The 144,179-nt window shown below is 40.8% G+C and overlaps 2 protein-coding genes across 5 annotated transcripts; one reads left to right on the top strand and one right to left on the bottom strand.

The window, feature by feature from the left end:
- Positions 1–3,453: 3,453 nt before the first annotated feature.
- LOC148010464 (uncharacterized) lies at positions 3,454–68,160 on the top strand. 4 transcript variants are annotated; one of them, XR_015689435.1, is made up of 13 exons: positions 3,454–3,979; positions 4,336–4,625; positions 5,114–5,188; positions 5,279–5,334; positions 5,758–5,893; positions 55,750–55,846; positions 55,952–56,018; positions 56,109–56,207; positions 56,285–56,374; positions 63,175–63,212; positions 63,306–63,406; positions 67,003–67,148; positions 67,242–67,371. XR_015689435.1 is itself a non-coding variant. In XM_087671148.1 (12 exons), the coding sequence occupies exons 2-12, from the start codon at positions 4,340–4,342 to the stop codon at positions 67,615–67,617; spliced, it is 1,305 nt and encodes a 434-aa protein (XP_087527274.1). In that variant the 5' UTR covers positions 3,467–3,979; positions 4,336–4,339; the 3' UTR covers positions 67,618–68,160. The 4 variants fall into 4 exon arrangements, 1 of the variants encoding a protein (XP_087527274.1); XR_015689434.1 differs by having other exon boundaries at positions 3,455–3,979; positions 67,273–67,371; XR_015689433.1 differs by lacking the exons at positions 63,175–63,212; positions 63,306–63,406 and adding an exon at positions 67,464–67,602 and having other exon boundaries at positions 3,459–3,979.
- Positions 52,964–53,641, bottom strand: LOC148010465 (uncharacterized). Its single transcript, XM_087671029.1, has one exon. The coding sequence runs from the start codon at positions 53,639–53,641 to the stop codon at positions 52,964–52,966; it is 678 nt and encodes a 225-aa protein (XP_087527155.1).
- Positions 68,161–144,179: the final 76,019 nt, after the last annotated feature.

A 144,179-nucleotide genomic window follows, 5' to 3' on the forward strand; every position in this document is an offset into this window, starting at 1 on the left:
CGTAGTGAGAGCGTTGATAGGGACACCTATTCTTTCTAACATCGAAACTCATTGGTGTCTATATGGGTGATATCCAATAATGGGTAATTCCATGACATAGATATTGATGACTAGTCGAAGTATATTTATGAGTTTAACTGATATGCCAATAGTCAAGTTGCTTGTGGAGTATCCTTTGAAATACGTATTTGTGGCCAATTGAATTTTTGCTTCACATTTACCTTCTGTAGTTGTAGAAAATGATTCATTACCAGTGTTGACTTTCATATTGATGTTTACTTGTGGTTAGATCGAGTTGTTAGACTTGGTTGGTGGGAGTTATTGATTGCTATCAGGATTTATTATTTCTTTTTCAAGCCATATTGTGTTAGTTATTTATTTAATAATGTGCATTGATGTACTTTGGGAGAAGTAACATTGGACAAGTCTCTCGTTAGTTCATTTGTTTGTAATCTTTTGTAATCTATGATTTGTTTCTAGTATTTACCAAAAAAACAAGATTGCAAATCGCACTTTTGTGGGGGGGGGGGGGGAGCGAGATTCTAACTGATCTTGTTTGTGCTCTTCTCTTTGTCCTCTATTTTCCTCTTAGCCCATCCCCCCCCCTCCCCCCTCCCCCCGCCCCCACAAAACACACACACACACACAAAGATGCATGCATGCATATGAGAGAGAGAGAGAGAGAGAGAGAGAGAGAGAGAGAGAGAGAGAGAGAGAGAGAGAGAGAGAGAGAGAGAGAGAGAGAGAGAGAGAGAGAGAGAGAGAGAGAGAGAGAGAGAGAGAGAGAGAGAGAGAGAGAGAGAGAGAGAGAGAGAGAGAGAGAGAGAGAGAGAGAGAGAGAGAGAGAGAGAGAGAGAGAGAGTATAGCAATTCCATATTACTTTCACTCAACATGACCAAGCATTAATTAAGCCTCATCATCATGAAGTGCCTCGTGAAGCAAACACAAATATGTAGTTCTTGTCATTTTTTCAAGTTCTCTTAGCACTCAATAACCCCCACTGCTACTGTTTCAACTCCTGCAAATAGTTTGGCATATTCTTGCTCCTACTATGGGGTCTTGAGGCACAAGGTGCCAATTTTGTGCAATGACTTAGGTTCAATGTAGAGCCTCTAAAGAAGGTAAGTTGGAGGGAACAAAAGGGAGGTTAAGCCTATGCAACATCATAAAAAGTCAACATTTGTATAGATACAAAAGATTGTTGTATCTTATTTCCTTTAATGCCTTGCATAATTCATCGCTACTTTCCAACATGGGATTTACGAGAGGCTTGTATTTGGTGTTTCTAAAAGTGAAGCTTCCACCTTTATTTGTAATTTGATAGCTCTACATTATCAAAAAGAGTGTAGAGATATTTAATCATCCCATTGGACTTTACCAAAACATTTTGAGAAGCTTAAAAACTACCTCAAAGATGTAGTCCTCTTTTGCTTGGCTAGCCAAAATGGCTATTACCTCACCTAAAATTTTTGGGCCTAAATCTCCCAGCACAAAATGATTCCTCTTCCTCTTAGCAAAGAGGACTTCATTTTTAAAGAGCCACATCGTCCAAATGCCCAAGGCTCTTATCAAATTCTAAACCTTCCTAAATTCTTTATTCAAGTCACCTTTGTCTTCAAGTGTCATCTACTTCTAACTAATTTTGAGGGCAAACCAATCTCCCTCATCATTCTCATAGGTTTCCCCCATAATTGCTTAGCGCCATGGCATCTCTAGAGCACATGAAAAATGCCCTCTTTTGCTCTTTGGCACAAAACACACAAGGGGAAACAGATTTGAATTTTCTTGTCACATCTTTGGTGGATGTTGGTGCATGTTGCTTTCTAGGCATACTTAAGCTTCTTTTTACATACTCTAAGACCCTCTAGGCTTGTGCTCTTTCCAATTGTCCTTTGGCTTCAAAATGCATCTATTTAACTACCCCTCAAAGTCTCCTCTATGCTTCATTTGACCAATAGAATGAATAGATTTCTACTTGTAGCTAACCCACTATTTCAGGTAACCTTTATCTTGATAATTATAAGTACTGGTTCACAATGCCTTCTTTTTGTTGAACATCCTACACAAGCATAGCTCCTCTTGCCCGTCTAAGCCAGATTGATTAGGAATTTCTTCCAACTCATTTTGTTTGACCATCTTTGGGGCCTTTTTTTGAGAATGGGGAAGACGGTTTAGGATTCTCCAAGATTGTAAGCAAATTCATTCTTACATACCATTATCATACCCTTTGACCATTTGTAGTCCATACATATTTGCTTACATGTTTTTATCAATGTGTGAGCAATCTATGGGAGCTTTATATTGACCTTGATTCCTTTGGCAAATAATATAGCTTGCCAATGGATTCCTTCCTACTTACCCCTTGGCACATGTGCGATTGCTATCCACTTTCTCATGATGACGGTTTGGGGTTGAGCATCCTTTAATATCTTAAAGAGATTAAAGCATGACTTGATAGGCTTTAGCTATATGGACTTATAATCCTGCCCCTCCTTTGCATGCTTGGTATAGGTGTGTAGGTCTATGTCTCCTTTGGGTTCCTTTTGAATTTATTGCTACGTTGCAGTGCATGTACTTCACTTGCCTACCTCTGCCTGTACATGTAAGATGGAGTAGAATGATGCAAAGTTTCCTACCTTAGTGCTTAGCCACGTTGGACTTTTCCACCTACACACTCAACTCCTCTCTGCCCTTCCCTTTCGACCCTCGTCCAATGGACTGTCAACTAACATTAACCTTAACCAATGACAAACTAAGGCTCTTGCCCTAGTGCTTAATGTGTCAGACCTTCCCACCTAGGAGCTTAGTTCGACTCCACCCTTCCCTCTCAACACTAGTCCAATGCTCTCAACTAACATATAATCTAAGGTTTAAACTTCCATACTTTGCTATGAAGAGCTACTAGGCCTCTCCATTATTGCATTAAACAGGATAGTCTAGTTCAATTAACTACTTACACACAATTTGATATGAAGGCATGAAAGTTAAGTGGACTTGTGTGTGTTAGGAGTAGCCTTAATCCACGCATGGACAATTATTTTGACTTGAGTTTTGTCATTCATAGCATGGATGGGATGTGTTAATTGTAACTTTGGCTACAATGGGGCTAAATGCAACCGACAAGGTACGTCCTCAAATGGGAACTTACGAAGTCAACTTGACGTGTTATTAGATACATGTAGTTAGACATGGAGAATGAGCAGCAATAACACATAAGTCATGTGCGTGGTGTATCCACATGATGAAAGTAAACCCATACCAGTGTGACCAGCCGGTCAGCTGACATGCATGGGAACGCACACTAGCTCCAAGATCCCAACCTTTTAAAAGTATTCTATGAGCACTTACTATATTCTTTTGTGTGATTTCTATTGTACACGTGGCTTTCGAGAAAGGGAAGCCCTACTTAGCCATAGCCGGAGATGGAATAGCGGTGAGGAGCTCCCAACAATCAATCAGAGAGAGAAAGAGGTGGGAGAGAGAGAGAGGGTTTTTCTGTTACTCGTATCAATTTGCCGCCCCTATTGCCTTTTTCCTCTGCAGCACGACAAGGGAAAGCTTTTTCTTTTTGCCTCGTCTTCCTCTCTCTGCGTTAGCCCCCCTGTATGTACCCCCCTTTCTCTCTCTCTCTCTCTCTCTGTTTCCGTGTATGCCTTAAATGTGGGATACTCCCGCATTTCCTATTGTTGTAACTTGTTGTCCTTCCTTCTCTCATTACGGTCGCTTTGAAGCTCAGCCTTCCTTCCTCTGTTTGCCCATTGCGTGCAGTCTTCTTCATCACATCGCACCGACCCCCGCTCCCCCATTCCCTTTTATCAGAGAAAAAAAGGCCTAATTATTACTGGCCTATCAGCACATGCGCGCAATTCCAATCATCGCACCTTCCCTTCACACATCTTGAGCTTTTCTTCTTCTGAATCCAGAGCCTGGAACAAGAGATCAATGCAGGAATCGGTTATCATCTGAGCTCCAGTGGAGGTAATTCCAATCAATCCTTCCTTTTTTTCCTGATACCAATTATTTTCTGCTTCAAACCATCTCTCAAGTTCAGCTTACTGTGAGAGTAGTGGCCTGCTTAATTGCTTCCAATTAAGCTTAAGATTGCGATTACTAGCCGCAAACAGGCCTGCTTAATCGATTTAAATCAAGCAGTACATGTTCTAGACTCGAGATTATTCGCATGGTGAATCGTGATTCATCCAAACATGTATTGTGGGTTGCTTCTTATCTTTAAGCAATCAGATCGTGGTAGAAATCAGAGCTACCACAGTTAATATCTTAGGGAAGACAACTCATTGAGTCTGGAGTGTATTCTCTTTGTCTTTGTTTCGCAGAATTATGGGTTGTATACAGTCTTTAGCCAAAGATGACAGGGGCACCACTTATCAATCACAAGGGGGAGCCGTCTTTGTGTTCGTGCCGGGACTAAGGGCTCCTAACAGAACAACAGATGTTGCAAAATGTCTTAATGGCCTTGTCTCATCCAATTTGGTGGAACATCTGGTTGCGCTACGCACTCGCATTGAAGTGATGGCTTTAGGGGAAGGCCATGCTGCCGGACCAAGACTCTCAAAGCGGAAGGGTGCTCCTGCACAGCAAAATGTTCAATCGCATGTTTCCTGCGGTACATCTGTCAACTCTGCTGATTAGTTATGCAGTGTTCTTGTGTACCGACATGCGTTCACATTAGGATTGTACTAGAGTGAGCACACATGAGGTTATACTAGAGTAAGCACACTTTCATCATCTCCTCTCATCTGTGTCACCACTCGTGTTTGCATATATTTTATGATTCAGATGGATAGATTAGTGTGGAAACATGAACCTACAGTGATGTGCACAACAAATAAACCTGTAAGAACCCACCACTATGGACTATTTTTATCCCTCATCAAAACATTTCAAAGTCTATAGCAGAAGAGTTCATCGTTTCACACTGGGATTTTCACCTACATTTCTACATTTACAGATCTTTTGGTGCAACCAGGGACCTCAATGTGAGCTTCAGTCATCTAGATTTAGTTGCACTATCTTGCACTTATATTTTGAGATGGATAGTATCTGCACGTCCCCTGGCAACTGTCAGTTTACATTATAGTGCTTGTTTTTTAGGCGGGTCTACCATAGGGGATCTTCAAGGAGCAGTAGAAGACTACCTTCCAGTACTACTTGGTCTGATTAATCAAGGTAGATTTAATTTTGGTCAGACGTTTTCATCTTTTTGTCTTGGTGCTTTTTTGAGTTTTGCATGAATAACCATGGAGTTGATGCTGACAGACAAGCTGAAAGAAGTGTTAGCTTTTTCTTGGATCAATCAAGAGGACTCTGAGCAGGTTTGTCACTTCAGTGCTGCTCTTGGATGTGGTTTTTTGCTAGTTCAACATCCATTTTGATCCGGAATCCATTTCCAAATACACATGGGCTTGGCACTTAACCATCTTATTTAAAGAAATCTGAAGTGGAGTGTTATCAATGGATACCGAATGTTTCACATAGACACATATCGTATAGGTAGTTCCTTGCAAACAATGATTTGGAGAATAGTGGTTTCATACTGAATTCAATGGAACAGTGCACTTTTGTATCATGAATAGATTTTTTGGCCTGCCTCTGTATTGTCTTAAATGTGACAATGAAAAAGAGGGGTTTAGTTCTTGATGGTTCAGTTCAAAACCCACATATCTGGCTTTATATGTGTGATAAATTTTATATAGATAATCTGTACACCCAGGTTTAAGGAGCATGTTCTTTTGCAGGAGACTTGTCTAACAGATGCTCGGTATGAACTACTTTCTGTATTGCATTTGATGGCTATCCTTGGGTTGTCCCAAGCAAACTTCTTGCTCATGCCGAAGTCACCTGCGGATGGTTACCAGCCTAAAATTACAGAAGGTGAGCAACCAGTCTTCACGACTTTGTTGAATCCTGTTAATGCAAGTGGTTTCTGTCATCTCATTTTAGACCATGGGCAAAGGAGCTGCAATCTGTTTGAAATATAAAAGTGCATATTTTCTTCCATCTAATCACTTAGGGGAAGCTGTATTTTGATGGTGTCTAAAGTGGGTGAAGCCTTGCAATCTATTGTGAAGCTTTCATGAAATTTCCCTAAATGTCATGGCATAGGTCTCCTTGCATCAGTGTAGTTGTGGCTATAGTGTGTGACATAATTTCTATGCTGAATGTTTAGAAGTGTTACGTGACAAGCTATCCTTTTTTAGAACAAAGTTTACCTTTGGTCTAGGTGGTAAGAATAACTTGGAATTTTACTCTGAGCATAATTGGTTGAGTTGGAGAGAGAAAGAAAGAAATGTCGAGACAAAACCATGCACAATGGGTAGTAATCACTAAATATCAGGGACTACTGTCCAAAGTGTAGTATGTGATATATAGTGCAAAGTGATGTATATTACAATGTCAATGGAGGGATAAAGTAAGGGAGGGGGTGGAATGGATAGATGGATACATACATGGATATCTAGGTGTCACGACAACATGAAATTTTATTGCGTTGCTTAGCATTCGATTACAAGTTAATCAAATGTGCTAATGTCACTTGCACATGTGAGGTGCAAGTTAATTATTTCACAATGTGGGACCCAAGACTCGAGATGTCACTTTGTACCAAAGGCAAAAGTTGTAATAAGTTATATTGACAAGTACTAGGTGGTACTTGGTCTCAGATGTGGACTTAGACTAGTTTATTAGCCACTAATGTCAATGGTGACATTAGAGACTAGGCATGGCTCATAGAAGTCTATTCCAACCATTATAAGAGAGAGGGAGGTTGTTAGAAAGCAAGGAGAGGTGTTGATGCAGTCACCAAGGATTAGTTCTATATCATGTGACAATAGTTTGGAGTCCTCCAAGAGCAAGTGACATCAGCCCAAGGTCTTGCTCGTACAAATGACAGCATACAAGAGAGGGCAACAGTCTTTCTAGCGGTTCTAAGTTGTAGATGATAGCTTCTATGGCTGTTTGAAAAGGGCAGCAGTAGTTTTTTAGTGTTTCTCCTGATGAAACTCTGAAATTTCTCTCGCTAAAGCATGCTCTCTCATCCCCAAGCCATCTCTCAAGTTATCTTAACATTTTTTAATAGTTTGAGCCATTAGAAGAAGATATTTAAGAGGTTGGCCAACCAATATCAAATTCGGGGCTGAATTGTCTTTCAAGGAGCAGGGTGAAGGTCAATCCCTAAGTAAACCAAGGGGCAAATTGGTTTGGAGGCTAGCAAGAGGCACTTGGATTAGTAGAGGAGATTGAGAATCTCAATTGTACTCTTCCATTTGCCATTTAAAATAAAGAAATACTGCAAAGGGTGCCAGTTTTGGGGGTCAACAGGGTGTCCAATATCCAAGATTGAAGTGGTAAAGTGTGCATTTTTAGTTTTTTTGTGAATTTTATGATTGCTGTAATTAGTGCTTAATCAGGTTATTTACCACCCTATTTGAGGAGGAAGGTTGGTTTCAGCATGCAGGTAGATGAGATGGATAGAGAGATAGCTAGATAAATGGATGGATGGATGGATGGATGGAGAGAGAGAGAGAGAGAGAGAGAGAGAGAGAGAGAGAGAGAGAGAGAGAGAGAGAGTTTAACATATTCAAAAGGCCTAATCGGCCTATGACACCAAAGTGTTACATGTCTCGAGGACGTGAAATTTTGAGATGCTTTAATCTTGTTGATAACATTTGATTAAGTTGTTAATCAAATGTGCAAGGTTGTTTTAGCACATGTGATGTCCATGTGAATTATTTCAGGGTAACAGACCAAGGTGTAAAGAAAACTGCTAGGGTTTGCACTGAGGACACATAGAGTGTATGACCACGACATAAACACAAAGAGACAGACACAGACACAAAGGGCAAAACTCAAACCCTAAACCCAAAACTCAAAACTCAAACATAGAAAGTCAAACACAAACAGAAGAAGGGAGAGAGAGAACACAACTTTGAAGTGAATGAATGCTGTAAATGAATGTAAGAGTGTACAGTATGCTCAAGGGTAGAGCAATGTTGGAGTGTGACGTCCACCAGAGACGGATCCCAAGTGGATGATCAAATTGCAGCAGATGATGATGTCGTTAACAGTTGACATTAGCATGGATGAAGGCGCTAGCAGCAGGAGCAAACACAGATGGAGTGGCAACAGTCTTGAGGGCTGGACAACCACGTGGGAGGAGGCTGATGGTTGAAATCTGCACATGGAGTGAGAAACCTGCATAGACGGAATGAGGCTGAACGGGGGTAGCGTGTCTATTTATAGATGTGGAAGGGCGCCCCAAAAATTAGGGTTTCCACTGAACTCTCTTGAACCGCTCCCTGTTTTAGGGTTTCCATTGAACTCTCTTGAACCGCTCCCCGTTTTAGGGTTTTACTCTAAAATAGCATTTTTTAGTGTGTTTTGGGGCTATTTAAGAGGCTAATTAGCAAGTAGTGCATGCTTTAGCTCAACACAAGGACCCCGAGGATGCAATGCATATCAAAGACAAAAGTTGTGATAAGTTATGCAAGTTGGGGTCTAGGGGTTAGTTGGTGTCATTTTGACCTTGGGATAGTTATTTGGCCAATAAGTGTCAGTGGTGATACTAGGGACTAGCATGAATTAATTAATTAATGCTAGACTAAGGGTCAACAAAGGTTGGGGACCACTCTAGGTTGCAAATGGCCTAGCCAATTTAATTATGGATGGTCACATTTAATTTTGGGCAGGGTCAGAAGGGCCGAAATTAATTTCAAGGATTTTGAAAATTAATTAAATGATTGGATAATGCTGAAAAATGGGTCTAGAAGGCTGCCACTTGGCAAGAATGCCCATGCAAACTAAGAAAACGTTTTTGGGGGCTGGGTCTTAGCCATTCAGTTAGTTTACAGCTTGAGAGAGAGAGAGAGAGAGAGAGAGAGAGAGAGAGAGAGAGAGAGAGAGTGTGTGTGTGTGTGATATTAACGTCTAGGAAAGGCCAAGGTGGCCTATGAGACCAAAACGTTACATACAAAATGTCTGGAAAACTTTCCAGGTCCCAGTAAGGCTAGCATCTAATGCTATGATAAATGAATTGAGTAGGTACAAGGTGGTATATAGGCTGGGTACAATTCATATGTGTTCCAAGTATGGTGTGAAACTGCTCATGGAGCTTGGTCATCCTACAATGTCTCGCATGGGTTCCGCATGAGAGAGAGAGAGAGAGAGAGAGAGCTGCTGGATTACGAAAAAAAAAAAGAGACAGCTGCTGGTCCATTTTTTGATCAGAAAACAACAATTCGCTACTCAGTAGATAGCCATTTGGGGCCTTAGCAGGCAGGGGACAGCAAGGAGTCACCTTTCAAGGGCTGGCAACAGCATTGCTGATCAGGTGATAGCATTTTGGAGGTGTTTGGCAGTAGGTGACTGCATTAAATGCAGGCTGGAGCAGGCAGTAGGCAGAATTTAGGGTTTTCTCGTGACGAAAATCAGATTTCTCTCTCATCTTGACTTTCTCTCACCTTCTCCAACCCATTCTCGAGATCTCAGCATTTCTCAGCCATTTTGAGTATATCGCAGCCAAATTTGGTGGACAACAAAACGATCTTTGTTGTAAACCTTAAATTTCTATAGAAATTAGGGTTTAGCAGCCACCTTGGGAACCATGCCAATAGGAGAAGACATTATACATTGAAATAAGCACCTGAAATTTGTGGAATTGACATGGGTTTTAGATGCCAAGCCATTCATTGTGAGTTGGGGCAACATTTGGCTAGTTGGTGGTTCCATTTATACAAATTCCGGGTGAAAATCAAGGGGCAATTTGCCCAAATTGGTTTTGATTGTTTGTACAACAAGGGGATTTTGGATCAACAAAGGAGATTGTGGAATCTCAACTTGTACTCAATCCATTAGCAATTAAAGTTAAAGAAATACCGAAAGGGGTGCCAATTTTGGGGCCAATCAGACGTCTATTGTCCAAGATTATGAAGGTAAATTGTGCATTTCAATTTTACCTTTATTTGTCGATTGCTGTATTTAAGTCCTTAATCGGGGAATTACCACCCTCTCCAAAAAGGAAGGCTAGTTTCATTACATCTGAAAAGTTAGGGAATTTCCTATGTGTCCTAGAATAGCTGTCATCTAATGCTATGACTAACTAAATGGAACTTGAATAGTGAACAATACGTAGCTGATGAGTACAAAATGATGTGTAGGCTAGATAGAATGTGGAACTGCTGTGTGTGAGAGAGAGAGAGAGAGAGAGAGAGAGAGAGAGAGAGAGAGAGAGAGAGAGAGATATTAACGTCCTTTGAGGCTAATTCTTTGAGACAAAAATAGAAATGATGTTTATAGATGTCCAAGTTGCAAAGAGATTGAACTAAAAATTAGAGCAAGTGTTGTTGACATTTTCAACAGCTTTCCGAAGCTAACTTATATTAGATCTCATGCTCAATCTTTAGCTTTTGGCCAATGCTACAAACGAATTGGAGGCCCTTTTACAGTTATCAAGATTTCCAATGCAATCAAGGCACTGGGCACATGGAGACCGGTTGGAAGGGATGGTTTGATTTGTGAATTGTTTTGCCAATATTGGAGCTTGCTTAAAATTTCTTCATTGCTGATGATATCGAGTCAATCATAGTCATAGAAAAGAGGCAAACAGATTGGTTCATAGAGAAAACTATGGAATATTTCAGACTAGCATCCACCCACGCTCAACATGATTAGTTAATATCCAGCTCAATATAGGTTTGCTTCTAGATGACAGATCATTTGCAATATCTACAACATGATATGGGTATAGAAAATTCCAAATGCACTCCAATGGTACATTATCTTGCTGCAAATGAACATAGGGAAGGCTTTTGATATGATACAATAAGGCCACATAATTGTGTTGATCTCCAAGTTGATCTTGTAAATTCAGCATGTTGTGTTGAGAGTGCTGTAAAAAAATACTTTGACACAGAAACACAAATAACAATTGTACGACAAAGCACAGATTGATAAAAGAACTCAGTTAGGTTTAGCGTAACTCAGAGACAATGAGCATTGAAAATAACTGAAGTGATATAATTATCAAATATACAATGCTCACATATCAAACACACTATGCAGTGAATGAATACTAAACCTCGAACTCCTGTATCTCAAGGATTAGGGCAAGGGTAATGAGCTGGAGAGTGTGTTGTACTCTGAACGATCCTGAATCGCAGCAAGGTAGCCTCCGAATGTTGAACACCAGCAAACGCAATGGTGAGGAGAGAGAAAGACTAAAAACGCAGGCTGTAGGAGAGAGACTAAAAACGCAGGTAGGACAGCATGCAGGAGGGAGAAAACTGCCAAATGCAGGCTGGGGACAGCCTAGCGACGGCTTGTAGAAGCTAGGCAACAGCCGGAGGAGAGAGAAAACTGCCAAATAGAGGTTGCAGATGATGTGGCAGGCAGTATGGCAGCAGGTTTGTGCAGGAACAACAGTTGCTTGGTTGGGATCAGCTCCAATTTGCGAGAAGAGGGCTGGAAATCAGGCACCAATTGATGTAGACAGCAATGGACAGCATCGGTTGAGATGTTCTCCGTGAACGGGGTGTGGGCAGCAAGCTGAAATACTTGAAATTTGCATAAACGAGATTGACAGCTGAATGGAGAGCAGCATATATATTTATAGAAAGTTTGGGCCCTCCTAAGTGGGTTTTTGCTTATGGGACACAAACTCTCTAGGATCGCGTTTCTTTTAAATAAACAAGGTTTCTTCATTAATTAAGCAAGATTTGGGGCTGTTTAAGTAAAGCTAATGCATTTTTAGCTCAACAAGTGTGTTGTAGCAGAAGTGTGCAGGTCAGTGAGAGTGACAAAGTGAGTACGATATGATTTTGGGTGTACCAACAATGTGTTGGTACACAGAATAAAATGTATTTATACTTGGGGCACGTAAGGGTGGATTCACATGTACAACATAATAATACACGTGTATGATACACGGAGGTGAATAAAGGACCTTTATATCCCAGCAACCTCCCACTTAAAGGTTGGAAGTGAACCTTTAACCAACTTCCACTAGTCGTATGCAATGCTCATGTTGAGCCTTGCTTAAACTTTTAGTGGGAACATCTATAGGGTTGTCCTGTGTTTTGAACTTGATTGATGTAATTAGACCATCCTCTAGAATCTGTTTGATAAAGTGATATGGCACATCTATATATTTTGTGTGTGAATGATACATGGCATTCTTAGCTAGTTACACAGCACTCTGGCTATCACATTCCAACACTGGAGTACTCATAGACATGCCGAGATCCTCTGCAAGTTTGCTCAACCATATAGCTTTCTTAGAAGCTTTAGTAGCTGATATGTATTCAGCTTTGGTAGTACTCAGTGCTACGATGTTCTGCAATTTGGAGCACCAAGAAACGGCCCCACCAGCAACTATAAAGACATACCCGCTAGTGGACTTGCGAGTATCCAAGTCACTTGCCATGTTTGCATCACAATAACCCTGTAGACTAAGTGCACCCTGCCCATAGCAAATACACTTTCTTTGTGTACCCTTTAGATATTGTAGGGTAACTCAGAGACAATGAATACAGATAATAATGAAGTGAATGACTGTTGAATATACAATGCTTATGTAGCAAACACATTGTGTAGAGAATGAATAGTGTACCACGAACTTCTATATCTCAAGGATTAGGGTAGGGGTAATGAGCTAGAGAGTGTGTCGTACGCCGAATGGATCCTGAAATGTAGTAAGCAGCCTTTGGATGTCAAACACCAGCAAATGCAGCCAAGGAAGGTTGGATCTAATGCAGATAGCAGTGGAGGAAAGAGAAAGACTAAAAACGCAAGTGAGGAGAGGGAAAGACAAAAAATGCAAGTAAGAAGATGAGTAGCAGTAGCTAATAGGCTGAAATCAGCTCCGAACAATGTGTGGTAGACTAGAAATGGTCGCCAAACTGTTGTAGACAGCAATGGCCAGCTTGGACCATGAATGTTGATGTCCTTCACGTTCAGGATATGGGCAGCAAGTTGAAATACCTATAATTTGCAAAAACGAGATTAAGGGAGAGTGGTGGGCTACATGCCTATTTATAGAGAGTTTGGAGCATCCAAATTAGGGTTTTGTATGTGGGATACAATAACTCTCTAGGATTGCATTTCTTTTTAAAATATAAGGTTTGCTTCATTAATTAAGCATGTTTTGGGGCTATTTAAGTCAAGCTAATGCATTTTTAACCCAACACTTCCTCTTAGGTCCAAAATAGAGCCATGAGATATAAGCCCTTAATATACATAGTCTTTTATCCCAAGGCGCTCCACCCCAAAGTAGCTAGGGCATCGGGCAAAGGTTGCACGTCGGCTGCCTAGTGGCCTACCAAGTTCACAAAGGCGATGGCTATCTTACCAAGGGAGCTCAAGTGATCACCCCAAAGAGAGTAGGGCATCAGACCAAGGGTGCGTGTCAGTTACCTAGGGGTCTACCAAGTCTTGCAAAGGCAGATGGAATCAACAATGGATTTTAAAAAAAAGGGCGTTGGTTTGATTTTTTCAAAAGATTTAGTAGTGAGGGTTTGAAAAATTAGTTTTAGTTCGATTGAGTCACTGTGGCTTGAAGTACGGAAAAATAAGGATGGATGATCCCACTACCTTCATATAACAAGCAAAGCAATCCCACACACTAATAGGATAAGTGCCTAGGAATATTGAAGTGTGTGTGTGTGTGGACCAATCTTATGGAGAATATGTGGAGAGAAAGGCAAGACGGGGAAGCAAGCAAGATAAGAAAAGCCAGCATGCAAGCATAGGGAAAAATTGCCTTAAGAGAATTGCCATATACAATGCCACGAATATGGTAGATCTAGAGTTGATTACTCATGAAAGACCGAAAAGGGATAAATGCACACAGATGCATGTCTATATGAATAGAGTGCCATTGCATGGGGAAATGCAAAGGGTTATGCAAGATTTCATCCTCATGTAGAATGCGATATAATAATGCCACTGGATAGTATCCTTGTAGGGGAATTGTTTTCTTGTTCCATTACCCTTTTACAATCATATTATTTTGACAGTACAGATGAAGTTACAAATGTCCGTAAGTACAATACAAAGAATAAATGTCGGAAATGTCCAAAGCTAAACTGTAAACATCATTATTGTCATTGTGCAAGAGAAGAAACTACCCCCTCTCAAATTGGAGGAAGAAGCACGAGGAAAGCATCCTCTCCTCGTCAATCTAAAGAAGTAGAGGAGGGTGGACCCAAGTCAAATCCGAGGTAGGATGTAGTATAGGATTGGCAGATTGACCCCTTGGTCAAAATGTCTGCAAAATTTTTGAGGTGTGATGATCGGGTTGTCCGCAAGGGCAATGACACTTTGGTTGTTGCAGTAGATAACTGTAGGAGAAACATAGGGGAATTGAAGTGCAACCAGCAAGCTTCTTAGATAGATGGCTTGAGTGGTAAGAGAGCCCTATACTCAGCCTTCACCGTGGAATCCGCCATCGTTTCCTGCTTGTGGCATGACCAAGAAATGGGAGCCATGCCCAAGGAAAATAGGTAATCACCATGGGGATGTCGGGTATTAGGATCTCCTGCCCAGTCAGAATCAATGTAACCCTGCAAGCATAAACCATGTTCATAAGTTAGTTCATAATGAAAAGTACACTTTAAATTTCTCAACACACGAAGATAAGCAATCCAATGTGACATCTTAGGTGTTGAAAAATATTGACTAAGAACACTAATCGAGTATGCTAAATCTGGCCTAGTATGAATCAACCAAAGAAGTTTTCCTACAATAGAGCGATAGGTGTGTGCATCAAAGGGCTGACCTAGGGTATCCTTCGACAGATGGACAATGGGATTATGAGGTGTGGCCATAGGTCATGTTTGATTCGTGCAATACTGTTTTACAAGTTAAAGGGCGTACTTTTGCTATGAGACACACAGACTTCCCCTAGAACGAACTACTTCCATTCCCAAGAAATAAGATAACAGACTGAGGTCAGTCATCTCAAAGGCAGAAAAAAGTTTGTGGCCTTAATTTCCACTATGGCAATAGAATTTAAACCAGTGATAAGTAAGTCATCGACATATAGCAAGATACTGCTGATCCTTGTGCATGTAGTGCGGACATAGAGATTTGGATAAAGGGTAATAGAATGGTATCCATGAGTCTGTAAGAACTTGTCCATCCTTTGGAACCAAGATCTCAGAGTTTGCTTGAGCCCATATGAGCTTTTTGCAAACGAAACACCTTATCCAAATGGTCTGCATAAGGAAATCCGTGTGGCTACTTCACCTAGACTTCCTCCTCCAAATAACCATTTAGAAAAGCGCACTTGACATCCATTTGGTATAGTGGCCAACTATGGTGAGCAGCAAGCAACGAGCAAAAGAAAGGATGTCATCCAATCAGTGGGTGTAAAGGTCTCCTCATAATCAATACGTTGCTTTTGGTGAAAACCTTGCACTATAAGGTGAGCCTTGTACTTGTCTAGAGTCACATTAGCCTTTAGCTTGGTCCTAAAAATCTACTTTGTCCCGATGATCTTTTTTGTGACTAGGACAATCCACCAAGGTCCAAGTCTCATTCCAATCAATAATATCTAGTTCCTTCTCCATGGCCTCACGCCATAGAGGGTCATGGAGAGCCTCTTGCCAATTGTTTGGCTTGAAATGTGCAATGTGATCAACCGTAAAGACTGAAGTATATGAAGCTTGAAGAGCAAGCCAAGCAGATCTTCTAGGGCCCTTCGGAGAGCAATCCGGTGGAAGAATCTGCAAGAAGGTCAGGAGTGGGCAGTAGACCTGGCTCAAAAGGCACAATGTCTGAAGATGTGGGTTGAGGTAAGGACTCAGATTCCGGTGCATAAGATTGCACTATGTCCCTCTCATCAAAGACGACATCCCTCCTAATGATCACCTCGTTTGCCGAGGATCAAACAAATAATAGGCTTTCACTTCGGAAGAATATCCCACAAAGATCAACAGATTAGCTCAGGGAGTGAGCTTTTCTATCTTGTCGTCAGGTGTGTGTGCGTATGTATGACTCTCGAAGACTCTGAAGTGGGAAATAAGAGGCCTCTTGCCAAAGAATGCCTCGTAGGGAGTCCGTTGAAGAATTGCCACGGTCGGGCATCAATTGAGGATGTATAGTGCAATGCTAACAGCCTCAACCCATACACGATCGGAAATCTTTGCTGCAAACAACATAGAGCGTGCCATGCTCAAGACTGTTCGGTTTCTACACTCTACAACTTCTTTTTGGGAAGGGGAGTTGTGTGAAGAAAACTGGTAGGGTTTGTATTGAGGAAACACACGATGTACGACCACGACAGAAACACAAAGAGAGAGACATAGACACAAAAAGCAAAACTCAAACCCTAAATGCAAAATCAAAACTCAAACTCAGAAACTCAAACACAAACCTAAGAAGGGAGAGAAAAACACAACTCTGAAGTGAATGAATACTGTAAATGATGTAAGAGTGTACAGATACTCAAGGGTAGAGCAAAGAGTCGTAGAGTGACGTCCATTGGAGATGGATCCGGAGTCTGTGACCACTAGTCCGAGTGTAGGATGGAGAGGATGCAGGAAACATAGGTGTTAGGAGGACTTGGAATACCAACAAACGCAAGCTGGACAGGTGCAAAAGAGGGTTGGTAGCTATGGCTAGATGAGGAGGAGCTGTTGCCTGATGAAGGAAGTTGTGGTCTGGAGAGAAGACACCAAACACAAGTTGTAGATGCAGTCGCTAGTTGCCTCCAATTAATGAAGATGTTCAAACGCAGCAATAGTAGAAGGCGGCTTGATGAGGCAAATGGGCTGCCAGCTGTCGCCTACATATTGGAGGTGTAAATGCAGCAAAGGGAAGGTGTGGCAGCAGTCGTCGGGACTGGACAGCCATGTGAATGTGGACTGATGGCTGAAATTTGCACTCAAGGGTGAGAAACCTGCACAGGTTGGACTAGGCTGAATTGGGTTAGCTTGTCTATTTATAGATGTTGAAGGGTGCCCCGAAGAATTAGGGTTTTTTGGAGGGACCATTGAAACTCTCTTGGACTGCTTCCCTTTTCAGGGTTTTTCATAAATTAAGTGTGTTTTGGGGCTGTTTAAGAATGCTAATCAATTGAAATGCGTGTTTTAGCTGAGGCCATAAGGTTAGGCCAACCACTTTGATTTTTTACTTATCCCAATGCGTCCCACCCAAAGCAGCTAGGGCATTGGACAAAGGGTGCACATCGGCTGCCCAGTGGCCTAGCAAGACTATAGAGGCAATGGTTATCTTATTAAGGGAGTCCAAGTAGTCACCCTAGAGAGAACAGGGCATCCAACAGAAGGTCACGTCGGTTGTCTAGTGGCCTACCAAGCCTTACAAAAGCAGATGGGACCACATTGAACTTTAAAAAAAAAAAAGTGAGTTAAAATTTATGGGATGCGGTCGATTGAGTAATGGTGATCTAGAAGATGGGAGTAGGGAGGGTACACCCAACACATCACAAAATAGTACAAGCTTACCCATTCACTCAAAGGTGTGGATGATGAGGAAAAAAGGTGATGAGGTATCCATGTGATGGAGTATGGTGGTGTGGTGACAATAGCCATCAATGGAAACAACTTGGGATTCACTGGAGTGGTGCTTAGCACAATGAGATACAAAGTATGTGACATGTTGAAGAATGCTCATGCAGTAGGTGCCACTTGGAAAGTGTTGAAGCTTGTAGAATACCAAGAAGAGTAGGAATCCCCTCTCAGCCTCGATGTAGATGCTAGAGGAGGAAGAGGAGCCTAATGTCAGTCATCGTGTGGTGCTGAGAACCATGATGAATGGTTGAAGATGATGATGAAAAAGATGAAGCACCCTTTTGGAAGAGCAATGTAGAAGCCACTGCCATAATATGTGAGAAATGCGGGATCTAAAGCATGGCAGTGAGTTATGGTGGATGAAAGAAGAAGTGTGGACTCATGATGAAGAAGATAAAGACACTGTTTGTTACACAAGTGAATTAGGTTCCAAGATTGAGACTTGGACTCATAAACACAATCTTGTGTATGTGGACAATGACATTGACACTTCACTGAAATGAAAAGAGTACTATCATTTTCATCAAGAAAAGGAAGCAAGTACAATGCTTTATAGGAAAGTAGGAAATTGCAGTAGGCACCATTGTGCATATGGGATAGGTTAGCCTGCATGTCCTTGACCCTGAAGCTCCATACAAAGAGGCTGTTTAGTGAGTGTGATTGCTGATTCTCAACACCCCTCCTCAATCACAACTAAAAAGGCACAAAGTGTGTAGAGGCTGTAATGAGAACCACTTGCAAAGTGTGGACACACCACAAACATGGTAGACACCAGAGGCTGTTGCAGAAAAGGCTAAGTGTGGGCACCAAAACATGATGGACATCCAGAGGCTGTAACAGGGGCCTCACAAAGTGTACAGGGACTGTAATGCCAAGTTACATAAGGAGTTTACAAAGCTTATGGCAGGAAGCATTAGGGCAAGGAAGTACAAGGCTTTTAAAACAGTCTATCAGAGTTATGAGAGTAGAAGGACTGATGAGTCTTGTCCTTCCGATCCTGGTGGTCTTAATCTTCATCTTCTTCTTCCTTTGCTTCATTTTCTTCTTCTTCTTTGACTGCGACTAGATAGGCCTTTTGGGATCTCTTTCTTGTATGGCAGAACTTCTCGGTGTGTCCGGTCCTTTTGCAGAAGTCACAGAAGAGCTGATCCTTCTTGCCTTTGTACCTGTTGCCAGCATATAATGTTGGCAACAGCTCTAGAAGTACTTGGTTCTTCCTTAGTTTTTAGCTTCTTTTTCTCTTCTAACAGTGATGCCTGGATATCAACAAGTTCAGGATTTGGCATGTTGATTAAAGTTGTTGATACATTATTATATTCAGGAGGCAAACTCTTAAGTAGAACACCGATGCAAACATCTTCATCCATTTTAATGTTGATTCCTGCAAGTTGGGTTAGGAGTCCTTCCATGTAATTGAGATGTGTGGCAAGTGATGTGCTGGACTTCATTTCAAGCCTGAAGAACTCAATCAGGAGACCATACTTTGATGATTTAGATTGTGCACCGAACAGGGTGTCAAGTCTTTTCCATGTATCCTGTGAGGTCTCACAGTTATCCACATGGTGGATATAACTGTCATCTAGCTCCAGTTTGATAATGGCCTGGGCTCTGTCATCATTCTTTTGCCAAGTAGTTACAAGGTCCGCGTCCCGAGGTTTCTTCTCTTTGCCATTTGTGATGGCCCAGAGACCCTTTTTCATCAAGATGAGCTTGATGCGGGTTTGCCAGGTGTGAAACCCGACTCCTTTGAATCGAGCATTTGGAGAGTCTTTTCCCATGTTGAGGTTGCAAGATCAGCAGCAAATCAACACCAGAATTCTGAGATTTTATCAGTAGAAGAGCAGAATGCAGTGTGTCAAGAGACACAGTTAGTGACAGTGTGAAAACACACTATATCAGTATTGATGTTGAGCTTGATTCTTCTTGTTCGGGATCGTTCGGTCGTTCTTCAATCTTCTCAAGTCCTTCCCCTCCTTGATTTGATGCTGGGTTAACGGATTAGAGTGGGCTTTAGCTTGGTTTAGTGTCAGGAGTGAGAAAAACTGAGGAAAAAAAAAACTTGAGAAATTTTAGCTATGGTGGAATTAGGGTTTTTGAGACAGGGGCCTGGTTTTTCTCAGATTGTAGGAGCTATACTTGATCATTTTCAAAAATTTTTACATACTTAGGAAGCTGACATCATGGGCTATCAAACCCCTATGAAAATCGTCCAGATCATGAACTGTATGAAGCACGCAGGGCACTTGATTAGATTTGGAACAGTTCAGGACAGGTTTCTGCGATTTCTGTAATGCCAGGGTCAGGGCGCAGCAATGTGGTCGATTTATATGCCAGGATGAAGCGCCTTGAGTAGAAGAACAATCCCCTAGAAGGAATCAAGAGCTGAAGTGGCCTGGTTGAGAAGTTATTGAAGCTCCAAGTGAGGTAGGTCCTGTCTGGCTATGGCAGACACAGAGCAGAGATTGAGAATTTTCACAATGCTGAGCTTCAGATAGCCAAATGTCATGGATTGATGTGATATAGGGAAGCTTTGTGAGTTGGGGAATACTTTTCCAGAAGGAAGCTCCAAGAGATTTGACTTGTGGAGTGAGATATAAGCAGCTCAATCTGACAGGGTGCTGCTAGCTATGGCTGCCATGGAAGCTTCAGTGAGAGTAGAGTTGGGAGATGAAGTCATGAGCTGACATTGAGCTAGATTGAGGTTGAGAGGAATCAAGAGAGGCTGGGGAAGCAATGCCATGCCCAACTGGGCTCTGATACCATGTGAGAAATGCGGGATCTAGAGCATGGCAGTGAGTTATGGTGGATGAAAGAAGAAGTGTGGACTCATGATGAATAAGATAAAGACACTGTTTGTTACACAAGTGAATTAGGTTCCAAGATTGAGACTTGGACTCATAAACACAATCTTGTGTATGTGGACAATGACATTAACACTTCACTGAAATGAAAAGAGTACTATCATTTTCATTAAGAAAAGGAAGCAAGTACAATGCTTTATAGGAAAGTAGGAAACTGCAGTAGGCACCATTGTGCATATGGGATACGTTAGCCTGCATGTCCTTGACCCTGAAGCTCCATACAAAGAGGCTGTTTAGTGAGTGTGATTGCTAATTCTCAACAGATAGCATCAAGAGAGATGCTACATGATCCGTCTCGAGAGGGGAAGCCTCCATGCTGAAAGAAGAGTAAATACGCTTAGAACGATGAAACCATGATAGGAATGGCTCGCATCCCCACTTCTCCAGCCTAGAAAGGACCAAAGCAAACCTACAAGTTAGTCCCATTGAAATACAAAACCTTGCAAAAGAGAGAAGAATCTGCAAGCATAGAGGTTAGTAGGGAGATGCTCCAAAGCAAAACATAATAGAAAGAAAAAGCTAATTGAAAGTGCAATGTAATAAATGTGTATGTGTGTGAGAAAATACAGCGGAAGGCATAAGAAGGGAAAAGTTAAGGACAATGAATCCTATAGGCCCGACTCTAAGAGTACAAAAAAATGGATGCTGGATTGACCGAGGGTATCCCAAGGGACCTAGAGATATGCTTGTCTAAGAGTGTGGTTGTAACCAGCATTCCTCCTCGAATAGGGTGGTAAATCCCTGATTACAACTTAATTATAGTAGCAAACAATAAATGCAAATCTGAAAATACAAATTTACCTATTGATCTTGGACAATGTACACTTGATTAGCCCCAAAATTGGCGCCCTTTCGGTATTTCTTCAGCTTTATTGAAGAAAAAGTCGATTTACAATGGGATTCTTCCAATCCCCTTCGTAATCCAAACTCCCCTTGTTGTCCAAAGTGACTAGCAAGTCTTCAATTTGATTTGCCCCTTGATTCGGGCACTTAATTGGCCTTCACCCGCTTCATAGATGATGGAAATGCCCCAAATTCAATGCTTGGCAAGTCCTCCACTTGAATTTAGCTGAAAATCATTTTCAGCCCTTGAAAAATCCAAGCCTTGGAGCTTTCAATTTCTAGCACGCTTCCTGAGGCTGCTTCTAAACCCTAATTTATGTTGTAAATTAGGGTTTACAGCAGAGAAATTTGCAATTTCTCAGCCTCCAAGGGTTCAAATGCTAAGATCTTTGGAGCAAGGCTGTGAAGTGGCTGGGAGATGAGAGAGAAAGATGTAGAGAGAAAATTCAAAGTTTTGTGGCGAAGAATGATTGAAAAGCAGTCAAATGCAGTTGTTGCCCTGCCACAAAAGAAGTAGATAAAACAGGGACAAATTTCCCTTTCAATTTTACATCCAAGTAATGAAAACTCATCTTTCAGCTTACTTAGTTTTCACTAAGGTAAGCAAAAGAGAGCAGCTGATTGTCATAGGCGTGCTTTGCACTTTACAGAGGGCAATTATGTATTGCTGCAATTTGAAAAGGCACGGCTGAAAAAGATGAAAGGGCAAAGAGCGATTGTATCCAAAGCTGTCTATGAGATACTATGGGCCATTTCAAGTGTTGGAGAGGATCAATGATGCATGCTATAGGCTGAAATTGACTCCACACTGGCGGATACACAATGCCTTTCATGTGAGCTTGCTTAGATCTTTTCATGGAAATGTGCCAGAGGATGTATCTGCTGAAATTCAGCTGGAGGTTTAAGAGCTTGATGAAATATTGATACCAAAGCAGATTTTGGCGCACAAAGAGAGGAAGATCAGGAGTAAGGTTTCCAGAAGGTACTTGGTGAAGTTTTAGAATTATTCACCAATGGATGCCAAATGGATGGAGAAGGATGACTTGGCAAACCATCCTCAGTTGTTGCAGCTTTACCTTAATACTTTCTAGTTAGAGCCGACTTCAGTTCGGGCTCAGTCAGGCTCAATAGAGCGGAGGCCAGAGTATTACCTGATGCTTGTGAGGAAGCTAGCACCTCCACTCCTTAGTTATGGACATCTCTCGTATGTAGTGGATCTTGGATGTATTCAACATGCATCCAAGGTATTGCGCTGACAATATGTTTGCCATGAGGTCACTACTTAGTGTACTAGTCACTATGTTTGGTATGCAGATTGGTATGGTTTTCACTGCAGCTCTAAAATTGTACATTTGCATCCGTTATGCTTGGTGTGTAATCAATTATGTTTGGTATGGCATTGGTTATGCTTGGTGTAGCATCAGTTAATGATCATCAAGGGCTGATTGTCGAATGTTGGTTTTCAGCGTATGATCATTAATATTCAGTGGTATTCAGCTCGGTTTTTGATTAACTTGAGAACCATTTATGGTCACTTTTTGGATTAGTTTTGCATCAATTTTTGCATTGATTGCTGGTCAGTTTTTGCAATGAGTTTGTGATCAATTTAGAGTCACAGTTGTAGCAGTTTGTGATTAGTTCTCAGATCAGCAAGTGATGAGTTTATGATCAGATTATGCTCAGTTTTCAATGGTTTACATCTAGTTCTATGGACAACAACATATGTTATGATGCCATTGATGTTTTAGCCATGATTTATGCTTGGTTATGCTATGCTATGGTTTGGTTTTGTTAGATGAGTTGAGCTTATGAGAAATGGACATGTCACATGATAATATGGTAATATTTTTGAGATTTTTTGTGAGTCTTATGTTATGTTATGTTGGTTGGTAATTTTCAACATATGTTGGGCATATGGAATGGTTGAACAACAGTGCGCAATGTTGTGTTGACTATGATCCCCTATGGAAATTCCAGTGTAGTACTTTGCTTTTGATGCATTTGCCAGTGCAATCGAGGACGATTGCAAGGATTTCAAGGGGGAGGGCTATCATGAGGACATGCATTTTTGAAACCTCACTTAACATGTTGATTAATTTTTAATCACATGGTTAAGTAAATGTTGCACATGTGAGGTGCAATTGGGGTTAGAGTAAATTTACGAGCCCGAGACCCGAGGAAATCATAAGATGTCAAAGGCAAAAGTTGCTATAAGTTATGCCGCACAAATACTTGGTGGTATCTGGTGCTAGTTGTTGGCCTAGGTCGTTCATTTGGCCATAAGTGTCAGTTGGCGATACTAGAGAAGTAGCATTTAATGGCCAAAGATGGCGCAGAGACACTCAGGAATGGAAGTTGCCTAGCCAATTTAATTATTGGCTAGTCAGATTATTGTTTTGGGCACCGAAATAATTATTGGATTAATTTTCAGTATTTAAAGATCGAAAATTAATATTTAATTATGGATAAGGTTGGCAAAACCATTTGGAAAGGCTGCCACTTTTTGTAAAAAATGGAGAATCCCATTGTAAATGAACTTTTTCTTCAATAAAGCTAAAGAAATACTGAAAGGGGTGCTGATTTTGGGGCTGATTGGGTGTGCATTGTCCAAGATCAGTCGGTAAATTTGTATTTTCAGATTTGCACTAATTGTTTGCTGCTGTAATTAAGTTGTAATCAGGGATTTACCACCCTATCTGAGGAGGAAGGTTGGTTACAGTGGTCACCATTGTGTACGCCTAGTAACAAATCTTTGCTAATGAAACACTTGACAAGGTGGAGAGGGAGGCGAGATGGATGCATGAATTGCAATGGGATTGAAACCTATAGACCAATCAGACAATCCCTCAAGGATAGTGAAAGAGACTGTCTTCTGAGGCTATCCGCATGCCACATGTCCAACAACAATGACTGGTGTTGAGGGAGCAGATGAGGCAGCAGTAGGAGGCATAGCCCCACTGGACTGTGCAATTGCAGTGGTTTGTTGAGGCTTTTTAGTTGGGAGACCTTGGGCCTTGGAGCGACACTCCTTGTCCACATGGCCGGATCTCTAGCAGTGTGTGCAAAACCGATTTTTCTTAGGGAGTAGTTGCTAGATAAGTCTTGATTCTTTGGTTTTGTCTAAGGAAGAGTGTCACCCTTGGATGGGGTTGCCTTTGCATCTTATGAGTTCTTGCCGCTATTGGTTTTTCCCTCCTGAAGAAGAGGCAACCAACCCCCTCTGCTCTGAATAAGGTTGTGATGAGGATTTCTTGTGGACTTGATTGTGCAGCCTCGCATAATGCAATAACTGATACTCAAACTCATAGAAGGTCGACAATCTAGGCCGTGAGATGATGTACCGGATGAAATTGAAGTATTTTTGGGGTAACTTATTCAAGAAGAGTGTAACCTGATGGCTGTTTGACTTCGGAGAGCCAATAGTGGCGAACTCAGCAAGTAATCCCCTATATTCAGCCAACTTGACTTTCAAATCATCCCCTTAATAGAGAATTGTTGAAGCTCATAGTCGAGATTTATGCATTGAGTATGATCTTTGGCCGCATAGCGGTCAAGAAGGTGACTCTAACGCTCTAATGCCAGCGGAAAGTGCAGTAAGTGAGAGTGAAACTCAGGAAGCAATCCTTGTATCAGTTCAATATTGGTTGTGGCATTGTGGGCTCTCCATTGACGGATGTAGTCAGGGTGAGCTAGTCGAGGTGGCATAGGCTCTAGACCACCGACAAGGTCCCAAAGACCTTGAGACTTGAGCACTTGTTGCATGAAATTGGACCAAGTGGTAAAATTTGACCTGTTAAAACGAGTCTTATCCGTGAAGGCATTTTTGGCCATTGCAACAGGAGTGGAAGTACTGAGTGATGTATAATGGGGGAAAGTTGTTATGTGGGTAAGATAGGGGAGTGGAGTACACTTAGGAATGGGCCCTATATTGGCCACCAGACATATGGGGAGTGTGAAAGGTGGATCCATAGGTAGGGATGGGTTGCCTAGGCATGGGTATGATAGCCGCATGAGTAACCCAAGGAGGTGGGATGGGAACATGTGGAGCAGCAGATGGGAATCCCTGCATAGGTGCAACCCAAGGAGAGTGTGAAGACACATCATAAGTTGAGGATGGAAACTGATAAATAACGGAGACAGATTTCTTGAAATTGATGGAAGCACGAGTGTCCTTCACCTCCCAGCCATGCCTAGATCAGTGCTGGCCTTCAAGCTTATCTCTTTCCCAGCCGTCAACTTGCTGGAGTCCTACTATTTCTGGACTCCCTTACTCTCTAGGCTCCCCTTGACCCCGTTCGGGCGCCCAAGAGCCCGGACGGTCATTCTCGTGCATGTTCCCCTAAATTTACCTTAATGTAACATTAAATATCCCTTTTAATGTCACATTCCACACTTATGACCTTAATGTAACATTAAATATTACTTTTAATGTCACATTAATGTCACATTTCCTTCCCCTTAAGAATCGGTTTCGTCCTCGAAAACGATATTTGGAAGGTCTAACTGTAAATCGGGAAACCTTTTCTTTAAAGTACTTACTCGCTCCCATGTTGAGCTTTCTTCTGAACAATCTTTCCACTTAACCAAACATTCTTGATAAATAGTATTCCTCGTTCGTCTATTACGAACATTTAATATTTTTTCTGGTTCATGTGGATTAGATTGGTCATAGAATAACTCCTCAATATCATCATTTAAGTTTAGATTATCCAAATCACCCAGCTTCTTCTTTAATTTCCTTACATGAAAAACTGGATGTATTTTACTACCAATAGGTAGTTGGAGCTTGTAAGCCAATTCTCCCACCCTTTTAAGTATTATGAAAGGACCACAATACCTTGGTGAAAGCTTTGGACAATGTCCCTTTTTCATAGTTTTAGTTTATTCAGGCACCTTAAGATAGATCAATTCTCCTTCTTCAAAAGAGATGTCTCTTCGGTGAGGATCTGCATAAGCTCTAGCTCGATTTTGAGCCTTTTTAATATTTTCTTGAGCAAATTTTAACATATTATTCATATCCTCCAAAAAGTCTTTAGCTGCCTGAACCTTTTCCTTATGCAGTCCTACTGTAAAAGGAGCTCTGGGCTGAAACCCATACATCAACATAAATGGACTATATCCAGTGGAAGAGTGTTTGGCACTGTTATATGCAAACTCTGCTATTGGTAAATACTCTTCTCAATTAGTTTGCCTTTTACTTACATATGCCCTAAGCATATCTTCAAGAATTTGGTTAACCCTTTCAGTTTGCCCATCTGTTTGCGGATGATCCGCCGTACTCATGCTAAGTTTAGTATCCAATTTCCTAAATACCGCACGCCAAAAATGGCTATCAAATTTTCTATCCTGATCAGAAATTATATTTGCCGGAAGGCCATACAATTGGTATATGTTCTCTACGAACAATCTAGCCAATTCTGGTGTTTCAACATCAGTTGAAGTTGGAATAAACCTAGCCATTTTGGTTAACCTATCCACAATTACCCACACAGAGTTGTGCCCCCTCTGTGTTCTAGGTAGAGCAACAATAAAATCCATGGAGATACTTTCCCATTTTTCCGAAGGAATTTCTAATGGATGGAGAAGTCCTCCCATTTTTAATTTTTCAGCTTTATTAACCTGGCATTTATTACATTTGACCACATAGTCAAGGACGTCCTTATTCATTCCAGGCTAATAGAACTGCCTTTTAATAAGACTTTAAGTCTTATTAACTCCTGGATGTCCCGCACTAGGGGTATCATGACACTCAAAAAGTATCTGGCGCCTTATTTCTATATCTTTCGGGACACATACCCTACCCTTGTAGAGTAAATAACCATTATCAATGGTAAAATTCTTCCACTTGAATCCAGTTTGAGCAACCCCTGATGCTCCATTTCCTAGTTGAACATCCTCAGATATTCCTTCCTCAGTAGAAGCACTTTCATTTGGATCCCCATTTTTTATTGCTTCCCATTGTTGGAATATGCCGGATCAACCTGACATTTCCCTTTTAAAGATTCAAGCAAGCTGGAAGTGAACTGAGTAAAACTCAATTCATTAATGATGGGCATTCTGCTGAGTGCATCAGCTACTATATTATACTTTCCTTTTCTATATCTTATTTCATAGTCGAACTCTTGGAGGAGTTCGGCCCATCTGGCTTTACGCCCATGTAAATCTGGTTGATCATTAAGCCACTTAATACTTTCATGATCCGATAAAATCAAAAGTTTGACACCATACAAATAGTGCCTCCATTTCTTCATTGCATGTACTATTGCATACAGCTCCCTCTCATAAACAGAATAATTCTGTTTTGCACGATCTAATTTCTTGCTTTCAAAAGCAACTGGTCGACCTTCTTGTAATAAGACCGCGCCTATTGCCTTGTCACTGGCATCAGCTTCAACCACAAATGGTTTATTGGGATCCACTATTAATAATACTGGAGCTGTAGCAATAGCTACCTTAAGTTTTTGAAAACTTTCATTTTGGTCTGTTCCCCAATTAAAACTTTTCCCTTTCCCTTTAAGTTGGTCTGTCATTGGAACAGCTATTTTGGCATAATCTCGAATGAATCTACGATAAAATCCAGATAAACCTAGGAAGATCTGCAGCTCTTCCAGGTTCCGTGGAGGTGGCCATTCAATAATTGCTCTTACTTTTTCTGGATCCATGTTGATTCCCTCTTTCGAGATTATATGCCCTAAATATTTGACCTCTTGTGCAAAGAATTCACATTTAGTTTTCTTCGCATAAAGGGAATGTGTTCTTAACAGTTGAAATACTAATAATAAGTGTTCCAAATGTTCTTCTCTTGATTTACTAAAGATCAAGATATCATCCAAAAAGACTACTACAAAATATCCTAGATAGGGCCGTAAAACACTATTCATCAGCTTCATAAAAGTAGCTGGTGCATTAGTGAGACCAAAAGGCATCACCAAAAAATCATAATGCCCATATCTAGTACGAAATGCCGTTTTGGAAATATCTTGTGCCTTAATTCTTATTTGGTGATAACCTGATCTTAAATCTATCTTTGTGAAGAATTTTGCCCCTTGCAATTGATCAAAAAGATCTTCCATTCTGGGCACAGGAAATTTATTCTTCACTGTTATTTTATTAAGTGCTCTATAGTCAACACAAAGTCGCATAGAACCATCTTTTTTCTTTACCAATAAAATTGGTGAAGCCCAAGGTGAATTACTAGGTTGAATAAATCCTTTATCCAGGTAATCCTTAATTTGTCTCTCAACTTCTTGATGCTGTGTTTCACTTAACCTATATGGTGGTTTTGAAATTGGGTGTGTATCCTTATTTATATCAATTGGGTGATTTATTTCACCCCTATCTGGTGGAAGGCCACTAGGTAAATCAGAAGGAAACACATCTTTAAAATCATCTAACAAACTGTTCAATTCATTATTTACATTCAATTCGCAAACATAAGAAAATTGTTGCTTTATATTACAGAAAGTAAAAGTATTCTGTACAGGAAGAGACCATAACATATATACCTCACAAACTTCCTTCTTTATCAGCTTCTGAACTTCAGTAGAACACAGCAAAGGATTATCAGATACTTCATGTTCACTTTGAATGACAAAAGTCTTACCATCCCTTTCAAATTCCAGTGTATTATGGTGATAGCTACGTTTTAAGGATGGTTCCAATCCCAATAGCCACTCCCTCCCTAGAGCAATGTCAGCTCTTTCCATGTTCATTATTTGGAAATCAAGCTTATCTTTATATCCTTGAATCTCGATTTCCAAATTGGATACCATTGTATCCCATATTTTATTGTCTTGGCCTTGCATCATACGTACAACGTATTGATGCTCACTATTTTGTTAGGGAAGTTTCAATTTTTTGACAAGTGCATAATTTATAAAATTATGTGTGGCAGAGTCATCAATCATGACTCTAACCTGTTTTCCAGCTATCAATCCATGTACTCTAAGTAAATCATGTGGCCCAAAAGTAGGTTGCCACAAAGAAGTTGACATACAACACTTATGTTGTACATCCATGTGCAAGACCTTTAAAGATTTATATTTTTCATGGCCCTTTAATTCTAGGGTCTGCACTACATGGATTTGTTTTTCTTTTCCTTTGCCCTTGTCCTTTCCTTTGTCTTCCCCCTTTTTCTTTTGAGGGCAATTCCAAGCAGCATGGTTAGGGGATAGGCAATTAAAACATAATTTTTCTTTTTTGGCCTTATCAAAGTCATCAGGACTTAGCTTTGGCCTCATATATGGTTTCTTTTCAAAAGGTTATTTTTTACCTTTGAAAAATGGCATTTTTCTTTTAAGTTTGCCCACAAATTTTGAGGTTTCTAATTCCTTAGACTTGGGCTCCATATCAGTGAGATTGGTGAGTGTACCTGGACGCGTACTATCTTCATAAATTAATGCAAATTTAATTGTCTCTTCAAGCGTCTTAGGTAAACTCCGTTTTACTTCCTTTTTACAGGCTTTATCCAGTCCCTTAATGAATCCTCTTGTTTTTTGGAATTCATTAATTCCTTCTAGTTTGAGGATTATCTCACGATATTCCTCCAGATATGTCAGTAGGGGTCGTCCCTTTTGTCTGACATAATCCCAATCTTCCCAATTTCTTTCCATTTCATTTTCAGGAAGAAATTCTTTTAAAAATACGGATTCAAGTTGAGCCCAAGTTTCAGGTATTTTATTCGCCTCCTTTAAAGTTCGCCACCACTTATATGCTTTAGGCCCCAAAGTTAAACTGGTCTCCAGTGCTTGGAGATGTGGTGGGGTATTTTTTAATTTATGTAAATCTTTTCATTTTTGGAGAAAATTAAAGATTGTATCTTTATTCCTATCTTTTTCCTCCCCGTAAAATTGAGGTGGTTTCATATCCTTTAAAACCGGATTATCCCTCAATTTATGGTAGGTTTGGGGTTTCTTAGGATCTCGCATAGTCACATCTAAATCTTTCGATGAAGATGGGACATCCGAGATTTCTATCTTATTTTTATCTCTTTCCAACAATAAAGTTAGTTGAGATTTTATTTCAGTAAGTGTTTGAGTTAAAAACTCCATTTGAACCCCCTGAGTTTGCACACGAGCAGAAAGATCATCAAATTGCTCTCTCGTGGCAAAAAATTCTTCCCATTGTTCTTCTTGTATGTCTGGTTCATGGGGATCTGCCATAGGTTGATCCCCGGAACTAGAACTTTCCATTACCCTTTCTTTCCCTTTTTCTGCCATTAATACACTGGAATTGGAAAGCAAAAATAAGAAATTTGCATATAAGATAAAATACTTCCGTGATTTTTAATGGCAGGCTGTGGCTTCAGTTATGTATGAAGGCTGTAGCTTCCGTTGTGTATGAAGTTTTCTGCCTGTCTCACAGCAGTCGTAGTCTTATCCGCCTCAGGAGCAGTCCTATCCGTCAACAGTAATCTGATACTGGCAGCTCCACTTCTGATCTGGTTGGTCCTCGCGAATGCTGGCGACTCCACTCCTGGTCCTCACGGACGCTGGCGGCTCCACGTTTTTTTTAAAAATCCTTTTCTGTCCGTAACTAGACGGGTCGCCTTGATGTGGCGTAACGTTTCCTGCCCGCAACGAAATGGGTCACATTAATGTATGTAATGTGACGTGGCTTCTCCCTTTTACTTTTCCTTTACGGCCCGTTGATTCTCATGCGACGGACGGAAGAAGTAACGGCCCGTTTTCTTATACGACGGTGCAGGGCAGAAGTGACGGCCTGTTTTCTGACGCGACGGGGCAGGGCAGAAGTGACGGCCCGTTTTCTGATGCTCACGCAATGTTACAAATATTGACGAACTAACTAACGACTGACATCTTGACGGATTTCTGTTCGATTAATGATCAGAAACATAGGCTCTGATACCAATGATAAATAACGGAGACAGATTTCTTGAAACTGATGGAAGCACGAGTGTCCTTCACCTCCCAGCCACGCCTAGATTAGTGCTGGCCTTCAAGCTTATCTCTTTCCCAGCTGTCAACTTGCTGGAGTCCTACTATTTCTGGACTCCCTTACTCTCTAGGCTCCCCTTGACCCCGTTCGGGCGCCCAAGAGCCCGGACGGTCATTCTCGTGCATGTTCCCCTAAATTTACCTTAATGTAACATTAAATATCCCTTTTAATGTCACATTCCACACTTATGACCTTAATGTAACATTAAATATTACTTTTAATGTCACATTAATGTCATAGAAACCCTTGTGTTTGAGTGGTCATGTGAGATGTGAATTTGGGGTAGTGAGGGGGATACCTATCACAGTCCTCCTAGATGCTATGGGTGTGCTCATTTGCGGGAAAGTGAGAGACATTGTGTTAAAAGGTGACATTCCCCCTAACGAAGTACGAAGGTGCAAAGAGGTAGAGAATGATAAAGTGCTAGGAGCGGAGATGGAAGATCCAAACCCTAGTGTGTGTGATGCGGATGTGGAGTAAAATCCAAGGTTTTGGAAAGATGATGAGAGGTGATCAAGATGTGATGTAGAAGAGGGTGGGATGGTGGGAGGGAATTGAGAAGTGTGTATTACATATGCTCAAATGAAATATAAACTGTAGATGTACTTGAATTATGTTTGCTTTGAGAGCCCTCTCTATTGATGTTCACATATCAAAGCTATTTGGATCCTGTACCTCAAAAGAAGAAGCATGCGAGGGTTTTGATTCATGCAACTCAAAAGAATTGTAGGAACTTGACATTGGGCTTGGCTGAGATGATGAAGATGGAACGTGAGACATTTCAAATTCCGTATATCCTCCATGATTAGAGAGGTGGCCAGCCTCGCCAACTGGTATGAATGTGGTAGTAAAACTAGTAGGAGGGGTGTAAACATCACCGTACTTGTTGTGATAGTACTCCTCAAAGTCCTCTGTCATGTGGGTGAAATCTGGAATAGGAGTAGAAAAAGAAGGTGACTGTGGAGTGTCGTCCTTCTCATTGAGTCCATGATGCCATCTCAAGACCTCCAGTGATGGAGAAGGTTGATAGTTCACCATAGGAACTGGAGAAGAAGGTATCTACGACATTGTGATTCGGTTATGAGTTATATTGTATGCCTTGTGCAAAACCAAGCTCTCCACAATATTCGTAGGATACTCTTTACAAGAGCACCAACTCTGATACCATGTGAAGAAAACTGCTAGGGTTTGTATTGAGGAAACACAGTGTGTACGACCACGATAGAAACACAAAGAGTCAGACATAGACACAGAAAGCAAAACTCAAACCCTAAATGCAAAACTCAAAACTCAAACTCAAACAGAAGAAGGGAGAGAAGAACATAACTATGAAGTGAATGAATACTATAAATGAATGTAAGAGTGTACAGATACTCAAGGGTAGAGCAAAGTGTCGAAGAGAGATGTCCATTGGAGACGGATCCCGAGTCTGTGACCACCAGTTAGAATGTAGGATGGAGAGGATGCAGTAAACATAGGTGCCAAGAGGACTTGGAACACCAATAATTGGAAGAGGGCTGGCAGTTGTTGCTTGATGAGGAGGAGCTGTGGCTTGATGGAGGAATCGGTCGCTTGGAGAGAAGATGCGAAACGCAAGCTATGGATGCAGTCACCAGCTGCCACCAGGTGATGAAGAGGTCTAGACGTAGTAGCAGAAGGTCGCCTAATGAGGGGGATGGGCTGCGAGTTGTCTCCTACACATTGGAGGTGCAAACGCAGTAGAGGGAAGGTGTGGCAGCAGTCGTTGGGACTGGACAGCCCTGTGTGTGTGGACTAATGGCTGAAATTTGCACTCAAGGGTGAGAAACTTGCATAGATGGGATTAGGTTGAATGGGGGCAGCCTGTTTATTTATAGATGTTGAAGGGTGCCCCAAAGAATTAGGGTTTTTTGGGGGACCATTGAAACTCTCTTGAACTGCTCCCCCTTTTTAGGGTTTTTCATTAATTAAGTTTGTTTTGGGGCTATTTAAGAATTCTAATCGGCTGGAAAGCATATTTCAGCTCAATAGTTGGTAGAGGTTAGTTGGCAAGAAATGCTATGCTCTTATAGAAACTCAAAAAACTCGTGGGACATAAACTCGCTACCACTATCACTCCTCATGGTACCTACACGACGTCCAGTTTGGTTATGGACTAGTAGTACCTAAGCATTGAAATAGGTAAAAGCATTAGACTTGTGCTTGAGAAAGTACACTATAACCAGGCTTCCTTCCGTGGATGGATGGTAAATCCCTGATTATAACTTAATTACAGCAACAAACAATTAATGCAAATCTGAAAATACAAATTTATCTACTGATCTTGGACAATGCACACCCGATAGGCCCCAAAATTGCCACCCCTTTCAGTATTTCTTTAGCTTTATTGAAGAAAAAGTTTATTTACAATGGGATTCTCCCGATCCCCTTTGCAATCCAAACTCCCCTTGTTGTCCAAAGTGACTAGCAAGTCTTCAATCTAATTTGCCCCTTGATTCGGGCACGTAATTGGCCTTCACCCACTTCATAGACGATGGAAATGCCCCACTGTAACCAGCTTTCCTTCTGTGGATGGGTGGTAAACCCCTGATTACAACTTAATTACAACAGCAAACAATTAATGCAAATCTGAAAATACAAATTTACCTATTGATCTTGGACAATGCACACCTGATTGGTTCCAAAATTGGTGCCCCTTTTAGTATTTCTTTAGCTTTATTGAAAAGAAGCCGATTTATAATGGGATTCTCCCAATCCCTTTCGGTATTCCAACTCCCCTTGCTATTCAAAATCACCAGCAAGTCTTTAATTTGATTTGCCCCTTGATTCAAGCAATCAATTGGCCTTCACCCGCTTTGATGGAGATGGAAAATGCTCCAAATTCAATTATTTGTTGGTCCCTCCACTTGAATAGGCTAAAAACAACTTCAGCCTTGTTGAATCCAAGTCTTGGAGCTTCCAATTTTTGGCATGCTTTCTGAGGCTGTTGCTAAACCCTAATTTCTGTTGCAGATTAGGGTTTACAACAGAGAAATCTGAATTTTCTCAGCCTCTAAGGGTCCAAATGCTGAGATCTTCAGAGCAAGGATGTGAAATGACTGGGAGATGAGAGGGAAAGCTGTAGAGAGAAAATTCAGAGTTTTGTTGCAAAGAATGACTGAAAATCAGTCAAACGCAGCTGTTGCCCTACCACAACAACGTGTAGATGCAAAGAACTGAATAAAATCAGTCATTTACTGCTGCTGCTCTGTCTCAATAGCCTGTAGATGTTGTCACTTGTTGTTGATTGGTCTTTTTCTGCCCCTGACTGCCTCATAAGGTCCTCCAATGGCTGCAAATCAGAGAAGCAGCATCTGCTCCCTCTCTCTTGCAGGTTGAATCTCTCAAAAATGCCTCTCTCCAGCCTCTAAAGACGTTTTTCAGTCTTGCATGGGCATTTTTGACAAGTGACAGCCTTTTCAAATGGTTTTGCCAGCCTTATTCATAATTAAATAGTAATTTTTAATATTTAAATACTAAAAATTAATCCAATAATTATTTCGATGTCCAGAAAAATAATATGACTAGCCAATAATAAAATTGGCTAGACAACTTCCATTCTTGAGTGTCTTTGCGTCATCTTTGACCATCAGATTGGCGTTAGGTACCATTAAATGCCATTTCTCTAGTGTCACCAATTGACACTTATGGCCAAATGTGAATAACCTAGGCTAACAACTGGCACCAGATACCACCAAGTATTTGTGCGGCATAACTTGTAGCAACTTTTGCCTTTTTGACATTCCGCGATTTCCTCGGGTCTCGGGCTTGTAAATTTACTCTAACCCCAATTGCATCTCACATGTGCAACATTTACTTAACCATGTGATTAAAAATTAATCCACATATGTAAACGCCCCGAACAACGTAGTGCTTAACAATTATGATATTCGCTTGTTTTCGAGATTTAATATAAAAGAGAATGAACACTTAAAGCTGAAAATGAAAATTACTTATAAAATTACAGCCATGAAAATGTAAAAGTAATGGAGACAAGATTGAGGGTTGAAGATGGGCAACCCCCCTCAAAGGAATGTATTTTTGCTCAACCCAAGTCCCTTAGGGAAGAGCTCAGTTACAATCAATCTGAGAGTGAGGAGAAGTAATTCTCACTCTCACAAGATCATGCAAAGATGTACAAACACACATGCATTATCTATTATACAATGATAAGAATTGATTTCTTTACAGTATAAGAGAAGAAAGAGGGGAAATCAGCCTTTCTTCATCGTTGATCAGCAGTACATGGATAGGGCTTGCTTCTTGTTGCTAAAATGGAAGAAAGAGCTCGAGAAGGAGGTGCTGTAATGAATTTACAGGCTTGCTGTCCTATAAAACAACAGTGATAGAAGAGAGAATATGGAGGAATTTGATAATGGAGAAGTGGGGGATGATGATGGGGATGGATGGGGCGAGTTTTTGGCTATTTGTGGGTGCTGTACATGAGTTTACAGCAAAGAAAAATGATGCTGAATGAAGAAAAACGAGCTCTTATTTATATGAGAGGGAAGAGCTAGTACAAAAGGGGAAAGTGGAGTAGCACAAGACAAGTGTCCAGCCACATGTCATGAGATGTGACAAGTGGTGGGACACTTGGAAACTTGTGTGACAAGTGTCTTGACACTTGTCTCTTCTCTATGGCCTTCCTTTTTGGGTTGAATACTGTCAAGAATAGAAACAATTAAATTTGGTAAGCACATTTAGAGTACATAATTTACTATTTTTAGAATGACATCCCTATTTTTTTAGGACTAGCATTTTTAGGCTAATTCGAGGCTCCTAAAATTTAGGGACCTCCCAATATGGATGTCATATGAAAGCTTTTTCCGTGTACATCGCAAAAACGGTATCAGAATCTTCATGTGACTTTCCTATGCAAAGAAATGTGCATTTCAAGCTTTTAGCCCACATATGCACATTGTATAAGCATTTCATGATCATGCCATCTTGTTGATTGTAACTGTCTGTTTTGGCGGATCTAGCCCACACTTCAAGGCATCAATTATTTCTGTGTGCGAGTCTAACCCTGATATGCGTGAGTTCTGGTCACAGGCGCCCAATCGGGCCATATAGGTGGAAGTGTGAACTATCTTTTCTCTAACCCACCGCGTGGGTCCACCATAACTTGTGACCACTCATCAGTGGCCAGCTCCAATGCACTTTTCTTTATATCTAATTAGTGCAAAGGAAACAAATTTAATAAATCATTATATAAACAAATTAATGAAAAAGGATACAAATTCTGTTTCTATAGAGTTGTGACAACATGTTAAGTGAGGTTTCAAAAATGCATGTCCTCACGACAGCCCTCCTCCTTGAAATCCTTGCAATCGTCCTCGATTGCACTGGCAAATGCATCAAAAGCAAAGTACTATACTGGAATTTCTATAGGGCATCATAGTCAACACAACATTGCGCTCTGCTGTTCAATCATTCCATATGCCCAACATATGCTGAAAATTACCAGCCAACATAACGTAGCATAAGACTCACAAATAATCTCAAAAACATTACCAGATTATCATGTGACATGTCCATTTCTCATGAGCTCAACTCATCTGGCAAAACCAAACCATAGTATAGCGAAAACCAAGCATAAACCATGGCTAAAACATCAATGGCATCATAACATATGTTGTTGTCCATGGAACTAGATATAAACCATTGAAAACTGAGCATTATCTGATCACCTATTGATCTGAGAATTGATCACAAATTGTTGCAAATGTTACCCCAAACTGATTACAAACTCATTACAAAAATTGACCAGTAATCAATGCAAAAAATGATGCATAATTGATCCAAAAAGTGACCATAAACGGTTCTTAAGCTGATAAAAAATTAAGTTGAAACTGATCAGAATTTTTGTCTCAAAATTGAGGCAAAATTCATGCTAAATTGATCATAAGTTGATGCAAAAGTTTAGTTCCAGTGCTCGGGTGAAACTTATACTCATCTGCATACATCTTACGGTGACCAGTACACTAAGTAGTAATCTCATGGCAAACATACTGTTAGCGCAATACCTTGGATGCATACTGAATTACATCCGAGATCCACTACATACGAGAGTTGTCCATAACTGGAGGGGGGGAAGTGCTACCTCCCCTTTGAGCATCAGGCAAATACTTGGGATCCTTGCTCTGTTGAACCTAACGGAGCCCAAACTAAAGTTGGCTCTAATTGAAAGGCATCTAGGTAAAGTTGCAACAACTGAGGATGGTCTGCCAAGTCATCCTCTTCCATCCATTTGGCATCCATTGGTGAATAATTCTGAAATTTCACCAAGTATCTCTTGGAAACTTTACCTTCGACCTTTCTTTCCTTATGTGCCAAAATCTGCTCAGGTACCGAAATCTCATCTCGCTCCTCAACCTCAGGCTGAATTTTTGCAGACATATTCTCTGGCACATCACCATGAAAATGCCTCAACAAACTGACATGAAAGGCATTGTGTATCCGCCAATGTGGAGGTAATTTCAGCCGATATGTCACATCGCTGATTTCTCCAACACCTGGAAGGACCCATAGTATCTCATACTCAACTTCGGATACAATCTTTCTCTTCCTTTCATCTTTTTTGGCCTTGCCTTTTTAAAATGCAGCAATATGTAATCACCTTTTGCAAATTGCAAAGCATGTCTGTGGCGATCAATTGCCCTCTTTTGCTTTTCTTGCGATTTTTGAAGTGCATATTTTTCTCTTTGCATAGGCTATATCCAAGTTTTCCACATAACGATCAGCCTTAAAGATCTTATCCTTAGTTTGGAGAATAGGTGGTACCTTCTTGCCACCCTCAACCACCTCAAATGGAGCTTTGGCCGTAGAACTATGCACTGTGTTGTTGTAAGAAAACTCAACCAAGGGAAAATACTGCTCCCACTGTGTCTTGTGGTCTGAAACATAGCACCTCAAAAGATCTAACACAATGGAATTTGCTTTCTCAGACTAACCATCTGTCTGCGATGGAAGGAAGATGAGAATTTCAGCGTGGTATCCATATTCTCAAACAAGCCCTTCGAAAATAAATTGGTCATTTGGGGGTCTCGATCACCAATGATCGACTTTGGCATACCATGATACTTAAAGATGTGTTGCAAAAACAATCATGCCATATGATCGGCCTTTATTTTCTTCCTCATTGGAACAAAATGGGCTTGTTTGCTAAACTTGCTAATGATAGTCCATATCCCATCATTCCTTGTAGGTGTCTTAGGAAGCTTAAAAATAAAGTCCATTGCAATGCTTTGCCAAGGCCTATCTGGAATAGGCAAGGGCTACAATAAACCTAGCATCTTTTGCCTATTATGCTTTACCTTTTGGCATACGGTGCATGTCTTAACAAACTGTTCTACATCATGCCTCAAAGCTAGCCAATAAAAGAAATGCTCCATTACCTTGACCGTGGCATTAATACCTCTGTGTCCTGCATATGGAGGAACATGAATTTCAGTGATAACTCTAGGCCTTGACTGCTTTGTGACACACAGTCGTCCATTCATCATCAGAAATACATCTCTTAGTACAAAGTGTTCATGCCTTTGGCCATTGCAAAGCTGTAAAGTCCGAATCAGCAACATATTGCTCTTCCATGGCATCCAAGTCAGTGTGATAAACAATGTTGACGGCTGAAATTTGCGGCTTACGTGATAGTGCATTAGCCACAACATTCTTTTTACCATCAATATGTACAATTTGAAAATGAAACATAGAGAGAAAATTTGCCCATCTCATATGCTTCTCTGACAACTTTGTTTGTGTTAGAAAGTATCTCAAAGTTTGATGGTCTGTCTGCACTATAAAATCAGCCCCTAACAATAATGTTTCCATGTAGACATTGCATGAATTACAGACAAAAGCTCTTTCTCATAGACTTGCAAATTCTTTTCAGCACCGTGGAGAATTTGGCTCTCATAAGCCACAACTTGGCCGTCTTGCATAAGAACATCCCCAATGCTGTTACCACATGTATCACATTGAACTATGAATGACTTTCTTAGATCAGACAACACAAGCACAAGATCTGAAGCCATCTTTTCCTTTAACTTTTCAAATGCTGAAATTGCTAATGCTTCCATCTAAATGGCACATCCTTCTTCTGCAAGGCATGCAATGGAGATGCAATTTCAACAAACCCGCGTACACACTTCCTATGTAGTAAGAACATAAACCCAAGAAGCTACGGATCTCATGCACATTTCTCAAAGATGGCCATGATTGTATTGCCTCAACCTTTGCAAGGTCCATGAGAATACCATCAGCTGATACAATGTGCCCCAAAAAGTGGATTTCATGCACGAAGAATTTACTTTTCTTGTCATTGATAACCAATCTATCCTCACGCAGTTCATTGAACACAATGTTAAAGTATTTTCTATGCTTTACATTGTTCTTTGAATAGACAATCATGTCATCAAAGAAAGTGCCCACAAATCCTCTATGTGGCCTGAAGATACGATCCATCATCCGACTAAAAGTGGTAGGAGCATTTGTAAGCCCAAAAGGCATAACTAGAAACTCATACAATCCAAAAGATGTCCTGAAAGCTGTCTTAGGCACATCTTCTAGTCTAATGCGTATCTGATGATACCCACTTTTCAAATCTATACAGCTAAATATGATTGTCCCTTGCAGTCTATCCATAACATCATCGATCCGAGGAATCAGAAAGTGATTCTTTATTATGATCTCGTTCAGAGCACGATAATCAATGCACATACACCATGAACCATTCTTTTTCTGTACCAAAAGCACTGGGGAACAAAAAGGAGATGAGCTGGGTTTTATCAACCCTTTTTCTAACAGCTTATTTACCTAACTCATAATCTCCTCTTGTTGGGCTGCACGGACTCTATAGGGTCGCTTATTAGGTGGGCTACTTCTGGGGATAAGATCTATGATATGATTCTCTGGCCTTTCAGGCGACAGATACCTTGGAAGTGATTGAGAGAAGCAATCAACATACATTTTCAGAAATGACATGCGATCCTTCTCTAACCTGGACATGTTTCTAACATTCTCACTATCATCTTTATCCTTAGTAAAAACCAAGTACGGTGAAAGATGATTTTTTATTACTTTAGAAATGGCAGTTGCAGATACAATAGGGACAGATTCACCTTTCAACTTTACATCAAGTGTGAGTACCTTTCCCTTATGCTGAATAGTGATTTTTTTTGCACGAGAATCAATCACTGCATGCATACAGTGACACCATGGTATATCAAGCAATACATCACAACCCTCAAGTCGAGCAATGAAGAACTCTTTGCTGTCCACATATCCTTGTATGTGTAACTGAAGCTTTCCAATGAGCGGTGTGACAGGCTCTGAATGGCCTTTACATGCCATTCCAACTTCCCCCGTGGGTCCCATCTCATCCTCTTTGATGCCTAGATGAGCGGCCATATCAATGGAGATGAAGTTGGCTCATGCACCATTATCAAAAAATTCAATGCATGTTAATGCCTAATTTTGCCCCATGCTTTGCATAACTCAGTAGCATCATCGTTGGGCTGATCACTAACAACATCGGGCACCAATCCCACTGATGTTTTGGGCTTCTTTCCTTTAGAATCTCTCTGATTTTCTGATTTTCCAGCTTGCTGCCTATTGGCACAGTCCCTTGCAATGTGACCCTCCTATTCACAAATAAAACATTTGTTTGAAGCCATTCCCTACGTTGTGCCAATGTTTTCAAGCCCTTTCTTTGTTGTTTTGGCCTCTTTTCAGGCTGATATTCAGATCTGTCCCTTTTCTCAGGCTTAAACAACTTTTTATTCGGCTTCTCCCCACCCTCTAGGAAGCCCAAATCCTTTCCACGCAGCAAAGCATCGGCTGTAGCAGCAGTCTCTATAAGCTGGGACATGCTAGACACGGTGGATTTAATGTAAAAATCCCTAATTTCTTTGGGCAGCCCACAAACATATTTTTCCACTTGCTCATGAAGGGGTACGGGGCGATAAGAAGTAATAGGCAGTAATGCATCCCATAACTTCTTATTATATTGGTCCAAATTCTTACATTCCTTAGCATCCAGCTTATTCCAAGCTGTCATGATGTCCATCTCAAAGGTACTTGTCAACCAATTCGATGCAAACATTTGCTTGAATTGTATCCACGTTGACGGTGCTCTACCTTGCATCAAAAGAGTGGACCACCACTATAATGCATTCCCTTTCAAGAAAGTGGCTGCCTTTTGAATCTTTGAGGACTTCGTGAAGTTCCCCCCTGAATAGGCTGCATCAAACTGCTGAATGAAAGTCAAAGCTTTCAGCCTATCTTGTACACCGCTGAAGGACTCAAACTTTACTCCTTTTCCACCCTCATCATAGTCTTTTGTTGCCCCTTTGGGTGTCAAGTTGTCACATACTGGTTGCCGCAGAAAGGGTGCATTTGCTGAATTTACATCAAAACCAATGCCAAACGGAGCATTTGTATGACCAACATTCATTTCTTGAGCCCCATAAGCATTCGGGGGTGCAGATGCAGTACCAAACACGCTACTTTGTGCCCTAGGCATCAAGCCGATGTTGCCATACATAGGGTTTTGCATATTTTCGACCATATCTGAATACATTGGGCCTTGCACTGTGCTGCATACCATAGGGATTTGTGCCATACATTCTTGTATGCGGTCCTTGTCCAACCATAGCATGAAAATCATGCTTCCACCAAAATATCATGGCTGCCCCATCATAGCATGAACGCGTGGCTCCATTGGATTGGCACTTCCGTGATGGCCTTGCATTTGCATTCCTTGCCCCGTAGGTACCAACTGTTTTATTTCATTCGCATCTTTGGGATCTTCAAATGAAGGGTTTGGCATTATCTTCGGTGTATCTTGCTGTCCTGAAGGAATAGAAGATGACTTCTTCTTCTTGCCTTTCTTGTCTTCTTTGAAGCATTAAAAAATCAGGTAAATTGAGGATCCTTTGCCAATTCAGCAAAGAGGTTTGCTGCTGTCCTCATCTGATTCTTGAATTGGTCATCAAATTCCTCTTCACTTTACTGGTTATCAGCCTCCTTATGCCTTGAATGCTGTGCATCTTGCCTAACAACAACATTTTCAGCTTGCTGTCCATGGTTTGAGCCTTGTCCAAGGTCAGACATTGCATTTCCTTCATTCCCATGTGAACATTCATATTGAGAGGCATCATCATTGCTTGAGTCCATCTCACTGTATGAAGACACATTGCTGTAATTTCTCAGCTGCGAGTAAAAATCAGCACTAGTACAAAGCTTTGGCTTGCAATCAGGTGCCTTAGCCCCACCAAATCAAGGGATTGAGTAGTATCCGGGCGATGGAACCATGTAACGAACCTTCCTTCTGTAGATGGGTGGTAAACCCTTGATTACAACTTAATTACAACAACAAACAATTAATGCAAATCTGAAAATATAAATTTACCTACTGATCTTGGACAATGCATACCCGATTGGCCCCAAAATTGGCGCCCCTTTCGGTATCTCTTGCTTTATTGAGAAGAAGTCGATTTACAATGGGATTCTCCCAATCCCTTTCGGTATTCCAACTCCCCTTGCTGTTCAAAATCACCAGCAAGTCTTTAATTTGATTTGCCCCTTGATTCAAGCAATCAATTGGCCTTCACCCGCTTTGATGGAGATGGAAAATTGTCCCAAATTCAATTATTTGCTGGTTCCTCCACAACCCTAATTTTTGTTGCATATTAGGGTTTACAGCAGAGAAATCTGAAATTTCTTAGTCTCCAAGGGTCCAAATGTTGAGATCTTTAGAGCAAGGGTGTGAAATGACTGGGAGATGAGAAGGAAAGCTGTAGAGAGAGAAAATTCAGAGTTTTGTTGAGAAGAATGACTGAAATTCAGTCAATTGCAGCTGTTGCCCTACCACAACAGCATGTAGATACAAAGAATTGAAGAAAATCAATCGTTTACTGCTACTGCCTTGTCTCAACAGCTTGTAGATGTTGTCACCTGCTGTTGATTGGTCTTCTTCCGCCCTTGGCTGCCTTAGAAGGTCCTCCAGTGGCTGCAAATCAGACAAGCAGCATCTCCTCCCTCTCTCTTGCAAGCTGAATCTCCCAAAAATATCTCTCTCTAGTCTCTAAAGACGTTTTTCAGTCTTACATGGGTATTTTTGATAAGTGGCAGCCTTCCCAAATGGTTTTTCCAACATTATCCATAATTAAAGATTAATTTTCAGTCTTGAAATACTGAAAATTAATCTAATAATTATTTTGGTGCCTTGAAAAATAATTTGATTGGCCAAAAATTAAATTGGCTAGGCACCTTCCATTCTTGAGTGTCTTTGCACCATCTTTGACCATCAGATTGGCGTTAGGTACCATTAAACGCTACTTCTCTAGTGTCATCAACTGCACTTATGGTCAAATGAATAACTGGCACGAGATACCACCAAGTACGTGTGCGGCATAACTTGGCAACTTTTGCCTTTGACATCCCGTGATTTCTTCGGGTCTCGGGCTTGTAACTTTACTTTAATCCCAATTGCACCTCACATGTGCGACATTTACTTAATCATGTGATTAAAAATTAATCCGCATGTTAAGTGAGGTTTCAAAAATACATGTCCTCATGACATACACCCACATGTATCGAGAGAAATCATCCACTATTAAAAAGAAGTAAAGCGCACGATGTAAGTTGGTTATGGGTATCAGGCCATAAAGATCAATGTGAATTAATCTCAATGGAGCCTCAGCTTTATGAGTGGACTGCTATGGGAATGGGGTATGGTGTTGCTTACCTAGTTGACATGCTTTACAGACCTCTCAAGATAGCTTCAGGTAGGGAATGCCATCAACCATTTGGCGACGTGACAACTCACAAAGAGTTGTATCCAAGATGTCCTAAACGGTAATGCTAGAGACGCTCAATGCTCGAGGGCTCCCGTGCAGTGGCTAAAGCCTGGAAGTGATGGAACTCTAAGTTCTCGATTGTCTGCATGGTAAGAAAGTGCGTCAGGTGATAGAAGCTAGTAAGCTATGCGTTATCTTGAGCAATGACTAAACTAGTCTTATCATCAATGACTTCTATTACAGTCGATGTAAAGAGTGCCTTTTGTAGCAAGAGATGCAATCCATGGCAAGTTCCCAATATCCTTCGACAAGTTATTCAAGCAATGCGCCATGCATGGATTAAAGGTGATATGTGGATACACTGCCATTAAAATGTTTCCTGCTGCCCTGTTTGTAGGTTCACCATCTGCCACAAACTGCACTACATTTTCTGCCCCAACAGCTTACACTGCCTCGCACCACTCGGATGCCAATACATCTGCACTCTTTCCAGTCTCTGAAGCATCATGACTACCAATAAAGTATACATCTCCACGAGAATATGCGACAATGCCATGTATGGACCTATGGCGTGCGTCACTCCATCCATCTGCTATCAATGTCACTCCATTTCTTGCCCATTGATTGCGAATATTTGTTGTTGCAATCTCTATGGTTGCTTTCTCCTTCTGAAGCAATGTAGTCCTGATAGTTTTTGATGAAGGGGGCTTATATGTGGGTCCATACTCTGCAATCTTTGTTACCATATTTAAAAAATAAGGTGACCTGGCTGATTTGAATGCAATATGGTCATGGTAAAAAAAGCGTGCCACTGCTGTATCTGTTTCCTCTTTTTTCTCCCTCCTCGTGTAGAAGATGGGCTCTCACTTTATCAGCCCCACTAGTGCGAGCATAAGAGCAAAGTTTGCATTTCCAAGGGCGAGCCCCTCCACCTCTCAATGGCACCCTTGCATCTACTCATCCCACCATGACCAAGTAGTGCTTCGACTTCATCGAGTTGTTGACGAAGTACCTGCTGAGGATGATGAAGATCCCATAGATGTCAATGCTGCCATCTATATAAAAGTGACAAATAATTAGTAAAGTTCAATAAAATTGCAGAAATTTGCAGCCAAAATTTCAACATGCATGTGTTAAATTTTTAGCAATGCTAAAAACGCCAGAACTTTGGTGCTATTTCAGCCTGCATTCCTTTTACTGAAAATGCCACAAATTTGGGGCATACTAGCCTGCATTCCCTTGCTGAAAATGCCCCAAAATTTGGAGTATTTTCAGCTCCCAAACTTGGGACAATGACTGTCTCAAAATGCCCCAAATTTGGGGCATTCCAGCCTGCATTCCCTTGCTGAAAATGCCCCAAAATTTGGCGCATTTTCAGCTCCCAAATTTGGGACAATGATTGATTTAAAATGTCCCAAATTTGGGGGCTCTTTTAGATCCCGGGATGATGGATCCCAATCCCCCAAATTTGTGGACAGTGCAGCCAAATTTAAGTCCCAAATTCCAATCCTTGAGAAAGGCCCAAATTTTGGGGCAACTACCAACAATTGAAGTCTGATCCAAAAGCCCCAAATTTGGGGGAGAATTGAGATAATGATCCTCGAGACCTCACCTGATCGCGGGCATGAGTCACGCCAAGCAAGAGAGGCGGGCCAGGCAGGCGGGTTCCGAGAGCAGGTGGGAGTAGGTAGTGGGGCCAGGCGAGATAGTCGGCGGGATAGTCGGCAAGGCAGGCGGAGCGGGCGGAGCAGTCGGCCGGATCAATGTGAGCCAGGGACAGTCGGCGGGAGTGCAGTTGGCGAGTAGGAGCAACAACGCAATTGCAGTCGGTGGGCAGGAGTAGCACGCAACTCGCGAGCATCGGGTGCAGTCAGCACGAAATGGGCCAAGCAGTCGGCGGGAGCGCAACGGGCAATAGGCGTCAAACGAGCCCGCTCAAATAAAGGTTAAAAAAAAAAAAAGTCTTGTATTGGAACGGCTCGGAATGGGAGGGAATGGGCTGGAACGTTCCACCAGCGTTTCTTGGACTCAAACCTCTCGGAATGTGTTAATCTGTTCCTATGTGCTGGAACGAGCGTTCCTTGTCTCTATGGTGGAGAGACTAGAACAAAAGTGTTACCATAAGGTGTTGAAGGTGGAGGTGGAGGCATTGGGACACGGTAGCCTTGTCTAAGAGTTAGTTGGGGCACAATAGAATGACCAAGTGGTTCACTAGGTAAAGCCATAAAGGCAAACTGTGGTATCAAGTGATCCACACTCCAAGAATGCCTTGGAGGGGAAAAACTCGAAAGTGTGTGTGTGGGAGGATGATCTCCCATCACGGGTACACCACCCGAATAGAAGAAAGGAGTCCTAAAGACTGTGCCTAATGGAGGACCCCCTAGTGTAATGTGCGGTGAATACATGTGCGCACTTAATGGAAACTAAAAGGAATGTGCAGCGTAAGATGAGGGAGGGATGGGTGGGAGGCCAAATGGATTTGTGATGGGTGAAGATGTAAGAAATATCATTGGTTCCTTTTGTCCATTAAATGCAGCAGAATGAGATGCACCTACTTCAGTATGACCATGAGAAACAAAATTATTTGAAGGAAAAGGAAGAGAAGAGATACAAGTTCTTGCTTCTTTTTCTTATATTTTTTGGAGTTTTCAAAGAAATATCTATCTTCCTTATTACTTCCAAACCAAAAAATGTTATGTATTACCCCTTCCTCAAGAGATATCCTAAACCATGAGGAATAAAAGAATTAGATACCATAGAATCAAAAACAAGATTGTGCATACTTGGCACTGGAGAAAAGAAGTAAGATGGAAGTGGTATGTAATCTGTGCCAGTTTCCACTTGAGGATGGCTAGTCCGAAGTGGAGATTCCATCGTACGTGCATGGTCAATAGTTTTGTGCACCGAATCTAAAGAAACTCAAGCTTTCCTTCAATTTGATGCTGAGCTCTATGCATAAGGATGCGATTGTACTCGGAAGCTGAAATCTCGTATGGTCGATAAACTCCACGGTAGTTTGAAGTTTCTCCATCCTTGCTAGATCTAGCAAGGGCAAGTTGGGAGGCCCACTCCTGCTCGTTTCTTGATATGCTTGGCTCTGGAGTTTGGAGCGGTGTGTTGGTGTTCGAAGTTATCTGAACCTTCTGTTGTTCTTGCTTTTGCGAATGGGCTCTTCGATTAAGTTCAAGGTTTCTCAAAGAGAACTTGGCTTTGATACCATGTGACGAGATGCCCTAAATACAAAAACATAATACCAATCGCACGATAAAGGACAAATTGATAACACAGAACATAGTTAGGGTTAGGGTAACTTAAAGACAATGAACATGGATAATAATGAAATGAATGATTATTGAATATACAATGCTCATGTAGTAAACACACTGTGCGGAGAGTGAATATTGTACCACAAACTCCTGCATCTTGAGGATTAGGGCAGGGGTAATGAGCTGGAGAGTGTCGTACTCTGAATGGATCCCAAAACGCAGTAAGGCAGGCTCCCAATGTCAAACACTAGCAAACGCAGCCAAGGAAGGCTGGATCTGATGCACACGACAGTACAGGAGAGAGAAAGACTAGAAATGTAGAAGAGAGAGAGAGAGCCTAAAAACGCAGGTGAGGAGATCAGCAGCAGCAGTTAGCAAGCTGAAATTAGCTCTGAACAGTGTGTAGTAGATTGAAAACAGGCGCCAAATTGTTGTAGACAACAGTGGCCAGCTTGGACTGTGATTAAGGGAGATTAAGTTGAAAGAATTGAAATATGCAAAGACGAGATTAAGGGAGAGTGGTGGGCTGCATGCCTATTTATAGAAAGTTTGCAACACCCAAATGAGGATTTTGCATATGGGACACAATAACTCTCTAGGATTGCATTTTTTAAAAAAATAAAAGGTTTGCTTTATTAACTAAGCATGTTTTGGGGCTGTTTAAGTTAAGCTAATGCATTTTTAGCTCAACATTACGACTACGAAGGCCTATCTCAATATGAAAGATATCAATGTTAGTGATGCAACTAAGTCTATGAAAGGTAACATATCACCTATCATTCAAGGATCCATCCAAGCAGTGACTTCAAAGTCTCATCATAGACAAGCTGTCTCCTCTTGTCCTAAGAGTCTCTCCATGGAGAAATTAAGGAGAAAGTCAAAGAACTGGCTATTTCCATGGTAGCTAAGTCTCCAAAGATGCTTCTAGCAAAGGAAAACAATGGTAAAAGAGACTTTAAGCTTGGAGAGAAGGGCATCAAGTTTGACATTTTCTATGGTAAGAGAGATTCTCGGAAAGCTGTGTCTTTTACTAGACAATTTGATGCTAAAACTAACTTTTATTGGTGAAGATTATATAGAAAAATCAATGATTAGGATGGTTAATTGCATATGGAGGATGTTGCTTTAAATTGGTGGCTCAAAGTTGTTTAAGAGGGAAAGGAACATAAGTCTTGGAAAGAGCGTAAGGAGATGTTTAACAAATAAGTTTTTGCCTTCATCCTTTGAAGCTAATGTGCAGCAACAATAGGATGAGCTGAAGCAAAGCCATGGAGACAATGTTGAAACATATATTAATAGGTTTGTAGTTGTTTCTCTTAAATATACATCTCTTAATGAAGTTCCTTTCAACATGGAGATGAGAGTTTATCCATGGATTACATCCAACGATACGGCAAGCTATCAAGATGATAAAGCCCTAATACTTTGAAAGCAGCCCTGGAAGCTAAAGGACTGCATATGCCATGGATGCTTGGTAAAGCCTTCAAAAGAAGAACCACAAAGGAAGAAGACCAAGATGTTTGAACAAAAGAAGTCAAATAAATAAGAACCAAAGCATAAGGATCGAGGCACACTATCTTTGCCATCCAAAAAGAAACTAACATATCAGCAATTATTAGTTTATACAAGAGAAGGATGATGTTTCTCTTGTGGAGAAAAAGGACACATAGCTGGTCAATGTCCTAATTAGGCAAAGAAGGAAAACCAACCCTAAAGACAATTCAAGTCAAAGTTGTATCCAAGGATCCTTGCAACAGGATGAAACTCTATCAGAGAAACGGAAGCCATTTATGGCTTGGGGTGAGATTGCCAATTAATCTATCTGATTCATTTTGATCTAGAGACTACATGCCGTTATTTCTATCCTTGGACTATTGAAGCTCTACATCTATCAAAAGAGAGGTTTGGAATACCGGAAATGCTAGGTACTCCTTTTCAAGGAATGGACTCTGAAGTTACTTCCATTCTTGGGAAACTACGAATTGAGATAGGAGATTATATAAATCATAAGAGTTTTGTCATGAGAGATCTTAGTCATTGTGATGTTGTATTTGGAATACCTTGATATAGAATAATAGATCCAGTCATCATTGATTGGAATCAAAGTAAATTTAGATTCCCTTTCAAGGGTAAAAATGTATCTTTTGATATGGGAGTGGACAGAAACTCTATTTCCATCTTATCCTATGTACAAATTTGTAAGGCAATGAAAAAGTCTATTTTCTAGTACTTGATTTTTGTGAAAGATTCTAACAAAGAGTGTAGAATTGAAAGGTCCATCTCAGATATGAATGAGGAGTAAATCAGTTTCTTGAGGGAGTATGAAGATTGTTTTGCAGATACTTGACTAGATGAGTTACTACGAGAGAGGTTAGAAGATCATCACATTGATCTCATTCCTGGGAGCTCACCCCCAAATAAGCCACTCTATCGTGTGAGTCCAATACAACAAGAGGAGAGTAGATGAATGAGCTCTTGGAGAAGGATCTAATAATATCAAGTTCCTTACATTTTTGCTCTCTAATCCTCTTAGTATAGAAGAAAGATGAAACTTGGTGCACGTGTGTGAACTACAAGGCCGTCAACAAAATTACAATTCGGGATAGGTGAGTAGTTTAACTGAGCCGCTGGGTTGCAAAGAAGAGCCACTAGCAGTTTGGCTGAGCCACCAGGTTGCAGAGAACAACCGCCAGCAGTTGGGAGGAGCTGCCAGCAGTCTGGTGTTGATGCAGTGGAAGAAGAAGAGAAGTGGATGTCGAACTCGTCACCAGTATTTGCCTTCATTGGAGCATAGGATCTTGTCGTTGTTTGAGCAGATCCAACTCTGATTCGATTTCAAAAGATGACGTGCTAGCAAGACAGTAGGGTTTGCGGGGAAGAACACAGATTGAACTCCGTAAATACTGAGAAGAGAAGAGAAGAGAGAAGAAACACTGATGAATGGAATGATGAAGAACTGAATCATGGAGTGAATGTGATACAAGGGAACAAGGGTGCCATAGCACAAGAAAGATGATGAAGACAGCCACAAGCCATGAACCGCAATGTCCTCCTGAAGAGATGTGAGGGTAGTAGAGAGACTGGAGAGAAGAGGTGACAGACTGAATGAATCAGTCGCAAAGAATGAGTGACAGAGGCAGTCTATAAATAGGCAAGAGATTGTCTAGGGTGGCGCTTGGAGGGAGGGTGCCGGCTATCTAGGGTGGCTCCCCATTGTGGGCGCCTAGCCCCTTTTGGGGCTGTCCACTATGAAACCCTAAATGCAAAACGCAAAACCCTAAACGCAAAACGCAAAACGCAAACTACATGTGAAGGATTTCTCAATAGTAGATGGTTGCAAAATGTAGAAAAGAATGCTATTACTTATGTAAAGGAGTTAATGGCTATCATTCAAGCTTTAAAAGATTGGAGATGCTATCTTTTAGGTGGATAATTTCTCATGAAGACAGACCATGATAGTCTGTCTCATTTTCTTAACCAACTAAATATTTTTGAGAAGCATTTTTGCAGGTCCAATTATTTAGCTCAATTTAACTTTCAAATACTGTATATTTCGAGGAAGCAAAACAAGGTAGTTGATACCCTATCAAGAAGATCTCAGATTCATGCAATGTCCATGATTCATAATATAAATTTCACTTGTATGAGGGATATGAATGCTTCTGATGAATATTTAAAACCATATGGGAGAGTTTACAACTTGGTCAAAGGGTAAATTCTTATATTATCAAAGATGGATTTTTTTAAATGGAAAATAAGTTATGCATTACTAAAGATTTCATGTCTAAAGTAATGAAAGAATATCACGTGGCTTTTTACATGGCTCATTGTTGTATTTTGGCCACAACCAAGGCATTTGAAGTGTATTTCTTTTGGCCAAGTCTTTATTTAACAATTTGTCAAAGAATGTCTTGTGTACCAAAAGATTAAGTTTGATTGTTGAAAGCTTATTGGGCTTTTGTAACCATTACCAATTGTGAGCCAACCTTAGGAAAGCATTGCTATGGATTTTATTTTTGGCTCGCCAAAATCAATGAATGACAATGATGGCATATAGACTATTATTGACAAGTTTAGCAGACATGCTTATTCCATTCTAGTCAAGAAAACTATGAAGTCTAATATATGGCTAGAATATTCATTCAACAAATCTTTAAGTATCATGGGTTACCATAATTCATCATAGGTGATAGAGATCCATAAATCACTAGTCTCTTTTGGCGAGCTCTTTTTGAAAATTTGGATACAAAGCTTACTTTTTCTTCTTCTTATCATTTTCAAAAAGACGATTAAAGTGAGATAGTCAGTCTTACAATATTGGATATGTTGAAGTGCCATTGCCATGAAGCCAACCATCAATGGAAAAAGTATTTATCTTTGGTAGAATATGCTAATAACAATACACTTCATACTTTTATAAGTCAAGCACCATTTGAGATTAAGAATGGAGAACCACTCTTACTACCCTGTCTCAAAACAAAGGAGGAGATATTTCATGTCTATAAGTTCATGCGTAATATGGATACAACTCTTATCCAAGTTAGATGAGCTATCCAAAGATCTTAAGAAAAAAAAAGAAAATGACAGATAAGCATTGAAGGCACTTGATTTTCCAAAAAGGAGATTGGGTGTGGTTGAAATTTGACAAAGTTGCTTTGACACATGTAGTGCAATCGAGGATGATTACAAGGATTGCAAGAGGGTGGTCTATCATCAAGAGGATGTGAAATTTTATTGCTTTGCTTAGCATTTGATTAGAAGTTAATCAAATGTGTAAATGTGACTTGCTTATATAAGGTGCAAGTTAATTATTTTAGAATGTGATGTAAAGAAGTACCCTAACATAGAAACACAAATACAAGCATAGGATTAGGGTAACTCAGAGACAATGAAGACCATAAATGAATGAATTTGTATAATACGATGCTCATGCAACAAACACACTATGCAATGAAGAAACATTGTACCCTGAACTCTCGTGTCACGGGGACTGAGGGAGAGGTAATGAGTTGGAGAATGTGTTGTACTCTTAACGGATCTTGAAACACAACAAGGCAATCTCCAAGATGTTAGACAACAATAAACGTAGAAAAGGATATATTGGTGGATCAATGTTGGATAGACAATAGGAGAGAAAACTGCAAATCTAGCAGGGTGGTGATGATGTGGTAGGTTGTCAGAAGAAGAAACATAGATTTGTTGATGTGGTAGTCCGTACAACAGCATAAGATAAAACATGCAGTAGTTGTGCATGTCGCCTGTTGTAGATGATGTGGCTGTTGCAGCAAACACAATAAAAAGTGGTGTAGACTATGCAATGGAGGTTGGTAGTAAGTGTTGGATAGATCTGGACAATTTTGGGTAGACTTGGTTGAGATGTCCTTAGTAAACGGGGTGTGGGCAGCGAAGCTAGAGCGCCCGAAGCCTGCAAAATGAGATTGACTGAATGGGAGGGTATGCTGTCTATTGATGCTTCCTGGTTTTCTAGACGAAATGCACTTTCCTACTTGTATCCCCACATGTTTGGTAGTCGGCTACCTTTACATTGGTGTGTTTCTGTGTACATTGCTATATCTATGTTTCGGAAGCTATCTTCAAAGTAACCAACATCCAAGTGCAAGGCCCCATTACAATTCCATATTTACATCCGAAGTGTCTCATAGGCCTCGTACCGTCATGAAGTCCTTTTTTCAGTGATGATGACTCGTCCATCCCTATAAACAGCCCACTCTCCCTCTTTGCGAGCCTCCAATACCTTGGGCATGTGTTCTCTGCGATATGCTATCTGTGTTGGGGTAAGGTCCTCATCCAAATAAATCTTCTCACCCTTGAGGGTTCTCCTCTTGGAGAGGAAGGTCTTTTTTTTTTCTATGTCTCCAAAGAGAAGAATTAGAGCCTTGGACTTAGAGTCCTCTTTCCCCATTCTCCAAGCACTAATGATAGGTACGTCTAAAGCCCCAATTTTGTCAGCAAGTGTCTTAGCATCTTCTTGTGGGCTGCTCTTCTCCTCCCATCCTACTACCCGTACATGTAAAACCCTAGTCCGTCTCCTAGCCTCTTCTTCCAAGGTAGCATTCATTACTTCAGTCTTGTTCACTGATGCTCCCTTATTCTTTTTTATTGCCTCAATCCATGGGCTGGCTTCTTCTATCTGCTTCTGTGTTGTCTTTGCCACTTCTGCCCATGAGTGAACCTCCCTTTCACATGCCTTCAAAGCCTCTTTCTCTTTTTGTAGTTCTTCTTGCACGTTCATTTCTTTTTTCTTAAATGTATTCAATTCTTCCCCCAGTTCTAAGATTTCAGCTTTGTAGGCATGTACAACTTTCAGCATTTCAGTTTTCAGCGTGTGCATTTCGGACAGCATTTGTGCTTGTAGGTCATTCTTAATCTTTATCTGCATGTCTTGCATTTTGCCCTCTGATTTACTATCAATTCGGCTTTGACCTGCTCTCGTATTTCTTTCTCTAATTCTTGTCTCATAATTCGTAGTTCAGAGCGAATCATGAGATGAATTTCTTCGTATTTCTTTTCATTCATGGTGCATGAAGTCTTTCCATGCCTGTCAAATGCTGGGGAGACGGTCCAATCACGAACGCTACAGCCATACGTCTTGTACCATGTGTTCTTAGAAGGGTTGTTGAACATTGCTTCCATGGATGGTTGTGTTAGTTCTTAATCAGATTCGTCTCCCAGATATTCATTTTCCACGGTTTGATGCTTGCATTTGTCTACATTATCCATCTCTCATATACTGTGTGCAAAGCCACTCAACTTGTACTTTGTATTGTCAAATCAGAGCAATTTCTGCTATTTCCTGCAAATTCCTGCAAATTTCCAAGGTTTCCCCAACCCCTCACTAAATTTTTGCAAGCCCAGTAATCTTTTACGAGCCCAAATGCATTCATATTGTTTTCAGTTACTGCTCACAATTGCATTCTCTGGTCACAGCTTCTCACGTTTGCATTTCCTGCTCACGACTGCATTCATTCAAACCAGTGTGCGAGAGACTGCTCACACGACTGCATTCCCTGCTAACCAGCATGCAAGAGACCCTGCTCACGACTACATTCATTCATTCATTCAGGCCAGCATGCGACAGAGAACGATTGCATTCTCTGATCACAATTGCTCACGACTGAGTGAGAGAGACCTGCTCACAATTGCATCCATCACGCCAGGTACATCACCTTACGCTAGGTCCTTCACGCCACGACTCTCACGACCAATGAATGTAACGCCAGCAGTCAGAGAGAGCCGTCACGCCAACAGCCATCAGAGTACCGTCACGCCAGCATCCGTCACGTCAGAGAGCCGTCAGGTCAGTATCCGTCATACCAGCAAGCCGTCAGAGATCTGTCACGTCCAGTATCCGTCACGCCAGCATCCGCCAGAGAGCCGTCACACCAGCATCCGTCACATCAACATCCGTCACGCCAGCATCCATCAGAGATCCGTCATGCCAGCATCCATTACGTAAGAGAGAGAGAGAGAGAGAGCCATCATGCCCCGTCACGCCTGAGAGTCGTCATGCCAAAAGCATCCCGTCGTCACGCTAGAGAGAGAGAGAGAGAGAGAGAGAGGGCAATGCTTTTGTCTAGACAGTTTTTATTGGAGACCTCCCTACTGGTGACATGGTGCAGCCAACACAAGGTTGCTAGTGGCCATTGCATCTTTTCATTTGTTCTGCATGTGTGGAGATTGTATCTCAGATTTTTTCTTTCTTGTTGGTTGCTAGATAGATTTGGATATTATTTCTGGAATTTGGGTCTTAGTGACATTGACATTGCAAATAAATGTTATTCTAGCACGGGGCTCGGCAAGATAATTTCAGATTGACACATTGCAGCTGCAACATAGTTGTCTGTTTCATTTCTTATGTTGGATTGGGCTTTGGTGCATCTCGTGTGCTAGAATGCTCTATCTTTGACTTTGTCTCTAGATTTCATGTTCATATTGGTTTGGTGGCTTCTATGGTTTTGGCAGGGTTTTCATCCACAAAGTGGCCATTCCATGGTTAGAGGTTTTTTGCATGACTTTGGTCACGGGTCCTGTGTCTTAGTGTTCAAGAGCTTCAACAAGATCCATTTTCTTGCCAGCAGACTTGTGGCTTTTTTTGGTTTAGTTAGCATTGCCCGTTAGGACATAACAATTCTACTGTCACGTGGTGAATCATTGTTCAAAATTACTTCTAGTTTTCTTGAGTGAAGAGGTAGGCTTTTGAGCAAAGTTGATTTTTGTTTCTTTCCTTATCTGTGACGAGTGATAAAAAGCAACCCTTGCTTTTGTTTAAAGTAGTCCTTGCTTTGGGGGAACAAAACAGCGATGCTCTAGTGTATGCTTGTGCACACTTGTTTTTCGTGGCTAATGTCTTTTGCATGCTGTCCGGATGGCCTCTTGTACATCTGATTCATGTTTAACTCAACAACCTTTATGAAAAAGAGATCCAAACTGTTGTTTCAGAAAACAAGAGGGCTGCTATAGATGCTTTTCTGAAAGCAGCTGGAATATTGAGGTGTGTAATGAGTACTGTGATGACACAGATATCAGAAGGCCTTCTGTGAGTAACACTTCTGAACTGTTAAAACTTTTTTTCTAAACTGTACAGCTATAAAAGAAATCTAGTGATATCAACTCATGGCCTTCGATTGACGTGGCTTTGCAGGAAGAGGCTACCGGCTGATCTAGCTGAGGGTACACTACATGCATTATGCATGCAAGCCTTAGGTCAAGTGAGTGAGACCATTCTGTTCTATTGTGCAACATGTATTTGTCAATCCCATATTTATTCATTCTAGTGTCTTTTTAATCACAACTTTCAGGCAATAGAGATCCAGCTGAGCTTTGCATTGGACAATGCTAAGGCAACTCTTGCTGTGAAGCGACGGCTAGCATGTGAATTGTTGAAATGTTGGACACAGGTTTTAATCCTACTTTTGTGCCTTGTTAAAGTGTCCTCCATTTCCTGTCTAATTTGTCTTTTGATGTGAACAATCAGGTGAAGGAAATGATCTCTACTGTATGTGTTGGGGGTACATGGGGCTCAAAGCACATACATTTCGTGAATTGGAAGCTGGCAGAAGGAAAGGTATATTATTGCACTCTGTCAAATGAAGACTTTTTTACTTAGAACTTGAGGTACGGCAAACAAGGTATAGCTCTTATAAAGTTCTTTGAATTGAAATGAACTATAAATGGTTCAGAGCACACCCTCTATCATTTCAGTGATGAGATGATCTCTTTGTACATTCAATTGGCCACAGAAAGATTCGTTTTTGGCCTGGGGTTTTAGGGTGGGGGGTAATGTTCATTCAATAAATTTGCAAAGCTCAAGCTTATACTTTCTGATGGCGAGCTCTGTACTTCGTGGTCTTTCTATGTTCAATTGGCCACAGTAAAACATTCACGTTGGCCCTGGTTGGGGAAAGGAGGGTTGGGCCACAGGATCAGTTAGTAGATTTGCAAAGCTTAAGCCTATGCTTTCTGACGGTCAGCTGTATGTGCTTTGTGTTGGAAATATGCGTGGATCAAAGCAGATCCTTATTATGAATTGAAAGCTTGCAGAAGCAAAGGTAGATATCAATTGCACCTATTTGTCATATGAAGGTTTCAAGGCACAACAAGCAAATTATGCAAAATGGGAAAGTTATTGCACTATCATGTAAGTGCTTACAGTTTTTGTATCACCTTAAACCATTCATGTCAATTGTGAGTTGATCACTTTTGTTGCAGTCTTAGAAGTCACTGTGCTTATGCTATGCACTTGAGCCTTGAAAGGTTGCACAGTTCCTTTGGGGAGCCAAATTTTCTGTTCATCTTTCCTATGCTGTTGTAGACACTACTTGAAGCAGGCTAGTTGGCTGACCTGGTAGTGAGTGCTGAGCCTGGTGTTTCATCAGGCTCCAGAGTTTTCCTGGTTTTATGTACTCATAGCAAATGTTTTGCAGGGGAAAACGAATATGGCCCTGTTGCTTTGGCGTTGATCAGATGTCAGTCTACATTATTTTATCAAAAGTAGTATAGAATGTACAACAAAGAAAGACTTCAAGTAGTTCAAAATGCCACAATATTAACAAGTATAACTATTAGTTGTTTTTCTTTAGGGAAGCCGAAACACATTGTATCAAAAGCAGAGCATAAGTTTAACCCATCGTTTCACAAGTAGAGTGCAAGTGTACGGGCTTCAGATTTACAACCTAAAATAATGTAGCAAAAGGCATTCTTAATTCAGAGCTACACATCTGGAAAACCATTCTTGAGTCGTGTGAAGGAAGAGAGAGAAACTTAAACCCATCTTAGCATACGTTACTTCAATTTGCAAAGGGGTCTGAAGCTTCATGCTGATCGAATTTGCATGGAGTTTTCTTTGCAGACAAAATCCATGCGGTAACTCAACAAGATTCTACTACTTGAAAAAGTGAAGAATGCCGCACTTGTAGATGAAGGTTGTCCTGAAACGGTCAGACTGAATTCAGCTTCTGACAATGGTGCAGCTGCTTTACTGCAGGCCTAGTTTGAATACATGCAGGTGAAGGGCTGCAAAGGGAGATGAACGGCTGGAGGAGTGCAGACATACCAAGGAGAAATGGTATTTTCTGAAGCTATGGTGAGGACAAGAACCATGGAATAAAGTTTGACTTTATTTGAGATGCCTATCATCTACTACACCCAAATATTAACCGATTGGGCATGCATCATCTCTGAGTAGCTTGATTCAGGGTCATCGTCAGGATCCCTTATCAAACACAGCATAAGGAGTTTATGGAACGGTTGGTGTTGAGAAAACATCATCCAAATTGGAAATGTTCAAGCAGTATTGATGGTTGGGCTGTTTCAGTGAACACAATACAGAGCCTACTCGAACCATAGGGTGGACTATTAGCAGGTTAGTCAGTTCATGAGTGAGTCTCTGCATTTCTGAGCTGCTTATTATTTACCAGACATGATGTAGACTGGTTGCATTATTGGTGCCTGCATTTCTGTACTGGCTGACTGATATTTTGGTCCTATTTGGGGCTGAGCGACTGTATTTTGGGGATGCTGGATTGCTGGCCAGCCATTTCATGTTAGTAGCCTATATTTAGGCAGTTTCTCCATGGTGTAGACTGATCACATTATTGGTGCCTGCATTTCTGTACTGGTTGACTAATATTTTGGCTCTATTTGGGGCTGGCCGACTGTATTTTGGGGGTGCCAGATTACTGGCTGGCCATGTTTGTAGCCTATGTTTAGGCAGCTGCTCCCTCCTCTAGTCATTCAGTCATTATCAGCATACTTCATACCTTCAGGTCTTGTGGAGAGAGGGAGCCAGTGCCTACAGCCAGTGACTTGCTGTTGTTCTTTACTGTCTCTTGTCTTGCTACATGGATTCCATTTCCTGAGCATTTATCTTCTGAGTTCTTTTATAGTATTCTTCTTTATTCGCAATGCTTCTCTTTCCTGTTGTGTTTGTGCAGTCTAATACAGCAGATTCTCATGCTTCCATTGCTGCATCCTATTCTGAATGGCACAGAAACATGAAACGGGGAACAGGGATGGGGATGGTGATAGGGACACCAACCCTAGGGAACAAGGACATGGGAACATGAATGGCATTAAAAATTCATGAAAAAAAAAATATTTCACTCATAATTCATGCGGAGTATTAAAGCGAAGGTATACAATCCACAAGGACAAATCATTTAACTTCAAAGATATCATGCATTATTCTAAAACTAGTCACTATAAATTGAATTATAGCTTATAAGGCTTAAGAGTCAAGCTAGTCAATTGTATAACACATAATACATATGTATTAAACGATGAACAATAAACTAAGTTGAAAGAACATGCCAAGAAAGACTATAGATATGAAGTCTAATCTCTTGATTGAAGCAAAATGCGGCATGCCAAAATAGCCCAAAGGGAAATTGCAAGAAAGTACAAATTTAATGCCAGTATGAAATAATGGCCCAAGTATCATAGTGTTATCAATGATCATATACATGTGTCATGATAAGCAAACTAAATTAAAGATCATCATGATCTAAGGCTGCTCCAGACACTCTTAAAGTGCTAGCCTCATGATCATGTGTACCATGAACTATTACATCTCTCTCAACATCAACATGTGTCTCCTCTTCTTGTTGCATCTTCCACTCAATGAATGGATCAAGCTTTGTAGCAGTAATAAATACCATATACCGGCTTTTTTGTCCCTGATGCATTACGTGAAGATTTGAAATACATCTCCCCATGGAAATAAGCGACCATGCCATGAATGGATCGCCTCCATGTATCACTCCAACCGCTAGTAATCAATGAAACTCCATTTTTAGCCTATGGGCTCTTCTAGTCACAGTTGCTTGCTTAACAAGGCGGTTCTCCTTGTCGAGCAAAGTGGTGCGTAAGGTCTCTGATGATGGAGGCACATACGAAGGATTGTACCTCCACTCTTCTTGCACATCAATTTGAAATACTCTGATCTGGTTGCATGAAATTGAATGTGGTTATGATAGAAAAAAATGAGCCATTGATGTATCCACCTCTTTCTTCTTCTTTGGATCCCAACTAGCATCAAGTGTGCTCTATCTATATGCAACATGTGGCATTGGTGTCATGGCAAATGCAAAGCTTGTAGTAGGTGTGGAGGTAGTACTTCGTGATACTGATCTTGCTCTAGACATAGCTGATGGGGGGTGTTATCACAAAAATAGCAAGGTTAATTGCAACGTGTCGTGGTCTAGATGCAAGATAAGCTTTTTGACTTGCTACATAGTCATGAAGCTCCCTTTGCTTCTCCAAGGTCACATTAGGAAAAAACTGTACTTTTAAATTTGGCTCATGTAGGAGATGAGCTCATGCCTAATTATACATAAGAAGAAACAAGATGCAATGGTTATTCCATATTCTAATATTTAAGAAGCTTTGGAAAATTAATATCAATGAAAATTCAAAATAGAAATGCTCAGTTCAATGGTTTACCTTGTTTGCTCCACTAGTTTACTTGTATGGGGCAAAGCTTGGACCTTCTTTCTTGACCCACGGCATGACAAGGGGACAGGAAGATGAAGCCATTTCAGGGCTGAAAGATGAAATAAAATGGTTGAAGAAAAGGGCTGACTGTTGCAAGCAAAGGGAGAAGGGAAAAGAGAGAAGAGAGAGGGAGAGCTTAGAAGAGAGAAATGGGAGAAGTGAGAAAGAGAAAAGAGGAGAAGAATGGAGAAGAGAACTAGGAGAAGAGGGAAGTGGGAGAAGAAGGAAGAGGGATGTGGAAGAAGAAGAGAGAAGAGAAGTTGGGGTGTGGGCTGTTGGCAGGTGTCTGTTGCACAATGCAGCCGGGCTGTTGGAGCTTGATAGGCAATGTGGCGTCGTGGACCTATAGGCAGGCAAGTGCGTATAGATGGGAGTAGTTGCAATAGTAGGTAGGACTTCAGAGACAGGCAGGAGTGGGAGCAGGCACGTGATTCGGTTGGACCTTGGTAAGTGAAGTGCCACGTGGCATTCCCTATCTGTATTCTTGATAGGGAGCGTCCTGTCCAAAAGGGACATGATTTTGGATACATTTTGGGCGGGGGGCTGTTTTGGCCATTCCCCATCTCTATGTGACATGGTATCATATGTTTGTACTTGGGGTCTTGGTGCTGTCTTTTGCTGCTGCAGGTCTGCCTACACCTTTTTGTATTGTTGATCTCTTCTGCCTCTGACTGCTGCGGTGCATCTACACCTGGGCGACCACTTGCAAAGCAATCTCGGCCTGTTTTCTGCTCCTAATACCTGCATTTTTGTGTGCTGCAGTCTGTATTTGCTGTTTCTTCTCTGCTTCAGGGCTGAGACAACTTTTCTAACTGCTGTACTGATGCTTGATTTGTCTGCATTTTTGTGAATGACATCTGTGTTTTCAGATTTTTGTCCTCTACAGGGCTGGGTGACAGTGTTTTCAGGCTATTTTCTGCATTTGGTGGCTGCTAACTTTTTGAACTTTCCCTGGCTGCCTTTGATCAGATCTTACCTGCTTGATCTCTTTTCAGCAGTTGTTTTGTGATCAACTATTCTTGACATTGTGTGTGACCTCTTGACAAGTACTTTTTGGCTGAGATTTGGGCCATCCTCTCTCTCTGCATCTCTTCTTTCCTTTATGTTCTCTTTCTATCCTGTATAGTGGCACCTCCCTGTTTTGTTCAATTGATGATAAGCTTAAAGATTTTGATTATCTTGGTTGGAGTGCCATGATGACAACATGGTTTGTATAGAAGCACTTGTGGTATGTTGTTTTAGGAGCTATCATGCGCCTTTGGATGCCAAGTACTATTCCACTAGATTGGGATTGTAACAACTACAAGGAATGAGTTCTTCTTTGGGAGATGGATGATGCCTATGCTTATTTTGTTCTTATTTAATGCATCTCTAAAGAGGTTTTTTTGATAGTTGCTCGTTGTAGGATAGCTTCAGATGTGTGGGAGAAGTTACAGATGTTGTACAAGGCTCCGTTGACTATGCAAGCTATGACCCTCTATGATCAACTCCAAGCTATGAAGTTTGAGCCTAATGATACAATCTAGTCTTTTTGGCTTTGGGTTACACAGGTATAGGATTGGCTTCGACACATGAAATCTGTCCTTTCAAAGGTTCATCTTGTGGGGATTGTGCTCTATAAGCTCCCTTTGGAGTTTAATAGAGTAGCCGATACTTTATGGGCTCAAATATTGTTAATCCTTGTCAGCTTTACTCATATGTCCTCTATGCTGCTTCAACATGAGTACAATTACAGGGGAGGCTTTCATCTCAATATGGTGGCCAATAGGAGGCTTTGGTTGCTTTAGAGAGAGGTGATAGGAAGAAGAAGATGAAGGTCTAGTCTTATCACTGTGGTAAGAAGGGATATCTCCATAAGGATTTATCGGACTTGAGCATATGTTAAACTTACACATACAGAATTAATATCTTGAAGTGTGGGCTAGATCCTCGAGAACATACAATTATAATCAGCAAGATGGCATGATCATGAAATGTTTGCACAATGTAAATGTGTAGGCTAACAATGTAAAATGCACATATCTTTGTATAGAAAACTCATATTAAGGTTCTAGCATTGTTTTTATACCATACTTGTAAAAAGCTTTTAATTACATCCATATTTGGAGTAAGAGGAGAAGGGGCTAAATTTAAAGGGATCCCCAAATTTTAGAAGCCTCGGATTGGCCCAAAAATCCAAAAATAAGAATGATATTTTAAAAATGGTACGTTGTGTTTTGGCAATGCTTACTAAATTTGGTTGTCTTTATTTTTGATTATTTTCAGCCCAAAAGGGAAAGCCATAGAAAAGTGACACTTGTCACACAAGTTTCCAAGCGTCCTATCACTTGTCACACCTCATGGCATATGGTTGGACACTTATGTTGTACTACTTCAATTTCTCTGTTTGCTCCAATTGTTCTTTGTTAGCGGATATGTCAGTTTGTGTGTGAGTTTATGCATGTTTCACTTGGCTGGGCATAGTTAGATATTTTAGATATTTTATATTTGTCATTTTCATGGTGATTTAGGTATATATTGCTGACCGACTTGATCATGATCATATTGATGGCATATTTCTGGCCTTTTATTTAGGCACTCCCTTCTCTTGTCATATATTCATTGTATCACTTTTCACACTTCCATAGCAGGGATCGGTGGAGAGAGGGAGCCAATGCTCATATAGTCATTAACTCGTTGTTTCTGTATTGTCTCATGTCTTGGTATATGGATTTCATTTCTTGAGCATCCTTTTTTTCTGAGTTCTTGTGTAGTGTTCTTCTTTCCTTTGTAGTGTTTTTTCTTTTGTCTTCACTCTTGCATCATGCAGTCTATTATAGTAGTTTTCTACACTTCCATTGCTGCATTCACTTTTGACATGGTATCAGATTTCAGGTTGGGCTTTGCTCCTGTTTGGTGATCATTCATTTGAGGTATGCTGGTGCTGATTTCTTTTGGTGCAGATCTGCATTTTGAGTTTTTTGATGCTGCTTGGACTTTTCACACTGCTGCGACTGTGTTTACAGCCTGGGTGACCATCTATTGAGCCAAAAAGGCCTGTTTTCTAGTCTTTTACTCTCTGTTTTGCAGCATGCCATCTACGTTTACTACTGGGGACTATTTCCAGGTTGGGGACTATTACTAACTCTCTAAACTCTGTGTTTTTAGGTTGCATCTGCGTTTTGTGTTTCCAAGGTTGAGGGATTTGTTTTCCTGCTGTACAACAGCATTTAATGCCTACTCACTATGCATTTTACTAACCAACATCTGCATTTTACTTTTTTGCTTCTGTGCAGGGCTAGGCGACAATGTTTTCAAGTTGATCTTATTGTTTGGTGCCTGCCAGCTTTGTGTTTTGCCCTTTCTTGGTTGTGACTTGTCTGTTTTTGCAGTCGGTGTCTTCTTTTCTGATTAACTTTTGTGAGCTACACTGCTAAGCTTTAGAGAGGGTTCTTGTATATTTGGTTGTCATGTTTCTGTACGCCACACCATAAATTGTAGATCCACTCTTTATGTGTTTTCTTTATTGCTTGAACTCTTGAAACTCTTGCGAGTCTGTATTTTTGGCGCACATATATCCCTCTAGATCCCTTGCCTCTACTCATCTTCTTTGTATCTCCCTTATCGTGGCTCTTTCGGCTTCTCATACTGATGCTCAGCATGTAGCCACTATTTCCTCATCTATGAGTGTTATGTTAGATACTTGCAGTATTGAGCTTTAGGTTTTGGTTAGGATGTTGTCTCTTGGTGCTCTAAAAATTCTAGTTTCAAAGAGGAGTGACATATAGAAGAAGAAGTCTTAGTGCTATTATTGGGGCAAGAAGGACATCTTTGGAAGGATTACAGGACATTTGCAACTTTATGAAAGGAGAAGGTGTGAACGGTGATGATTCTCTTGGTGAGTCTTCCTCCTCTTTAGGTCCAGGGTTAGGCTCTTGCCATGTGGCCTTGGCGATGGTTGCAGGGGTCTCCCTTCCAGATTGATAGTACAAGTGATGCAAGATATCTCAGAACTCTTGAGTGCTAGAGAGGAAGTATCAAAGGGTGGTGAGGTGGGGTAGTTGTGACTCATCGATACAGGTATACAAGTGCACAGGATCCAAAGAAGGGCTTCCTTGATGCATTGATTGAAGTTTGGTAGGTTTTCAAATCTTGAAATTGGGATTGACATCCAGTTCACGATGAGCTATTTGACAGAGAGCGGGCTTGGCTTTTAGTCCGAGTTTACATGAGGGGACACTTTGGTGGTCTAGCCAAAGGCGAGGAATGGTCATTTATGCATTGCAGCATTGCTGTCAAGATGGTCACATATGCTATTTCAGAGGTATCATTGATAGACATAGAGAGCTGCCATGATTCTTCTCTATTTTTGGAAGTTGGTATGATTGACATCGACATCGACATTGGGTTTTCTCTAGGGCACCTTGGTAGTGGCTTGTGCACTCATTGCTTGGGTACCCTTGGTTCTATTTGATGGACATTGTTGGATATACTATGATGGCTTATTATCATTGTATGTTGTATTGTACTAGATCACCCATCATTTTAGAGAGAGTGTTAGTGGATATGTTAGTTCATGTGTGAGCTTATGCACATTCCATTGGGTTGGGCAGAGTTACATCTTTTAGGCATTTTATATTTGTCTTTTTTATGGTGATTTAGACATTTATTGCCGGCCGATTAGCATTAATGCTGGATGACTTGATCATATTGATGGCACATTTCTGGCCTATTTATTTAGGCACTCTCTCCTCGTGTCATATATTCATTGTATCACTTTGCATACTTCCATAGCAGGGACCGGTGGAGAGAGAGCCAGTGCCAGTGCCCATACAACCGGTGTTTCATGTTGTTTCTATACTGTCTTATGTCTTGTTATATGGATTCCATTTCCCAAGTATCTTTTTCTTTTTGAGTTCTTGTGTGTTGTGCAATCTATCATAGTAGTTTTCTATGCTTCCATTGTTGCATCCACTTTTGACATTCTCTTTTTCTGATAAAGAGAGCTCAGTTTTTTTCATTCTATATTAGTTTTCTTGGCAAGTTAGCTATAAACTCATTTATAGCAGTTGAAGATAGCCTAAAGTTGGCCCCATCCATCTCCATCTCCATCATCATTGAATACTTCAATATTCCTTCTTATTTCACTATTGTTTTATAGGATAGCGTGCCTGTAAATTCATTACAGCACCTTCTTCGTGAGTTCTTTTTCCATTTCAAGAACAAGAAGTAAGCCATGCACCTAGCAAGACTTGAACCCACAACCTCCTGATTATGAGCTTGAGTGTTAACCGCTAGGCCATCACTTTTGGGGCAGCTTCAACCATTTTGCTGCTCCTTAGCCACTAAAAAGGGGATCATTGGAATGTGCCTACTAGGGGTCTTAGATGTTAAAGAGAGGTTTATCAAAGGAGGCACAATGTTATAGTCAAGGGGGGAATAAGGTATTTTTTGGTTGCCTTAGGTTGAGAAATTAGAATGCAGTGAGTAAAGGAGAGGAGAGAAAATTAGAATTTATTTGTGGAGGCATACCTACTAGTTTGAAAACCCATCTGTCTCCAAACACCCCCCTAACTGATTTTGAGAGAGAGAGAGAGAGAGAGAGAGAGAGAGAGAGAGAGAGAGAGGATGAGCCTGTAGTAGAAGGCGAGACCGTAGGTTACGACCATTTGTAAAATCATACATTTGTTTGGGAAATAAACAGTAAGTGAAGTGAAAACCTACATGTTGACAATAAAATTCTAATTGGTACTATCATAGCTGATAGAGGTAGCTGTCTGACACTAGATCACGATAAAAAAATACACAAGGTGGGCCAAGGAAGGCAATGAGGGGAGCCTAGCTCTGACCTCATTCCTTGCTGTTGCATAGCCTCAATGTCATCCCATGTAGAAAGGAACTCAGGGAGCCTAGCTCTAGCTTGAGAAATAATCTGCGGTATCCTTCTATGCATGCCTTGTTGATCTAGGATGCCTAGATCAGACAAGCTGAACTGCCTGGTCAATCAATACCCCTCAAGTAGATGTAAGTTGAGGCTGTGTGGGGGACTGCACTCCTTGCAGATGTAGATTGAGACTGCTTCCATTGTGCTCGAATGCTCTATGTGGTGGCTTCTCTTAAAATGACTTTAGAAGGAACCAATTTGGGTCTAGCCACACTCAAAGTCTCTTGAAGAAACCAATAGGGGCTGCAAAATCTAAGTTTTAGATTTGCTTGCTTGGCAGCTGAAAGCAGAGTTCTGAGAGTTTGGCTATTGTCGATGGTAATGCTCGGTAGAGTCTAGGGAAAGCATTGAAGCATAGAGAATGATAAATTACATTACAAAGTGGATATGCCTGGGAGCTATGAGAGTCTGCTGAAATACAACCAGTAGACGTGAGAATACCAGCAATCTGAAGAACATTTTAGGTTTAGTGTTCTTACAGGCTTCACCTGCAGGAAATCCAACCAACCTGAAGAACTGTATGTGGCATGAAATGTCTGGCTATGAATTTAGACATAGAGACTTGAGGTAGCTTGTGCAGTTGTCAAGTTGGGAGATGGTCTCTAATGATGAGGTGGTTAATGTCGATTCTCTAGTAGAGGTGTAAGGAAACTTAGAATGTTGCATGCTTTTCTTGAGCTTTGGGCAATAATCTGTAGGGCTGTTTTAAATATATTCTGGTCTTTTTGGGTTAAAATCATATGATTGACAATGAGGACCTCTTTTGTTTCTTATGGCAGGCTGCGGCATACTATTTCCATGGGCTGATTTTGGATGAGGGATCTGATCATGCAAAGGCAGCAGCATGCCTACAACTGTCTGAGAGTTCTTTAATGGAGAGCAAGAAGTTCTGTGCTGATTTCTGTGCGAGCACTCCAGCAACAAGGTTTGCAACTTACCTCTTTGTAGGACACGGTAAATGTAACTGAAAGCTAGGTTTAGATAGCCAATTGTAAGTAGAGGCTTTTGTTTCCTCCAGAGGATGTTATGTAGTTGCAATCACATTGCAGGGCCCCTCCTCTATGGGGTGCCATGAAGTACTTGTCTGAGAAGATACCAAAGGATGCAACCAGCAAAGCACGCAAACAAAGTGGCAGCAGCCTTGAGAAGTGAGTTTCCTTTAATAGACGTGCTCATGTTTCAGAACAAAACTTGGAGTGTGCATCAATGGATTTTAGACCTTTTGATGACTTATGAACAGGGTTTCACAAAAGATACCAGATCTACCAGAGTTTTCAGTGGCATTGCAACCTGATGCTTACATTTTCCCAGCAGTTGATCCGGCTTGGTCTGCTGAAACTTTAACAGCCTGTTTCGAAGAACCTCAGCAAACACTTGGCTCTGATGGAAGATGACGTGTTCGATGTCATTCCCTACCTGAACTATGGGATGTTCTTCCCACGTGTATCCATGTAATCTGGAAAATAATTCTGTGTGAGAATTGCAAATCATGTATTCCCTTGCTTTATGGAAATTGGAATCTTCATAGCGTATTGGAGGGTTCTACTGTTGCCAAGCTTACGTTGTTTGGCCAATCCTGATATGGTCCAGAGCTCTAAATACATGCTGGTGTTGCAAACTTATTTTGCTAAGCAAGATTTTACAGCAAGTTTGGGAGGAGTTGAACTTTTCCAAGAATTTGGGCTGCCTGCATTCACCAAATCAGAGTCTGGGTGAGTTCAAAGCACTCCAGAAGAGCCTGTTAACTATGTGTTGGAGGGAATGCCGTGCATCTCAAAGATGCCTCAGTCCTGTCCACTCCAATTGTTTGTGGAGGACACTCATGTTCAAAGAAGACTGGTTGGACAAAGCCTAGTTTTGTCGAGAGAGGAATTTCAACACTTTGTATTGTGCTCTTTTAATTCTAAATTCAAAGACATGCATTTTGGACTTGTGTATATACATTTTGGCCAAGAGAAATTCACATTCTTTCAAATTAGCATAAAATGAAAATGATGAGGTATTCAGATTGTGTTCTTCCTCAACTGTTAGGTAGACATCTATCATATTGGTACGTGAGATGCAGTGTAACCTAGCTTTAGTTCGACTGTACAAAATGGATGGATTGTTTGCAGAGTTATGTTCCAAGATTCTATATTTAGTTAAGGTCTTTGTTTGGAGAGTTCATACTTCCTTTGTTACATGGTTTGACAATACAAGATTGCTAGTAGGCATCGTATCCTATGTGTGGAGATTGTATCTCAGCCTTCTTTGTTTCTTGTTAGGTTGCTAGATGGACGTGGGATATCATTTTCAGCATCTGCATGCATACGTATGCACCTGCGCATGCAAGTACATGGGCATGCATGCACACATACTTGCACCTGCACACACTCAGCCTTGTCTCTAGCAACCCATCAGTACATTCTCTCTCTCTCTCTCTCTCTCTCTCTCTCTCTCTGCCATGTCTCTAGAATCCTGTCAACAGTTCGTGTGCATGCTTGAGAAGTTTCTGATCTGCCTAATCACCTCCCCATATAGTGCAAGGGCAACACCAAGGGGTGAGGGTAAGCTTGATCTCTTACCCTACCATAGAAATGTATCCAAAGGTGTTATCAATGGCCTTAGCATTTCTGCCCAAACCAAATTGAGAGCAAAGTCCATGGGAGGAATACTTTTATAGTGAGTTGCAACTTGGAAGTGGAGAATGTGGTTTTTTGACTTGACTTGTAAAAGTGCAAGCACGCTTGGTAGAGCTAGAGAGAAAGCTAGCACTAGTAATAAGAAGATTGAAGATAAAAGGGCAATAAACACAATATTAGTGAGTTTGGAAATCTCTTAATTTTCATTTTTTGAATACTAAAAAGGTGGCACCCGGATAACATGCCCATAAGTTTCTCAAAATCGTATGATATGACATATCATTGAAAAAGTCTTGAAAAATGGAATCTATTGAGTTATAGAACGCTCAATTTAGAGTTATAGTATTCAAGTTATGACAAATCCAAAGATTTGACCATGTGTCCCAAACTTATGGGAAATTTTTATATTCCTTAATATGGTGTTAATAACAAGTAAAGGAGGAAATTTAAATTAGGAGGCAAAGAAGGAAGGTATGGTACACACCATCTTTTCAGTGGTTAATGAAGTGGCATTGCAAAAGAAGATTCCATTCCATGCATGTGTGGGAGGCTTTTCTCAATGGATGGCATGAAGAAACATAGGGAATCTCAGATGATGAAGACTACCAAGGATGTTTACAGATATATAAGCTAGAGACCAAACTAAGGCCAATTCTATCAAGGAATGAACGAAGAAACTTTGCTGTTTGAAAGCATGTAAGATATTGTTGAAGTATTAAAGTGATGAAGTAGTTAGAAAGGAGGGCAAATGGGCAATTTATCAAGATGGCAAAAACATGATGGAGGAGTTAAGATAGTCTAAGCACTAAGTTGCTTTTGAATCATGATATATTTAGTAACTTTCATAGCTCTAGTAGTTGGCTTACCTTTCTTGTGTCAATGGCACTAGAGTTTTTTTTTTGGTTTTCTTTTGGGTGGGATAAATGCCATTCCAAGGTCGGTTTTAAGATGATCATCCACCATTGCTAATCCAATTATTACCTTTTGTTTCCTTTTGAAGAGATTGTTGATTGATACACATCTTGTAGATTCTATTGTTTCAAGATAGTTTGAAGGGTAGCTCTTTTAGAGGATTATCTAGTTTCAAAGGGAGGCTATTTCAATGACGTTTTGGGTTTATAAGATTCTACCAAGGATAGTTGAGAGGATAACAAGATTGCAAGTCTATTGAAGACAATTCGGGGAACACTTTGATAGAGATCACTTTAGTCTTTGTCAGAGCAGTCTAGACTTCAAAGGTGTTGTCTTCCATCTAGAAGGGGACATGAAGGTTTTAGTAGGAACCATCAATGTGTCATTTTCTTTCTAGAGGTGGACATTAGGGTTTTAGGAGCTATTGAGGTCCTTAAGGGGCTATATTAAGTATTTGAAGGAGCTATTCATAGTTCTATATGGGGCTACCACACTTCAGTGATAAACATGTTTTGAGAATGTTATTGTTACTTCTAGACATTGCCAAGCTAGCTTATTAGAGCCCATGAAGAATTTCTATTCATTGTCTTGAAGGAGTTAACTAGAGGATTGAGCAAATTTCTAGTTCCTAGGTTGGAAATTAAAATCTAGATCATTGATTTTTCTCATGTGTGGAAAAAAGCGATTGCATGGTAGCCCTTGAACTACATGTTGGAAATTAAAATCTAGATTTTAATTTCCTTTTCTCATGTGTGGAAAAAAGTACTTGCATTTAAAGATGTGAATAACTATGGAAACATTGTGATCTTGCTTTTCCCTAGCAAATGATGATCATGCCTTGTAGATGATGGACATTGTTGAGTGGGTGAATGTGGAGGTGAAGGCCAAGCAAAGTTGCATAATGGCTGTTTGGGGGCAGCTCATTTGGAAGTTTCAACACCTCAACCTTGAGATCATAATCATGGAGGGTGGCAATAAACTCTATGTCAAGGCTTGAATTGACAAGAGGAAGGCAAAAAATGCCCTAAGCCAGTCCATAACATTGTTCCTAGCGTCATTGACACTCAATGGACGACATTTGGTCCTAAGCCATGTGTATAACTTTTTTAGTGGTTGCATGACCAAAGGGGAGTGTCAATAATGATGGTTTTGAAAACATGAAAAATATTAAAAAGGTTTTGGAGACTACTCGTGGACCATCATGCTTAAAATTGTTAGCAATAGCCATGTTCATTCCACATACACCATGATTGTTCCCAATTGTGCCACTTGGATAATACATATATGTATATAGTTGGCATGCAAATTTACATGCCTATAGCAAAGTATAGTTAGATACTTTTTTGTCTAGTTGATGAGAGAGTTACCATTACACCCATGGTGGATCCCTTAAAGCAAGCAAACATTATAGGGATTGAGCTATTTAGGGCTATGGTAATCTTTTTTGCATGTGCGAATGTGAGACAATTGTAGTATGTAAAGTGTAGGTGTGGGGGTATACAGAGCATGAATTAAAGATATGCATACTCTAATTCATGCTTGCATAGTAGGTGGATGATGGGAAAATGCCTCCATCATAGCATTGTTTTGCACGCTTCCTCTTGCCAGGAGCTTTGTGCTCCATGAGTATCACTCTAGCAATGACTGACTATTGTGTGGTGCATTTAGACATTAGACAGACAAAGACATAAAGGAATACAAATTCAAAATCTACAAATATTGTGTAGGATAAAGAGTTGGCATTTAGTATGAAATCCAATTATGACCATTTTCTACATGATTCTTGCATGTTTATTGTGGATTATAATGCATGGTATTTTGACATTGATGCCACTAAGCATATTAATTTGCAACAAAATTTATTCACTTATTTAGAGTTTACCTCCGAAGGATAGCATTGTTACATGTACTAATAACACCCCTTATCAATGTCACTAAGCATATTAATTTGCAACAAAATTTGTTCACTTATTTAGAGTTTGCCTCCTAAGGATAACATTGCTACATGTACTAATAACTCCCCTTATCCTATAAAACAACTTGATAAAAATGTGTTGATTGTTACGAATTGTAGTGCTTTTAGACTTTCAAATGCTTTGTATGTGCCACGTTACAAAAATAATTTGTTGCCAATTTCTACACTTGCTAACATTAGCTCGATCCAAGTTTGTGGATGACAAATGTATGGTCCATGAGCTCTCATGTGGTGATACAATTGTTGCATCTAGTTTGCTATGGTATAGAACCAAATGTGTGGAATATATGGCATGTGAGGTTGTAGATTCACATGCTATTTCTTCAGATGCAAAAATTTTAGCATGCATATTTTGGTCATCTGAGTTTTGCTACTTTGCTACGCTTGTAGAAATTTGACAGGGTGTCTCCATTATCTACTCTCGAGGCACTTGTTAAACACATTACTGAGGGTTGCATATTGAGTAAAATGCAATGTCATTCCTTTCGAAAAGTTGGTTAAGTGAGAGCTGTTTAGAAACTACAAATGGTATGCAATGATGTTCCTTGTATGATAAAAATACAATTTTCATCATACCATTTTTGGCAATGATGTTCTTGGTATGATAAAAATGGTATGCAATGATGTTGAGGGGAGTATATGTCTAAGGAGTTTAATAGATATCTTATGGAGAGGGCACGATGTATATTAATCCAAAGTTTAGCTTTGTTGCATGATTTTTGGCTAGAGATTATTACGTATACAATTGATATACTAAATAGGTGTCGTGCCAAGGCCTTAGTATTTGTCACTCTATATGAGGCGTTATACATCAAAAAGCCATGTGTTGCTCACTTGCATGCTTTTGGTTGCCTATTTATGCATTAGTGCCTGTGTAACGTCACAAAAAATTAAACGAAAATGTTATGAAATGTATGTTTCTTGGTTGTAGTTCTAAAATCAAAGGTTACAAGTTATTTCACCCAAAAAATACATAAGTAACTTTATTGGTCACGATTTTTGTCTTTGTGGAAGATGCTGTGCAACCTTTACTTTCACGTACCAAGAAGGCAAATGTATGCTCATAAGACATATATAATGCTTTGTTGTCTCATTTTAATGGTAGTTAATCACACATAGTATGAAATAAGATAAGTCTTCAACCTATGCAAGCTTCTTACAAGTTCATAGATCAACCCATTGCTTATAGAGATATAGATGATATACTCATTGATAAGAGAGCAAAGATAGAGAAGTGTAGGACTATGCCAAAATGATTGATGTAGACACTATCATTGGTCAGGTTGTCAACATCATTATGAAACAGTCATCTTGAAGGGTTGTACCACAATCATCATTAAGGTTCATTCTTGTATTCCTTGGGAGAAGGGACTTCCTAAGATCTTATCAAAGCTTTTGTTTTCCCTTATTTTCCATCTACCATTACATCAATAGCACAAAGATACTACTGCAGTGGTATTGAAGGAGAAAAGTGGTTTTATTCAAAGTGAGGAGATCCCACAATTATTCACCACAAGCATGATCAACATAGTAAGGCATCTTCAAAACCATCAAAATTATCCATCCCTCTTTCTCAAATTACATATAACATGTTCGTTTATAATTAGGTGATGGCTATGTTTAATTTTTCGTTCATGATCTCTAGGGCCACCTTTCAAAGATTTAAGCTTATATATATATATATATATATATATATATATATATATATATATATATATATATATATATATATATATATATGTAAAGTAATGTGAAATATATTAATTGTAGAAGATATTTACACTAGTTCACCACTAGAGATGGGGGATACAACTTAGGTTTTACCAAAACAATAGGTAACAACTCTTTGAAGCCTTATGCATTGCTCTAAAGGCCAAGCCAACCTTCATAAAACCTTTCAAAGCTATAAGTATATCCTTCTTAATTGCCATTGCATCCATGGTCTTCCTCCAAGGGAAGTTGCCAAACACCTCGTTGCTCCTATGCTTCAATATGGCTCTAATGCCGATTGCCTGCACCACATTCCATAATTGCAGGGATCCTTCATTCATGGAGCTCTCTTCACCATAGAGCCTAGTCTTGGCTGAGCATAGTGCATGAAAGCTAGCTTTATCTATCTAACGTTGAAGCTCCTTCCATAATCCACGTATCTCAACACAATTCCACAATAGGTGCTTTATAGTTTCCTTCCTCGTTAGACACAACCCAGAGAGATTAGAGGCCTTTCCATTGGCACTTCATTCAATAATACAACAATTATAATTGCATAAGAAGCATGAGTATTTCTAACCAATCTTTATTTGCTTTTGGATGATTTTATTATAATGTAATCTTTTTAATTTGAAGAAAGAGTAAAAATATTATTGGAAGATTATATAAATGGCATAATGTTATTAAATCTTACATTTGATGGATCTTTAATACAATAATACGTAGTGTATTACATAAATGATTAAAAAATATCATTTAATTTTAAAAAAATTAAATAATATAAATATTTAAAGTGCTAAATAGAAATTAAGTTGGAAAATCAAATCAAAGTGAGAGCTAGCTAAAAACTTCATGTCATAAAGGGAAAGAAAGAAAAAGTTATTCTACAAGCCTATGTATTTGAAATGAAAGACAAGATATGTAACAAGAAAATGACTAGCTACCATTAATCTTAGCACCATGAATCCATGGTTGCTACAAGTACAAGAAAAGTATAGAAAATGTAACACCTAATGCTAGACTAAAAGTTCTTGCTGGATTCTTGAAAAATCTTAGATTTAATACAAATAATTATGGGTCAATTTCCTTTATTACATATCATCCTGTTGGGGGTAAAGGCGCCTATGCCTAGCCACCCATGTATTACTACACTGACATAGTACCTGCACCTACACATTGCAGGTGATGGGCGCCCATCATTGTCACTTCATTCTTTATTCTTTCAGTGACATTTGAATAAAGGGAAGGCCGATCACACATTGTGACTGTTGGAGTTCCCACATCTTGACTCTCTCTCTCTCTCTCTCTCTCTCTATCCACCATAGCTCACACCTCTCTTGCTTCTGCTTGCTCATGCTTCCACTTGGGCTTCTCCCTTCAATTAGTATCAAAGCCATGTTCTCTGTGAGCTTGAGCTTAATTTGGCATTGCTTTAGCTCTCATTCGAGCTACCTACAGTAGGGTTTCACCATTGGCAGCCATAGCTCCACCTCTTGAGGTTCATATTGAGCTCTCGTTTCTCTAGGACTTCTTAGGACCTATTGGGCACTATCTCACGGAAATCTTGAGCCTAGATTGAGGTTATTTCAAGGATTATTCAGCTCAATATTTAGGGCTGAAAATACAAACACGTTTTTTGAGTTGTGGCCACTTTTAAGCACTTGTGCTTGCTCAACCACCTCCCGACATTGGACAAAGGCTTTGGCATTATTTACCACTCCTCCTGGCATCGACCATTAACATCAAGCATTGGTTTTGAGTCATTGATCTTTATCTATTAATTGTGCAAACATGGCAGCATGTTGTCATAAAATAGGGACAACCATATCTTCAATGTTTGGAGCTCGTATATGGTTCTCAGGATGCTCGTATACCTATGTTTTGTTGCGGATACTTGGGGGATCATATGCCATTGGTTTGAGATGCTATTGAACTGATTTGAGCACTCTTTTAGCTCAATTTTCTCATAGATATCACTATTGTCATAACATGGCTGAATGCTATTTATATGGGAAATGCCATGCTCTTGGCTTTATGTGATGCTCTTGGGATGCTCATTTGATGCTAGACACTTGGGCAATGTTTGGCCAATGTATTGGAAATATTTTGGACTGATTTGAGCCCATATTTGGCTCAATTTTATTGTCATTTTTAGTGATGTAATAAGCAAGGCTGAAGGTTGTTTTATCAGTGAAAGCATATGCCTATTGCTTGTTGATGCTTCCCAGCCACTTGGGATGATACATTGATATCTATGCTTGATGCCACATGCTTGGCTATGCTCTTGGAATGCTTTTGAGCTTCGATTGAGCTCACTTTTGCTCAGTATTGACTATCATTTCACTGCTGTACATAGAGTGGACAACAAGCTTTTAATAGGGATAGTCTATGCCTAATGCTCTTTCATGTTAATCGGCATTCTATCGGATTTATTGATGCATGAAATTGAAGCTCTATGCTTGGTTATGCTATTGAATGTATTTGAGCTTACAACTTTTGACATCTATTGTCAGTTACTTCATTGGATGCTTCACAGGTCTATGACCTTATGGGCTTGAAGCTTTAATTGGGTCTTATGCTCTTGGCTATGTACTTGATGTATCTTGGATGCTTGGATGCCACTCACATAAAGATTTGAGCTTTGTTTGCTCATTTGACATCTAACTTTTGTTCCAATGGGAGCCTCTTACTTGACACTTGGATGCTACATTGAGCCTTGGATTTTATTTGTAGTGAGCTTGAGTATGTTGTACCTTATTTTCAACATGCTCTAATTGCAAACTGTTATTCTATTTATGAGAGCAGTCTCCTCCATTTGATGCTATTTTGGTTATAGTTTGTGGACAACTCATTATTTGTCAGCACCTCTTATTTTTAGCTTGTTTTAGTAATGGTTTTGGGGATGTTTGCAGGTATTACAACAACTTGTTTGGTGTGTATTGTGCCTCTTTTTTCCTGTAGTATGGTTGGCCATTCAAATGATAGTGCTATCTTCAACATTGAAAAGTGGATGGTAGCAATTATGGCTATTGAAAGACCCAATTTTGGTAGATTTTGGTATAGAAATCTTAGATTAGGCCGATCACATGTAAAAGCATTAAGCCTGAAGGTCATGATCAGGATGTACACGATGACTTAGATGAGCTTTGTAGGTCCACGATTATCTTGTCCCTCAACAAGCAAGTTTATTATGATGTTATCATAGATGGGCAGTCTGCATGGATCTTTGGGAGAAAATCCACAATCTCTATGATAAGCAGAGCCCTCCTTCTTAGATGTATTGGCTAAAGCAGCTTATGACCTTTGTATAAAGGAATGTACTAGTGTTTCTCATCATTTGAGTGAGTTTCATGCTATCATTGGCTAGCTGTTATCACATGGTATTGACTTTAAGGACAATCTCCCACCCTTGTTCTACATTGAGCCTTGGATTTTATTTGTAGTGAGCTTGAGTATGTTGTACCTTATTTTCAACATGCTCTAATTGCAAACTGTTATTCTATTTATGAGAGCAGTCTCCTCCATTTGATGCTATTTTGGTTATAGTTTGTGGACAACTCATTATTTGTCAGCACCTCTTATTTTTAGCTTGTTTTAGTAATGGTTTTGGGGATGTTTGCAGGTATTACAACAACTTGTTTGGTGTGTATTGTGCCTCTTTTTTCCTGTAGTATGGTTGGCCATTCAAATGATAGTGCTATCTTCAACATTGAAAAGTGGATGGTAGCAATTATGGCTATTGAAAGACCCAATTTTGGTAGATTTTGGTATAGAAATCTTAGATTAGGCCGATCACATGTAAAAGCATTAAGCCTGAAGGTCATGATCAGGATGTACACGATGACTTAGATGAGCTTTGTAGGTCCACGATTATCTTGTCCCTCAACAAGCAAGTTTATTATGATGTTATCATAGATGGGCAGTCTGCATGGATCTTTGGGAGAAAATCCACAATCTCTATGATAAGCAGAGCCCTCCTTCTTAGATGTATTGGCTAAAGCAGCTTATGACCTTTGTATAAAGGAATGTACTAGTGTTTCTCATCATTTGAGTGAGTTTCATGCTATCATTGGCTAGCTGTTATCACATGGTATTGACTTTAAGGACAATCTCCCACCCTTGTTCTACATTGAGCCTTGGATTTTATTTGTAGTGAGCTTGAGTATGTTGTACCTTATTTTCAACATGCTCTAATTGCAAACTGTTATTCTATTTATGAGAGCAGTCTCCTCCATTTGATGCTATTTTGGTTATAGTTTGTGGACAACTCATTATTTGTCAGCACCTCTTATTTTTAGCTTGTTTTAGTAATGGTTTTGGGGATGTTTGCAGGTATTACAACAACTTGTTTGGTGTGTATTGTGCCTCTTTTTTCCTGTAGTATGGTTGGCCATTCAAATGATAGTGCTATCTTCAACATTGAAAAGTGGATGGTAGTAATTATGGCTATTGAAAGACCCAATTTTGGTAGATTTTGGTATAGAAATCTTAGATTAGGCCGATCACATGTAAAAGCATTAAGCCTGAAGGTCATGATCAGGATGTACACGATGACTTAGATGAGCTTTGTAGGTCCACGATTATCTTGTCCCTCAACAAGCAAGTTTATTATGATGTTATCATAGATGGGCAGTCTGCATGGATCTTTGGGAGAAAATCCACAATCTCTATGATAAGCAGAGCCCTCCTTCTTAGATGTATTGGCTAAAGCAGCTTATGACCTTTGTATAAAGGAATGTACTAGTGTTTCTCATCATTTGAGTGAGTTTCATGCTATCATTGGCTAGCTGTTATCACATGGTATTGACTTTAAGGACAATCTCCCACCCTTGTTCTTGCTGGTCACACTACCTGAGTCTTGGAACACATTATGTACTGCTATGTGTGCAAACATACCCGAGAATGGGTTGAAATTGTCTGATGTAGAGGGTGCACTTCTGACATTGGAGATCAATAGGAAGAATGTGGATGCTTCTTGTACTTCTCATGCTTTGATTGTTTGGGGTTTCCATGATGTTAAGAGTGGGAATGACCGCCGTGGTAGAGACTTGCAAAAGTCTCATTCTAAGTCCCATGAATAGTCTCGCATTAAGTCCCATGGACATAAGTTTGATTTGACATGCCATTATTGTGGGAAAGCAGGACATATTAGGCTGCAGTGCCATAAAATGTGCAATGACAAGCACAAGGAAAAGGGAAAGGGTAAAGCGCATGTCAAGTTTGATGATCGCAACATTGTCCTTGCTAAGTCTAGTGGTAAGATTGTAGAGATCAGTGTAGTGCAACAACTCAACTCTAATGACGATTACATACTTGCCACTTCTTCTTTGGATGAGTCACAATTGTTTGATGCCTTTTGCCTAGTTTTACTCAGTGTTGGTTGATGGATTTAGGGGCTTCCTTTCATGTGACCCCTCATAGAGAGTGGTTCCAATCCTATCGCAGTATGAATTGATCTATTCATTTGGGGAATGACTTGGCATTACAAATAGTTGGTATTGGTGATATTCGACTGTAGTTTGGTTTAAGTAGTAGGTTTACTTTGCATAATTTTCAACATGTATCGACTCCTCTCATGAAGAGTCTTATCTCTATTGGCACACTAGATGATGAGGATCACTTTGTTTCAAAGGAATTCTTCTTGGAAGATCACCCGTGAGAACCTTGTTCTGGCACATGGTGCCAAGTCTAGCACTTTATATCCCTTGGTTGTATTTGGATTTGTAGATCATGTTTTATGTGTGGCTATAGTTCCACATGTATCTCTTTGGCATCATCACCTTGGGCACATGTCCTTAAAGGAAATGTAAATGCTTACTCGTTTGTAGTATCTTCCACCCCTTGACTATAAGTGTTTTGAGTCTATGTGATCATTGTTTGTATGTCAGGTAGACACGCGTAGTACACATAAGAAATCTAGCACTCTGTGCATGGGTGAGCCTTTAGCTCTTCTTCATTTTGATAACTATAGACATATGCCCTATCAGTTGTTAGGAGGTGGAAGTACTTTGTCACATCCATTGATGATTACTCACATAAGATTTGGGCATATCTCGTAAAGCTAAATTTTGATGTTTTGGCTACCTTTCAACGTTGGCTTGCATTGAGAAGTAGTTTGGATATAGGCTGAAATGCCTACGGTCAGATAATGGGGGTGAGTATGTCTCTAAAGACTTTGAGCAGTTTTGCGATAAAAGAGGCATTAAGCGTTAGTGTTGATCGCACTGTACACCCCACCCCAAAATGGTATGGCTAAGTGCATGAACAATACAATACATGAAAGGGTTTGTAGTATGCTTAGCCAGGTAGGCTTACCATAGCAATTTTGGGTTGAGGCACTAACTAATGCCGTATACCTAATCAATTGATCTCCTTACAGTTCTATTAACTTTTAGGTTGCAGAGGAGGTGTGGTCTGGAAAACCTCCCTCATATGATCATTTGCATATCTTTGGTTGCAAGGTTTTCTGCCATGTACCCAAGGACAAGTGCATAAAGCTAGATCCTAAGTCCATGAAATGCATCTTTCTTGATTATGGGGATGTAGCTAAGATGGGATATTGCCTATGGGATCCATAGGCTCAGAAAGACATCTGTAGCCATGATGTAGTTTTCCATGAGGAAAATATGCATAAGTAGTCTAAGTGAATAGTCAATATACGTAGGGTTATCTTTCAAGAGGAGCCTTCTGCTCCTATACAACTAGCTAGACAACAGATTGCAATAGTAGCTGATGCTCTAGTAGCCCATTACCATGATGTTAGATAGAATGTGCAAGCTCCTCAGGCTACCTTGAGACACTTTTCTTGTGTATGCCATGATAGCCACTCATGTCGACATAGCTTTTGCAGTGGGAGTTGTGGCACGCTATATGGATACACTTGGCAGGTGGCATTGGGATGCCACCAAGGGTATCATGAGGTACCTGAAGGGGGCACAATAGATATATGCATATGTTATGGTGGCCAGGATACATGAGTCATAGGGTACACTAACTTTGATTATGTAGGACATGCAAACTATAGAAAATCCATCTCTGGCTATGTGTTTACATTTGTTGGGGGGGGGGGGGGGGTGTTGTTTCTTGGATGTATAGGGTGCAAAAATGCACGACACTCTCTGCTAGAAAGGCTGAGTATGTTGCAACCTTTGAGGCTTGCAAGGAGGCTCTTTGGTTAGGCCGTCTGGTGGCAGACCTTGGTATGACTGACATGGTTCCTACATTGCATTGGGATTCTATGAGTGCTATCCAATTAGCTAAGAATCTAGCCTTCCATGCGACGACAAAGAACATTAAGGTTCGGTAACACTTTATTAGAGAGGTTGTTGAGGACAAGTTTGCTGATCTTGTTAAGATCTCAACTGACCAAAATCCTACAAATCTGCTTACGAAAAGTCTCTCAGCAGATCATTTTTCCATCCTTAGGAAGTTAATGGGCGTTGGATGAGATGACCTCTATTCCTCATCCTGTTGTACTCTATGTATACATTGTATATTGTTACTTTTTTTTTTCTTATTCCCTCTTCACTCGAGGCACATTTTCCTTTAAGTGGGAGATTATTGGGGGTAAAGGCACATGTGCCTAGCCATGTGTATATTACTATACCGACAATACCCACATAGGCACACTATAGGCAACGAGCGCCCGTCACAGTCACTTCATTATTTATTCTTTCAGTGACATTCGAAGAATAAAGGGAAGGCCAGTCACACATTGTAATTGTTGGAGTTTCCACATCTTGAGTCTCTCTCTCTCTTTTGCTCTCTTGCTCCATCCGCCATAGCTCACATCTCTCTCGCTTCCGCTTGCTCGTGTTTCCACTTAGGCTTCTCCCTTCACATCCCCTCCTCAAAATCTTTGTCCTCAAAGTTGGAGAAACAAAATTGTGAAAAATCTGCATGCTATCCTCAATAGGCTGTAGAAAAAAAAAAGGTCATAACTTGAGATATACTCCTCAAATGAGGCAAATAAGGTGCCTACATGTAGAAGACAATTCATAGTATCTATATAAAACATAAATTATAGATTTTGATGGAGTTTGAAAAATTATTTTTAATGTAAAAAATTAATACAACAAGCTGTGATTTATTTTGGGACATCATGAAGCAATGGAAAAAATCCACATGGATCAAAAGGTATATGTACGTGCCTGCCCGAGCCACTTCCTCATTGACACATTCTTAGTAGCCCATCAAGAGATGTCCTAGAAAACGCCATCTGGGATTTGATGAAAACCCTCAGAGTTTGCTAACTAGGCTCGATTGAGTCTACCTTGTAGTGGAAGTTCCGACCGTTCCCACAAGGATTGACCTGAGTTTTTTGTCCCTAATTATGAGTCAAAACAACTACTAGCGGTTGATTAGTGTCAGCAGTTTGAGTTTCCACTCCTTATAGAATTTCATGACTAAAATGGACTTGCATTGCACTAGGTTCAAAGAGAATGGGAGATGAAGGGGAGTGTGGCACCGATTCCTTTTGCCCATGGTCCTAAAGTGATGCAAGCTAGGCTTTTTGATCTCTAATGGTCTATCGAAAGTGTATTTTTTATTCCTTTTTAGGAAAGATCTCGGCTCACCGAGACCACCCAACCATATGCCGAGATCCGTGGGGGGGTCCACCATCCTGCCGCTTCTCTCTCGAGAGTATTTTTAATTACCTAATTACCTACCACCTTAGATTCAACATATAAAAACAGCTTCTTTGATTATCTCCTGATACAAATTCATCACACTCCTTTATTTCACAACACAAAGACAGAGTAAAGCAATCCCTTCTAAATAGTTCCTTTAAGAATGATAACTTTTTACAATGTTTTTTGTTCTAGCTAGAAATGATGTCAACCCAAAGGTATTATTCTCTCATAATTCAATTTCTAAACTAGTATTGGAACTTCTAGGACACTATCTAGAATTCGAAGGGTAGTTGGTAGTTTGTAAGAGCCTAAGGAGTTTATGACCAGAGCCCCCTACTGGTATCCTCACCTCTTGCCAACTAGAGTTCCCCACGATAAGATCTTTCGCACGAAGATTGTGTTGAGATATCGAGCTCCACTCATGATATGCCAGGGTGACCGTTGTGCATTTATGTCTCCGACTTGATAGCTGGAGATGTGGTTGGTACACCGCCCATGAATAATAGCTAGATGACAGCTATCCTTATCTACTCTAGTTCGTGGTTCAGTTATTAGTATGCCACCTTAGTTAGTTGAGTTTGGTTTGAGACCCATATATAGGGTTCTTCTATTTCTTTGTATGAGAGTTCTTTTTGGCTTACACAACTAAGAAGAGGAAAAACTGTTTTCAGCCTCTACCTATATGTGTATTCCCCCATTGTGCAAGCAAGAAAGCTACAAGTGAGACTCCTTCCTTCCCTCCCACAATCTTGACATGGTATCAGAGCCTTGTTCGTGGTAAGGAGCTCAAGAAAGCAAACCAAGTTTGCGGTGTTCTGGTAAGAGGACCAATGCTGCTTTCATTTTTCTGTTTTGGGAGCAAGTCTCTGCAGATAGCATAGCTGCAAAGTGCAAGAGTGCATTGTCTCAGATTGAGACGCCCTTTGTGGTGTAGCAAGAGGGCAGTATATGCTGCGGGAAGGCTTTAGCCCTCGGTTGCTCTGGTTTTTTGATTTGAGGCCATTTCGGGGGTTGTTTTGGAGGCGGAAGTTTTCTGCACGCACTTAGGAAAAGACCCTATTTTATGCTGTGCAACCACTGTTCTACAGGTCGGTGAAAAGTTACTGTAAAAATTTCATCGTATGCTTGTGCGCAGAGACATTGGGAGTTACAGAATCATTCTTGTTGCCTGTTGATGCAAAATCGTCACTAGGAAGTGATTGTGTGGTCAAATACCACTTTCTTCAGTTTTGCAGATTTGCCCTTGTGAGGCTGAAGCTGTGTTCTTTGTAGTGACAGAATTTTTTGCAGTGTTCTGTAATGGCGTCTGATTCTCTTTCACAGATTGTCACTGAAAAGCTTGACAAGAACAACTTCCAAGCATGGAAGTTCAGAATGATGAATTTCCTTATGGAAAAAGGATATTGGAAATTCGTTGCAGGAAATGAAGAAGAACCAGTTCTTCCTGATGTTCATCAACAGCAAATGCAGGCATTTAAAGCATGGCATGAGAGAGCCAGAAAAGTTATGTACTGGTTGTCTATCAGCATTTTAGACTCTATGATTGTGCATATTCAAGATGCAAGTACGCCAAAGGAGGCATGGGATACTTTGTCAAAAATGTATAGCACAAATACACAAGCCAGGAAAATGCAGCTCAAGCAAGAGTTGCACAATGTGCAAAGAGAAAGTATGAGCATTAATGACTACCACATGAAGGTGAAGAAGATTGCAGATGCACTTGCTTCCATTGGGTCGCCAGTGGAAGATGATGATTTAGTTTCTGTGACCTTGAATGGTCTAGGAAAGGATTATGTACAGTTTCAAACATCCATTTCCATCCGTGAAAGATTTGATGATTTTGAGGAGTTGATTGCTCTTCTAATTTCTGAGGAGCAGAGAAATGGTGGTGCATCTTCTTCAGGAGGAACTTCAAAAGAAGCTGTCTTCTACTCAAATGCTGGAAGAGGTAGAGGCAGAGGTAGAGGATGCCGATCTGGAGGTCGTGATAGAAATCAGAATATGCAGCAAACTCAAGAAAACCAGTTCTATGGAGGAGGACGTGGTAACTCTAGAGGCAGGGGGAGCCAAAGAGGTCGTGGTGGATGGCAAAGAGGCCAAAATGCAAACAGCAATGTTGAATGCTACTACTGTGGTAAAATGGGTCATATGACTAAAGACTGCTATAAAAAGCAGAATGACATCATGAATGGAAAATTGCAACAAGGGAATTATGCATCTTCTAGTAGACAGGGTGATAACACAAATGAGCATTTGTTTATGGTGCAGCACATGACCAATTCTGTGATAAGTGCAGAAGAAAGAAATAATGTGTGGTATGTTGACTCAGGTGCATCAAACCACATGACAGGTCATGCAGAATAGATGCAGGATGCAAGGAAAATGGAAAAACCAAGATTTGTGGAGATTGGTGATGATACTGCACATCCTATTGTGCAGATTGGAAAAATTCCTTTGTCTATGTAGGATGGGAAAAAGAAATACCTGTCGGATGTATTTCATGTTTCGAATATCACCAAGAACCTGGTTTCTGTTGGTCAAATGGTTGAGCAGGGCTTGCAGGTCAGATTTAATTCTCATGGATGCTTTGTTGAGGATATGAAAAATAAAGGTCGTTTGATAGCAAAAGGAAAGAAGAAGGACATAATGTTTACGTTGGATGCAGACATGTCTGAATTGAGTGCAACAATTTTTGCACATGGGACCGGTGTAGTTGAAGATATTGATATCTGGCATAAACGCATTGGTCATGTTAATGTACAGCGACTTAAATCAATGCAAGCCCAAAATATTGTTGCAAGATTGCCTAAATTCAAGATTGCAGAAATGCATAAGGTATGTGAAGCCTGTCAATTTGGAAAATAGGCAAGGAAACCATTTCCTAGACATGTTCAAGAGAGTAAGAAGCCATTGGAATTAATCCACTTTGATGTGTGGACTACTAAAGCTGCATTTCTTGGAGGATATCATTATTTTGTCACTTTTATTGACGACTATAGCAGAAAAGTTTGGATGTATTTTATGAAAAAGAAAAGTGAAGTTTTTGGGCATTTCAAAACTCTTAAAGCTATGGTTGAAAAAGAAACATGCCTGCAAATAAAATGCCTAAGGTCAGATGGAGGGGGAGAGTACCTCTCAAATAAGTTTGCAAGGTTCCTGCAGGAGCATGGCATAAAGCAGCAATATTCATGCAGTCATACCCCACAACAAAATGGAATTGCAAAAAGGAAAAACAGGCATGTTGGAGAGGTATCTTGTGCCATGCTCAATGAAAAAGACTTGCCAGATTTTTACTGGGCTGAAGCAGTTGCTACAGCAGTCTACATAATGAACAGGACTCCCACTGTAGCAATACATGGGATGACTCCAGAGGAGAGGTATACTGGTAGGAAACCATATATTTCTCATTTGAAGATTTTTGGTTACATTGCCTATGTTCATGTGCCAGATGAGTTGAGATCCAAGTTGGATCCAAAAGCTAAGAAGTGCATCTTTATTGGTTATTCTCTACAACAAAAAGGGTATAGATGGTATAACCCTTCTCCTCGTAAGTTTACAGTGAGTAGAGATGTTGTTTTTGATGAGATGAGTAGTTGGTATAAACCAGTAAATGTGATTGATAATATAGATGCACAAAATGGTAATGCTGCACAGAATTCACAGCAGCAATCACAAGATATTAGTGGACCTAGAGCGTCCTCTAGTAGTGGTTCACATTCTTCGCCATAGACACGCAGATTGAGATCAGGAGGATCTTCTCAAAGCAATGCAGATAGTGGTATGCAAGTATCACAAAAAGGAAAAGAGAAGGTAGATCAGCCCATGTTTGATGTGAATGTAGGTCACTCTTATGTGGATGGTGAATCCAGTGGCTCAGAACAGAGCATTGATGATGAGTTGGGTATTCCTTCTATTATTACACCTGGAGTAAGGAAGACCAGGGATGTTTTGAGAGCACCTGGGAGTGAACCTACTTTGCGCAGGTCTACCAGAGCTAGGTATCGTGTGGATAGGCTGAAATATGATGGATTTACAGCCATTCACTATGCCTATATGGTCAAAGTGATACATGAACCAGAACCCACTTCTTTTGAGCAAGCCATGGGAAAAGAAAAATGGGAGAAAGCCATGGATGAAGAAATGGATGCCTTGGAAGCAAATACTACATGGGAATTGGTACCTTTGCCTAAATATAAGAATGCAATTGGTTGTAAGTGGGTTTATAAGGTGAAGCACAATGCAGATGGTTCTGTGAATAGATACAAGGCAAGATTAGTAGTCAAGGGGTATGCACAAACATATGGCATTGATTATGAAGAAACATTCAGTCCGGTTGCAAGGATGGCAACTATAAGAGCAGTCATTGCTATGGTTGCATCAAAGGGATGGTCTTTACATTAGATGGATGTAAAGAATGCCTTCTTGCATGGTGATTTGCAAGAAGAGGTCTATATGGAGCAGCCACCAGGTTATGTGCATGCTGTTTATCCTGATTTTGTTTGCAGGTTGAAGAAAGCCTTATATGGCTTGAAGCAAGCACCTAGAGCATGGTATGACAAGATAGGACAGTATCTTATCACTATTGGATTTCAGATTTCCAAGGCAGATTTCTCACTTTATGTGAGAAAAACAGAGAAAGGTATTATGCTGCTTGTCATTTATGTTGATGATATGATTATGACAGGTGACAGTTATGAAGATATCCTTCATGTGAAAATGCTATTGAAGCAGAAGTTTGAGATGAAGGATTTGGGAGAGCTGCGTTATTTCTTGGGCATTGAGGCGATTAGATCACCAAGTGGGATATGGCTCTTGCAAAGGCAGTATGGATTGGATATGTTGTCCAAATATGGGATGACAGGCTGTAAGCCTATTTCAGTTCCTTCGGAGCTGAATGTGAAGTTGAGCGCAGATGTAGGTGAGCTTCTCGAAGACCTTACTATGTACAGACGCATAGTAGGAAGTTTGATTTATATGATTATTACCAGGCCAAATTTGAGCTATGTTGTTGGATTGGTAAGTAAGTTTATGCAGGCTCCAAGGAAACCACATTTGGATGCGGCTAGACGCATACTCACGTATGTGAAGTCCACATTGCAGTATGGACTATTTTATGAGACTGGGGTTCAGATACAGTTGCATGGATACTATGATGCTCATTGGGATGGTAGTATTTCTGATAGACGATCTACCAGTGGATATGTGTTCTCTTTTGGAAGTGCTGCAGTCACTTGGAGCAGCAAGAAACAGCCTACAGTTGCCTTATCGAGCATAGAGGCTGAGTACAGGGGTGCAGCAATGGCTGCATGTGAGGTAGCTTGGTTGCATAAGCTACTTTATGATATACATCAGCCTACAGATGGACCAGTTGTCATTTATTGTGACAACATGAGTAGTATACACTTGGAAAATAACCCAGTATATCATGCTAGAACAAAGCACATTGAAGTGCATTATCACTATGTGCAGGAGAGGGTTTTACTAGGTCTTATTGATCTAGTTTATGTCAGCACAGAGGATCAGGTAGCTGACATATTCACGAAGGCATTGGGCGCAGAGAAGCTGCGCAAGTTCAGAGACCTGCTTGGTATACAGGAATTGGGATTGAGCTCGAGGGGGAGTGTTGAGATATCGAGCTCCACTCGTGATATGCCAGGGTGACCGTTGTGCATTTATGTCACCGACTTGATAGCTGCAGATGCGGTTGGTACACTGCCCATGAATAATAGCTAGATGACAGCTATCCTTATCTACTCTAGTTTGTGGTTCACGTAGTATGCCACCTTAGTTAGTTGAGTTTGGTTTGAGACCCATACATAGGGTTCTTCTATTTCTTTGTATGAGAGTTCTTTTTGTCTTACACAACTAAGAAGAGGAGAAACTGTTTTCAACCTCCACCTGTGTGTGTATTCCCCCATTGTGCAAGCAAGAAAGCTACAAGTGAGACTCCTTCCTTCTCTCCCACAATCTTGACAGATTGGTCTATACTCATTAACACAAAAACAAAAAGGAAAACCCCTTGGAGTAGGTTTTATCCATGCTAGCCTTGGGGAGGTGTAGCACCATCAAAGACAATGCCTCAATTGGTGTTCTATGCTCATCAAAATATTGCCTCAGTTAGTGATTTGTAGCCGATCATCCATCTTTTAGCGTGATGATTTTAGGAAAGATTAGTACCTAACTTACAATCACAAACATCTTATTTCGAATGCATTATACATAAACTTTTAACAAATTTATTTTCAAAACAAATATTTTCTTTTCAAAAATAATAATATCAAGGCAAAACTTAGCGTAAGTAGCAATACCTTCCACTAATCTTCTTGGATTACCCTCCCTCGGGATCTAGTTCAAATTGAATCTAAATAAGAATTCTATTTTTGAAAAGAACTCCCTTGATGGCCTTTTCTACATGGAGTTTTGTGGGTCATTACCCATGATAAATAAAATATATTGGTTAGTTTTATTACAAAAATATTCTTTTGACAATTTCATCTCAAGGTATTTTATATATCGAGAATTAGCATTTGTGTTTATCCATTATAGGTTCCCGTAGATCAATATAAATTAAAAATTTTAAAGACTTTTTAGGAACACAATACCTTCCTTGTACTTCTTCGTGGTATATCTCGTACAAACCCAAATTACCCCTTGGAATTTGTGGTTAAGAATTTCTTTAAAATATTTTATGCAAGAGATAAATAAAATCCTATTTTAAAAATGCATCTTTTTGTTGCCAACTCATGGAATGATGGCTTGTTAGCTACCTTTAATATCAAAATATAGTACTTGGGGATCTATGACGAGTGCTTCGTTGATGGTATTTGTAGCTCCGTTGTAATCCCAATACTTGTCATTTTGTTTGTAGTGGTCATATCCGTAGCGTTATTGGTAGCTCTTGCCTTCGGGACCTTCATTACTTTCTCCTTTGGGGCCATGGTATTTAATCATGAGATTTAGAGGGGATTTTGGCAAAAGAGCATGGGGGTTTTCACAATCGGACTGATGGGGAATGGCGATTACTAGGAGTTAAGAAAAATTGAGTAGAATGTTGATTCCATAAGGAAATGGTGGTAGAAGGGATGGGGGATTCGATTCCAAGATCATGTGGAGTATCCTCCTTGTCTTTCTAATGGGAATCCCTGTCCTTGTGCTTTGCCTGCCCCACTCCCTCTTGATGTATACTCTTGAGAAAAACCTCTCCTCTCTTGCTCAGGCTGTCTCATGCCCCGTATTTATAGTTAAATTGAAGAAGGGTTGTGGCCAAGAAGAGAAGCTCTTTGCGGAGGGTATCTTGGCAATCCAGCAAAGTGGAAGCTTTCAAGTTGCAATGTGATGTTGGCAATCTGATTTGTGAGGTTTAGAGAGGTTGCCAGAGATGCCATGACTAATTTGTGTGGCTCTCAAATGATCTTGCTTCAATCTAGGCCTCTCATCGAAATCAGAAGAGGGGAAGATTGCTGGAGTCTTTTGCTATGATTGAGGAGGATATTTTAGGCTTTCGTTCATGCTTTCAATATCTCCAATTTTAGGAGGAGAGAGAGAAATTATGCGCCATCTTTTTTGTAAAAAAAAGGAGCAGGTGGCGGCATGTTTATCGTCATCTTCTTCTTGATCTTCTTTTTTTCTTTAAAGCTTTAAGCTTTTAAACTTTCCCTTACTTCCCAAGTTTTAAAGCATTTAGTCAATTCTGACTTGTGACCCATGACTTTCGTTCATGTGGTGACTTTCGTGAAGGATGTCTACAAATCCTATCAACCTTGAAAGGTGTTAGGTTATGGATTTTGGATTATTTAATTTAAGACTTCCTCTATTTAATGGCCTACAATTCTCCAAATCTAATTGTGAGAAGTTGAGAAGATTGAAAAATAAAGTTAAAATATCACATCCTTTTCCCTTTAGAGGAATTGAGATGTCCTCATCTTGAATGAAACTGGGGATTGGTTACATAGTGATTTTTGGTCAACCGAAGTGGCATCCTCTTCAAGGTAGTCTTTCCATTGGACAAGATACTCTCGAAGGGTTTTGATTCTTAGAGTTTTCTCCCACATGTCAAGTATCTTTTCTAGTTGAAGTTTGAGGACTCCTTGACTTGGTATCACAATTTATTAGTTGTTAAGTACATGGTCATGTTAGGAACATATGCTTTCAATAGATTGACATGAAATACATGATGTACTTTCAAGTTATTAGGGAGTTGCAGCTTGTAGGTATTTGGTCCTAGATACTTTAGCACCTTATGTGGTCCACAATAATGGGACCTAGCTTCTTGAATTCCCCCCAAAGATAATGAACTTTTCTTTGGACGAACTTGAATGAAAACCATGTCTCCTTTGAAAATGTGTTATTGTCTTTGTTGATTGGCATATGCCTTCTGTTAATCCTTGGCGGCTTGAATATCTTGCCTTATAGACTTTGCTGATCCATTTCTTCCAACATTTGCCTAGATGCCTCTACCCATAGGGTAGGATCAGAAGAATTTAGTGGTGTAAGACAATCTTGCCCATATAGTGCCTAAAAAGGAGTCATTTGAATACTTTGATGGTATGATGCATTGTAGGTGAATTCAACTAATCGTAGGTACTGGATCCACCATTTGGGCTCCCTATTACAGCAAGCTCTCCATATGTCTTTAATAACTTAGTTGACTCGCTCTATTTGACCATCAGTTTGGGGATGGTAAGTAGTATTGAAGCAGAGCCGGGTTCCTAGAGTTTCAAACAAACTCTTCCAAAAGTTTGATGTGAAGAGAGAATTGCAATCGCTAGTGATTCTCTAGGGTAATCCATGTAATCTGAAAATTTACTTGATAAAAAGTTGGCGATATTAGAAGCCTTGTAATTGGTTTTTGCAAGAATGAGGTGTGTAACTTTTGTTAGCATATTAATGACTATCATTATGGAGTTATATCCTTCTTGTACCAGGGGTAATCCAACTATGAAGTCCATGCTGATATAATCCCATTTCATTTGAGGGATGTGAAGTGGTTGGAGCTTTCCTAGCAACTTGATACGTGTTTCGCACTTCCTTGACCGCTGTTGGCAGTGGCCCATCTTGTACATCTTGGACCTTGGCAGGATCCATTGAAATGCCATATGTTAATACTATAAATCCTACATATTCAATCTTCTTTTTGTAGAATACACATTTTTTCTTTTTAGCATATAGTTTGTGGGCTCTCATTGTTTCAAGAACTACTCGTAGTTGTGGTCCATGGACTTCTTCATTCTTGGAATATGTTAAGATATCATCGAAGAAGGCGAGGAAAAAGTTGTCAAGGTAGGGTCAAAAAATGTCTTGTATTAACCTGTTGAAGGTGGCAGGAGCATTTGTTAATCCAAATGACATCATAATAAACTCATAATGACCGTACCTTGCATTAAAATCATTTTAGGGATATCTTCCTCCCTAATTCTTATTTGATAATAGCCTGATTTGAGATCGATCTTCGAAAAGACCTTTGCTCCTTGGAGTTGGTTAAGCAACTCATCTATCTTGGGGATTGGATATTTGTTTTTTACTGTCACTTGAACACAACATTAGTGACTTTGGGAATCTCCCAATTTCCTTTTTTGAATACTAAAAAGATGGCACCCGGATAACATGCCCATAAGTTTCTCAAAACTATATGATGTGACTTATCATTAGAAATATCTTGAAAAATGGAATCTATTGAGCTTAGAGCACTTGATTTGGAGTTATAATGTTCAAGTTATGACAAATCTAAAGATTTGACCACGTGTTCCAAACTTATGGGAAATTCCCATATTTCCCAATATGGTGTTCTTGGTTTAATCCTCGGTAATCAATACAAAGGTGGAGTATTTCTTCTTTCTTTTTCTGAAATAGTACCGGGGCTCCCCATAGTGAATTACTTGGCTTGATACATCCTTGATCTAATAGCTGATTGAGTTGTTTTTTTAGCTCAATGGCTTTAGGAATTGACATTTGGTAGGGCCGTTTGGCGACAGGGGTAGCGCTTGGAATGAGTTGAATTTTTTGATCTACTTCCATTGTTGGTGGAAGCTTTGTTAGGTCTTCTGGAAAAACATTCACATATTCTTTTAGCCAAGATGGTTGATCCTTGGCTTCACTATTTTGCTCGGCCTTATTGAGTTTAATTAGATAGATGGGTAATCCTTTCTTTAGTCCTTTTACTATCCGGAAAGTTTTAGCTAACTGAACCTTAGGGTTCCTTGCTTCTCTCTGAGTGGTTACTTGTTCTCCCTTTGAGTTTTGAAATGTGATTTGGCCCTTTCCGCAATGGATGTGGGCATTATTTGGAATTAACCAATCCATACCTAGTAGACATTCATAAGTCTCGAGGTCCATAATTCGAAAGCTCATTTTGGAAGAATTGCCACCCAAGTTTAATTCTATCTTGCTAGTTTGTTGTGTTGATAGAACTTTTTTTCCGTTTGCTAGCTCCACAAGCAAACAAGGTGCAAGAGCACTGTTTATGCCTAGTATTTTTGCACATTTTGGTGATATGAAAAAGTGGGTACTTCCATAGTCGATTAAAATTCAACAGGGTTTACTTTGATAATTTGTTGGTGTCTAAATTACTGAGAATTGGAGATTTGGACCCCTCTTATTGAGAGTGGCATGTACTCTCGCTCTTTCCATATCGAATTCCATTGTAGGATCATTATCATTACTGACCTCCTTTAGGTTTATTCCAGCAACTTTGCCCCTAGCATCTTGGATTTTCCTGTGAAACTGGCCTTGGTAGTTGTTTAGGCCAAGATTTGGGTATTGCCTCTTGAAATGTCCTGGTTCCTTGCAATAGAAGCACCTTGGAGCCCATTGCTCTTTCTTGTGGGTATAAAGTTTCCCACTGCATTTGATACTGCCCTTGGGATATTTTTGTATATTCTTGGATGTTGCCCTTATTCTGACAGTTTCTTTTTCAAAATTTTACATTTCTTAACCTTTGTTTGATCTCTTGAACTATTGGAGTTGCTCGAATCAATGCATCCTAAAAATTTGATGGTCTCATTGACTCAAGGCATGTATTCAGGGGTGAATTTAGACCATTGCAAAAATCGGATATTTGTTGTGAAACATCCATCATAGGAGCATATTTTAGAAGTGTTACAAATTTGGAGTAGTAAGCTTCTAGGCTTAGGCTTAATTGCTTTAAGCTGAAGATTTCATTCATCTTTTGGGCTTGATATGTGTGTGGAAGGTATCTCCCACGTACAACATTCTTAATCTTGTCCCAGGTGATAGTGCTTTCAGATGTTCTTTGGTCCTTGCACCATTGTTTCCACCAAAGATGGGCATCTCTTGTGAGTTTTAGTTTGGTGATCATTGCTGTTGCACCAGTGAAACGGTTTTCCATAGATTCTATCCATGTTTCTGCTTCAATTGGAAAATCCCTCCCCTTACCATCAAACTCTAGTGTGGCTTGTATTGCTTGAGAAGAAATTTCTTCTCTTGAGTTTCTTTAATATTGAGATTTGGGGTAAATCTCTGAAAAATTATGCAATTTTTATGATCAATTTCCTCCCCAACCATATTTTTTTAAAAATATGTTAACTTGCTTAATCTACCTCATTAATTTAGGATGGGAATTATGTACTACTTGGCTTTTTTGATAATGATCAAGGTTTACACTTCAAAAGAAAGTTTTAATCTAAATTAGAAATTATTTTGACTTACCTATGAATCTCTGGTAACTTAGAAGACCTCACCTATTGGAGTTATGGTGTGTATATCCATAGTTGAATATTTTTGTGGGAAGGTCTAGATATCTTTATGATAAGTGTTACTCCCTAAAACAGAAATTCCATCAATTAAGACAAACTTGGTTGGTTTTCTACTTATGTGATGATTTTGTAATCTAGCTTGTCGTTAGTATGAAGAATGGGATCTTGCTAAGGAAGGATAGTTTCACGAGCCTTTGAGTCCTCCATCCATTGGATTCACTTAAGGTTGATATATGATACAGTTAGCTTCAACTGAATCCATCCATCTCATATTGCCATTCTGGATAGAAGAGGTGAGAACCGTATACCCAAAATCAGTAAAAAATGCTTGGCGGATATACATGGCTTGAAATATAGGGAATTTATTCTAACTTTGTCATCTCTATTAGTTAACTCTATTTTCTACTAGGTCAAAAAATTTTCATCAAATGGATAATATCTTCCCACTATTCCTGATTATCAAGGAGACAAACGGGTGGACAAAAATAAAAATTTACGTTAATAGGAAAGGGAATACATTATTTGAGTAGTTCGAGAGCTCATATTATTCTTGGAAAAGGTCTTTCTACCACAATCTAGGCATGGCATTATGATACATCCATTACATAGTATTTAGGATTCTGGGAATGGATATCTATAAATCTATATTTTAGAGAAAGATTAGGTAATACATCTTTCTTGTAGTTATGGCAACTAGAGCATCCTACAACCATGACTCGATTAGCTAGTAGTATAAACTTTGTAACTTCCTCATTGACTTGTCGTCCTCTAGTGAACATGTTTGAGTTTCCTTTGGCCTCATAAAAGAGATAAATCTTGGCAACCTTAATGCTTTGTATCCACCTTAGCCTCTTTAAATTATTATGGAGGTAAGCAATATGGTTTGTGTCAATGTAACAATACCCTCTGCTTAACATCCATTGTCTTTTGTAATATAAGGGCGAAGGATTGTATATCTGATCTAATATTTGCATCATCTAGTTTCTCTAGCTGAAACTAGAGGAGTCCATTGTTGACATAAACATAACTTGGGAAATCAAGAATCATTCCCAAGGTTTGTTTCTCTGTCAAAAATCAAGAACATATACTAACAAGATAAGATTTTCATAACTTAAGGAAAATATATTTAATGCTGTAATTATAACTAGTTTTATTTACTTGTGTCATATCCTATATCAATGTGGGCTTTGATATCAATTGTAATGTGTCTACCCGAGCCACTTTCTCATTCTCAGCACGTTCTTAGTAGCCCATCAAGAGATGTCCTAGAAAACAACATTCGGGATTTGATAAAAACCCTCGGAGTTTGCTAACTAGGCTCGCTTGAGTCTACCCCATAGTGGAAATTCTAGCCATTCTACGAGAATCGACCTCAGTTTTTGGTTCTTAATTATGAGTCAAATCAACTACTAACGGTTGATTAGTGTCAGAGGTTTGAGTTTCCACTCCTTATAGAATTTCTTGACTGAATCAAACTTGCATTGCACTAGATTCAAAGAGAATGGGAGACGAAGTGGAGTGTGGCACTTTGATCCCTTCTGCCCATGGTCCTAAAGTGATGCAAGTTAGGAATTTTGATCTCTAATGGTTTATCAAAAGTGTAATTTTTATTTCTTTTTAAGAAAGCTTTTGGCTCACCAAGACCAACCAACCATAGGTCTAGATCCCTGTCAAGGATCCATCCTCCCGCTTCCCTCGAGAGAGTATTTTTAATTGCCTAATTGCCTACCATCTTAGATTCAACGTATAAAAGCAACTTCTTTGATTATCTCCTGATATAAATTCGTTATACGCCTTTATTTCATAACACAAAGACATAGTAAAGCAATCCCTTCTCAATAGTTCCTTTAAGAAAAATAGCTTTTTACAATGTTTTTTGTTCTAGCTAGAAATGATGTCAATCCGAAGGTGTTATTCTCTCCAAGTTTAGTTCCTAAACTAGTATTGAAACTTCTAGGATACTATCTGAATTCTATGACCACAGTCCCTTGGTATCCTTACCTCCTCCTACCAACTAGAGCTCCCTACAATAAAACCTTTCATGCTAGGATTGGTCTATACTCACTAACACGAAACAACACTGCCTCAGTTGGCATTTTGTGCTCATCGAAATATTACCTCAGTTCGGCGATCTGTACCCGATCATCCATCTTTTAGCCTGATGATTTTAGGAAAGATTAGTATCTAAATTACCATCACAAACATCTTATTTCGAATGCATTATACAGAAACTTTTAACAATTTTATTTCCAAGACAAATCTTTTCTTTCTTAAAAAAATAATATCAAGGAAAAACTTTGTAAACGGAGCTCTCGCTCAACTTCTAAGACCCACAGACTGCTTATTCCTTCAAGCATGTCAAGCGAGCTCTAATGGATACCTCTCACATAGTTGATACGCTATCCCTCTCTACAAGCATAGTGAGCTTATCTTGATGCCCGATTGAGTTGCTTCCTCTCTCAAGCACTCTGATAACTCCACGATTCGTGATGCAAGCTCAAGCATCCTCAAGCCTCTTCCTCCAAGCTCCATCCTCCATAGCCATGCGAGATGAGAGAAGAGAAGAAGAAAAGAGGAGATGGTGGAGGGCTTCACCTCCAAGATCCCTCACCCTCACACACTCACTCCCTCACTCACTCACACTTCCTCCCTCAAGCACTCACAAGCAAGCAAGCAACATAAGAGAAGGAGAGAAGAAGAAGATTCCACTTTGCCACACACCAAAGAATGAGCTTCTCATTCACTTTTTGAGTTTATATACAAATTACTCATCCCTTTGGGCACCCATCCCCTTTTTTACATGACCGGCCATTGTGGCAAGGCCCTCTTTTCCCATTTTCTTCTACCCTTTACAATTTGCACATAAGGGAGCCTTGCACTCTTTTACAAAATTTTGGTGATGCCTTTGCATTTAAAAATGTGCTTCTGCCTTTGACTTAGATTTTGAGGCCACCCTTACACTTTCGACCATTTCCCTTCTTGCTTCTTCCTTTGTGTTTGATTTCCTTTTGGGCCACCTCTTTTAGGTGACCCAACTTGCAATTTTTCACTTTTTCTGCTTTTTTCTTGTGCTAAGGTTAACATTACCCCCCTCCTAGTTTAGTGCCAGTCCCATGGCACTGATGGGTAGTGGTTGGAAGGTGGGATGGATGTAGCCAACTGGCTTTTTTGAGTGTGTATACAAGCCCTTGCGGGGGATGGTGTGGGGTGGATTTGTCTATGAAATTGAATATCATGTTGGATGAATTTCTGCTTGGAGGAGGGAGGATGGACGGATCTGTCTTTGAAATTGATGATGGTGTTGGACAGATCTGTCTTTTTGCCCTTCACGGTTGCCTTCTCCTGCATTGTTTGAAATGAGCTTCTTCATTCACTTTTTGACGGGGGCTGCCTCGGTCTACCTTTGCCTTGTTTCGTCTATATGGTGACATTATCGCATAAGATGACCCCTCCTTAAGTGCAAGCTAGTTTCATGACACTTGTGGTTTTGAGTTGATGAAGGTTTGATGATTTAAAAGGGCGGAAGTGTGAGTCAATGATGATGGGGTCTTGAGGTAATTGGTCTTGGAAAGAAACAAATCACTTGGTCAAGGTGGTGGAGGCTGGGAGCACATTGCATGGATGATGGGGCCTCCAGAGTTGGGGGGTTAGAGCCTTTGTTTGTACTTGAAAAGAAAAGAAGGTGCACTACTTGAGGATGTGCTTGCTTTGCCGTGGTGCATTGTACTTGTGCTAGTGGGACTCGGAATTGGGTCGAGCCTGGGTGTTGTCACTCACTTGAGGATCTAGTTTGTGCATAAGGGAGGTAGTGCATATAACTTAGGTTGACATGTCTAACCATAGGCGAGTGTTACCTCCCTAGGCATGTCATGCCCTTGATGTGCCCTAAGCATGAAGTGGGGAATCAAAATAATGCTAGGGGGTTAAGGACTGGGCCGATCGACTAAATCCACTGAATGCACCTTTCTTGAGAACCCTAGGTGCAATGACTGTGGCCTATGTGTGGTGTAAACTATAGTTTGTTGTGATTTCTTCACTTTTCATCTTTTGCTTTCTTTCTTATTCTTCATCGTCTTCTTTTTCTTGATAGCTATGGTGGTGCTCCTAGGCTATACCCTAGTCCTCTTCTGATGATGCATCACGGGGTGGCCTAAGGGATTTTCTCAAAAAGGCACGGATTTCCATGTAGCTCTTGAGATTAGCCTTGACGTTTAGAGGTGCGTTCGACAAAAAAGGGTGCCCACACGTGGTAAACCGGCTATTGTTCATGTCTTCGAGCACCTTCATACAAAAAGAGGGTAACAACGTAGCCCTAATCATTAGTCGGTGGGGCATGGCACAACTATCTATTCCTAGGTTGAGATAAAAAAAGATTGGAGATAGGTGGGCCTCCTCAGCCGCGGCTAGCGGTTTCTTTAGTAGAAACCTAATGGCCCTAAGATAATTACAAGTTGTGATGAAAGCGAAGTCTGGAAAGGATGAGAAATCCTTGAGGAAGCGCATGATTGAAGGACGGAGCTCTCCTACTTGTTGAAATATTTGCAATCACACCTACTTCAGTCCCTTTGTGAGAAGCAGTGAGGGCTTAGGACCAGAATCCCATATGCACAGTAGGAGAAAGTATCACCACTCAATTCCTATAAAGCATTGTACTTGCACTCTTTTTCTAAGGCAATGATAGTACTCTTTTCTTTCCAGTAAAATGTCATGTCACTGTCAGTACACAAGATTGTGTTTATGAGTCCAAGTCTCAATCTTGGAACCTAATTCACTTGTGCAACAATTTGTCCTTGTCAAGTTCAATGTCTTCATGAGTTCCTTTTTCCTCTTTCAACCTCCATAGCTTCCATCTCTGCCATGCTCTAGATCCCACGTATTTCTAGCTCTACCTTGAAGGCTAGGCACTCCTTGGGATTCTCTGCATTGGCATTGTAGATTTTGGGGAAGTCGTACCTACCATGCTCCTCCCTATTGTAGTCTACTCCGTGCTTGTGAGGGTAGGGTATGTGGATAGGATTGATGCTCTCTTCAGGGAGTGTGCCGCAGAATGCCATCTATGCATCAAGGTTCGTGTCCTAGATCCTCCTCCGCCACTTGGTTTGTGCTTCAAAGCCTTGGACCGTCTTGGGAATCTGGTACACCTTGTCTTGCCAATAGTCTCTAGAGCTTCTTGCCTCCATCGAGTGATCACTATGCTCTGCTCCGCGACCCATCGATTTACCAAGTTGTTGGCCATTTGAATTATTTTGTCCACTACTTCCACTGGCAGGACTCAGTCCACGACCCGTGGGTAGAGGAATGATAGTTCGAAGGGCCGGGTTTGGAGTTCTCCTTGCTCCCAAATGCTCACCTCCTGGGGCCAATTGGCGGGATTTCAATCCTCATGTTGCGGTTTGGGCTCTCCAAGAAGCTGTTGGGGCTGTGTTCTAGTTCTTTGCTACACTTGCTCCACCAATTCATGTCTTCTCCTAGTGGCAATGATGTGCTATGATACTTGGCTTCCTTCCAAATCTTCTCAAGGTTCATTTGGTAGTGGTGCGCTAAGCTCCTGGGCCTGTTGTTCTTCTCCTAGATCTTGCTCAAAATCCGGCCCTTCCTTTGGAGGTTGCTTTTGTGGGGTTTGAGCTAGGGGTGTATGTGATGGCTCATGCTCTTCAAAGGCTAGCTCCTTTAACTCATCTGTGGAGAGGCCGAATTTTCTTGTTAGGCCGGTGCCCGTTTGGAGAGCTCGCTTGTGCAGGCCGTACTTTAAGGCTCTGGTGGTTAGTTCTAGCTTCCTTTTTGTCCTCTCCATATAATCCTCACCCTCAGCTTGTGTTACATGGAGCACTGTGCCCAAGAAGGCTTGTTGTTGTGCTTCTGAACTTACTTGGAGCACTGTGCTCAAGAAGGCTTGTTGTTGTGCAACTTTGGCCTTGGCGTCTACCAACACCTGCTCGCATTCAACAATGGCCAAGTGCTTAGCAAGTTCTCACACTCATTCAAAGTTGTGCTCTTCCCACTTTTTGGCCCTCTCTTCCAACTCCTCCTTGCCCTTCTCCATGCTTTGAGACAACATCATCACCACTTGTTGCTATTCATTCCACACATCTAGCATGTGTATTTTCTCCTTGTTTCGATGGTTCAACTACTCCTCGGCTATCTTCTGGGCTCGCTGTGCCACACAAAGAGCTACATGGAAGTTTTCGATAGCCTCTTGGATAGATCTTTGTTCCTCTGTGCATGGGTGTCTTGGTTTCCTTCCTACCCCTGTCTTTCGGATTTAGCCATAGCTTTTATCTCCTCCACCTCTTGTTTGAGATCTTCCAGCTCCTCCTGCAACCTTTGGGTTACTTTCTTGATGGCTTCTTCCCTCTCTTTCTCCAAGTATTTGATCTCCCTTTCCAGTCTACCTTGCTCCACCAACTCTAGGACAGTCTTCTTTTTCAAGTCTTCTATTTCCTTTTGGTATCTCCTTGCCCTCTCCTCTGTTGTGGCCTCTAGCTCTTCCATAGCCTCTAGGATGTTATTCATATTCCCTTAAAGCTCCTCACCCAACTTTGCTAGTTCCTCATTGAGTTGTTGTAGGCTTATGTGGCTCCATTTCTCCTCGGTTTACTTTGTTTCTTATTGGGATAAAAGGCCCTTGGGCCTGCCCGTGTACAATACATCCCATATTCTTTATTCATATATATATGAAAGTGCAATAAGGCTGTCATAACATTGTTGACAGCACCTACATTGTGTGTGCTCTTCTCTTCCGTGTCTCCTGCATCCCTTTCAATTGGTATCAGAGCCACTCCTTTGCGAGCTCTTCTCGGCATCTACACGAGGTATGAGATCTTTTTCTCTCTCATTCTTCAGTCCACACAGGTACAACAGGGTTTACAGGTTGGGGCAGTCATTGATGAGCTTCCCCCTTGAAGCTTGAACCTTCCCGGCTTGCTTGGCTTGTTGAGGCTTTGTTTGGGCCTTCATTGGCACCTATTGAGCCCCCTTGTGGCTCCCTTGAGCCCCCCTTCATAAAAAACGTGATCAGCCCCCTTCAGGATAGTTTGCACAATTTTTTGGCAAGCCTTGGATAGCACGTGATCATTCTCAAGCTCCCCCATCCACTTGGCTACTCATTGGCACTTGATCTTGGTCCATTGGATCCCCTTGGCACTTGGCATTTGACCCCCGACACTTGGCGTTTGACTTGGCATTGATTTGTGGGCTGATTTTCTTCAGTCCAAGACTGTTCACAGACAGTTTACAGTAGTGCTACATTAGCATTTTATGTTTGGGCCACATTGGCATTGACATTGGTCACTCGGTTGGTCCCAATTGCTCCCTGAATGATGTGGGAATGTATGCCTATCATGTGAGATGGTTTTGGAGCTGATCTTGCTCAGCCATTGACTGTTTTACATAGTCCACAGGCAACCCAAAATAGGGCAGCCCCCTATCATTACATTTTATGCTCATGCTACATGGTCATTTGATGCCCGATTATGCCCGATTGGTGCCTACATGTCAGGGAATGTATGCCTATGAGTTGGAACTTGATTTGAGCTTGGTTTGAGCATTATTTTTCTCAGTTTTGGACTGTTATTTGTTGCTGGAAACTTCAGGGCTGAAGCTATTTATGCTACAGTTGGGTTATGTGTATTGGTCATGGGGTGCTCTTGGCTACTCTGTATGATGTCATGATGTATTTAGACTATGCCACATGTCTTGTTTATGCTACGGAATGCTTTTGAGCTGATATTAGAGCTCGATTTAGGTTTGAATGTCACTTGCTTGCAACTGGCATTTCATCTATGACATGGTTTATGCCTAGGCTACATAGTACGAGTTATGATGTCTTAGTGAATGCTTTATGCTTTGGTTGTGGATGGCAGTTGTTTGAGCTTGTCTCGACATTCATTTGAGTATTCCCTTGAGCAATTGGACATTGACTTGGCTTTTTCCATTACAACTTGGCTTTTTCCGTTATGACCTTGGATGCTATATGAAATTTGATGCTTTGATTATGGATCTTGGCCATTACTTGGATGCACTTACATGTATTGAGCAGTTAACTGCTCCCTTGTTTTGGCAGTTGCCTATTGAGTTGTGATTGCTCATTTGCATTTGATATACGGGATGCTTATTGATCAGTGGACTTAGATAGTGCTTGGGATTTACAGTTATGGCCGTCCTGCTTCTCTGTTGTATGGCATCTATGCTATTTGGGCTGCTATTACCCATGTATGTTAGGGAGCAGTTGATCTTTATGGCCACCTCTTGTGGATGCACATGATCTATTGGTATGTATTTTATAGAGCCTCTTACCTAGATGCTTTTGCATAGATATTTGGGTTTTTATTGGAGCTTGATTCTTGTAGGTTTATTTGCCACTTGCCATTCTTGGCTGGACATGTATGTCAGTACATGGTATGAGACATTGCAAAGTTATGTATACTCCTATGTTTCGGGGATGCTTATGCATTTATGGCTTCAAGGCATGCTTATGCTTTTATGGCTATGAGCTATAGTGGTTGGATATGTTATGCTTTTGTCTACTAGGCTTGTCCGTGTGGGAGCTTTTGCATCCGTGGTTGATGCCTTTGTGTTTCCCCTTCTGGTTTGGATGAGTCCCCTTTGCAGTATGCTATGACAACTTCCAGCTCTTCTAGTCATGCAGACAGTCCTCTTGATGAGCCTATTCTCTCTGATGAGAGTTCCCCTGATTCTTTGAGCTCCTTGGATGTATTGGACAGCCCTACTCATGCTATTACAGAGCAGTTGTTCTCTTCTACAGGTTTTTTAGGTTCTGTTTGCTTTCATTGTGGAAAGACAAGGCATGTGAAGCGTAAATGCTTCAAGTGGATTAGAGAGTAGAAAAGATTGTGCCGCACTAGACATGAGAGTGGAGTCAATGATATAGTAGGTGAGACCACTGTTGATAGTGGTATGGTGCATGTAGTTACCCGTGAAGATGTAGATGAGCCTAGACTCCTGGCATTGTGTTACCTTGCAGATTACTTGCTCAGTGATATGGCCTATACCTTTGATTGTCTTTTAGACAGTATGGCATCTTGTCATGTCACTCCGCATAGAGCTTGGTTCTCTTCTTATAGGGAGGTTGACAGATGTATTTCTTTGGGCCTTGAGCAGGATTGTCATGTTATTGGTATAGGGGATATACACTTGGCTTTGCCAAATGGGTCTTCTCTTATGCTTCATGATGTCTTGCATATACCTACGCTCAGTAAGAGCCTAATCTCAGTCAGTCAGTTGCATGATGCAAGATATTATGTCTCTCTTGGGATACTTCATGGAAAATCCATTGTGGTCGCTTGGTATTGGCTAGAGGTGCTAGATATGGCAGTGTTTATGTAGTGCATGTCTCTTATGTGGGAGATTCTATGGTTGCAGCTATGCAGATACCACATGGATTGTTATGGCATTGTCACCTAGGCCATGTAAAACACATTGAGATGGATGCTTTATGTGATATGGGCTTATTGCTTGCTCTTCCCCATGCTACTTGCCTTCATTGTACTTATGGTCCATGCAGAGCCTCTTTGGCTTATGGCGATCGTGTGAGGCATGCTCCTCTAGATCTAGTCCATGTTGCAGTATATGGACTTATGCCTTCTCAATCACTTGGTGGAGAGTCATATTTTGTGACCTTCATGGATCATGCTACCCATCGTGTTTGGGCTTACCCTTTGGTACGGATTGAGGATGCTGTTACTATGCTTGACAGGTTTATGGATTCTACTGGTAGCAGACTTAGATGCTTGTAGATGGATTATGCAAGCATGCTATCTCTCCCAGCTTACGGATCTCTTGTCAGCAATATAGCATTGATTTCTTATGTCCACGGTATTATGGGATTGCTCATGGCATATGCCTGACTTTACAGGCAAATGTTGCTTCTATGCTGACCATAGCTAGGTTGTCTTATGGCTTTTGGGCCGAGGCCCTTATGACAGTAGTCTAATTAGTTAATCGGACGTCGTGTTTCTCTTTGGATGTTATTACTCCGCATGAGGCATGGAGTGGCATGAGACCCTCCTATGATCACTTGAGGATGTTTGGTTGCTAGGCATTTGACACAGTATGCCACATGAGCCTATGCCACGCAGATGCATACTCCTTAATTATGGAGATGGTGACTTTATGGCTTACAGATTTTGGGATTTAGATGCCCAGTAGGTTCTACGCATCCGTCATGCTATCTTTTATGAGATGCAGACACCTCTCAGGCCTCTTGATGCTTGTTCAGTGTGCTTTATGGCTGATTCTACAGCCGTATGTTAGTCTTCCGCTTTGCTGACGGGGCATAATGTCTTGAGACCCCATTTGCTGGCCCTCTTTCAGTGATTGACTTTGGAGAGTTTGGATACTCTCTGTTGTCTTGTATGCACCACATTGATGGTATGCGCTACTCTGATGATGATGATGTACAGCCTTGCACTCATGAGTTGTGCTGGATTGCTCTGTTGTATGGAGCTGCGGGATCACTTGCCTCCTAGATGTCTTGGACTCGGAGATTCTCGACACTTATTGCACATCTCGCTTTTCGATTGGGTGTTGGGTGAGATTTCATGATTCCTCACCTTGTCTCTTTTCTTTTGTTTTTTGTTTTCACTCCTTGGTCCATTGGCCTTTTAGTGGGAGGTTGTTGGGGTAAAAGGCCCTTGGGCCTACCTGTGTACAGTGACCACCCATATTCTTTATTCATATATATATATATGAAAGTGCAATAAGGCTGTCATAACATTGTTGACAACACCTACATTGTGTGTGCTCTTCTCTCTTGCGTCTCCTGCATCCCTTTTATTTCTCACTCTCCTTCTTCTCCTTTCTTGTCTTTGAGCTACTCTTTCAGCTCTTGGATTTTTCATTGATGCTTTGTTGCCTGGCGGGTTGCTTCCAACCTGAGTGCAGCTGAGGTTTCTCTTTCAATCTCTAGTTTGACTACTACCACTCTTCTCTCCTCCTTGGCCTTCTCTAGCTATGTTAGGAGCTCTTTGACGTAATCATCATACATTGTGGTAGTAGGTATTATAGGGGATGTTGTCGTCATAGAGGTCTCTAGCTTCTGCCTCTTGGGATCTTGCCTTGATTTAGCATCGACCAAGGCCAAGTCTTTTGGCTCCTACAAGGAGGGACCCCTACTTCCGAATCTGGAGCTATCTCTTGCATCTTTGTCACAAAAAATTGCATCATGGACATCAACTTTCTCGTGTCCATGATGGCTATAGTTTCTTGGGCGGTTGAGGCAGTTGGAGCATGGGACATGAAGATTGGGGGGAGGGGGTGCATTGGGGCCTTACCCTTGCCCATTACTATTGGGAATGCTTTGATTTTTGAGGCCTTGGCACTGCTGCTTGGCTCTCCTTCCCCTCACGGGCTCATGGTGGTTGGTCCTTCCATGCCCAAGGTCTCCTCCACTGACCTGTGTATGGCCTTAGCCATGTCCTCATCTTCCTTTCTTCTCAACTCTTCTGCCTCTTGCTTTGCTTTTCTCTTTCTCTCATCTTCGGCCCTCTTGGACTCTTTTTGGGCCCTCCTTAGCTAGCGTGTTCCTCCCTTGTCATTGTTTCTTTTATCTGATGTAGCTTTGATGGGGTTCCCTTCTTTGGCGCCTTTGGCTCTCCTTGGCGGGACTATGTCTCCTTCTCTTCTCTATCATTTATAGTCCTTTCACTGGATTGCGCCTATTTGTGGTGAGGCAATCAGTCAATGGTTTCCCCCACTCCCTCTTCACCTCCCTCTATGTCCTTCAAGGCCTCCTCGATGATGGTTGTTAGGATTCCACCAAACCTGATGGTGGATGCCTTAGAGGAGGACTTCTTTCGGGTTGATCTTACTATGGAGGCCAGGGATTCCCCTCCTACCGCTGTTGTGCCGGTGGTCAAAGATTTTGTTGAGCTTTCAATAGTTTTTTGCATGAAGGAATTCCAATCTATTTCATCCGGGGATCCAGTTGCAATGCTCTCCAACAATGGCACCCCGTTCTATTCATAAGGGCATTGTACCTTTGATTGGAAAGAGAGCATGGACCATCTTTGCTTGCAGCTTGATCTCAGGATTTGGGATGTCCGCTAAGCTTATCCCATCCACTGTGCATGGCCTTATTCATCCCTAGCATGCTATACACCTCTCTTTGGGCATCGCTCTGTGATGCTAATCAAAACTAGGGCCTTATCCACCAATACGGGGCTCCATTCCACCTCTACTTGGTGGGATTCTTCCCCTTTCCTGATCGCCAATGTGCCATAGTTCCTTTCAGCATTGAAGCTCCTCAAAAATTCTGCACACTTGTCGTAGACCTTCTCTATGTACTTCTATAGGCTGAATTGGTCCATGAGTTGTTTTATGGGTGGCTCTTCCATGACAACATCTTCTAGGTTCATGGTATGCTTGAATGTGAGCTGGTAGTAGCACCTCGTTTCCACTATTAAGCCATATTTTGCTTGCTCTTCCTCCATGAATGAAAGCTTGCTATCTCTATCTTGTCCTGCCATTTTAGGTTCTTATCATATATCATGGCCCACCATTAGCTTTCTTCAGTCGGCTTCCACAACAAGGTAGATAAAGTATACATGAAAGCTTCTTGAGAATGTGAAACACTCAAATATTGATTAACGTTTCTGCTTCAAGTAATCCACATGATACGAAAGCATCCCTGATAATTTTTCCATATTCTAAGTCTTGTCATTTCAATGTTGATTGACACTTAAGGCATGTTTGTTTTCTTCTTTTATCCCTTGGGGAATGAGGTGAATTCTTCCGAGGATTTGAGAGCGAAGGGCTACATGCATTTAGGTGCCTTCAAGCGGGACATGACCTTGGAGAAGCTAGGCATAAAATTGTGGGTTATATTCCAAGTGAGCACGGTGGTCCATATCTGAGGTACGGTGCCTCCATGTGTGATATAGGTTAAGACATCAATGAGAAGATTGCCATAGTTGATCCTGCAATGTGTAGCTCTTCTTCAGTAAGGATGTGATCTAGGCCAACACCCTAAAAGAGGTAGGGGCTACGTAGGTGGGATCATATTCAAAGATTTTAATGGCACATCCTTGCTCTGCATTGGTCATGATTTGGCAACCTTGTTGTTCCCACTGAAGTTGAAGAGTGTAACATTTGTGTAAGAAGGAGGAGACTTTGGCCGTGAGCTGCTACAACTGCGCAATTTCTTGGTCCGTGGCAAGGACTCTGCTTTTGATATAAGAGGTGATTAGGTACTATTTCTGGGCTTGCTCAATGGAGAGCTTGGTGGCAATGAGTTCCTTGGCTTGCCAGGGGAGTTTTGATGAATACGAATCCAGATTCCTCCCATGAGCAGTGTGGCATGCACACTTCCATTGCTAGAGGCTTGTTTTAAAGGCCTAAGCCTAGCAGATCGTAACTCTTAGCAAGCATGGTGAACATGGCATCCAAGTGTTTGAGGCAAGCAACCAAGTTGTTGCTTGTATTCTCAGCTAGGTCAGCGGCCATGGTTAGAATGGATCCCCATTGGTAAGAGGGTCTATTTGAGGTTGTGGGTTGGCCTCTTGTTCAATAGAGTGATGTGTAGGTGTTAGTGGTGCTTTCGAGGTTTGAGGGGCACTAGTAGGCCCAGGTTGTGACCATTTGTGAGTAGCGGCGATTTGAGGGGCACTAGTAGGCCCAGGTTGCGACCATTTGTGAGTAGCAGCTTGCGATTGTGGCCGATAGATTGTTTTAGATTCTATGGGCCTAGACTTCGAGGGCTCTATGGATTCAACAAAGCCTGGGTCTCTCGTGGCCTGGGTGCTTGATCTATCTGGTTGTTTCGTGTGGTTAGGCTTGAGTGAGGCATTTGAGTAGGACCTTTGGTTGTTTTGGCTTTAGGTACCCAAATCCATGTGTTACCCTCATAGTAGCCTTGCGCTTGCAATAAACTCTTGGGGACCTCATTGTGGCTTGACCGTACATCGATGTCTATGGTTTCCTCTTGGCCTCCTAGGTTTTGAGTGTGGGTTCTTAGCCTTATGGGATTGAGGATGTGCGTTCCTAGTTGGTGGGTTTTGATATTTAGGCATCCATTGAAGCCTTGGTTTGTAGGCCTCAGCTTTGGCTCTAGTGGTTTGCTTGTCTTGGGGTTTGGCGGGTGGTGACAAGTCACGACCCCCCTCCCTAGACTTGATGGTGGGTTTCTCTACTTGTGGATTTGCAAACTTTGAAGGAGTCACACAGCCCTTGCTGAAAGCAGTGACTATATGCATGTTGCCTATGGTGAGGTGAATGCGCTTGGACTTGTAGTTTACATGAGCTTGCTTTTTAAATGGGTGTTCTAATAACAGCAAGTCCGTACCTACATCTTTAGTGTTTGGTAGCACATAAAAGATCACTAGTATGCTCTCAGACTCGATAGAGATTGCAAATTTTCACTTTTCCAAGAGGGCATATGATCGGTCCCCCAGATGGGGTGAGTTTGGTGTTAATGGGATATAACTTTGGATTGCCAATTTGGGTCCAATGCACGTGAGATAGGACATTAAAGTCAACTCCCTCATCGATCAATGCATTGAGGGTGATGTGTTTGGTAGTGACCGTCATGCTTAAATAAGCGGGTTCTACTATTTCCTCCTCCTCATCTTCAATCTCCGTAATTGTGGCCACTCATACGTTGATAGGGGACTCCAACATTGGAGCCTCATGTAATGGGTGTGTGGGCGGGTAATACTTCTTAATGCAATTGCCATTGAAGAAGCCTATTCCCTCTCCCTCTAGGGTTTCAAGTTTCACATTACCAGTTTTGTTGATGGTGTGGACCTTGATAGGCCCTCTCCCCTTTTGTTGATGGTGTGGACCTTGATAGGTCCTAGCCCTCTAAACTTCATCTTCTATTTATGACCCTTGAGACCGAATACAAGAGTACTAAGTCTCCTTGTTCAAAATCACATTGTTTGACATGCTTATCAAAATAGGTTTTGCATCTTGCCTTTTCACATATTAGCGTGTGGGTGGCTAGAAGTCGAGTTTCTGATATGTGTTCTAGCTCAACTAGGCGCTTTGTCCATGCCTCCCTTCCATGCCATCTCTCTTGATGAGTGATTATCAAGCTAGGAACAAAAAACTGTACAAGTAGAATTGCTTCAGTTCTGTAGGTCAACCTGAAGGGAGTCTGTCCCACAGCCGTATTATAAGCTGTGCGGTAGGCCCATAAGACTACTATGAGTTTTTTATCCGAGTCACTGCTGAAGTAGAGACTACCTTGATTAGGATGTTTACTAATATTTTATTTGTAGACTTAGCCTGACCATTAGCTTGAGGGTAGTACAGTGAGGATTTCCAATGGATGATTAGAAAGATGGATAGGAGATGAATGATCACTTCATTTATGAAGTGTGTGCCTTGGTTGCTAATGAGTTTGATGGGGTAGCTGAATCGTGAGATCACCTACTCCCAAAGGAACTTGACATTGGTCCTAGCGTCATTCTTTCTTGTAGCTCGTGCTTCTACCCACTAGTTCATGAGATAGTTTGTGGCAACAATGATGTATTTTGCCTATGAGTATTGTGCTACAGGACTAATTGGCGCAATGAAGTCGATTCCCCATTTCTCAAATAGTTGCCTTGCAATGATCAGACTTAACTCCATTTTGTCATTGCAAACTGGTACCTTGGTCCTTTGCACTCATCACATTGCTTTACGAATCGTGTTGCGTCTCCAAAAAGAGTAGGCCACTATAGCTAAGACTATAGCAACTTTCGAGCTATTGTGTCTCCGTTGAAATGCCCTCCTGCTATTCCGCTGTGTACTTTTGCAAGTGTGTCGTGCATGTCATGCTTGCACGCACATTTGCACATCAATCCGTCTTGCCCTTGCCGATAGAGTTGGCCTGCTACCAATTGATAAGGTTGGACTTTGAGAATGAGTCGTCTATGTCGAGATTTTTCCATTCGTTGTTTAGGGACTCTGTGCTCAAGCACTTGAACTATGTCATCTGCCCAATAGGGCATCAAATCAACTCTAAAAAAATCTTTTGTGCTTGATAGGCTGAATAGATATGCATCAAGTAGTTTGTTTGCAATGCCTTGTCCAGTGGCTTCTCTCGTGGGGATGTGAGACATGTGGTTGGCCATATAATGTTGCTTTCCTTTACGCAAGGCCAAGGAGAAGTCAAATTCTAAAAGCAAAAGCAACCATCGAGCTATGTATCCTATAGCACACACAGTTTATTAACAAGGTAGAGCAGGGCTTGATGGTCAACAAAAAAGGTAAAAGGCATAGCCAAAAGATAATGCTGAAACTTCTTTACAACAAACACCATGGCTAACCCCTCTCTCTCTGTTGTCGAATAATTCATTTTTGTATCTGTGAGTTGTCTACTAGCAAGGTACACATGATAGTCTAAGTTGTGTTCACCAGGCTCGTATAACACCACTCCTACATCGAATTTAAAAGCGTCAATGTGAACATGAAAAGTGATTGTCCAATCTAGGGCTCATAGAATTGGTGTAGTGGTTAGAGCCTTTTTCAGTTGCTCATACGCGTATTGGCATTCCTCGGTCCATTCAAATAACCAATAACTTGTATAGAGGTCTAGCAATCAACACAAAACGTCAATAATACCCTATATGGCCTAGGAAGCACTAAAGTCCCTTGTAATTTTTAAAAAACATGGATCTAGAGCATGGCAGGAGCTATGGAGGATGTAAGATGAAGAAAAGACTCATGTTGACATAGACAAAGAGAGACAAACTATTGCACAAGTGAGTTAGGTTCCAAGATAGATTAGCTTGGACTCATAAAGAAAATATTGTGTAATGGACTGACACTGACAAGGCACTAAGTGAAAGTACAAAGCATCATGATATTGTATTCATTCCATATCAAAGTGATAGCATTGTGAGAAAAATTGACGTCTTAAATTTTATATTTGTTGCTTGTCATCTATGCTTCACCAAACATATGAACACTATGTAAGATCAGTGTTTACTGATGTATGAATGCCCAAAATCATGCTACATGTATAGTTAGCTTGTGCTAATCAACTAGAAGTGAAATGACATCGGTCGGTGGGTAGTAGTGACCATCTTAATTTCGCCAAAAACATAGCCTTTAGTTAGGACATCTCTTCCTGGAGCATACATCATTTTTCTATTTCTCAACACCCCTCCTCAAATGATGAGTTCCTACACTTGATGGCTTTTGCTCCCCTTCATGATGGCATGGTCCGAGAGACTAGCTCATAGGCTAATTCACTTGTGGTCTCTCTTGGAACCTAATTCTTTTTAGAACATATGAAGGATACAATGAAAACTCCTTTAGAACAATCTCTCAAAGTTGTTGATGGTAGCGGAAGCATCTTCTTCTTCATTCATGGATTGGTTCTGGTGGTGATCATTCTGCATCTGCTGTGCTCTTTTCTTGTGGAAACATTCACTGGCTATATGGCCAGGCTTACCACAATAATGACATGTCATTAGCTTTTTGTTGTCAGTGTTGAATCCTCGACCTTTTCCTTTGGGTCCAACAGCTCCTTTGGTGTATAAGAGATTTTTGCTAGATGATGGGATGCCATCTTTTGCATTCTTGTTCTTTTGTTTGTTCTCTTCATTAAGAAGAGAGTGCTCAATATCTTTAAGTGAGAGACTTGGAAAATTACTTAGGGTGGACACAAGATTCTCATATGGATCCTTATTTACACTTGTAAGTAGTACGACTATTGCTTCATCTTCATCAATATTCTTTTTAAGAGTTGCAAGCTGGGTTTTTAGGTTCTTGAACTTGTTAATGTGTATGGTCATGGAAGCACTGCCTTTTATATCTAGTTTACAAAACTGCATGAGTAATTTGACATTTGAATTCTTTGCTTGGGTACCAAACATCCTATCAAGTTCCTTCCAAGCACTTCTAGCATCTCTAATGCCAGAGATATGATGTAGCACATCATCACTTAGTCCCCAAGCAATGATGCCTAGTGCCTTATTATTCACCTTCTTCCATTCTTTGGTTTTTGGTGGATCTTTTGCAAGGATCCCACTTTTTGAATCTTCTTTCTCGTCATCTACATCACCTTCATCATATTCAAAGAGATCCCAGAGGTCTTTCCTCATGAGGTGGCACATGGTCTTTTCCTTCTAGGCATGGAAGCCTTCTCCATTGAACTTTGCTATTTGTTTGAGCTCTACCATTTCTTGATTAGCGGCCAATCAGTCAACAAAAGAGTTGTAGTTCAATGTGTCAAGAGACACACGAAAATCAGTGTCAAACTAATACTAGTTGAGTATCAATGGGGGATACTATTCTTTGAGCTTAGTGTTTGATGTCGGTGCTTGAGGTCTTCAAATATTCCAAGGTCTCCTCTCATTGGGTGAATCTTTCTATGGACCTTAATGCTTGTAGTTCAGTGAGTAAAACTACTATTGCTAGCTTCAGTGAGAAGAACCAGTGATAAATGTCAAGCTTTTGAGGTTTTGGCTATGGAGTCTTTAGGGCCTGACTTGTTTTTTTTATCACAACAACCTGTAGAGGCAACCAATTGGTGAGTCCTTTGATGGGGAGTAAGCTCATTACCCCACCTTTGATTGCCCTATGATCATAGGGGGAATCACGGCCTGTGCGCCCAACAGTAGTTGTATGACTAGAGGAGGCGTAGTTTTGGACATCGATGGAGAATTTCTACAATGCCGGCTCTTGCAACGCGCAATGTTAACATTTGACATGATGAGGAGGAGTGCTAAAGCTAGGGAACAACTCTATTTAAAAGAGAGTAAGTTGAGATAGGCTTTGGTTGAGGAGATCCAAGAGCTCAACCAGAGGTGAGTGCATGTTGGCTATGGCAGACACAATGTCAAGTTGAAGCTGAAGTTGGAAATGGAGTCATGTGCCAGATGTGAACTAAACAGAGATGACCAGAGGTGAAAAGAGACTAGGAAAGAAGTGTATGGAGCTATGACATGCTCAACTGAGCTCTGATACCATGTTAGAAAACATGGATCTAGAGCATGGTAGGAGCTATGGAGGATGAAAGATGAAGACAAGACTCATGTTGACATAGACAAAGAGAGACCAACTTATTAAAATATGCGAGATCTAGAGCATGGCAGATTTGGAAGCTATGGAGGTTGAAAGAGGAAGAAAAAACTCATGAAGACATTGACCCTGACAATACAAATTGTCACACAAGTGAATTAGGTTCCAAGATTGTGACTTGGACTCATAAACACAATCTTGTGTATGGATAGTGACATAAATACTTTACCGGAAAGAAAAGAGCACTATCATTGCATTAGAAAAGAGTGCAAGTACAATGCTTTATAGGAATTGAATGGTAGCACTTCTCCTACTGTGCATATGGGATTTTGGTCCTGAGCCCTCACTGCTCCTTACGAAGAGACTGAAGTAGGTGTGATTGCAAATATCTCAACACCCCTCCTCAATCACAACCAGAAGTACAAAGTGTGTAGAGGCTTTAGTGAAAGCAACACAAGAAAAGTGTGGGTACACCATAGACATGGCAAAACACCAAAGGTTGTTGCAAAAAAGGCTATAGTAGGGGCCTCACAAAGTATACAGAGGCTGTAGTACAAGGCTACATGAGGAGTTTACAAGTTTATATTTGAAGAATTAGGGCTAGGCAATACAAGGCTAAAAGAGTCTATCCGAATAGAAGGACCGATGAGGTTTGTCCTTCTCCTGGTGGTCTTCTTCTTCTTCTTCTTCATTTGCTCCATGGTCTTCTTCTTCTTTTACTGCAACTAGATAGGCCTTTTGGGACCTCTTTTTGGCATGGCAGAACTTCTCGATGTGTTTGGTCCTTTTGCAGAAGTCACAAAAAAGCTGGTCCTTCTTGCCTTTGTACCTGTTGCCAACATATAATGCATATTCATCTCTAGAGGTGCTTGGTTCTTTCTTAGTTTTTAGCTTCTTTTCCTCCTTTAACAGTGATGTCTGGATATCAACAAGCCCAAGGTTTGGCATATTAATTAGATTTGTTAATACATTATTATATTCAGAAGGCAAACTTTTAAGTAGAACACCATTGCAAACATCTTCTTCCATTTTAATGTTGGTTCCTACAAGTTGGGTTAGAAGTCCTTCCATGTAATTTAGATGTGTGGCAAGTGATGTGCTGGACTTCATTTCAAGCCTGAAAAACTCAATCAAGATACCATACTTTGATGACTTAGACTGTGCACCAAACAAAGTTTCAAGTCTCTTCCATGTATCCTATGAAGAAGCCTATGAAGAAGTATCACAGTTATCCACATGGTGGATATAGCTGTCGTCTAGCTTCCAATTTGATAATGGCCTGCTGAGCCTTATCATCATTCTTTGTCATGTGACTGTAAGGTCTGCATCACGAGGCTTCTTTTCTTTTCCAATGGTAATGGCTTAGAGGCTCTTCTTCATCAGGATGAGTTTGATTTAGTTTTGCTAGGTGTGAAAACTGACTCCTTTGAAACGAGTTGATGGAGAGTCTTTGCCCATGTTAGATGGCTAGAGCAGCAACAAATTAACTTTAGAATTCTCAGATTTTATCAATGGAAGTTGATTATAGTGTGTCAAGAGACACAAGTAATGACAATGTGAAAACACACCTATGTAAAGGCTATGTCTGATTTGATGTCGAACTTGAATATTCTTAGTTCAGGGTCGTCGATCTTTCGTTAATCTTTCTAGGTTCTTCCCAAAGATTCTTGAGAGACAGTGCCATGCCCGACTGAGCTTTGATACCATGTTAAAATATGCGGGATCTAGAGCATGGCAGATCCGAAACCTATGGAGGTTGAAAGAGGAAGAAAAAACTCATGAAGACATTGACCATGACAAGACAAATTGTCACACAAGTGAATTAGGTTCCAAGATTGAGACTTATAATCATAAACACAATCTTGTGTGTGGACAGTGACATAGACACTTTACTAAAAAGAAAATAGTACTCACCTTCTTGTATTTGACGCACACCCTGATCTTCCCGTTCTTCTTTAATATGATGACTATGGGTGAGACCTAGTCTGTGCGCTCAATCTCGTAGATGAATCTTGCTCTCTTTAGCTTATCAATTTCCTCCTTGACATCGTGGGCATGATTTGGATTCATGGGGTACGATCATGTTGCTTAACAGGTGTTGTGTCGAGTGTCATGGGAAAATTGTGAGTCACTACACTCAGATATACCCCTTTCAGTTCATCTAGGGACCAAGCAAAGACGTCTATATACTCTTGCAAGAGAGCAATGAGACTTACTTCCTCTCCCTTGGTTAGGTCATCAACTATAAATATAGGTCGAGGTGTCTCCCTCTCCTTGGCTAATTTGACCTCCTTGACCTTGGTGGGTCCTTCTATGTGTTTGCTTGCTTTCCCCTATTGTTTGGTCCCCAATAAGATCACTACCCTATCGCCTTTCTTGAACTTGGTGAATCTCCTTGGTAGGTCTTGTGGTGTTATTTGCTCCTCTACTTGCATGTCCTTAGGCTACTTCCTTCTTCCCTCCTTTAATCTACGGTGCCTGAGGTGGACGGGTAAGTCCCCCTTGGTGCATCTTGGAAGGTCAAGGTACCTTGGGATCACTATTTGAGCTTACTTTCGACTCGGAATCGAACTCTCCGTCTTTGCTAGAAGAGGAAGTCTCTCTCGGTGGTCATAGCTTTGATGGCGAATCCATCTTAAGCAATAGCGTGGCACTTGGTTGGGCTAGGCCTACTTGCTCAAAGTCTACCGCACCTAAGTGCTCCAACCAGGTGCGATCTCAACCCATGTGCATGACTCCTCTTTTGATTCTAAAGGCATTTCCCTTGCGTGGTTTAGAGTTTTCTCGTATTTGCTCTATCACTCGTCCCTCAGCATCGTACTCCATTGTGTCAATCTCTCCTTCACTCTCTTCGTCTCGCTGAAGAAACAACAGTCCTCATATTCGTCGTTAGAGCTATCTTCATCCAACTACTTGTCATTTCCCAAGTCTTGATATTTCATCAATAGATTCCTGAAAGCTCATCTTTCTCTGCCTAATAAACATTTGAAAGCTCATGTTTTGAATTATGCACAGCCTGAATACTGTATACCAGAATCTCTGTTCGATCCTTTGTCGTTATTAGCAAATGCACATCCGATTCAATGCTTCGAATTCAGCAGGATGCGTAGGTCCTCTCAGGACAGGAAATCTTTTTCATCCCTGTAACTTAGGCTTTCCCCCCATGGCATCCGATCAGGTCAGGACTATTGGAGCATAGACCTTCGACATAGTGGAGCGAGACAATTTTTTTCAGGATGTTGCGATAGTGCTGGGAGATGTGATGCATGTGTGGCTACTGTGATGATCAAGATCTGAAGCTCAGGGCAAGGGATATACTTAGTTAGTGGCCTGTAAGATTTCCTATTCCGATGTCACCCTTCAACATGGAGGAGATGGCGTCTAGGTTGACCAACATCGTATTCTTCCAGGTGCCCATCTCTACTCTTACAACTTTTGTTCAATTACCTAGGAAGATCAGACCGTTGCCCCAGTCTTCTATGACTCTCACATTGCATATCTAGGGTCGGCCTAGCAGGATATCATAGTCCACTCCCTTCATGACTATAAAATAAATCGAGAATTGGAGTCCTATAATTTTTACTGGTGAATTCTTTAACAGACCAAATGGCTTCACTTTTGTTCCATTAGCTAGAGTGACATTAAACCTAGCCATCTTGACTGGTGGATCACCCCAGGTCTAGAGCATTATATGGCTCAGCACATTGACTCTTGCTCTCATATCCATGATTCCTTTCCTTGTGGTGTTTCCTAGAGCTAAGACCAGCAAGACAGTATGCATTTCAGTGCCCTCCCAGAGAAAGCATTGACTTGTAAGGATTTTGGCACTAAGTGCAGCATCAGATTCGGTATTTGCGTTTATGCATCGTGTTCATTCAAGTTAGCAGCACCTTGCCCCGTTGGTCCTTCAACCCACTATTTCAGCTCTTGCCACAACGGCCACAATGCTCCCTAAGCAGATCTCCTAGGCTTAGCGCCACAGGGGTGGTTACCAGTGAGGTGAGGAGATTGCTAGTTGCTTGCCACACTCCTATCTCTGCCCTTCTTGGTGGCCAATGGCCTTGGTTGATTCGCTGGCTAATAGTGTTTAGCCTTTGTTTATGTGGCACTGTTTGTGGTACAATCGTATCTCTCGATTTTGGTCATGGAGGTGACACCGGCGTGCTTATGTTTGAGAGATCATCGATCTCGTCCTCCAATATGGGCTCAACATCTTTTAGGTGTTCCTGGGAGTCTTTCTTCCACTCCACCTTTTTGATGGCTTTGAGTTGGGACTTTGGATTGGGATACTCCCCAACCCTTGGACTTCCTTTCTAAGCCATCCTTGGGGCCGACGTTTCTACTTCTACATCCGACACTTTCTTTCGTGCAAGTAGCATTGTGGCACTCTGTTTTCAATGTGACCTTTGCGTCCAATTTTTTCCTCCTTCTCCTATGGCTTCTCTTTTTGATTGAGGCCGCATCTAAGTTGCTAGGCCTTGGCAATGATATGCTAGCATGCTTTGTATGTGCACGGGTCATGATATGCAACGGGATAGGTGTGGCCTCCCCATTGAGTGTCTCGACACCGAACAACCCCAATGGGACTAATAGCTCATTTGTCGAGTTAGAGGAGGAATTTTGTCTAAGGGTAGCTCCCTCACCCACCACTGTGTTGGCATCGTGTTGTAGCGCATTGATAGCTCCACCCACCCACCGTGACAAAGTCCCTTGCTGTGCTCCGACTACCTTGTACATATCTTTTTGCCATGAATATGACGTGATGTCCCCAAGATGGGCCCTTGTGCAATATTGTGTGCATGTTATGTGCCGTGTCGCGTTTCGTGACGTTTTGGGGTGCCCCGTGACGTGTTGAGGGGTCAAAATGCCAAAGTTGGGGGAAGGGTCTAGCACTGCTCCGAGGCCTAGACAGGGTCCCCAGGGGGTCCTAAGCGGGTATCCAATGGCCGGACCATCACACTTGGTAGGGAAATCGACAAAGAGGTGTATAATTCTACATTCAATGGATCTCTTATTAGCCTTGTCTCAATTTTCTTGCTCCTGTTTAGGGCAACGTGAAGAAGTCTTGGGTGACCTCAAGTCCAACATATGATTGGCTCTTGGATCTACCCTCCTAAGCCTCTACCTCTCCCTCTACCTAACACCATCACCGGTACTAGTCAGTAGTCCATAAGGACTGATTGTCCTCTTCGTCATATGAGACATAAGGGTGTACGTAAGGCTTTTTGTCATTTGGCTCCTCCACATAGTGGACTAGAGTGTCACTTGGTGGATGGGTCTAGATGGTCTAGGTATGCCCGTAGGAATTATCTCCATCCTAGGAATGGTCAGCTTGGTGTCATTGGGTGCCGAAAGAGTCAGTGGAGCTCCCCTTCTGAAGAAGTTCTCGGCAGCCTATTCACTAAGTATGGTGGATTATATGGTTGTGAGTACAGGAGTCTCCTCCGCAGTCTACAATGCATGGCATCATGGCCGAACCTACCACAATTTTCATAAAGTCGGGACCGAGGGTCCTGACACTCAGGTGGGTTTTGCCACAATACATGTATTGGATGTGGGGATGCATTGGTCATCTCATCATCTCTTGTAGTCTAGCCAGCTTCATCTTCATCTTTGGTACCTCTTGGTTGGAGTCAATGCCCTTGCCCTTATCCTGAGCACTTGGGCCTGATCTTTTGCTTGTTGTCGAAGCTCTCTCGCAATTCCTAGAGGTAGTCTCTTCTCGATTTGAGCTCCTGGAGTTTCTCTCCTTGAGTTGGTCGTCCACTCTAATGGCCTCTTCAAAGACCCTCAGTAATGTGTCTCATTGTAAGCTTGAGTTGCCGGCCAAGGCCTTGTAGAGCTCTTCACTTCATATTTCATTAATGAATACTGTAGACACTGCTCTCTCGGTTGCTCGCTCACCAGTAGGGATTCTCTTGAAAAGACTCCTCACATGGGTTATGTAATCTCGGATATCCTCCTTATCCCTCTGCTTGACATTCATCAGCCGTACTAGCAGGTTGTCAGAGTACCCATGCTCAAAGAATCTCTTAATGAAGAGACACTTGAGGTTGTTAAAGTTAGTTCACTCGGCAGCGTCTAGACTTGTGTATCAAGTCCTACCCTTATCTCCTAAGCACATACCAAAAGCTTGCAAGTGCAAAGTAAGATCGGTGAGGCCCTTAGCCTCGCAGACTTGCTCAAACTGCTCTACGAAGCTATATGGGTCATCATTTGGCTGGTACTTGTCTAACTGCTTTGCGACTATCGAAAATTTAGATTGGCTCTTGGAGCCCTAAGTAACTCCTAATCCTACAAGCAATGAGGTTGCCATTGCAGTGGCACTTTGCTCGGTGGAAGCGTTGTCTATTTGTCACTTCATGAGAAGCTCACTCAATGTAAGATCTCCCTCTAGCACTCTTTCTCTCTTGACATCATGGCCTATCCTATTTCTGCTTTGCCAAGGCTAACACTCGTTGGATCTCTTGTCTTTCTATACTCTACTGCAAGTTCTTGGCTTGTTGCTCTCGATTTTAGTTCATTATACCGTGCAAAACTTCTCATGCTAGTCTTCTCTTCTCTTCTAGGTCTGCTATGATATCGTCAGGCATCCTACTGTGGTGGTCTATTCGGGTTTGTAAATCGTAATTGGTGACTAGCCACTAGATTTCTATTGGGAGGCTGCCTAGGTCAAGCCCTTTGCCCGGTCCATGGTTAGCGCTTGACTCTGCCATGTTTAGAGTCACGTGCTCCACTAGGTTGTTGGTGAGATTGATTAGGTCGGGTTGATCCGCTTCTCCGATGGAGTCTGTCCTTGCTACGCCTGGCTTCTCTATTGTGTTTTTAGCTAGGTCCTATGCTTGGGATTTCAATCACTCAACTATGTCTCCAGGTCTTCTGCTGGTGGTGGGTTCCTTCGGGTTATTATGTCTAGGCAAGTTCCTTGTTATTTACAGACACTTCTCAACTTAACTCACTCGGTGAATGTGTGTGTGTGCTCTCTTCCATGCACTGTGCGAATTCAGGGTCTCGACTTTTCAGTGCATGTTAAGTGATGAAATTGATGCGGGGTGCGAATGCAAAACGAAGAGTGCAACTCACACTATCCCCCCTTTTTGTCCACAATCTAATATGGCTCTAGGTGAACTCCCTGGCTGCCCGTAATAATTGTCTAGAGTCTTTACTGCTCTTCTCCACTCGGTCAGGGTAATTCTATGGTCTATGAGTTGATCCCGGGGTCGTTTTGGTGCATTCTGCTCAGAGGTTGGTAAATTCACTCTAGTTTTGTTCTACCTTGTTGGTTCGATTCCCAAAGTTGGATGGTCCGAACTCTGGTGGTGTAGTTGGCCCAACTCGAACTGTCCGAGTCAGTTGGATCTGACTCTCTGAGTCAAATGGTTTGAGTTCGATTAAGTATGTCCGATCGAACCAAGGTGGTCCGACTAGACTGCAACAATTGCAAATAAGCTCTTCCTTGACCTCTTGGGTTATAAACCCTTCCCGGTCAACCTTTCTAGTCATTCTCCTAGTGACGTAAATCCTTCCAACACTCTTTTTCCCTGATCTCTGCCCTATTTGGGCCTATTTCACAGTTTCAGAGCGGCAAAACCCTACTGTTTCCCTGCAAGTTATTGGTCATGATCTACTCTAAATGCAATAAAAATTCAAAACAGAAGACTATAATGCTCCGTCCTACTTGCCTAATCATCAACAACACAAAATACTTACTTATTTCGAAGATTAAACTCCCAAATCTTCTACCTACAAAGAGCATCGATTCGGGGGTAAACCCTAGTTTAACGTTCAATTTGAAGCGCACAAGTGCTCAAGCTTAAATTCGTTGGTATCAGCAATGGAACCAAAATGTAAACGGAGCTCTCGCTCAACCACCAAGATCCACGGACTACTTATTCCTTCCAGTCTTTCAAGCGAGCACTAATGGCTACCTCTCACATAGCTGATGCACTATCCCTCTATATGAGTGTAGCGAGCTTACCTTGATGCCCGATTGAGTTGCTTCCCCTCTTAAGCACTCCAATAGCTCCACGATTTGTAATGCAAGCTCAAGCATACTCAAGCCTCTTCCCCCAAGCTCCATCCTCCATAAGACGAGAAAAGCGAAGAGAAGAGATGGTGGAGAGCTTCACCTCTAAGATCTCTCACCCTCACACACTCACTCACACTCTCTTCCTCAAGTACTCACAAGCAAGCAAGAGAAGATAAGGAGAGAAGAAGAAGAGTCCACTTTGCTATACACCAAAGAATGAGCTTCTCATTCACTTTTTGAGTTTATATACAAAGCCCTCATCCCTTTGGACACCCATTCCCTTTTTTACAAGACCGGCCATCATGGCAATGTCCTCTTTTCCCATTCCCTTCCACCCTTTAGAATTTGCACAAGAGGGAGCTTGGCGCTCTTTTACAAAATTTTGGTGACATCTTTGCATTTAAAAATGTGCTTCTGCCTTTGACTTAGATTTTGAGGCCACCCTTTCACTTTTGGCAATTTTCCTTCTTAATTCTTGCTTTGTGTCCGATTTCCTTCTAGGCCATCTCTTTTAAGTGACCCAATTTGCGCTTTTCCTCTCTTTTTGCTTTTTTCTTATGCACTGAGGTTAACAAAGTTAGCGTAAGTGACAATACCTTCCAATAATCTTCACGGATTACCCTCTCTCGGGATCTAGTTTGGATTGAATCTAAACAAGAATTCCATTTTTAAGAACAACTCCTTTGATGGTCTTTTCTCACAAACTTGAAAGCTCTATGGGAGAATCTGGCTTGAAGTTGCAATAAATAGAGTCATTTGCTGAGGAGCCATCATAAAGGAACAATAAAATCCTCCCTTGTAAAACCAGGAATTCGTGAAAATGCTCCCTCTACACCAACTACGAAACGAGAGGGAAGACGGCTTTCTGTTCACCCAAGATCATCACATGAAGCTTTGCAAAGACCTTGTTCGGAACTAGCAGGCTGTTAAAGCACAGGTCCTTCCGAGGTACTGGATGGGCAAATGTTGAAAGACTGGAGTGAACGAGCAAGCGATGTGTTTTTTAAAGCAAAGGGATGGTAAAATTTGGGAGCACAAGCTAAAACAGTGCTACAATAACTGTGTCGCAGCAGAAATGGCTGCCTCAGAGCCAAAATCTCCATCCTACTGCTCCTTCCTTTGAAGTTTCACCTGATAAGCGTGATGGAGACGAAGGGGACGACAACTTTTTAGATCTGCATCATCAGGAATCCCCCACAGAGCTTCATGAATCCACAGATTATGATGATTTTTCTGATCAGTCCCTTTACTGGTTTATCACAAGGATCTGGAACAAACCTAACCTTGCATGACCTTCTGTATCAAGGGGATGGTGGGATGCTTGTTCTTCACCACTCAGCTTGCAATAGAAGCGATGAAGTATGAAATGAAATCCATCCACAAATCACAGATCAAAGGACCCCATTCTTCAGCCTATAATCTGCCTTGTGGACAACGCATTTTGAGCTAATCCTGTTGCCTACGTTTTTGCATCAAGCCCTCCAAAATGGTTATCAGCATACTCCATGTGTCGAGTAGAATGAGGTTTTGACAAGCATTCAAGTCATTGACAAAATCCACCATTGAAGCTCAAGGAAGAGCTTGAGAGAGATGAGGAAGAAGAAGATGAAACTCTACTCAACAGACCTTAAAATTAGCTCTAGATTTGATGACAACTTGCCAAATTACTTCCATTCTTTGCCAAGAACTTCCACAATATCTTCAACTATAGTTATGGTTAATTGTAAAATTCTGTCCCTAGTGTGACTTAACACAGCAACCAAGATTTGTAACTCTAGCTACATGTCCTAACTACAGACACCATATCCAAAGCTTGAAAATGACCTACGAGTTGGATCTAAACTAATACTCTGACACCAATGAAATGAAAGCTTGCTCTAGTTAAACTAAACTAACATCGTTTGCCTAAAAACAAGAAATGTAACAAGAAAATTATCAGCTACCATTAGTCTCACCACCATGAATTCATGGTTGCTGCAAGTACAAGAAAAGTACAGAAAATGTAACACCTAATGCTAAACTAAAAGTTCTTGTTGGATTCTTGAAAAAGGTGTCAAATATATTTACAATGGAACCTTGTGGCCCTTTTATATTAACCTCTAAAGTCCCCAAATTAAGGGTTCTCTTTCAGTGTTAATACAAAGACTTATGGGTCAGTTTCCTTTATAACAGTATTTACACTTTTAGAGGTCTTAATGTACAGCTTCCTTACACATATATATGATAGATCTATTCATTTAATGACATTTATAATTTAATTAAGTATCATAAGAAAGAAGTGTGCCTAGATATTCATTATTTCATGTCATTTATGAACCTATGCCTTCTTAGGCTATTAAACTAGGCCTTGTGAAATCCTTCATATTAGATGACTTCATTGAACCATACCATTAATCTTTCTTAGCCCATATCTAGGAATCGTTATTAAATCCTCTACGCCTTTTAGTTAATCTAATAAGATCTCACATTGAAAAGAGGACACTAAAATATTGAAAAGCATCCAATGGTTGTCTTAGCTTCAAGATTTACATTTGGATTGGGTTTTTCTCCTCATTGGCAAATTTATAATTCATTTCACATTAGTTTGGAAACCTTTTAAGGGAACTCCACTGGTGACACTAGTTGTAACAATCCTCCATTATTAAAAGAAGACACAAAAAATTTGATACATGAAATTATTTTTTTCCATGAGGAGACTATAGCTAGAATCGAAAATTAGTATCATAAGTATTTAGTGAAGTATAGAAATCATTGAAGAATCTCAATGGATTCAAAATTCAGGGCTAACTCTATGTCTACTACTCATAGTCATATTAACGTCCCATGAGTACAAATTTGCTACATGAGTTAGCATTTCATGAAAATCCATGGTTACCTTAGCATCAATGTGGTTTTATTTATTTATCAATAGAGGGCAGTTACTTAATTACCCCTAGGAAATATTATGAAATTATAAAATTTATCAAAATTTACCATAAAAATAAGATGATTTTTACTTTATTTATTTTTTGGATCAAGTTGTCAATTTGTTGTATAATGCATGATTTGTTGCACAAGTACACATGCATGGCACTGGTTACATTATGCTTGGTAGGTAGATGGAAGGATACTAATGCGTTTTATATTGTGGTGTGAGAAGATTATTAGAAAAAGTTATGTAAAATAAATATTTTGAGAAAATATATTTTAATGTGTAAAAATTAATTATGATTGAGTGCTTCATAGCATGAGATTATTGTATTTTTGTGTGTTTCTTAGCACAAGGAAATTACAGGTGCACATGCACAATTTATCTATTTAGATACTATTGTTTTGTGAGGCTTGAAAGGCTTGATTATTGTTTTTGTAAACCTTAGTTTAGAGGCTAGAAAATATTAGAGCAAAAGCATGGGGTTCATGCAAGGGAAGCAAGAGCCTAGAAAGGAGGTGCATTTCAATGTTTCTTTTAAGCACAAGAGCTTAATACAAATTATAAATATATGCATGGAGGGATACTTACCCATGTATGAGGGAAGATTATACCTAATCTTGTGTTGTGCATGCCTTCTCTAATTCTCTTCTCTCCTTCTTGTTCAATTTGTGTTTCTTTCAATTTTGACTAATAATTGGTTATTGTGTGGTGAAGGGAATAAGCAGAGAAATATTAGAATTGGAGAGAGAAAGATACGAAGAAGAGAGAGAAAGAGGTGAAAGCCATCAAAGTTGTAAATAATATTATTAAAAATGAATACGACTATTTATTACTCAATATGATGAAAGAAATCTCATTCTTTTATACTCATGCTAGTGTGGTTAGAGTATCTTCCACTTATTTCCTAAAACAATAATGTATTTTTAACTTATTTATAGTCCATCCCTACCCAAAGGTTTTTGCTCTCAAAAATAAAAGATGGGCTTATTACAAATGACTCCAACAATGGAGATGGTAGCGTATACTTTGTTTCAATAATTACAAGAATTTATACATCTTAAAAGGTCATCGTGAAATATATTGAATTCAAAGTAAAGAACCAAGTATATTATATATACACCCATTGTAGATCATAAAACTAAGGACTTGATCGCAATAGATTTATGAAAAGACTCATATAAATAGTAGATGGCATGTTGTCTACTACAAATTCCGTTGTAGTAAAATTGAGATAACTTTTGATAGGCTAGTCCAAATCAAGTGTGCCATTTGTCAAAATAAATCTTATTTCATGGATATCAATCCATATAGGTTATACTTCTTTGTCAATAAATCAAAATGAAAATTATTCTAAAATAGTAAGTTGTCTAAGAATCATCAGCAGTGAAACAATAGCTAGACTTGACTAGTCTTTAGCAAAAACAAATTCTTTAAGATAAAAAAATTCCTCCAAAATGGATTTTGGTCTCCAAGAAGCTTCTTCCAAGGTAGACACTTCCTCATGCTAGCCAATAAAATCCTTGGGGATATCTTGAATGATATCTACTTTATCCATTGGTGATAACTCTTCAAAATAGTCCATTTGTGACCCAATGTAAGGTTTGAGGTGACTCACATGGAAGGCATTGTGAATCTTGGTAGAAGAAGGAAGTTCCAATCTACATGCCAAGCCACTAACATATTTTAGAATCTTATATAGTCAATAGTATCGATATGCCAATTTGTTGCTTGAGCTTCTTGAAACTCCGTAGGACTCCTCCTTTGATCAATATAGATTTTCATTTGCTCTTGCACTTTCTTAAGATTGGCTTTTCATTGTTTAAGTAGGACCTATAATTTTTCAAATCTTAATTTTCTTGAGGGTTGGTTTTCTCATTAAACATAACCATAGGAAGGGGCACTTATAACCATACAAAGTCTCAAAGGAAAAGACTCCAATACTTGTATGTGTGATTTTATTGTAAGAAAACTCAACTAAATGAATCCAAGCATCCTAGGCATGCTGCACTACATCATGGAAATAGTGTCAAAGATAGGTCTCAAGCCATTTATTAACTTGCTCCATTTTGCCATCAATTTGGGGATGATGGATTGTGGACGGAGCCAATTTAGTCCCTATAGAACTAAAAAATATGTGAAAAAAGTTACTCAAGAACAATGACTTGAGATAACACATCCAATTTGAACACTTGCTCCATGAATTGGCCTCGCGTAACTCTTCAATCCAATAATTATGAAGTTTTGTCATAGAAGACATATTACATGCCCATATTCTTGAAAGAGAATTAGCCACGATGTTATCTTTCCCCCTAGTATGAGTTTTATCAAAATCTCAGTTTTGCAAGGTAGCCACCTTGAGGTTAAGACTGTGAAAGGAAGAATTTGGCAACTCTATGGTCGCTCTTTACTCTAAAATGACAATCATAAAGATAATGATGCCACTTCTTGATTGCATGGACAATAACTAACATTTCTTGGTTGTACATGTTCATTTTCATCTCATTTTCACTTAGCTTGCGACTCTTAAAAGCAATGACTCCATGATCTTGAAGTAAGACTACATCTATGCCCTATCTAATTGTATCACAATGGATAGTAAATTTCTTAGGAAATTTAGAGAATATCAAGATAGGAGCTGAAGTAAGCAATTCCTTTAATTGATTAAAGTTTTGATTGGCTGCAGTATCCCAAAAGAAAACTTATTTATTTAGCTTGTCTATCAAGTGTGTTGTTGTCGGCACTCTCGCAAGCACACCATCAAGATCCACATACTGCTTATTGCTTCAAGCATTTCAAGCCAAGAGCTATGGCTACCTCTCACATAGCAGTGTGCACTCTCTCACACACAAGTGTAGTGAGCTTACCTTTGAATCCAATTGAGTTACCTTCTCAAATCCACTGGTAGCTTCATGATCTAGGATGTGCTTTCAAGGAGCGTGATCTCCAAGCTCCAAGATTCAAGCTCCATAGCCATGCATGTGAGAAAAGAGAAGAGAAGAAGGAGAAGATGAAGATAGGAGAAGAAGAGCTTATGCATGGTTCCTTGCTCTCTTACATACACTCTCATACACAAGAATAAAGCAAGAAGCAAGAAACAAGAAGAGAGAAAGTTTGGCCACACACCAAGAATGAGCTTCTTCATCCACTTTTTGACTTTTATATATGCCATACCTCCTCCTTGGGTGGCCATCCCCTTTTTGGTCTAGCCTTTGTCCATTCCTCCACTCTTTTTCCTCCTCCTTTCCTATTAGCATGGCCTTAACCCATGCCTCTTATTCTTTACAACTTGCACGAGAGAGAGCCGAGTGCTCTTTCACAAAATAAATTACCATGCACCTAGTGCTCTTTTTGCAAAAATATTAAGATGCGCTTATTCTTATGCATCCCCTCCTCTCACATTTATAATTTTTTTCTGCGCTTTGTATCTTTAAATTTTCCTTAGTGTCTTTGTTCTCTGTCTTTCTCTTGCCTTGGGACTATCTTCCACTTCCGATTTTCTAGATTTTTGTCTTGGTTTTTTGAGGATTAACAGTACCTCCTAGTCCCATGGCACTTGAAGGTACAGGCTAAAGATGTTGAGGGTTGGTGTGGAATGGTTAAAATTACCTCCCTTCTATCTGAGTGCCAGTCCCATGGCACTTGATGGTACAAGCTAAAGATGTTGAGGGTTGGTGTGGAATGATTCTTGGAGCCTTTGGGGAGGTTGGTCATGTTGGAGATGCTCTGTCAAGAAAGTTTTAAGGTTGTCGATGTCAAAGTTAAATAGTGGTGAAGAAGCTGCACGGCTGTTGGTTTGCCACATTGTTGCACAATGTACCTAAAAAAAAGAACAAGTGTACTTCCTAGGGGGTTTGTCTAGCTTACTATGCAATGCATTGTGCAAGTGATGGTGGAACTGGGAGATGGGTCAAGCCTAAGGTGTTGTCCTATACTTGAGGAACCAGTTCATGTAAAGGGAGGTTCTGTGTGTGACATAGGGAGACATGTCTATCAAAATGTCCTACCCTTGATGTGCCCTAAGTTGTGAAGTGAGAGAGGGGCTATGGTGGTCCCTATGTGTAGTGGATTTTGATACTTATAGAGTACAAATAGAGGGATTTCATTTTTCCTTTCTTTTTTTCTCCACTTATTTTCTCTTCTTTCCTTTTCTCTTTTTTTTTTGTTATAAGGAAGTACGTTAAGTAGCATTCCATTCATGGTAGGGGCCAAAAGCTACAAGGAGGCTTGAGGGGTTTACTTAGGAAATGTCAACTTTACATATAGCCCTTCAAGTTGATTCTTACATTGAGGGGTATGATGGACAAAAACGGGCGGTTGTACCTATTAAACCTACTATCGCTCATATCTTCTAATAAGCTCATACAAAACATTGGCAAGAGAGTGGCTCTTATCATGAGGTGGGTCATTGTGCAACTATCTATCCTTACATTAATGTCAAAGAAGAGGGATGGCATTCGCTCTTTCTTGGTAGTAGGCTTTTGTTTTAGTAAGATTCTCAAGAGGCAAAGATAATTACAAGTGGTGATGAAGGCAGGATCTAGGCAACTCATTCATCCTCTCACATTGGCTTTAGAGCTCTTTTACTAACTCATCATATTCTATTGTGTTGCGCATTGTTGAGGGCACAGAAGTAGTAGATACTACCCCTTCTATGGTTCCTTGTGTTGAAGTAGTCATGGTGACCATGACTAGTGGGGGTGGGTGCAGGGGAGCTCCTGAGATCTAGAGGGTTGCTCCACTGATTTAATAGCAATGGCCCCCCTACTTCTCCTCCTCCTCTTGTCTTAGTCTTTCTACCTCCTCCTCATCTTTCATTTTACATTCTTCTTTAGAATTTTTGACTCCTCTTCCCCTCTCTGCAAGCTCTCATCTTCTTCCTTCCTTTTCTTTTTGAGTTATTCTTCCAATCTCCTTGATTCTACTTGTGTGGCTTCTAGGTCTATGTCCCTTTGCTGTGGCTCTAATCTTTTTGCTTGGGATTCTCAACAAGATTCTTCTTCTTCCTCCTAACTATCCTCTTGCTTGAATTTTCTTGGTGATTGGCTTCTCTCTTCTTAGCAGCTTATTTTGCCTCCTCCTGCTGAAATCTATTGATTTCTTCTTCCCCACGATTCCATGTTGAGAATGAAGTGGGAGGGATCATTGGAGTGGGAGAGTGATGCTCTTCCTAGGTTGGTGATCATTTACGGGTCTCCTCCACTACTTCTTCTCTTTCCATCTCCCCCACAACTTCCTATATAATGGCTATCAGCACCTCTCTGAACCCTATGGTTGACACCTTGGATATAGGTTCTTTCCTCTCTAATTCCACAATCATAGCTACTCTCCTCTTATTGCCCTTGGAGCTGTTGCTAGCACCTTTGTCAATGCTTTGATTATTTTTCTGACATAAGCATTCCAATTCACCTCATCCTATGCATTTGTTGCAAGGCTTTCAAGTAAGGGCACTCCTATTCTGTTCATAAGGGCATGTGAACCATCTTTGCTTGTAGTCTGATGGTGGGCTCGAGAATATCAACTAAGCTAATTTTGTCATTTGTGTAAACTTTCTTATTATCCATTCCTAACATCCCATAGACATCTCTTTTTGGCCTCTTTTCGAGCTTATCCACTAACCCCAAGGCCTTCTCCATGACCTCCGGGCTAAGTTCGATTTCCACCCTCCTAGTGGCATCTCCTTGTCTGATTTTCACCATGCCACTATTCTTCTAAACATAAAAGTTCAACTTCCACCCTCCTAGTGGCATCTCCTTGTCTGATTTTCACCATGCCACTATTCTTCTAAACATAAAAGTTCGACTTCCACCCTCCTAGTGGCATCTCCTTGTCTGATTTTCACCATGCCACTATTCTTCTAAACATAAAAGTTTTCAAAAATTAGGTACATTTTCTATGATCTATGTCTTGGCCCACCTTCTCCATGTGCTTAGCAAGATTTCATAATTCTATTATTTCTGATGTCACCAACTCTTCCAAGTTATGGATGCTACAGTATTTCAACTAGCTGAAGAAGCTTGTCTCAGTGTGGCTAAGCAATGTTTTTTGTTTTCTTCCTCCAACAATGGGAGCTTGTTGGTTTTATCATGCTACCCTGCCATTTGGATTCTTGTCACTACAAAACAACCCATAATGAGTTCTCTTTGAAGGACATTTCTTGCACAAAAGGTAAAGTGATTTGAAAGAAACACTATTAGATGGTGAAATGTATAAACCAAGAAACGAAAACTTCCACATCAATCAATCCATACATTCTATGCAAGAACTTCATGAAGAAATTTTACTAAAAATTTTAAGGAAATTCAATTCATTCTTTTCTTTTGAAGTTCAACTCTTATTTCGATTTTTCATTCACCTTCCACTTAACCCTCTCCCCCTTGGAAATGATAAAAATCCTTCCTAGGATTGTGAAAGTAACGGTGTAAGGGCCTTTAGTGCATCCTTGGTGTGTCTGACTATTTCAAGAGCCTCTTGTAAAAGGTTGGATTATACTCTAATGTCATATGACAATCCATATCCTATGGATGAATGCCCACATACGTGATATAAGTCAATACGTTAGTCAAAAGGTCACCTAAGTTGATTCGGCTTGCAATGTGGAGTTCTTCCTCTATTAGGATCCTATCCAAGTATGGATGTAGCATGATATTGTCTTCTAATGGTCAATTTCTTGTCATTGCTAATACCCTAAATGAAATTAGAGCCACAAATGTATTGTCATACTCAAAAATCTTGATGGCACCTCATTCCTATGCATTGGTCATGATTTGATAACCCTCTTGTTCCCATTGAATGCACAAAGTATACCATTTTTGTAAGAAATTGGACTCAAATTCAACTAATCGTTGGAACTCAACAAGTTCTTGTGGTGGCATGGGAATTTATTTTTCTTGAAGGATGTGATTAAGCATTGGTTTAAGGCATGTTCTCTTGACATCTCATTGGCAATCAACTTTTCAGCAATGATGGAGGCCTTTGTGAATATGAATTTGTATTTTTTCCAAGAACACGGCAAGGAACGTACTTCATTTTCTATGTGTTTGCCAACTAGGCCTAGTCCAAGCATTCGTAACTTCTAACAAACAATGTGAAAGTTGAGTCCAATTATTGGATGCACATTATTAAGCCATCTATTGTGTCCATGGCCATTTTTGAAGCCAATTCAAGAATGGATCATCATTGCTACGATGGCACAAGCCCTACTGGTGGCTTTAGTTTAATTGGACTGGACAGGTTGGTACATGGTGTTTCCACTTTGGGATTCTCATAGGGTTTGGAGAGCATGGTTTGAGAAGTTGATTGCATTTGAATTTTGGTTGACATATTGTCATCGAATTGTGTGGTGGTGACCACATCGTAGTTAGTAGGTGGGATCTCATTAATGACTAGTTGCTATTGATGATTGGTTGAGATTTTGGTTGATAGACCATTGGAGCACTCCTGGATTGAGCACCCTTCCTCTTGGCTTTTCTCTTACCCTATCTTGATTTATGTTTCTGGGTATTATTTTTTGGAGCCTAGAATTGAGGGGCATACACACCACTTGTGAGTTTTCATAGCTACACCAAGATGTACATTCATAGTAACCTTGGGCAGGCAATAGGGCTTTTGGGACTCAATGTGGCCTATTCATCTATGTACCATAGGAGCACCAACTCCTCCATTAAGGGTAAAGTATGAGGCATAAAAAGTATGAGTTCCTAATTATTGGCTTTTGTGAGGCTTTGGTCTATGTTTGGAAACCCACTTGATTGTTTGGTCCATAGCTTTGGGTGTGGTTTCTAGATGTTGATGGGACTTCACAATGGGTGTACATTGTGGTATACTACCCTCTCCTTAGAGCTATACTAGGGTTAACTACCAGTGGCACTATAGGCTTTTGGGTGGCTATTGTACCCTTGTTGAAAGTCGTTATTATTTTAACATTGCATATGGTAAGGTGGATAGGTTGTAAGTCGTAATGGACATTGTAGTGAACTTATTTTTTGAACATGCAACCCAATAGTGATTCCTTGTTAACACATTGTTTGTCAGGTAGTATATAAAAGTTGATGGGTAGGCTCTCAGTCTCGATAGAAACTATTATTTTGTACTTTTCCAAGAGTGGATAGGATTGCCCCCCAAATGGGCTGAGCTTTGCATTGCTTGGTTGTTATTGGGGTTGACCAATAGTGGTCCACTGATCACACATTAAGATACTATAGTCAGCTCCCTCATCAATTAGCACATTACACAGGTAGGCCGGTGATATTTCTTTCTCGTCCTCATCCTCTATTTTAGTGATAGTTGCAACTCTCACATTAAATTGGTGGTTCTATCATTGGAGGTTCATGGAGTGTATGTGACAAAGGGTAATTCTTTTTTATGTGACTTTCGTTGAAAAAGCCTATGCCCTTCCCCTCTAACGTTTTGAGTTCTACATTGCTTGTTCTACTGATATTACAAATCTTGAAATATCCCAATCCCCTTAATTTCATCTTCTACTTGTGTCCCTTAACAGAGTACATCAAGATTAGGTCTCCTTACTCAAAGTCTCATTATTTGATATGCTTGTCAAACCAACTCTTGCATCACACCTTCTCACAAATTAGGGTATGTGTTGCAATGAGACAAGTCTCAAATAGGCATTGTAGCTCTACCAAACAAGGTGACCATGCTTCTTTTCCCTCCCATCTCTCCCAGAGTGCTATTCTCAAGCTTGGAACAAAGAATTCCACTTGTAGAATCACTTCAATTCTGTAGGTCAATTTGAACATGATCTTTCCTATGGCCATTCGTCCTATATGTCCATAAAGTTGCCATAAGCTTGTTGTCCCAATCACTACGTGAAGCAGAGACTACCTTTGTTAGGACATTCACTAAGATCTTGTTCATGGATTTAGCTTGACCATTAGCTTGAGGATAATATGGTGAGGATTTTATGTGGATTATCAAGAAGGTGGATAAATAGTGAGCAATCACTTCATTGATAAAGTGTGTGCCTTGGTCACTAACCAACTCTATGAAATAACTAAACGGTGAGATAATTTGATCCCAAAGGAACTTAGCCATGATCCTAGCATCATTTTTGCAAGTTGCTTGAGCTTCCACCCACTTGTTGAGACAGTTTGTGGCAACAATGATATACTTGGCTGGTGACTACTGTGTTGTAAAGCTAATTGGATCAATGAAGTCAATTCTCCATTTCTCAAATGGTTAGCATGCTATCACTGGGGTCAACTCCATTTTGTCCTTACGAATAGGGACTTTGGTCCATTGGCACTCATCACATTGCTTCTTAAACGTATCTGCATTGCTGAATAACGTAGGCCACCATAGCTAAGCTTGGAACACCTTGTGTGATATGGTGTCTCCACTGAAATGTCCTCCAGTAATCCTTCCATATGCTTTCATGAGCACATCATGCATTTCATGTTTGCAAACACATATTCTCAAAAGTCTATCCTATCTTAATTTATATAATTTACTGATAATCAATTGATAGGGTTGGATCTTCAAAATTAGTCTCTTTAACCTAGCTTTTTCTATGGATCACTTAGGTAATCCATTCTCAAGGATGTGGACTATATCATCTGCCCAATACAATGTGAGGTTTTCTCTAAAAAAGTCTCATTCACTAGATGTTCTAGGTCATCAATGATGCCCTATCTCCAACTACTTCACCTATGGGTATGTAGAACATATGATCTATCATATGGTGTTGTTTGCCTTTGCTTACTACTATAGAGAAGCCAAATTCCAAAAGTATAAGTAACCATCGAGCAATGTGCCCTGTTGTGCAAGGTTTTTTCACAAGATAAAGCAATGCTTGATGATCCACGAAGAAGGTAAAGGGTGTCGCTAGAAAATAATGTCTAAACTTCTTTACAACAAATACCATGGCTAGCCCTTTTCTCTGTGTTGTGGAATAGTTCATTTTTGTATAAATGAGTTGTATGCTAGTAGTAAAGCTCACTAGATACTCAAGGTTATGCTTAGCAGGTTGACACAACACTGCCCCCATGGAAAACTTCAATGCATTGATATGCACATGGAAGGTAATGGACCAATCTGGGGTTCTTAAGACAGGAGCTGAAGTTAGAGCCTATTTAAGCCTTTCATAGGCTTGCTTACATTCTTTAGTACACTCAAATACTATCAAGAGCTTGTACAATGGTCTAGCAATCAATGCATAGTTCAACACAAATTGCTGATAGTACTATGTGAGGCCTAAGAAGAATTGAACTTCCTTGAATTTTGTCAAAGGGGGAAAGTCTACAATTATCCTGACTTTTGAGGAGTCTGTGACTATCCCATTCCTTAGCATAACATGCCCTAAGATACAATCGTGCTTCACCCCAAAACACACACTTTGAGGGGTTCAATGAGAGATAGTATTGCCTACACCATTCAAAGACTATTCGTAGCTTTTTTGAGTGCTCTTTCCAGTTGTTGGTTTGGATACACAAGTCATCGATGAATACCTCCAACCATTTTCTAAGAATGTCCTTGAAGATGGCACACATGAGGCGTTGGAAGGTAGCGAGGCCATTGGTTACCCAAATGGCATGACTATGAAGGCAAACACCCCATTCGGTGGTGAATGTCCATCTTGTGCCTATTTTTTGGATGGACTTGCACTTGGTTATAGCGAGAGAAGCCATCTAGGAAATTGTGAACTTCCTATCCTGCCACTATCTCTAGCATGTGCACAATGTATGGTAATGGGTAGTTGTCTCTTTTTGTGGCTACATTGATCTTTTTATAGTTCGAGCACACTCAAATCTTTCCATTCTTTTTCATGGCTATCACTATGGGTGATACCCAATCCATGTGCTCTATCTCGTAGATGAATCTTGCATTTAGTAGCTTATATGTATGTGTATGATTAGGATTCATTGTGTATGGTCATTGCTTAAGCGGTACTGCATTGGTGGTTATGGGAATATTATGAGTCATGATACTCATATCTATTCTTTTAGCTCATCTAAGGACCATGCAAATAGGTTGGAGAATTCCCTTTAGAGATTTATGAGATTAGTCTCTTCCTCCTTAGTTAGGTCATCCACTATGTACATGGGTCGAGGCTTGTTGTCCCCTTCCCTTGCCAAGTTGACTTCCTTAACTTTGGCTAGACCTTCAATGGGTTCACTTACTTTCCCTTTCTGCTTGGCTCCTACTAACACTACTATTCAATTACCTTCTTAAACTTTGTGAAGTGCTTGGGAAAACCATGGGGTTTTTCTATGGTCAACCTTTAAAGACTTTGACTATTTTCTTCTCTCTTCCTTTAGCCTCTTACACCTTAGGTGGACTAGGAGGTCCCCCTTGGTGCATTTGGTTCTATGTGGTCGAGGAATTTTGGGGTCATTATCAAAGCTTACCTTTGACTTGGAGTTGTACTCACAATCCTCACTAGACAAGACTATCTCCCCTAGAGGGCATAGCTTTGACGTTGACTCCACTCCAAAATAATGATGTGGTGCTAGGTTGTACTAATCATGCTTGCTTATAATCTACTACCTCTAGGTATTCTAGTCAAGTTTAGTTGCAACCTAACTTGAAAACTCCTTCGTTCACTCTAAAAGCTTTGGCCTCTCACATTTTAGAGTTAGTTCTACTTTGCTTAATCACTCTTCCATCCATGTCATATTTTATGGTCTCCACTTCCTCTTCACTTTCCTCACTGATGGAACAACAGTCTTCATACTCATCATATTGGAATTCTCATACTTAGATTGTGCATTGTTTTTGGGGTTCCTATCCTCAAGCTTTTTCTCACTTGTAATAATGAGAGCCTAGTTGTATAATAGGTTTAAGTCATGCATCTTGCTCTCCATGAGATCCTTGAGGGGCATTGGGTTTGCAACTAGGTTGCTAGCTAGCTCACTTGACAAGTACTCAAGGATTCTACAGAGTTTCAATTTGTTATTTGGGACATGATAGGTGATTGGTGTCAATTAGCTGATGGATCTCTTGGCCATCGTGTATAGGGGCAGTGCGGGTAGGTTAGAGATTGTGGCTTTGTTGGGTTTGCTAGCTGAGTCTACAACTTGCCTATATTCATCCTCATCATCCAAGAATGGAAGATCAGTGTGGTTGCCAACACATGCATACAATTGTGCTCATCCTTGGGAGGTCCATAATCACTTTTGGCCTTTGACTCACCCTTTAGCATGGCAGATAGGGCATCTAGGTCCACTGGTGAGGTTTTTTAAGTGTCCATGTCTACTTGGACTACTTATGATCTATTACCTAAGAGTATCAGGACATTACCCCAATCTTCTATCACTGAGGTATTCCTCATCCAAGGTCTTCCTAGTAGGATATCATAATCCACTCCCTTCATGACTATGAAGTTCACGAAGAATTGAATTCTCAATATCTTCAGAGGCCAATCGTTCAAGACTCCGAAGGGTCTAGCCATTTGCTAGAGTGATATTGAATCATGTAGTTTCTATCAGTGACCCCCAAGCCTACACGATTGCATGGCTAACTAGCTAACTACACTAACTCTTGCTTATGTGTCTACTATCCCCTTTTGCATTGCATCTCTTAGGGCAATGACAAGTAAGACTACACACATCTCAATGTTTTCCCAAAAGAAATGTGGGACTTAAACATTGGGTTCAGTGTTAGGCTTGGTATATATGTCACACCGTGATGGTCGGGCAAGTCTTGGAGTTCATGTCTATCCGTTCGTTCTACCCATTTCTTCAACACTTGCTATAGTGCAGGGTTTTTCCTAAGCAATTCTTCCAATGGCAATGTTACGAGAGTTGACATAAGTAAGGTGAACTAATTGCCAATTGTCTTTTCTTCTCTACTTCATGTTCCTCTATTCATGGTATCCATGTTCTATCTATGTGGCTGTGCATGTAGTGATGTTGCTTCTCTTGCTCTCAAGTACATGGGAGAGACTGGTGGGCTCATGATTGAGAGTTCATTGATCTAGTCCTCAATGATAGGCTTAGCATCTTACAAGAGAGATTGTGCTTCTTTTATCAATTCTTTGACCTTATCCATAGCCTTTAGTTGTTGGTTGGGGGGGGGGGGGGGGGGGGGTCAAGGTGCTCTGCAGCCTTAGCACTTCCCTTCTCCCTCGTATTAGGAGTAGATGTTTCTCCTTCTACATTAGTAACCTGCTTTCCATTTGTTAAAGTGGTCATGCTCTCTGTTTTGAGTGTTATGTTTGCATCATTCCTCTTTCTTCTCCTTCATTGGCTCTTCTTCCCTATAGAGACTACATCTAGGTTACTAGGTCCGTGTAATGAAATACTAACATTCTTTGTTTGGGCTCATGTCATGATGGGAATGGGTGTGGCATTGTTGCCAAGTGACTCGACACAAAAGAGACCGAGCGGCACACATATCATGATTTCCAAACTAGTGGAGGGTTTTTGCCAAGGGAAATCGATGAATAGGTGTGTGACTCCACATTCAAGACACCTCAAGTTGGCCTTCTCTCTATTTTCTTGCTCCTTTTTAGGGTGGTAGGATGAGATATGCCCTGAATGGCCACACATCCAAAATGATATGGGCTCATGGTTCTGACCTTCTCTTAGGCATCTACCGCTTCCTCTACCTAAAGCCACAACTTGCACATGCCTAAAGTCCATCAGTATGGGATTAACCTCCTCGTCATAAGAGACATAAGGGTTTATGTATGAGTCTTCCTCCAGTGGTTCCTCTACAAAGTGCATTGGAGCATCACTTGGATGGGTCACTATAGGTCCTAGCGGTCTAGGGATTCCTGTTGGGTTGATGTCAATCCTTGGAGTGTCTACCTTTAAACCATTAGGTGCAAGTAGAGACAAAGGGGCTCTTCTTTCAAAGTTAGGCTACCTAACTCCTAGATAGTATGGCTAAGCTAAGGGCTGCTAGTATGGCAATTGTCTTGGCAATCCACAATGCATAGTGTCATGCCCGAACCTTCTACAATTGACACAAGGCCAAAGCCTAGGATCCTGACACTCAGATGGTAGGTCGTTCTCTCCATAATGCACACATTACACATGAGGTTGCACTGGCCTTCGCAATGACTCCTATAGTCTAGTCATCTCTAACTTTAGATCAACTATTCCTTGGGTCTAGTTGACATTCTTTCCTTTATCTTGCTCTCTAGGGGTTGATAGTTTTCTAAGTACTGTGGTTCTCTTGGCATTTATAAACATGTCATTCTCTTTTTGCATAGCCCTAGATCTTCTCTCTCTAAGCAAGTCATCAACTCATATAGCCTCCTCAAAGACTCTTGCCAGCACATCTGTGGGAGCTTTCGCTCAACCGCCAAGACCCACGGACCACTTATTGCTTCAAGTGTTCCAAGTCGAGCACTAATGGCTACCTCTCACATAGCCGATGCGCCATCCATATCTACAGGTGTAGTAAGCTTACCTCCATGCCGATCGAGTTACCTCCTCTCCCACGCACTCTGGTAGCTCCACGATCCAAGTGCAAGCCTCAAGCATGCTCCATCCTCAAGCTCCAAGCTCCAAGCTCCATCACCGCAAGCAAAAGAAGAGAAGAGAAGAGAGGAGAAGAAGAGAGGAGAAGATGGAGAGCTTCTCCACCCCATGGTCCCTCACCCTCACACACTCACTCCCTCACACTCTCACACTCCCTCTCTCAAGCACAAACTCAAGCAAGCAAGAACAAGAAGAAGAAGAAGAAGAAGAGGAGAGCCACTTTTGCCCACACACAAGAATGAGCTTCTCATTCACTTTTCAACTTTATATACAAAACCCTAAATCCCTTTCGGGCAATCATCCCCTTTTCCCCTTTTTTACATGGCCGGTCGTGGCCTAGGCCCTTTTCCCATTGTCCCTCTATCTTCCTAGCTTCCTTTCCACCACCTGTCTACATTTAAAAATTGCATGGGTGAGAGCCCGATGCTCCTTGAATTAAACCATGATGCCCTTGCACTCTTTTACAAAAGTTTTGACTTGCGCTTTTCCTTATGCGCCTTTGTCTTCTGTTTCTCTTTGCCTTGGCCTTTGTCTTTGTCTTCTGTTTTAGCTTTCCAGATTTTCCACCACCTGAAACTCTTTTGCAAGATTTTAGGGTGCGCCTTTGTATTTCAAAACGCACCCTTCCCCTTTTGCATTTGCCTTGGGCTTTTTAAGGCTGCCCCTGCGCTTTTGGCCTTTTCTCCTCTTCTTTCTTCTGTCGGCTTACCTTTTTTCCATCTTTGCTCTGCGTCTTTTTTATTTCCTTTTGCTTTCTTCGTGTTGGGGTTAACATTACCCCCCTCCTATGTTGAGATATCGAGCTCCACTCGTGATACGCCAGGGTGACCGTTGTGTATTTATGTCACCGACTTGTCAGTTGCAGACACGGTTGGTACACCGCCCATGAATAATAGCTACATGATAGCTATCCTTATCTACTCTAGTTCGTGGCTCAGTTAGTATGCCACCTTAGTTAGTTGAGTTTGGTTTGAGACCCATATATAGGGTTCTTCTATTTCTTTGTACTTGAGTTCTTTTGGCTTACACAACTAAGAAGAGGAAAACTGTTTTCAGTCTCCACCCTTGTGTGTCTTCCCCCATTGTGCAAGCAAGAAAGCTTCAAGCGAGACTCCTTCCTTCTCTCCCACAATCTTGAAATGGTATCAGAGCCTTGTTCGTGGTAAGGCCCTTGGCGACCTTTTTTTTTTTATTTGAGGCCATTTCGGGGCCTGTTTTGGAGGCGGAACTTTTCTGCACGCACTCAGGAAAAGGCCCAGTTTTATGCAGGGCAGCCACTGTTCTACAGGTCGGTGAAAAGTTACTGTAAAAATTGCATTGTATGCTTGTGCGCAGAGACATTGGGAGTTACAGAATCATTCCTGTTGCCTGTTGATGCAAAATCGCCACTAGGAAGTGACTGTGTGGTCAAATACCACTTTCGCCAGTTTTGCAGATTTTCCCGTGTGAGGGTGAAGCTGTGGTTTTTGCAGTGACAGAATTTTTTCCAGTCTTCTGTAATGGCATCTGATTCTCTTTCACAGATTGTCACTGAAAAGCTTGACAAGAACAACTTCCAAGCATGGAAGTTTAGAATGACAAATTTCCTTATGGCAAAAGGATATTGGGAATTTGTTGCAGGAAATGAAGAAGAACTAGTTCTTCCTGATGTTCCCAATTAACAGCAAATGCAGGCATTCAAAGCATGGCATGAGAGAGCCAGGAAAGTTATGTACTGGCTATCTATCAGCATTTCAGACTCTATGATTGTGCATATTCAGGATGCAAGTACGCCAAAGGAGGCATGGGATACTCTGTCAAAGATGTATAGCACAAATACGCAAGCCAGGAAAATGCAGCTCAAGCAAGAGTTGCACAATGTGCAAAGAGAAAATATGAGCATCAATGACTACCACATGAAGGTGAAGAAGATTGCAGATGCACTTGCTTCCATTGGGTCGCCAGTGGAAGATGATGATTTAGTTTCTGTGACCTTAAATGGTCTAGGAAAGGATTATGCACAGTTTCGGACATCCATTTCAGTTCGTGAAAGATTTCCTGACTTTGAGGAGTTGATTGCTCTTCTAATTTCTGAGGAACAGAGAAATGGTGGTGCATCTTCTTCAGGAGGAACTTCAAAAGAAGCTGTCTTCTACTCAAATGCTGGAAGAGGTAGAGGCAGAGGTAGAGGAGGCCGATTTGGAGGCCGTGGCAGAAATCAGAATATGCAGCAAACTCAAGAAAACCAGTCCTATGGAGGAGGACGTGGTAACTCTAGAGGCAGGGGGAGCCAAAGAGGTCGTGGTGGATGGCAAAGAGGCCAAAATGCAAACAGTAATGTTGAATGCTACTATTGTGGTAAAATGGGTCATATGGCTAAAGACTGCTATAAAAAGCAGAATGACATCATGAATGGAAAACTGCAACAAGGAAATTATGCATCCTCTAGTAGACAGGGTGATGACAGAAATGAGCATTTGTTTATGGTGCAGCACTTGAACAATTCTGTGACAAGTGCAGAAGAAAGCAACAATGTATGGTATGTTGACTCAGGTGCATCAAACCACATGACAGGTCATGCAGAATGGATGGAGGATGCAAGGAAAATGGAAAAACCAGGATTTGTGGAGACTGGTGATGATACTGCACATCCTATTGTGCAGATTGGAAAAATTCCCTTGTCTATGCAGGATGGGAAAAAGAAATACCTGTCCGATGTATTTCATGTCCCGAATATCACCAAGAATCTGGTTTCTGTTGGTCAAATGGTTGAACAGGGCTTGCAGGTCAGATTTAATCCTCATGGATGCTTTGTTGAGGATATGAAAAATAAAGGTCGCTTGATAGCAAAAGGAAAGAAGAAGGGCAGAATGTTTACATTGGATGCAGACATGTCTGAATTGAGTGCAGCAATGTTTGCACATGGGACCAGTGTAGTTGCAGATATTGATATCTGGCATAAACGCATTGGTCATGTTAATGTACAGCGACTTAAATCAATGCAGACCCAAAATATTGTTGCAGGTTTGCCGAAATTCAAGGTTGCAGAAATGCATAAGGTATGTGAAGCCTGTCAATTTGGAAAACAGGCAAGGAAACCATTTCCTAGACATGTTCAAGAGAGTAAGAAGCCATTGGAATTAATCCACTCTGATGTGTGGACAACTAAAGCTGCATCTCTTGGAGGCTGTCATTATTTTGTCAGTTTTATTGATGACTATAGCAGAAAAGTTTGGGTGTATTTTATGAAAAAGAAAAGTGAAGTTTTTGGGTATTTCAAAACTCTTAAAGCGATGGTTGAAAAAGAAACAGGCCTGCAGATAAAATGCCTAAGGTCAGATGGAGGGGGAGAGTACCTCTCAAATGAGTTTGCAAGGTTCCTGCAGGAGCATGGCATAAAGCAGCAATATTCATGCAGTCATACCCCACAACAAAATGGAATTGCAGAAAGGAAAAACAGGCATATTGGAGAGGTATCTCGTGCCATGCTCAATGAAAAAGACTTGCCAGATTTTTATTGGGCTGAAGCAGTTGCTACAGCAGTCTACATAATGAACAGGACTCCCACTGCAGCAATACATGGAATGACTCCAGAGGAGAGGTATACTGGTAGGAAACCAGATATTTCTCATTTGAAAATTTTTGGTTCTATTGCCTATGTACATGTGCCAGATGAGTTGAGATCCAAGTTGGATCCAAAAGCTGAGAAGTGCATCTTTATTGGTTACTCTCTGCAGCAAAAAGGGTATAGATGCTATAACCCTTCTACTCGTAAGTTTACAGTGAGCAGAGATGTTGTTTTTGATGAGATAAGTAGCTGGTATAAACCAGTAAATGTGATTGATGATGTAGATGCACAAAATGGTAATGCTACACAAAATTCACAACAGCAGTCACAAAATATTAGTGGACCTGGAGCGTCCTCTAGCAGTGGTTCACATTCTTCGCCATGGACAGGCAGATTGAGATCAGGAGAATCTTCTCAAAGTAATGCAGATAGTGGTATGCAAGTATCACGAAAAGGAAAAGAGAAGGTTGATCAGCCCATGTTTGATGTGAATGTAGGTCACTCTTATGTGGATGGTGAATCCAGCGGCTCAGAACAGAGCATTGATGATGAGTTGGGTATTCCTTCTATTGTTACACCTGGAGTAATGAAGACCAGGGATGTTTTGAGAGCACTTGGGAGTGAACCTACTTTGCGCAGGTCTACGAGAGCTAGGTATCCTGTGGATAGGCTGAAATATGATGGATTTACAGCCATTCACTATGCATATATGGTTAAAGTGATATAGGAACCAGAACCCACTTCTTTTGAGGAAACCATGGGAAAAGAAAAATGGGAGAAAGCCATGGATGAAGAAATGGATGCCTTGGAAGCAAATGCTACATGGGAATTGGTACCTTTGCCTAAAGGTAAAAATGCAATTGGCTGTAAGTGGGTTTATAAGGTGAAGCACAATGCAGATGGTTCTGTGAATAGATACAAGGCAAGATTAGTAGTCAAGGGGTTGCACAAACATATGGCATTGACTATGAAGAAACATTCAGTCCGGTTGCAAGGATGGCAACCGTAAGAGCAGTCATTGCTATGGCTGCATCAAAGGGATGGTCTTTACATCAGATGGATGTAAAGAATACCTTCTTGCATGGTGATTTGCAAGAAGAGATCTATATGGAGCAGCCACTAGGTTATGTGCATGCTGTTCATCCTGAGTTTGTTTGCAGGTTGAAGAAAGCCTTGTATGGCTTAAAGCAAGCACCTAGAGCATGGTCTGACAAGATAGGATAGTATCTTGTCACTATTGGCTTTCAGATTTCCAAGGCAGATTTCTCACTTTATGTGAGAAAAACAGAGAAAGGTATTATGCTACTTGTCATTTATGTTGATGATTTGATTATGACAGGTGACAGTGATGAAGATATCCTTCATGTGAAAATGCTATTGAAGCAGAAGTTTGAGATGAAGGATTTGGGAGAGCTGCGTTATTTCTTGGACATTGAGGTGATTAGATCACCAAGTGGGATACAGCTCTTGCAGAGGCAGTATGGATTGGACATGCTGTCCAAATATGGGATGACAGGCTGTAAGCCTATTTCAGTTCCTTTGGAGCAGTTTTTTTTGTGAAGCTGAGCACAGATGCAGGTGAGCTTCTAGAAGACCCTACTATGTACAGACGCATAGTAGGAAGTTTGATTTATATGACTATTACCAGGCCAGATTTGAGCTATGCTGTTGGATTGGTAAGTCAGTTTATGCAGGCTCCAAGGAAACCACATTTGGATGCGGCTAGACGCATACTCAGGTATGTGAAGTCCACATTGCAGTATGGAGTATTTTATGAGACTGGGGTTCAGATACAGTTGCATGGATACACTGATGCTGATTGGGCTGGTAGTATTTCTGATAGACGATCTACCAGTGGATATGTGTTCTCTTTTGGGAGTGCTGCAGTCACTTGGAGCAGCAAGAAACAGCCTACAGTTGCCTTGTCGAGCACAGAGGTTGAGTACAGGGGTGCAGCAATGGCTGCATGTGAGGTAGCTTGGTTGCATAAGCTACTTTATGATATGCATCAGTCTACAGATGGACCAGTTGTCATTTATTGTGACAACATGAGTAGTATACACTTGGCAAATAACCCAGTCTATCATGCTAGAACAAAGCACATTGAGGTGCATTATCACTATGTGCGAGAGAGGGTTTTACTAGGTCTTATTGATCTAGTTTATGTCAGCACAGAGGATCAGGTAGCTGACATATTCACGAAGGCATTGGGCGCAGAGAAGCTGCGCAAGTTCAGAGACCTGCTTGGTGTGCAGGAATTGGGATTGAGCTTGAGGGGGAGTGTTGAGATATCGAGCTCCACTCGTGATACGCCAGGGTGACCGTTGTGTATTTATGTCACCGACTTGTCAGTTTTAGACGCGGTTGGTACACCGCCCATGAATAATAGCTACATGATAGCTATCCCTATCTACTCTAGTTCATGGCTCAGTTAGTATGCCACCTTAGTTAGTTGAGTTTGGTTTGAGACCCATATATAGGGTTCTTCTATTTCTTT

Source organism: Lygodium microphyllum, chromosome 29 (assembly GCF_053477565.2).
Source record: "Lygodium microphyllum isolate KBCC chromosome 29, Lygodium_microphyllum_v1.1.10, whole genome shotgun sequence".
Taxonomy (NCBI): domain Eukaryota; kingdom Viridiplantae; phylum Streptophyta; class Polypodiopsida; order Schizaeales; family Lygodiaceae; genus Lygodium; species Lygodium microphyllum.

Bases quoted from the DNA above. Each gene is read 5' to 3' on its own strand.
- LOC148010464 (XM_087671148.1), top strand. From the start codon at position 4,340: ATGGGTTGTATACAGTCTTTAGCCAAAGATGACAGGGGCACCACTTAT. The intron at 56,375-67,002 runs GTATATTATTGC...TTCTTATGGCAG, and splicing joins GGAAGCTGGCAGAAGGAAAG to GCTGCGGCATACTATTTCCA. The intron at 67,372-67,463 runs GTGAGTTTCCTT...ACTTATGAACAG, and splicing joins AGTGGCAGCAGCCTTGAGAA to GGTTTCACAAAAGATACCAG.
- LOC148010465 (XM_087671029.1), bottom strand. From the start codon at position 53,641: ATGCACACGCTGAAAACTGAAATGCTGAAAGTTGTACATGCCTACAAA.